Source organism: Serinus canaria, chromosome 3 (genome assembly GCF_022539315.1).
Source record: "Serinus canaria isolate serCan28SL12 chromosome 3, serCan2020, whole genome shotgun sequence".
NCBI lineage: Eukaryota > Metazoa > Chordata > Aves > Passeriformes > Fringillidae > Serinus > Serinus canaria.
This window is the reverse complement of record NC_066316.1, coordinates 77921828-78042352: the sequence shown is the minus strand read 5'-3', so window position 1 is coordinate 78042352 and position 120525 is coordinate 77921828. Positions and strand designations below refer to the sequence as shown.

The window sequence follows — 120525 nt, the reverse complement described above, 5'->3', positions numbered from 1 at the left end:
GTAGAGAGCTGTGCAGTATGGCTGAGAGGCAGCTAATTAATAAAATAGAGACATCTTGCTCATTAATCCCTCAAAGGTCTGCAGAAGAGCTCTGTGACATCTTAAAAGGAAGATATGCAGATTGTGAAACCTTTGAATGCCTCACATGGAGAAATGAAGTGTGAAAGGAACTAATGAGGCTGGTAGCATTTAGAGTGTGAGTGCACACTGTCTGTGTGTGTGAGGCAATTAAGGAGCCGCAGCGCCTGATGGGCACCAGCGCGCAGAATGAATGCACCGTGTCTGTGCATGGGTGGAGGGGTACCCACACTGAGAGAAACCCAGCCATTAGGACTGGAGTTACTGGTGTGATTTCCTTTTCTGGGCTTAATTAACAGAAGTGCAGCATTACATTCACTGCTACTTAAAATACAGATGGAGGAAAACAAAGTGAGTGACCAATTGCAGAATGTGTCTGGTGGGAGATGCAGATGCTAGAATAGCTGGCATTAATATTGGCTAGTAAGTACAGTACATGGGTGTTTTGGAGATATCTAGGTAGGGTTCTGCCTGGGCATGTGTCAGCAGTGACCAGAGAGAAAGACAAATCCTAGAAGGAAGACTGAACCAGTAACAATGATGGCAACATCCTCAGGAGTGAGAAAACCTGTGCTCCCTCCATTGCAGTTTACTGGGATTAGCAATAAACTAGCTGTCTTTGGGTCTGTGAGCAAACCAAGAGCAAAGTAAACAGCTTGTCTAGCAACAGCTAGTAATCTAACTACAAGCCTCATTCTTATTGCTGAGTCTTGCCTTTCTTTTGTATACTTGGACTTTTCCACTGTGCAGCTGCAGTCTCCTGTTGCATTTCCTAAAACTTGAGTGACTAGAGAAAAATCCTACTCATCAAGGTGTCTGAGCATCATATTTTTCCATTATTTTTCTCATAAAATTACATTCTTCCTTTCTGAAGTCAGCTTTCCAAAAGGCACAGGCACTTCCAATGTGTTTATTCAAAAACTTAATCCACAGTATAAATGCAGTATTGCTAGCTATTCCACTTCATTCTGTTTTCCTTCATGGCTTCTTGGCAACTTAAACTGCTGATGCCAGACTAGTTGTAGGGCTCTGGGTGCTATATCTGCTGGCCACAATAGCTGCAGTCCCTTTCCTGTGTTGCCTATGGTGTCCCACAATGATTCCTGGAGTTTGGGGGTTTGGGGATTTTTACTTGATGTGCCATGCATTACAGGAGTTAGATTTCAGAAAAAGAGTAATTTAACTTTGAGTCTAGCCAAGTACTGCAAGTAATAGGTTTTGTAAAAGAGTAGTTTAACTCTGAGGCTGGAATCTGACCCATTTTGACTCTATACCTAAGGTGTTAACCATCTTTGATGTGTTTCTGATAGTCCCTCTTTAGTATGAGGTTTATAATCCTGATTTATAGCCAGTTCTGATTTTCAATGTGGATTTAAAAGTCAGTAATCTGGACCTTCAGCCTAAAACTTCACCTTGAACGATCTTATAATTAACTATTTTGATAGGAATCTGATGCTGAGACACTTAGATATTCTAGTGAGCACCTTAAGTACTTCTGTCACATTCCCATTAAAATACTAGGTATGTCTCTCTGCCAAATATGCTTATTTCTGGGTCAGCTGAGTAGCTGATTCTGTCTTGTCCTGTTTTCTGCTGTCCTACTTCTACCTGGACAGCATTGCCATTCATATTTAGTGACCTTTCAGGTGTTGCATCTGATTTCTCAGTTACAAAGGACATTTCTAGTATCAATAATGATCTCAACTTGAATGTATCTTTCCTATATTTTGAGGAAAGTGGTTTTCTGCATACTGTTGTATTATAAACACATTCTTTGTATACAGGAATGAAATTTAGGGACTTTTGAAAAAGGTCATTGAAATAAGAGGAGATTAATTCTTAGGTTACCTGAACTAGAATATTTAAATGCTTTAAATCTTTAGAACTGTCATGAGAAAATTACTGAGGAGTTGACTCTCAAAATAATGTTCAGTGGGATACTCATTCTCTTACATTTCCAGTCTGACTTGATATCTGATCTACATAAGCTGATTTTTACAGACATAGCTTTAAGTAACCTTGGAAATGGTCTCTTGAAGCTCCCAACCTCTTTCTCTCAGGCCTCACATCTTCCTTCTGAACACCAAATGCTTGCACTTTTTGACTTGTGACTTTCACTGGCCACAGGTTGGAGGAACTGAGATGCCAGCACCTGTTAAGTAAGCTAGCTAGAAGGTCTCCCTAACCATAAATTCTACTTTCAAAGCACCTGTTAAGTAAGCTAGCTAGAAGGTCTCCCTAACCATAAATTCTACTTTCAAAGCATAATTCTGGGGCACTCAAGGGCTTTTCAATAAACCATGAATTCAAACAGAAGTGTTCTTGATGCTGTAAGTAGTGGTTATGTGACTAATGCATCACTACTGTGCTTGTGTCCCATTGCCTTTAACCTGACTTCTAGCCCAGATGTGGTGACAACATCACCTTGTCCACTGTGTCACCACAGTGAATCCTGGTCAGACTACCTGGTATATGCATGTTCTTGCTTATGAATCCATGGCTGTGAGAATGTGAGTGAATCCTATTTAGTCTAAAATCAAAATGGCCCATAAATGTAGTACACAAAATCCCTTTGTGTTTGAGGAAGAGGAAGGTGTTACACTGGAAACGTACTGCAAAGGGAGATAGTAATGCTTCTCTGAGCATTTTCATTAGTTTGTTAAGCAGAACCAACACAGCCAATGCACTCTCAAAGCCAATGTTCTCAAAATTCTCGTTTAGCTACATAAAAGTAGAGCACATTTTCTTTTGGGCACTGGCTTACAGTATTTCAGGCACTTTATAACGTAGGTTGTGGTAGTCTTTATAGTAACACCTTAGACAATGAGTTACAAATTAAATATTTATACAACTTACCTGGTACTTCAGCAGAAAAAGTATAAAAACTCCATAGCAGAAATTTGTGGAGGCTCTTGTGAAGTTGTAGTAGGAGTAGGAGCTGCCAAGGTTGAACATGCATACAAGTCATCTAAAGATGGGCAGTCCTGGGAAAAAAAAAAGTGTAGCCTATGGCTCTTATAAAGAAGACCTTTATGAAGAGTTGCTGTCAAACACTACATAAGGTGTTGTAAAATATGTGAGGCCTGCAAAGTTGCTAATCCCAAAGAGCCATGGTGCATGTGTCTCAGATATGTTAATGCATAAACTAAAACCTGAAATATTTCCAGCACTGTCAAGGCTAGTATCAAAACAAATGTCAGCTGGGTCAGCATTGGAGCTCAAGTGTCAGTTTTCCTCAAGACACTCACTCTAGGGCTGCGAGGCTGCACTAAAGAGGATCCTTTAGGGGTAACTCTTAGTACAGCCTCTCCCCCTTTGTACAAAAGGAGAGTTTTCTTATTAAAACTGGAAAATTATTCTGGATTTGGAGCTACATGTTGAAAACAGATTATGTTCCTTCACTTTCTGAATCAGATATTAGAAGTACCCTCACCTTGCTAAAAAGACATTAGCATTACTTTAAGTAAGACCACATTTTCACATAATGAATTCCATTTTAAGAGGGGAGAGTTGTGAGTCCAGTCAACACATATATTTGTAGATCTTTTGTTACGAAAGAATTCAAGAGATTCTCTTGATTCAATAGAGAGCAAGGTAAATGCTTGATGGCATGTTTAATGCATTATCATTCGTCATGTGGGGAATACAGAGGAGAAACTGGCTGCTGCTGCTGTAATGTCTGTGTTAAACTTCTCCTAAACTTTCTTATCTGTGAGAGAGATTGTTTCATGGTGTGTGTGTGTCCGTGTGTGTGTGTTAAAATTCTTTCCCCACTAGAAATTAAAAGTCACATTAGTGGTCACTTTTGAATAATAACTTGGATGAGCTTAGGTTAAGTTTAACTCCCTGAGGTGTGTTTCTTTTTACAGGGCAACAGCTGAATTCCACAACAGAAAAAAATGTACACCTGTAAATGTGTTTGTCTTCTGACTTTAATCTATATTTATACATTGCATCCTTGTGCCAATGAAAAAACAGAAAGCAAAGAAAATAGGTGGCATCACTGTGATGAAGAAGAGGAGGCAGCTTAAGGAAATGAAAAATCTCCCCATTTCTTAATGTGTTTAATCAACATCAGAAGATAGCTGTGAAATTATTATTCTTGTAACCATGTTGTGTTGTTTCCCATTTCTATTGAGGTAGTGATTAAATAAAAGTGGCAGTTTGTCTATGGATAGTTGAGAATGGAAACTGATTAACATTCAAGAATATATGTATATATCCATCTCTTGGTTATTAAACAGATGGCTTCTATAGAAGGCTTACTGACCTCTCCTGGTTAAGGACTCATAAACAGTTTGGAATGCTGTATTTGTTAATGAGAGAAATCTGATCTCCATCACAAGCTGGACTGTCCTTTTATTTGTTACAAACTACATTAGATGAAATTGATTGCTGTAGTCCAGAGCAGCAAATTCCCATTCCATCTCACAAACCATGTGAAGGAAACTGTGTTTCAAACCACAACTCAGATAAGGCTGTAATACTGGGTTAAGTTCACTAAGCTGAGCTTTGTAAGTGAAAGCTTGGAATTACTAACTTTGCTGCCAAGGGAAGGTTCTTATTCTTTTAATTCTGCTGCCCAAAAGGGCTCTATTGGCTGGTACTGGAGAGTTCTTAGGTGACTTTGCTGGAAGCCTTGCAATGTTACAGAAACCACCAGCCACCCAGACTGCTGCATATGGGACATGAACTGTAATTCCCTGACATTATTGCTGCTCAATTAGAGGTGCACCCCTGTGACCGAGGCCTTGATCTGTGTCTCTGCTGTGCGAGCTGACACATGCTCTTGCAGGCTTGCCAATTCTGCACTGAGCTCTGCAGAGACAATCCTCTGCAGGGCTTTCACCAAGGACAATGGGGAGTTGGATTCCTTCCATTGTATGATGTGGGACCACTATGATCTTGCCAGAGGATTCCTGGGAAGCTGCCAAAAAGACAGCAAAACTTTCTTTTATTCCATTCAGAAGGAAAATATCCTGGGATTCTCTACACACACCACACTAGCAGAGGTCTTTCAGTATGTGCCCCCAATCTTTTTAGCTTTAAATCCAAGGTTAAGGTGTCAGAATCCACATGATTCAAAGATCCTCCTGAACAAAAAGCTTGTAATACTGTAAAAGCCTGAAAGCCTTAATTTCATCTGTTCCTGTGCTTGGTTCTATCTAAGCAGCAATATGTTGAGTGACTTGGAGTGGGTCTTGAAAGTCTGGCAGTGTAAAAGGACATACATGGTATTGAAAGACTTCTTGAAAGAACTGAGCTCATTTGGAAGTGAATAATAAGGGCTGAAGTTCCTAAGCCCTGTTAAGTTTCTAAAGTCCCTGCTGCTTGCATCTTTTCTTCTTGTTTATTAAAATTATTTTTCCTTTAATAAAATTATTCTTCCTCTAAGAATACTAAAACTGCATATCTTTCTCTTCCTCACGTGGAAAAACTACTTTTTTTGATACTGTAATCCTTAAGATAAAAGCATCATATTTTAATTGCCTTTCAGCCTTACTTAGGACAAAAAGATCTGTGTTCCTACAATTTACTTATCTGTTTTTACCCAAATGCTGGTACAGGAAGCAGGCTGGAAAATGTGAGGGGTACAATACTGTCTAAAGCCCAAGGAAACAGTAAAAATCATTATAACTCCACAGGAGGATGGCAGCTAATGTTAGGTGGTGGCTTTTTCTTGGATCTCAGTAGGTTCCTATCAGGTCTCTTTCCTCTTGTACATGATGTTTTTTGTTCAGTCCAACATATGGCATTGAAGAGTTTCTGAGTTCAAACATGCTGTGTGGATTTGTCACTGTGCACTGCACCAGGTCTCCTTCCACAGCTCCTGGCAATAACGTTCTTACAGCACCTTCTACTGAACTCTCTTAAAAGTAGAAATTGGCCTTGCAGTAAAAAGTCATGCAGGCTTGATACCATAATGTGCTGGAAAAGCTGGATGTCAGTGGGTATCAGTATGACTTTATACTGAGGATAGCAAAACTTTTCCCCTTTGTCCTTTCCTTGCAGGCTATCTTAATGAATCTGATGTCTGTAGACCAGAAGTGGTGAGTCTGCCAAAGGATTTACAACACTTGGAGGCCACCCTTTTGAATGTATGCTGGAGGCAGGAATTTCTTGAATATTTTGGAGCAATTTCTTTCTCCCTCCCCCTGAAAGTGGCTGTCCTGCAGTGTCACTCTATGTGCACACAGATGGGAGCAACCACAACATTTTTTTAAAAGTATTTCAGTGGTTTTGACTAACCTATTGGAACCAGAGTCAAAGAAACCAGAACTAGCACAGAAATGTGTGAAAAATGGCAGACTAGCTTCTTCAGTGAATTACAGTCACACAGAATCACAGAATGGATAAGATTGGAAGGGACCACAGAGGGCCATCTGGTCCAACCTCTCTGCTTCATCAGGGTCATCCTAGAGCACAAGGCACAGGATTGTGTCCAGATGTTTCTTGAATATCTCCAGTGAGGGAGACTCCACAACTTCTCTGGGCAATCTGTTCTCGTTCAGTCACCTGCACAGTAAAGAAGTTCCTCCTCATATTCAGGTGGAACTTCCTGCCCATCATTTTCTGCCCATTACTGTTTGTCCTATTGCTCAGCACCACTGAGAAGAGCTTAGGTCAATCCTCCTGGGCACCCTCTTTTCAGAGACTGATAGACATTAATGAGATCCCCTCTCAGTCACTAAAGGCTGAACAGCTCCTTCATGCTTTCTTTGTAAGAGAGATGCTCCAGTCCTCTCAATATCTTTGTTGCCCTCCACTGGACCTGGTCCAGGAGCTCCATGTTAAATACACATGTACAGTCATCTCTCAGCTTTATTTCCCCCCACACATAAACTTCACACTGTATGCATAGCCTATTTTTCTTACCTGTTGTATTTTCTTCTTCTCCTCTTGACTTCAAATGGTAGAAACATTGCCTGTCAGTACAGATAAGAGGCAGACATCTTTCCTTCAGCTGCAGGCTTCTAGTTTAGACCTAAGTCTTCAATGGGACATGAAAACAACTTTTTTCTTCATATGCTGATCAGAAATCCCTTCTGCAGCTCATTGAAAAAGCTGCTCTGAGTCACTGGAATAGAAAATTTTGGACCAGCAAAGTAGTCCAATGACTGCCTCACCCACAGATGTGTCTTCATTAGAAGTAGGGGGTGCAATGCAGGAACAAAGGAAGACGCTGTTTCTTGCAAGCCCGAAGTACAATAGCATTCCAGTTAGGTATTGTGTAAATGTTTGATCTGCTGCTCATGTTTTAAGGTGTGACTTGGCAAGTTCTACTTGACTGGGACATAAACAGATTTACTGCCAGATATACCCATTGACTGAGTCATTAACTCAAGCTTTTGGGTGAAGTTTTACATTGTGGGTATTTTCCAGGCAGTTCTAGAAGAAGTCTTCATATAGCAAGGATACAGATCTTAGCAGGCTGTAAACTTATGTTCTTCCTTTTGGTATTCTATATTTATTTGCCCATCTAGATGTCCATTATCTAGAATACTGTGAAATCTCCAGTGTAAGAAAATGGTCAAAGAAATGATCAGTCATCTTTCATCAAAACATCCTTCCAGAATTTCACAGGTACTTCTGAGAGCAGTTTGTGCATTATGGGCCATCCACAAAGCTGAGAAATAAACTTTTAATGTCAGTGTGGGCTTCCTTCAAAAATTCTAACTTTAGGAGGAAGAGGATATTCTTCAGGATGAAGTAAAAGGGGATGTAATTTTCAAAGCTGGCTGAAAATCTTGAAGGTCTTGTGAAATAAAGAATTGCAGCAAGTGGAGTCATCAGGCTTGGAACAGGCATGAAAATCTTTGCTTTGCTCCAAAGGCCCATTTCTCTAAATCTGTAAGTTACTGCTTTGATAGTGTAGGTCAAAGCTTGATCCTGAATTCTGTGTTTATGAAAGACACTCGTATCAATACTTAATGTGTTGTCTTTTAAATCTCATCCTATAGGGTGCTTACATTTTAAATTAATTATATCCCAACTGAACTTTGAAAAGAGATTGTGAAAGTTGTCAGTTGGAAGTTCTCAACCTGGTATGTGCAAGCTTAAAGCTTAATATGATGTGTCTTGTATCAACACAAATGATTCAGTCCTCTAAACACTATAAATCAAGAATTTTACAATTAGATTAAGTTGATAATTGGGAGACCTATGGGAGGAGCTATACTCGCCTAAGAACAGAGCAATGACGTGAAATTGAGCTAGGAGCAGCACTTTAAGGCCACTACTGCTTAGACATCAGGAATATGGTGACATACAAGTGGAGAGAATTACGTGAAGTTCAAACAGATTAACGAAACGAGACTAAAGATAAAACCCATAGAAAACTGATCAAAGTCACAGATTAAAAGTAAAACAAGAACTTCCTTGTCTGTCCTATAAAAGTGAACATACCCAGATGACTGCAGAGATGACCCACCTTAGCTGTTTCTGAGAACAAATATCCTTTGTTCATTATTAGAGAGCTTAAGATTGAAATAGCATGATGTTGCACATGTATTTAAGAAGAACTAACCATGAGGAATAGTATAAAAAATTCTCAGTTGAAAGAAGAGCATTATGCATTATGGTTACCTGTTTCAAAATTTTTTTCAGTAAAATAATCCTGTTCACTTTCAAATGGAACAACACAGGGGTTCAGCTAGTCAAAGAAAATCAGATTTTAATAGAAACTATAATGAGGTGCTTTTTTCTTGTACATAAATATTGTGTTTAAATACGTTTGTTTTAGCCTAAAAGATCACCTGACAACAAATCAAATTTTCTTCTAAAGCAAGGCCAAATATTCTACAGCAGAGATAAAAATCAAACTCAGATTTTCAGATTGTGGTAGATTATCTGTAATACCTCTTGTATCATGATTTGCAACACTATAGAATCCATATCAAGGCAAATGGAAGTGCTTACAACACCCTTAGAGTGGGATTTAAGGGGCTGCAGGAGTCACAAGGCTTCTGCAAAGGAGCTTGCAAATGCCAAGAATTCTGAAAAGTGAAAAAAAGCCATGAAAGGACTGCTTTGTTCCAGCAGGAATGAAAATGAGAGATTCACTTCCCTCCTGATCTGCCCCTAGGAAGCAGCAAGGGCACTTCTCTCGAGAAGCCAAATACTGACAATGCATTCTCTTGGTCCATGTCTGGGTGAGGAGAAGTCCCTTGTTGCTTGGGCTGGGACTGAAGACTGGGACTGCAAGATAATACCCAGGGTCTGAAAGGCAAAAATAGGAGCAGAAATCAGGGCAGGTGATTTGCTCACCAGTGAGTGAATTCTGCAAAGGTGTAAGAAAGGCTGCCATAAGTAGAGGCCCCAGTCAGGTATATGAAGTTTCTGTTTCTAGTGCAGCCAACTATAAGCAGCTCTCTAGTTAAAAGACATGTAAATACTGACTAGGGATTCTGGGAGCTGTCAGTTAGTCTTCTCTGGGCTAAAAGATATTTCTTACAGCTTTCTGGTCTTGGTTGATGCTTCAGACTGAAAAAGCTATTAGCATGCTGCTTCCCTCATGTGCAGGTATCCATCCATATGTGCATGTCAAGATGTGTGTACCTTATGAATAGTCTTCCTTCCAGGTATCATTACAGATTAGAAGAAATTCTGATTAAAATGAGACTTAATGTTTACAAAAAAACAGGTTTGTGTAAAAATGAGGTCTCCTTCAGGATGAGAGAGTTGTAGCATTGGCTGGTGACTCTTTTGAAATGATGACTACCTCTGGCACTTCAAGGGAGTAGGGCATGCTCATGATTGATAGTCATGTGTTTTACATCCTTGTATCTCTACATAGAGCTGTTACCGAGGAAATGCCAGAGGATACAACTGGCAGAACTTTGCCATCAAGGACTCAATGGGAGTGTAGGGATTTTCTTTCTGCTTTTTCCAAATAGTCCTAGATGTTGCAAGCAACCAACTCGAAAAAGTTGCCCAGAACCAGGGCTTTTTGGAAGCTGTTACTTCTCATTATGTTTCTTAGTAAAGCAATATCTTGCTGCAGCACGTGAGAGCACTGGATCCTACATTTGTTAATACTGAAAACTCTTTTAATCTGCCATTAAGTTTTACTGTGCTCAAAAGGATCTGCAGCAGACACATTTCTAAGTACTTTAAAGATGTAAAGGATATGTATTCTCTTGCCAAAGTGCTCCTGATCTTGGTGCTGTGGTTGTGCACTTGGGTCAGCCTGCAGGTCTGTATGGCCTCCAGCTTACACTTTGGTAGAGGCTTGGAGAAAACTCCAGTTTCACTTCAGTCATAAGAAGGAGCTGGAGAGAAAGTCAGCATGGTCAACTGTCCTAGCAAAGGACTAGGACATGTTTTTTGAAGACATGCCTTTGATTCAAAGCAAGCCCAGCTTGTGCTTCTCAAATGTTTGTGCTTGCCAAGGAAGCAAGCACAACTTCTGCTCTTCTGTCAGCAAGATGGATTTTATGACCATCACTAAATCCTTTCATTCAGATTTTATTGCTATAGTAGAACAGTTCCTTCCATATCATATTTTGTGCACTTGTAATTTCACAAATTAGTTTCCTACCTCCTTAAGTAATTTTCTATCCAAATAATGTTTTCCATTTCTATTATCAAGATCAGCTGACATGCCAGATTGAAAAAACAATCACAGCTGGCCAGTGCTGAATATCTGAAGAAAAGCCTTAGAATTCATTTCTAAACTAAAAGGTAAGAAAGAAGTGCTATTTCAGCAATGCTTCTGGTTTTCTGAAGGCTATTAGACATCCCATGATGTTAAAATTCCACTTTTTTTCCAGTCCTTAGTGCTGCTTTTGAAGATTGCTACAAACAGGCACAGCTCTCTAAAGAGTTTTCCTGACAAGAATTCAGCAGAAATTGACAGGGTCTTAAGCCTAAATAGCTGCTTTAAGGGAGAGAGGTTGTATTGGGAATAGAAATGCTTTTGGGCATTAAAACCAAAAAACCAAACCAAACCAAAACAAAACAAAACAAAAAAAAAACACCAACAGAATTTTGGAGAATTGTTGAAATCTGCACGTAACTACAAGGGTATCTGTTTGGTTCTCAGCTCATTTCCTGACATGGGAAAACCACTGCAGGGAGGGTTCTGGAGTACTGTGGATAATAATCCTCTTGCCCTCCCTGTCTAATTCACTGATCATTCCCTTCCTTTCTAACAGATGAATTAAGAGCACCCTTGTACATCAGTGAGAAGCCTGTAGCTGAATAAAAGTAAGCAGAATAAGAAATTAATTTACAAACTGTGGAATAAACACACTCCCATTATTTGTGCACTTGTTCTTTTTGCACTAATGGAGTCAGACACAGCAGGATATTTGCTGTAAGATTTTCTCCTTCATCTATTTATTGGATAGCTGTAGTTCCATAACTTTGGAATAAGCTCCTGCAGCCTGAACTGAGAAGAAAGTCCTCAGTCCTGCATCTCCTGATGAATCCCAAGTGCAGGGAACTGCCCAGCAGTTGTTTCTTACAATTGTTGAGCTCAAGAGAAAATTACAGAGCCAGGGATTTTTTTGCTGTTATGTTTTTTTTTTGTTTGCTTTTGCATAATGGTGGGATATTCTGTATGTTGAAATGACTCATCTAAACATTGTACAAGGAAGTGGTTACCTGTAAAACAAATTTAATGTTTCTGAATTATTATCAGGCCCAGTACGCATGTCTAGGTAGCACATGAAATAGCCAAACTACTGCTCTTTTGAAAAATAGTTCAGCAGGAGTATGTGGCAACTACTTGATATAGACTGAGTCACAGCTTGGACAGGAGCACTCTCTGCTGGGTTCAGAACTGGCTGGATGGGTCCAGAGAGTGGTGGTGAACAGTGCTGCATCCAGCTGGTGGCCAGTCACCTGTGGTGTCCCTCAGGGGTCTGTGCTGGGGCCAGTTCTGTTCCATATTTTTATGGACAAAGTGGATGAGGGTGTTGAGCCTTTCATTAGTAGATTTGCAGACGACACTAAGCTGGGAGCATGTGTTGATCTGTTTGAAGATAGGAGGGCTCTGCAGAGAGACCTGGAATGATTGAATGGATGGGGCAGAGTCCAATAGGATGAAGTTTAATAAGTCCAAGTGCCAAGTCCTGCATTTTGACCACAGTAACCTTGTGCAGTGCTATAGGCTGGGGACAGTGTGGCTGGACAGTGCCCAGGCAGAAAGGGACTTGAGGGTGCTGGTCGGCAGCTGGCTGAACATGAGCCAGCAGTATGGCCTGGTGGCCAAGAAGGCCAATGGCTCCTAGCCTGTATCAGGAATGGGGTGGCCAGCAGGAGCAGGGAGGTCATTCTCCCCCTGTACTCATCACTGATGAGGGCACACCTTGAATGCTGTGTCCAGTTCTGGGCCCTCTGTTTGGGAAGGACATTGAGACACTTGAGCACGTCCAGAGGAGGCAATGAGGCTGGTGAGGGGCTTGGATCACAAACCCTGTGAGGAATGACCGAGGGAGCTGGGGGTGTTCAGCTGGAGAAAAGGAGACTCAGGGGTGACCTTATCACTCTCTACAACTCCCTGAAAGGTGGCTGTAGTCAGTGGGGGTTGGCCTCTTTCTCCAGGCAGCAACTGATAGGACAAGAGGACACAGTCTTAAGGTGCACCAAGGGAAATATAGGTTGGATATTAGAAAAAAAGTTTTTTATAGAAAGAGTGATTAAGTACTGGAATAGTCTGCCCAGGAGGTGGTGGAGTCACCATCCCTGGATGTGTTTAAAAAAAGACTGGATGTAGCACTCAGTGCTGTGGTTTAGTTGAGGTGTTAGGGCATGGGTTGGACTTGATAATCGTGGATGTCTCTTCCAACCTAGTGATTCTGTGATTCTGTGATTCTGAGTCTGTGATAAGTCCTGGGTCTAGCTTTGAGCAGATATTTTTTTAGAGGGACGATTAATGCAAAATTCTCTTGATTACTTTTATACATGCCTTTAACTGAAATGGTAATTTAATGTTAATATTGTTTGGGAGCCTTAAGAAGTGATCCATCTGAATGCAGCAGAATAATGCATCTTTTGCAGGAGTTTCCAGTTGAGGCACTGATGGTATGTCTGGAATCTCTCCACTCCCTCTGCACAGTGACTGCCAGAGCTCTCAAGGTTTGAAGGACAAATAATTGTGCTCTGCACACTTTTCTGTAACCTGGAAAATACAGTGCATCTATTGTGCCTGCTAAGGGATCCAGGCTAACAATAGTGCATTTATTAACTGGGTTTCTATACTTCTGGGTTTTTTCCCCAGAAATGCTCAAATGAAAGGTAAACTTTTTGTGCCATATTATTTGTGGGTTTTTTCTATTTCTGAGTTAAAAGACAAATTGGACCTCTTTGTCCAGCAAAACTTTGCTGCCTTGGTGACGCTTTCATCCTGGGAATAAATTTTCTTCCCTGATCTGAGGCCCCTGTCCAATGATTAAGTCTAAGGTCCCTTCTAGGCAGCCTCATATTGCAGTGAAACTATGATACAGTGGGAATTAGGGGGAGACACAGCACTGGCATCCTCAGACATCCCTTCTTTAATGCAGAAATATGTTGGAGCTTAGAGAAGTAAACAGAAGAACAGTCTAACATTCCTTTATAATATTCCAAAGGGAGGGTCAGAGCCTAAACTATATGCTAAATTATTGCTATAAATGTTGACTAGGATTCCTTTGAATGTGAACCATTAGTCTGCACTGTGCCTCAATGAGTCTGCAGTGGTTACATACCTACCACTCATATAGCTTTCCAGGAAAGTCATGGAAAATTTAAATAGCACTGCATGCTCTTGTGTGACTGTGTCATTAAAGCTGAGCTGGTCAGCACGGTTGGCCAGCAGCACAGCTTTGTGCTTCAAACAAGGCAGCACAAGCACAGAGGTTTCCATTTGTTGATACACAGATTTGAGGAGGAAGAAAGAATAAAAATCCTTGCACCAAAACTTTCTCAGGTTTGAAAGTCAGCTTTATTGTGAACTAATAGACAAGCTAAAAAAGGTGGCATGACTTGTCTGTCCTCACAAAATGGATTTCTGACTGTGACACTTCTCCATGGCACTTTGGAAATAAAGCCAGATAGATGGAATGTATTTTCCTCTCGAAAGATACAGGCTTTTGATTCCTGTGTGAAGACAGGCTTTCCTTGCACTGCTCCTTTGAAACAACCAAGTGTAATCAAGTGAACTTTAGTTTCTGCATCAAGGTGCAAGGTAGTTTCTGGACTCTGAAGAGTAGAAAACAAAAGCCTGCATCACCCAGTTTATGTTTTAACTTCCGAGATGAGGAAAGGGACTCAGCTTTTGCTTGTGTCCTGCCCTGTCAACTGTAAATCCTTGCACTTAAGTATATCATCTTCGAAGAACTTTAACTGGTGTCTTGAAGTATTTATGGCAGCAGAAGACCTTCAGGCCTAGGGGCTAGTGCTCATTCACCAGCAGGGCATCCAGTCAGAGGAGGCCTGAGTGCAGAGAGAGGCTAACTGAGCTGGAAGGTCTCTTTCAGATGGGCCATGAGTGGGAATAACTGGAGGATTAGTGATTGCAGAATCCCTTGGTGAATGTGACAGTGTTAATAGAACTCAGACAGACTCTTTCTCAGCCCAGCATCTCCACTGGGCACAGGGCAATGGGTGCAGCTTCAGAAAGCAGTGCTTTTTTTGCCATCCTGGCAATTGTTATCCTTTGGGATGCAAGCTCTCTGTTCACGTAATGTGACTCAGGCCGTGCCCTGAACTGGACTGCTAAGTCATGTACTGCTTCTGGGTTGTTTCCTCTACAGATCAGTGGTGTAAGAACACCCAGCTGCAACTTTGTCCCCACACTAGCAAGATGAGGGTATGTGCTCAGAATTGAGCAACTTGTTAAGTAAATCCCATCTTCTTTTTATGGCTGGATAAAGGGGTGGCTTCCTAGACATGATATGCAGTTTAATGTGGTAGCAAATTCATCAATATCTGATATGCTTTCCCATGAATAAAGCACTAGGGTGTCAAACTTTACAGAGGTTTAAAAACAACCGTATGTGTTGTTTTTAATGACTCTTCAAAGTAATCCGGGAATTCCTCCCATCACAATCCCGGAATCTTTTTACTGACCGTCTGTCAATGCCACACATATGCCGCCAGGGGGTAGAGTTTATCTGTCTTTCAGGTACCAGGCCTCCATTCCTTGAAGTTTAGAAGTTGATCCTAATTCTACAAGAGAAATCCAACTGATTTGGTTAGAAAACAGTGTTGTGCAACCTAAAGTCTTCAGCAGGTTACAAATAAGTTAAAGTAATTTTTGTGGTCTAATACAGATTACAAACCTTCCCTGAAAGTATGTTTTTATTTGGAAAATAAATAATTTCCCTTCCCCTTGCCCTTGCCCTTGCCCTTGCCCTTGCCCTTGCCCTTGCCCTTGCCCTTGCCCTTCCCCTTCCCTTTCCCCTTCCCCTTCCCCTTTATAGGGTAATACTACTGAAATGCTTAAAACAATAAAAGAATTTCAATTCTCAATATGCTAAACTGAAAATATATTTTTCTTTCCTTCCAACCTTCAGCCTAAAGGTGTACAGGCAGTTGGACATTTCTTGCTGGGATTTATGGATGTGAACTACCCTGGTAGCTTTTTAGAAAGCTTGGGTTTTTCCCCAGGAAATACTTCAGCAGACTAACATGACTGTGAATATTGGGGTAGGGGGAAGTGGGATGTTAAGGTATGTGGTTTTTAAATTTAGGATCAAGCACCTGTTCACAGAGAGAATCTCTACACAGTCCTCATCTGCTATGCTTTGGTTTGCGCAGTACAGCAGGCTTTGAGCATGTGAATATTTTGTGTGAAATTAGGCTTTAAGGAGATCTCTGGCAGTGCCCCTAATGCACTTCAGCCACAAAAAAAGCACCAGGCACTAGGACCAGACCAAAGCTAGTCTGAAGTAACAACTGCTAAAGAATGTATGTTGTGGCTGTCAGGTCCTCGGCACCAAATGTTCTGCAGAGATTGTGCTAATTGCAGCTGTAGACACAGACACATATTGAAATAGTCTGTAAACCATCTTTAAAGAGTCCTTAAATTGCTAAGCCAAAATTGCACAATTATACATGCTCTGCATACATACTAAAAACCTGGGCAAATCCTACCTTCAGATTCCTGCTCTCTCTGAAAATATTCGTGTGCTAAGCCTGTGAAGGTGTCGTCAAAAGTCTCGCTGACTGTTATGGGATGGGACCTGACTTTGAACTTTGTGCATTGGCAAAGCTGCAAGCTCCACCTCCATCACTACTGCCGACAGTGTTTGGTTGAACTCTATAAAACTGTCTGCTTTTAGCTGATAATCTTTTCAGGAGGAAGTGCTGCCAGCACTGCTTTGAGCACCAAGGTTTATGACTGACTTGGAATTTGCTTTTGTAAGGAGAGAGCTGGCATTTGCACCTTCTCTTACTCCTTCTAATTCCCAAAACTACATTCTTCTTCTCCTCTTGCTCCTCCCCACCTGCATCTGCAAAAGAGCTGGTTCTTGTGTGATTTACCAGGAATCACAGAGGAAAATCTCTGTGACCCTAAGCTCACTAACAGCAACACACTTCTGCTCCAGGAAGGGCCCCAAAAGCTTCTCATCCAGCAATTTGTAGAAAAAGAGGGCCTATAGATTTTTATTCTCTTGATGAAAGTCTTGCTATAATTACTGAGCTTAAGGGTATAGAATTCTAAAAATATCAATGCAGAGGACATATTAAGGAGCCCCATTAGCTGTGCTACTAGAATGAAACTTAAGACTTCACAATGTCCGTTGCAGGATTGTTTTGATCCCTGTTCCACAGATCTTCCCAAAGCATTTCCCATGGGTGATGCTGGCACTCCTTGCACTGTACTTTTGTACACACACTGATAACATGGATGTAACCCTGCAGCTACTTGCCAGGTAGCATAGTATCATCTTAATTATACTGATAAGAGTGACTTGTCTGAGGTCACAGTGGAAAAAAATTATCATCTTGATCTCGTCAAGATTCTCAGTGGAGTTCCCTCTGTCTGACAGCGTAAATCAAAGGGAAAAAAATTAAATCAGTGGAAAACTGGTGTAGCTTTTCATCTGTTATCCCTACATTCCCTGTGCCTTTTGAGCTTATTTGATTGCCTTTCAGGGACATGGTATTTAAATTTAATTAGCATGCTATTACTCTTTCCTCTATCTGACACAGAAAAGCTAGAATTAATTGCATATTGACAAACTGAACCACTTACAGCAAGGCAGTGCATTCATCCAGTGGTGGGCCCACTGGTATGTGCAAGGACTTGGGGCTCACTGGGCTGCTACTTGCAGGCTGTGACCTGTAATACTTGCAGGCACTACACCCAGAGGAGCTGCCACCTCCAGCAGCAATCATGAGACCTGAAGGCAAAGATGGCTCTCTTGCTTGTGTTGCAAAGTTGCCTCATCTGTGCTGCCTCTGCCTACAGCACTCGCTGTGTACCTTACACACATTTTGTTTCTACATCTATGTGTGAATTTATCTATGTATTGTATGAATTTACAGGAGTGTAAATACATTTATCTGTACCGTGTCTGGCGGGATGGAGTTGGCTTGCTTATCAGCATTCCCTGTGATGCTGTGCTTTGGATTTGTGGTGTGTTGTTAACATACAGGTGTTTTGGCCATGTGCTTGCTTGGCATGAAGGTTTTCTTTTTCCCACTCTGCCTCCCTCCAGCAGACCAGTCATAGAATGGTTAGGGTTGGAAGGGCACTTTAAAGATCACCTAGTTCTGACCCCTGCTGCCACAGGGGAAGATATGTACTGTATATATGAGTATATATGGGTCTAGAGGAGGGCCATAAAAACAGTTTGGGGTCTGGAACATCTCTCTCGTAAGGAGAGACTGCAGGAGGTGGGTCTCTTTAGTCTTGAAAAGACTGAGAGGGGATTTTGTTAATGCACATAACTATCTCAAAGATGGGTGCCAAGAGGATGGTGCCAGACACGTTTTGGAGGTGCCCAGTGAGAGGGTGAGGAGCAGTGGCTGTAATCTAAAGCACAAGAAGTTCTACCTCAACATGAGGAAGAACTTCTTTACACTGAGGGTGGCAGGGCCCTGGAACAGGCTGCCCAGAGAGATCATGGATCTCCCTCAGGAGATGTTCCAGACCCACCTGTACACGCTCCTGAGTAACCTGCTCTAGGTGACCCTGCCTTGGCAGGGGGGTTAGACTGAGTAATTTCTATAGGTTCCTTCCAACCCTAACAATTCTGTGATTCTGTGATACTAAGGTACATATAGGGTATGTATGTGTGTTTATACATACGTATGTATATTTACACACACCTGCATACAGCCTAGCTGCAGACGTCCACAGACACGGTTTGTGTGCGTGCTGAGACACTCACACCTCCACTCTTGTGCCTCCACAGTGGTGTCTTTGGAGTACATGCAGGCGTGTAAGTTTTGCACGCACGCTGCCCTATCTATCCCGCACAAACACTGTCTCCCTATGCTCCATGTGTAAATTCACATCCCCGCCTGCCCTCGCCGCTCTCCCGGCGGGCCGGGCCGGGCCGGGCCGGGCCGCGTCCCCATGGCAACGCCCGGGGCTGGCGCTCGGCCGCGGCCGCTCCCGCCCGTCGCCAGCGGCCGGATGCGGGGACAGCGGCACCGGGGAGCTTTGGCGTCGGGACAGCTGCTCAGCAAGCGGCGGCCTCGGGCCGGGAGGGACCTTCGCTGAAGTGAATATTAGCCGGTTAAGGCCTGCGTGCTTGGCCAGCATGTCCGGCGAGGGCGAGCTGACCCAAAGTGTCCTCAAGAGAATAATCCGCCAAGTGGGCCTGGAGTGCGCTGCCCAGGGACAAAGCCTCTCGGAAACCTTGGTGGCCTTCATGGTAAGTGCGAAAGGAAGCGTTCAGGGGCTGGCGGCAGCTGAGGCTGTCAGGGGTGACCTGAGGCTTGGAAATATCTTGGTTTCCAATTGCCTGCAGTCAGGTATTTTAAAGGGGCACTCAGCGACATCCAGTATTGGGTCCTAAAAACATGAAAAAGTATTTTATTCCCCTGAAATCTTATGTGAATATAAAGCTCCAAGAACGCTGCAGGTCCTGAGTCTCGCAACTTCTCTGAACTCCAACTTGGAGCTTTCTTCTGCAGGCAGATAAACCATTGTTTTCTTTCAGAAGTAAAAAAGAGAAGTTTTACCAAGTTTTAATAACGTTTCTTCGCACTCTCATAAATGAACCCGTGATGCATAGGTGAATGTTTAATGCAGCAGCTATATTTATTCTTCGATGTTCATCTCCCCCCGCACCTCTTGTGATGGATAATTTTGTTTCTCTGCTCAGACGCGGCCAGGTAGTATAAATGGGCTGAATATTTGAAGGAATGGGCTCTGATCTCATTTAAAGTGAAAATTTAATGGAATCAGTCTCAGTATTGTCCTTGGTAGACAACTGTAAGTATCCTAAAAGCATTTTACATTTTGGCATCTCTTAGGAGACACAGCATTGCTGCAGAATACAATCTGAATGCGCCTGCAAAGCCGTGTCTGAAGAAAGATTGGCTAGATTCCTTTTTTATTAATGATCATCTCTTGATAAACTTGTATATAAATGTAAATGTGTCACAGCAGTACTGTTAATATGCTGTTTTTTCCCCTAAAGGTGACATTGCAGCTTTAGAGAAAAGAATGGGCTCGAAAGCAGTATTAATCAATTAAGCAGGAAAATATTTATGAGTAAAAAATTTGTACAAGTGGCTGGCAAGATATCTATCATGAACACCAATTGTAAACATGCACTTATTTTCCTGCATGTAGAACACTATAGGTTTTTATATTCAAATGGTAAATGTTTATATCGATGCATATAACACCAACTTAGAAGTTTATAAACAACCATGATGGATTTGCAAAAAAAGTTACTTAGGAAAATATTTTTCCAAGTAAATTTTAAAGGAGCTATATTTAAATATTTGTATCACAATTTTTTTTTCATTTGTGCCTGAGAACTGACATTGAAACTGGTGAGATGTGAAACAAAGTAATTTTGTTTCATTATCAAAGACTGAAATGGATTAAAAAAATAGTAAAGAAATATTGAATGCATCTGAGATCTTTCAGAAAATAAAAAGTGAGTTGCAAAGATGATATTTTGTGATGTATATTAGTATCTTTCTTTTGGCAATCTCTAGGTGAAAGCTGTTGTTTTAGATCCAAGAAATGATTTTAATATGGATCGAACCCTTACAGAAAATGATATGCAGGATCTTATCCAGGTAATTCTGACATAATGTTGAGAGTCACTACTTATCTAAGACTATAGCATTATTTGCTACCTGTTCCTGTAACTAAAATTCCATGAACACTTTCAAAATTTTAGTGCTGCTTTATTCTTATGGCTCTGTAGCTAAAGACTGGACTATGTTTCCATATATAAATGCCTTAGAAAAGCTTTATATGGAGAAAATGGTAGTGAGGGGGCTCCACAGCTGTTGTGAAACTTTTAGTAGACCACTGTCAGTTCAGATGTTTCCCCAGAGATGATAAAGAACTCACTTCTCTGACTCTCTTTTTAGCTCTGTGTTACCAGACTGCTTGATACATCAAACCCATCCCTAAGCACAATTAAGATGCAAGTTTACTTTGATATGAACTATACAAACCGAGGTAATTTCAAATACATTTTCATAGAAGTTGATGCTGAGTTTATAATTTAAGAATAGTAATTACTGTTAAATGAATCCTGGCAGTAAACAAAATAAAAATCCCAGGAAAAATTTACTGTGCAGGAGTCTGATGTTTCAGAATGGATATAGTAGGGAAAAGTGTACATTAGGTTTGAAAGTACACTCTTCTCATGCTGTCTCAGAGATTTACTGAACATAATGTGTTAGGTTGCTTGAGGACAGTTACACTTTCAGGTTCAGTGGTTAGCTGCCTTCATCAAGAAAAGCTTGCACCTGCACCTGTGTGTCTGAAGGCACACAGAACTCAGTATTTTATCAATATCCCTAACTGAGAGATTTGAGTAATCTTGAACAATCAGTTACAGCTTTAGCTGAGTATGTTTTTGTCTCATCAGTAGTAATTTCATATGGTCTGAGAATGAGAATGTGAAAATAATGAGATGGGGAAAATGCCTCTGCTGTAAATGTAATTCCTGATCTCAAAGGGACAGTGGAGGCTGCCTGGAAAACAGAAGACACAGAACAAGAATAGATGTGAAAAAAGCATTTCTTTGTGGGGAGATAATGAAAATGTTTTCCTGTTAGCATGGATTAAAACCAGAAATTAGCAACATGAGGAGCTGCTCCTAAATCTTCTGAACTCTATAAGCTCAGTAACTCCAGCAAGTTTTTGAGATCATGAGTAGTATTCAGACTTGAGCATGTAACCTCAGGTGTCTTTGAAATATGTGTGTGTAAGTCAGGTCCTCCTACAGTCAGAGGAGTCCAGAGAGCCAGAAACTTGCTGTCTAGTTTGGCCTGAATGGTTCTCAGGACTCTACTGACTGATGTTAATCATGATAATTAACATCCCAATCATGTTTAACTCTGCTGGTTTTAATTCTAATGGTGTGGTACTATGAACATCTCTTTCACGTACCTGCACTTCAGAAACTTTAAGTTGGTGCTTTGACTGTGGAAATGAATTACACCCTCTATATAAGCCAAATGCCAAAGGATTTAGATAGCACTTTTTAAGTGTCCTTCTTTCCTAGATGAATTACTGAGTGAGCAGGAGCGTGTTCTGGAAGGAAAACTGGCTCCTGTAGTTAGATCCATCACGGAGAGTGGTCCACATGTGCAAGAAGAAATGGAGAATGTGTATCAAAAGATTGTTACCTATGTGCTGCTGAGATCTGGCGTGGGATCCCCAACAGATATTGAGGCTGTCAGGGAGGTAACAGGTCAGTAAACTCCCAGCTGTGAAATTGAGCTTTTCTTCTTGAGAAAATAAAATTTCATTTTTTCTTCACTGATATTTAGATATAAACATGGTAAACTGTGATGAATGCTTGCTATCCAAACTGTCACTGCTCTGCCTTGAAGTGTAAATATCCCACAGATTTCCTACTTTTTCGCATTTGTTCAGGAGAGGCTATTTTTGCTTATGAGATGATTTTCTTTTCTGTTCCCTCATACTGAGGGTTTTCTCCCTCTTTGTAATGCTTACAGCTGCCTTGCAGAGTGTATTCCCCCAGACAGAGATGATTACTTTCATCTCACTCAATAAGAGGGACAAAGAACAACAGCTGAAAGATCTTGCCATGCTAGTGACAGGAATTCGTTTGTACAACAAGCAGTGCCAGAGAGGAGGAAGCTGCATTGATGACTGTAAGTAAACAACTGCATTTGAGCTGGGTATTCCCAATTCATTCTTCCTGGACTTCTTCACTGGAGCTGCTCCAATAATTTCCCATCTCTGGGAGGCATGTTATTGTTATTGGTATTTTACAAATTAGGAAACAGAATTGAAAATTGTGCAGATTCTCTCAGGAAACCCATGTCACTTGCAGCAACAGAGTTGCATCTATTATAAAGCAAGTTTTCTCACATTCCTTGATGTGACTGTGGTATTTCCACACCTGTAATTCTAAATATTTGCAACAACCTGACTAGTGAGATAGGGTGATTTAATCTGGTTTGCAAGTATTTGGAATGCATGAATATAAGAACAAATGTAGAAATCAAAATTTAATTGGAAGACCATTATGCTCAAATATTGCACTTTAACCATGTGATAATGTATTCATTAATTCTTTTTATACATAATTTGTATTTATTCCGTGTGAATAGTGCCAGGCATCCTGAGCGAAACCATTCCGTCGGCTACACGGACTCTCGATGAGCGTCTGAACTCCTGCCAGCTGCTGGCCCACCGCTACACGGCCCTGCTGGAAGCCATGCAGGAAGAGCCCCAGAGGTTCTCCCGGCTTAGATTTCTTAAATTAAAAGAAGCACTATTCAATGTGAGACAGTACGAAGCCTTCCTTTGCATCCTTCAGGTGTGGACTTTTATTGCAGGTGGAATGTCTTCGAGTTACCTACTTGCACAGGACAGAAATATAAGAAAAAATATTCAGAAATAAATGAAATGAAATAAAATATATCTTTAGATAAAGAACCATAGATTGTTTAGGTTTAAAAAATATCTTTAAAAATAATTGAGTCCAACCATTAACCTATTAGCCTGGCACTGCCAAGAGCACCATTAAACAGTTGTTTGCATACTGATTCTCTGCCTCAAAAGGCATGAGAGAAAAAAATCTCCTTGATCAATCCATAAATCATCTCAGTTTTGGTCTGCAGACACCTCCAAAATATATTGAGTCATCAAGTCTTTGAAGAATACAATTTAAATTCTTGTTTTGTTAATGAAGAGCTTTTCATTTGTCTGTTGAGAAACTGCAGTTTTTTATTAGTCTTTCCTGTATAAGGCATCGAAAAAAAGGGTTTTTTTCTTTTTGTTCTCTTCATTGGGAAAATCCAGAGGATTTTCTGTAAAAATTGGTAGTTTTTGTGTGACTGAAGTCCCTGAACATCTGAACATTTAAGGAAAAATGTATTTTGTGGATAGCTAGAGTTCATTTTGTTCCCTAAAACAATTGTTCTGAAAATAGTTGATTGAAGAGGCCCAGGTAAATACTTATTACTAAATACTTGATTTTTGGAGTGTGATACATCTTACCTGATATTGTCTTTCCAGTCTAATGCAATTACAAGTGCTCAAGAAGTTGAATCGTTGGATGTTCAGTTTGAAGCAGCAATGATGGTATTGAAAAATACAGTGCAGGATAGGACTTCCATAGAGTCCGGAGAAGTTTTTGTAAGTATCATGAATAGATACTTTCATTACTATCATTACCTCTTCAGTAGAAAACATTAATTAAGTAAGATACTTTGCTAGTGTGTTTTTAAATAGTTTATGTTTAGCAAGAGACTGCAAATCTTCTCCCTAGTACAACAACATCTGTGATTTTTGAAGGGGCATCTAAGAGACTTGCTCTTAAGGTAAGAAAAAGGTAAGGTACAAAAAGGGAGCAAAGGAATTAAATGGCATTTTACTTTAAGTGTCTTGAGTTGTCATTATTTGTAGATTTCCTTTTTTATGTGTATATATATTCTTTCCCATTCCTTGCAAAAACTGTAAGAGCATAATGATTGCAGAAAACAGCGCAACAGAGTACGATTCTTTAAAGTTCCCTTGTATAGCAATCCCTGTAATTACAGTATGAGTCACTGATATAATTTTTCTGAAGAAACTGGCTTTCTGTCATGGGGGTGTCAGCCTCTTTTCCCCTCCCAATAGCTTCTGAATCTGTTGGCAAGTTTCAGTCACATTTGTCAGAGTCCAAAGATCTCAACATATGTCATTTTCTGCAAGTTATATGGGGAAAAAAAAAGAGCAACTAGAGACACACAATTAGAGCCTTACCAAGCACAGGTCTGTAATGGGGTCTGTGTGCTCTCTGGCCAGTGAGCAGCCACTGAAGAATTGATATTCTGTACTGTTGCACCCTTCGTAGCTACAGGACATGGGAAGGAGGTATTAGGGGGGAAGGGAATGAGTGCTGTGAACTACAGGTATTATGAAGGATGCTGCTTAATGAGCCTGTGAAAACCTGGAATTGTTATGCTGGCATGTTATAAAGGAAACAGGAGAGAAATATGCTAGAAACCAGCTTAATTTAATTTGCTTTTCTTGTAAGAGCTTGTTATTTTGTGTGATTTGATTATCATTCCAATTCCTTGTGGTTAGCTGCTGCACCAGCATGCAGTTTCATACATGTTTTAGGTTATTTTTCAACATTCTAAGCTTATTTCCTTATTAGAAAGGAAAATAAAGCCTGCTGTGGAGGAAGAGAAAAATCATGACCCCCACCTACTCAGAGTATTTTTTACACTTCCCATAAGAGCATCCAAGCTGGAAACTCATGGGAACAGCACTTATAACTGAGTGATCCGAGCTTCAATTTATGTAAGCTTTTGATTTTATAAATCAGATGTTCTTGTTTGGAGAACATTTTCCCCTTTTGTCCAGCTACTCAAAGCAGTTTTTCCTCTTCTATATCTTTGTGGGGCTTGAGTGACTGATATATCTTACCCTTTTCCCTAAAGGCTGTCTATTGTTTGCTGCCTTCCTGGATTTTTTTTTCTCTTCTGGTTGGTTAGTTGTTTTGTTTTCTGTGCTGGAGGCAGAATATATATAATGCCTTTTGACTTCAGATCCTTTTCAGGTAGAGACTTTTCTATTAACACACCATTTAAATAACTTTTCTTGTCTTTGGCTTATTGCTGACAAGCTGGATCCTCTACAAAGGTAGAGAAGCAGGGCATTCTGTCTTTTAAAAAGCATAAGATAAAGCCTATATTTGTAGCAAACATTTGTTTTAGGAAAAATAGTACATTTCATTAATATTCTTTGTTTATTCTATTAAGAATGTTTTTGATCTTCCTTTAGTTTCTTCCATTTTTGTAACCCTAACATTTCCACAGCATTAGCAATGCTGATGAATTTCAGAGCTGGCTCTGCTGGCTGCTCTTATGATAATGTTGTTAACATGCATAAAATGTGTGGTTAAGTGTGCTTTTCAGATTGGTTGAATCTCTTCCTGTAAATACTCTCTGTGTGTTTAGATGTAACAGGGCACATTTATATCACTCTCATTGAAAACAGCATTTAAACTTAAAGCTTATAGGCTGCTTCTTTATGTGCCTACACCTGAATGCCAACAGCATGTCCGTGCTGGGAAGGGCAGCCTCCAGTTTTGCTCTGAACCCTGGACCACTCTGAAGAGGCCTGCCCCCCTTCCATTTGACACACATGATGGCCTGGGGACTGTGGTGCCAACTCACTCTGGAAGCAGGGCAGACAAAATAACAAAACCTGATAGTTTATATATAGGTGTGGTTTTACCCACTTTGGTAATTAATCAGGTGTATTCCTTCTGGTCCTTACTCCTGTACACCATATTTTCATTTATAAAACTGTATTGTCAGTGAAGTGCTAAATTCAAAGCATGGTCACACAGTACATTTATTTGTGAAAGGCTCTGAAGTAAAATACAGAAAAGTACAACTCTTGCCTTTGGGTTGACATGCTGGATATACTTGCTTTAGGCATATGTGATGGAAGCTTCTCTTACAATGTCCCTGAGTTCTCCTGGAATTTCTGGTTGCTGAAGGCCTTGGAGATCAGCCCTGCTTTGTTCATAGCTGAGATTGTTGCAAACAGTGTTTGGGTTATGCCATAGACATAAAACAAATCTACATTTCAGATTATTTTCTTTATGTTCTAGCCTCTGTTTATGGAACTTTCTAAGCTTTGGACCGGGTTTCAGGATGAAATGCTACTCCTAAACTTCCTCACAAATATGGCTGACAATCTGCAACAATTCTTGGAAATCCAATCAGAGCTTTTTCCAGAGGAAATGCTAGCATCTCTTCTGGAAGGAGTAACTGTGAAAAGTGATGCGGAAAGGATAAAAGAAACCATGGGTATGGAAAGTTGAAACTTTTTGGTTTTCCTTAATTTTCCAAGATTTTGTAGTTTGAATTTTCTTTACAATAGGTGCTTTGCAGAAGGTGCTATTTATTGATTTTTTAATACTCAGAATTTTCACAGTAAATTAAAATAAGCCTTGTAGGGTGTAGATTTACATTTTCATGTAGTGTAGCTTGTGATTCTCTTCTTACATATTAAATTAAAATACAGCTTCTGCATACAAGTATGCTTTACAAAAATGGCAGAAAGAGAATATTTATAATTAAATTCAGAGAATATTTATAATTTTTAAAAAAATTAAGTGTATTCATGTGTTTTTATACCTTTCAGAACTTTGGAAATTGAGGGGTAGGGTATAAACAAAATAATTTAACAGGGCTTCAGTTACCAGAAGGGATTGTTTGTAAAATGATATCCCCAGGAACCAAGTTTTATGCCAGGGAGTTTGTAATGCATGTGTGGGTGAAAACAAAATCAAAGAATAAAATATTATCTTCCTGTTGTTGTCCCATGTTTTCAAAGAAAACTAATGCTACTAAAGAAGGTTCTCGCAGGACTGATTTTCAGTAGGTTCTCTTTCAAGGCAGGACTAAACTTCGGCTTTTGGGATCTGGGCACTGCAGGTCATCCTGTGAAAATCAGAGTAATCTGGTCATCCTGTAATATCATTAGCTTTTAGACATCTGATATTTTAATATTGAAGTCCTTCCTTTGCTTTATCTTTTCTTAGGAATCAGAGTGAATGTTTCTGATTTCACAAACCAAGAATGGCTTTTTCCAGAGACTACTGATAATTTTGATCAGTTGCTGATCCAGTACCATGGTTTCTGTGCATATTCAATTGGTGTGAAAGGTATCACCCTACCAGGTATGCTTTGTAGTTAGATATTTTCCATACTATATATTTACACAAGGATTAGGATGTAAAGGCATTCTGAATGCATCCTCTTACGTCAAAGCTGGAATACTGTTTTTCCACATTTGCAATTTTCACCCCAGATAACTTATTTCCCTTTAAAGTGTCTTTTTTAAAATACACAAATAAACTGCCCTTAGTAGAAGGCAGGATGTCTTGAGGAGGAAGCAGGGGCAGAAACAAGATGGGATGGATGAATGTTTCTTCCTGCTCTGTGTGTCTGTATAACTGACACTGCAACTCAATACAGGTTTGGTTTCTGTTGTTAATGTGCTGTAATTCAGGCTTAGGAAAATGGCCATTCCTTCTATTTTGTGCATCCATATGTAGCAAACATAGCCATTCATGCCTACCTCATATGTATTTTTAAATAGTCATGACAAAATACTAAAAATCTTTCCTGAAAAGAATGCAAAAGTGCACTTGATTAAGTCAATTAATCAGGAATTAATTGGAATTAATTAGTAGGAATTTTGGTCTCTCTAGGCTCATTTGTCTTGAAAGTTAGCCTTATTTCAGCTATCCTAGTTCATGTTTTCCAACTCCCTATCCTTTCTAGAACCTGTCCATATAGATTTTTTTTAAATCTATGGGAGTTTGGGAGGAAAATATGGTCATTTACTTGTCAGTATTAAAGAAGAGATATTTTTATGGCAATGTTATTTACTTACACTTACTTAGTATTGCACATGAGAATAGCTGTCCTAAGTGGGATTGAAGGTCTCTCTATCCCTGTATCTGATTACTGCACATGGACAGTCATGAACACTTTAAAATTATGAGAATTCAAGTCAGAGTGATCTTTCCTTAATTATATCCTTTCTTGTTCTAGCAGTTGGTGGTTATGGGATTTCCTCTGATTAATGTTGAGTCTGTAACCTTCTGTTGAATAATCCTTCAAAGAGGTTTTTCATTCATCTAATTCATTTTGGAATCCATCTAGAGTTTGTCATGGGATGTTCATATTCTCAAGAGCCCCACAATTATAATTATACGTGCTATGAAAAGGTACCTCTTTTTGAGATGGTTTTAAGCTCTGGCTTGATAATTTCAACAAAGACTTGATAGTCCTTCTGTTAGGAAAATTACTAAATAGTAATTTTATATTGCACATAATTCATGATTTTATAACCCCCGATCATATTATTTCTTTTTTCTTTTTAATGCTGAGGAGCCTTTCTTCTTTAACCCCTCCTTCTATGAAAGGTATCACAAGCCTTTGATCACCCCTAGCTCCCTTTTACTTGTTCTGTTGTGTTGGAACAAAATGTATTATTAGAAATATTATTTCATGTTGTTATAATATTGGTTTTCTTCTCTTCCTTTGTTTGCATACTAATAATTCCTTTTTTGACTGAGTATGTTCAAGGCACTGTCTATGATGATTCTGGTCTTTCCTGGGCAATGACATCTGGAGCCCAACCTGCCACTGTCCTTGAAATCAGTTTGTGTTTTCCTATATAAGATATTTGGCCTTTATTGACACTTCATTTTCTCTGTTAATTTGTTGTTCAGCTACCCAGCTGCTTTATCTGCTTCTTCAGTTCATCTCAGTGTTATGCCCCTTGGTATAAATGCACTACTGATCTGCAATCAGATATTTGCTGAAGATTTTAGGGGAAACATTTGAGGGTAAAGACTGATTTCTTATGCCTTTGCTATATGTGTTTTATCTGTGGTTTTTCTGAGACACGCACCTAAGGCATGGTGGATGTGAACTGATCAAAAGCAGTTTTACTGACCTAACAAAACAGAGTTTTCTATATTAAAAAAAAACTTGCTTTTAAGGTTTTATACTCAGTTCAGAAATGAAGGAAGTGAAACTAACTTGAGGAAAATACAGAATCTTGATTACAAATGTCTTTTGTATTGGATATCATACTGTTTACTATTTTAATTTGTGGAGCTTATTTTGGGTTGGTTTTTCTTGTCATTTTTAGGAAATCCTGCTATTGGAATTTTGAAGCACAAGGAGAAATACTATGTTTTCAGTTCAAAAAAAGCTGCATACATCTTTGCTGAAGATCCAGATAAGTTCATTCAATTGAATATAGAAAAAGCAAAAAAATATGCAGAGCTAATTCAACTGCTTGAGCTCCATCATCAGTTTGAATACCTTGTTCCACATGCACAGGTACACACTGGCCATGCCTCTTGCTAAACAGCTGCTGGGTCACTGGTTGGTCTGTCCTTTCTAAAAGAGAACAGATGATACCTGTCTTTAGGAAAGAAGTAAAATCCTCTGCCTGTCTGAAGGTCCATCTTTTCTTCAGAGTGTTGAAGAAATGTTTCTACTTAGTATCATTCTCACCATATCTGTTCATAGAATATGTAAATCCATTCTGACAGTGATAAAAGCTGCTAGTCCGTAGCCTGGGCAGGTCTTGTGTCTGATGCTTCTTTTCCTCATTTTTGCAAAAGTAGCTTAAAGGACCAGTAAATAAATGCAGCAGAAGATATATCAGGTATTACATTAACTGGAGCTTTAGCTTAGCCGTCCATGCATGAGTGCTGGATGAGGGTGTAGTGGTATCTGGGGACAGGAGTTATGGAACATACTAAAAAATAAAAGGAGAGTCACCAATAATGAATGTGATGGTGTTATTCTGTGAAACTGAAAGACTTGATTTGGATTTATAGACAACATTCTCTGTGATCCACTTGTGAATTTTAGATCCTTAGCAGTGGAAATAATGTAGTCTTGAACTGGCCCTTGGTTTGAAATATGGTTTATATCCCAGCTATAGCAGAGATGTATGTGCTTCTCCCAGTTATGATATGTGATTTTTAGTCCATTTATGAAGACAAACTGGGGTGCCTGCGTCATAAAATACTGGTCATGATGGGACCCATTTTTTCTAAAATCCAACAATTAAGCACTCACTAGGTAGACAGTGATCTGCAACTCAGCTGTGGCCTCTGCCGCAAAGGTTTTCTGTCAGAAATTAAATCCACCAGGTACTTAATGTTTTCCTTTTTGTGGGGGCATGGGGAACAAAAATATTGTTGAATGTAAAAATCATTATCCACTTGTAGTTTGCAGGTGTCTATTTGCTTTTAAAAAGTACCATAGCCATATGCTATTTCTGTGTATTCTTCTCAATGCCTTGCTTGGCTTTGGTTGTTTCTTTTCATCCAGGTCAGAAAGGCAAGCAGAAGTTCAATGAAACCACCCCTAAAACGTGAGAGTGGTACTCAAACTGATACTCATATCTTGCCTCCAACTATTGTGAGATCCTATGAATGGAATGAATGGGAACTGAGAAGAAAAGCTATAAAATTGGTTTGTACTGTTATTACCAGATTTTCATTGTTGGATATAACAAATTTGAGAATAAATTATTCTTAACTTTTGTTCCTTGAAACATAAATCTAATCTTTTATTCAAAGACATATACTTCATTACAACTGGTTCAATTTTTTTTCTAGATATTCTCTCTCCTTATTTTTAGACTTCTCTCACCTCTTACATATTTTTCCCTGTTTTTTTGAGCAGTGCTTCCACTGCTATATTTATTAATTTCAAGTTTTTCAGTTGCCATCTTTATGCAATAAGAGTTTATTGTTTTGAATTGAATTGCATTGAATATTAAGGTTGTTCTAAATTCAAATCAATTTAATGGGTTAAAGATACTACTGTATAATTTCTTTGTGAAAAAAAGCCAGAGCAAATGTTTGTCATATTATCAGGATTTTCTGATGGACTGGAAATCACAGTCTGTCCAAAGAAGGCTGACCACATACAAACATACATGAAAACTTAAAATTAACAGTAAATTTGTCAGAAGCCTCTTTCTAGGGTTTGCCAGCACATGTAGTTGTCAAGGTATAGCACCTGATTTTCAGAATTCAATCAAAATGAACAGCTTGTGAGTACAGGGAATATTGCAGTTAACAATATCAACTGAACAAATAATATTAAAGGGGTTTTTTTTCCTTCTGTGAACAGATGCACTGTGGAGGCTTGTGGTCTACTGGGCAGCCTATTTCCTTACTGTTTTCCTTTTTGCCGTGAAATCTCTAACATTATGAAAGGAAACCAAAATTTTGGACTGAGGAGTCTTCCCAGTGTTGCTCGCTCATAAAGGATTCTAAGAAATAGTTGTTATTGAGGTATATAAAAAAGCCAGTTAGGTTTACAAGAAGCCTAGCTAAAAGCCTCTTTTTCTTCTGTAAAGGACAAAAGTACATAAATAAACATAAGATGTGGTCAGTGGCTCTTCAGCATAAGCAAAAGTGGGTATTTCCAATATCTGGTCATGAAGACCATTCCCAAACAAATTTGTAGCTCATTAGTTTGAAATATTTAGAGAAAGTACTTTAAAGTACTAAGAGTGTTTTAGGCTCAGCTGTCCAAATGTGAGATTAGTGATGTGGAGCTGAAAGAAAAAATCCCAGATGCATGCAAAAGTGCTTTGACTATGCTAATTTGTAATATGGATGTGATAAAGCATTTAATAACAAAGTGATAAAATAACAGAAATAGTTTACCAGTGCATCGATGAATTTGATACTTCAGGAAAACATCAGAGATATTTGTGGGTTTTGTTAGAGGATGAGCTGACATGCCTTTGGTGTTTTTTATGTTGTTCATCTTTAGCCAAAAAACTTGTAGTGGTATGAAATATTAAGCTATTACTTTGTTAGAAAACCTATATGCTGTTAGAAGTAAAATTTTTAGCTCACATTTGTTTCTCTGTGCAAGCACAGTTCCTTGTAATAGCATACATTCCATCATTAAAACCCTCAGAAAAAAAACCAAACCAACAAAACCTTAACATATTGTCTTTCTTCCCAAGCCATCTCCTCTGTAAGTTCCTTATTGTTCTTTGCTGGATTCTGCTTGATGACTCTGCATATAAGATTCAGTTGTAGACTAAGGTACCAAAACGTGCCTACGTTTAGGTGCTTCACCTTCCATTCCAGCAGAAAGAGACCTCAGTGGTGGAGGCTGGAGAATATTTTAACTTGCCCTGATACAATATTGAGGACATTTGGTCAGCTGAATCACTCTCCATCTTTCACTGACTCCAGTTTTCACTGACTGGACTGGACTCCAGGGACTTCCTCACTTACTTGGAAGGGTCTGAATTCCAGCATGAGACTGTATTTTGTGTATTTTGAGGAGAACATTATATCATAATTTACAGTGGTTTACATTGTTGCTGACATAGAAGGCTCAGTGGAATAAGGAACATTTTTTTGTTTCAAGTGCTGGCTTTGGAATATTAACACTTTGTGAGAAGTAGTTTTGTTCTTGTATCTGTGGCAATTTCTGTGAATAACCAGCATTAATCATAAATTGCCCCTTTACCCCTTGTCAAGGGGTTAGTGAGCAAAGTGGTATAAGAAGGCATTTTTTCCACTTTTATCTGATACTTTGTGACACCAATCTCTAAACCTCATCACCTTTGGCAGAAACCAGACAAAGACTGGAAGCACTTGCCATGAAAACATTTTATTCCAACAAAACAAAGATGAAGCATTTAACAAAATTTGAAGGACAATGATGAATGGTATGAAATTATTAAGAGAGTAATTTAAAATTGTGTGGGGTACGTAAAATGCTGTTCAGACATCCTGTTAGATCAGGATTTGCCAAATCACAGTCACAGCTGTATATTGTCAGGAGGGTAAGGTGGCCATGTTCCAGGTTTGTGACGCCCATGGATGTAAAATAGACAAACACTCCTGAATATATACTAGTGCTAAAATGTTCAAACAAAATTTTGCTTAATCTGGTCCTTTTTGTGTCTTTAGGCCAACTTGCGCCGCATGTTAACTCATTCCATGCAGACTGATCTCAGCCACATGAGAAGAGAGAATTTCACCCAAGTGTACCTGCCAAAAGATGCTGGCACCCAGACTAAGCGTGACAACTCAAGCAATGTACCCAAACCTCAGATTTTCTTGAAAGGTCTCCGAGGAGGATCATCTCCCACTACTCATATGGTCGCAGTAGACTTAACAAGACCACTGGATGAAACTTAAGTGAAAATGAGAAACCTGAAGCTGCATCTTGAATGTGTATATAAAAATCCCTGAATATATCTGAATTTAGACACTAAAGATTTTGCTGTGTCTGTTGATTCCAGGAACCGTTGGTCTGTTTCATTTATCTTATCTGTTGGGACTGCTGACTGGCATTAAGTGACAGAAGTGATAAGCCTGAAGCACGGATTTTAAATAGCAGTTTAGAATCAAGATGTTCCCAAGGATTTTTCACTTCCATCATTTAAATATGTAGCATTCTGGGATTTTACTGACGTTTTAATGCAACAATTGCTTGTTGAAGTATTGTCTTTAAGTGAAAAAACTTACCCCAGGAGAGTCACTCAAATGTCAGAGCTCCAGCCTTAGAGCAGAATTGTCAAGTAGGCAAAACCAACAAAATGAAACCAGTCTGGGTCCTTGGGCCTGTCGGTTTGTGCTGGCATTAACCCAACCCAATGAGTGTAGAAGTGGGAGCTTCAGAAGAGGGCATTTGTCTTGGGTGGTTCTGACAGCATTTTAGGTCTCTAATAATTTCTTGGCTAAATAGTGTACCTGGTGAGCATACTGCAAACCATAGGAACTTCATTTTAGGGGGCCTTTTTGAAAGCTCTGTTTTGCTTATGTTTGAAAAACTAAAGCACAACAGAAAAAGTTTTTAGCTTTAGGTCACTGTGGCAAAGAAATATGTGCCAGGTCTGATCAATACAATTGCAGATGGTATTTCTGTTTGTGAAAATCCAAATTATTTGAGCTCCAGGATGAAACATCTTTGTAAATGGAAATGGGGTACTTTAAAACAGAGATTTTTTTGATGACAATAAAGACTTCCTCAAGCTGCTGTCTGCACAATGTCCAGGTGCACAGCTGTGATTGCATAGGACGTGCTAAGGTTTCTAAATCTCTTTTTTTTTTTTTTGGTGTGCATTGTGATGCAGTGTGGTTTCCTGGCTTGTAGCTACACAAGCTTGTGACAATGAAGATTCAAGTTGCTGAGTGATTTTTCTGTGGCATTGTGTAGGATAGCATTCTCTCTCTTGTTGTACAAGGTATTTGGCTTCACTTTTAAAAGTTACACAACAGGGATGAATCCCCAAAGCCTTATTAAAAAACCTGAAGGAGTGTGAGGGGAGCACTAAGAAAGAGCTTTGTTAAATTGTTTTTGACTATGTGATTTTCTCTGTTGGGAAAATAAACTAATTAGTAGCAGCTAGATGTGCTGCTCCTCCATGTTTTTAAATTCTGAGCGGGCACCAATTATTAGATTTATTAATTAAAATATCAATGCAATTACTAGCTGCAGCTCTTTATTTTTTTCCAGAGAAAAATACCCTGTCACTTCTTTATTATTGCTGTGATTGCTTGATTATTGCTGTGATCTCTCTATATTGTCATATTTGCTTTGAGGCTTTTATATTACACTTCTTATCCATAAACTGGTATTTCAAAAATCCAGAAATACATTTTATTTAAAAGTAAATGACTGAAATTTCATTCTATCCTACTTTGTTATTTTCCACTGGAGAAAGTACTGCAGTGCTGTAAAATACTGGGGAATACAATTGTAACCTCCATCTCGGTTTTTCTCGCGGCAGAAACGTGTCGGTGGCTACGAGCTTGCTCCTGGCAATGAGAAATACGTGTGTGAGATTCCTGGATGTCTGCTGCCAGTGAAACAGCTCCGAACTGCGGCCGGGTGGAGCAGGATGCTCTCCAGGATATCCAGGCGGGACGGAGCTCGACTCGATGGTTCGGCGCGGGCGGCGGGGCGCTCTGGGCGGCCGCGCCGCACTCTATGGTGCGATGGGAGGAGCGGCGGGGCACGGCGGGCGGCCCCGGCCCGGCGGTCCTGAAGCCTTCGGCGAGCACCATGACGCCTCCGAAAGGTAAGGCCGGCGGTGCGGGGCACCCGGCAGGTCCTGCGGCTCCCGGTGGGCGGCACGGCCGGAGAACGGGAACAATTTTTACCCGCTTTCCCAAGAGGAAACGCGACCCGCGCGCAGACTCCCCCTGCCTCCCCCGTGCCAGAAGGAGTGGAACTGTCCTTCCTGCTGGGGGCTGTGGGACCGGACGCCACCACCGCGGAGCGAAGGGGGGGAAGGGGCTACGACGGGCCGCGGGGTCGCGCTGGGGAGGGGCTCTTCCCGCCTGCTTTCCCGCTCTGCCGCTCTCTTCCCGCCGCCCGGGAGCTTCTCGCCGTGCGGCGCCGCTGCGTCCCCGGCGTGTGGGCGGCGGGTGCTCCCGGTATGGGGCTTGCCGGGTCCCCGGAACACCACCACCTTTAGGATCCGCCACAGTCTCGTGTCCTTCTCTACCAGTTCCCCTCTGGCAGCGTCTGGCCGTGGCGCCGCATCTTTGGGGCTTATCCCGGGGCGCAGGCGGTCAGTGCACAGGGACATCCCCTGCGCCCACCCTGTGAGCACCGCAGGTGTCCCTGGAAGCGCCGCCGCACCCAGGTGCATATTGGAGTGTGTTTAGGTTGGACATTAGGAGGAATTTCTTCACAGAAGGGATAATTAGTTGCTGGAATGGACTGTCCAGGAAGGTGGTGGAGTCACCATCCCTGGAGATGTTTAAGGAAAGACTGGATGGGGCACTTTGGGACACGGTGTAGCTCGCTTCGTGGTGTTCGGTCATAGGTCAGACTCGATAGCACCAGAGGTCTTTCCCAACCTAATTGATTCCCTGATTCTCAGGGATTCTGTGTACAACGAGGCCAGAGCCCACACGGTCCCAAAGCCAGAACCTCGGGCAAGCCAGGAGGGCTTAAATCCGCCAGGACGGCGCCGCCTGCCCCCCTTCCAGCTCCCCCACGGAGGGCCTTGCCCAGGGTTCCCCAGCTCCAGCAGGGACTTGGCGGGGCCTGGCAGGGTGAGGGGCAGGAGGCTCCAGCAGTGTGTGCCGGGCGCCTGCCACCCAAAATAACCGGGCAGGCAGCGGGCTGTGCTCCCATGCCAGGCTTGCCCGGGGCTGCCTTCCAGGAGCCCTGGCAGAGCCCTTAGATGAGTCGTGGAGATGTGTGGGAGGCTCACACTTTTATCCTGAGGCTTTTGGCCTGTCTGGTCCCTTTTTGCCACAAATAATTTCATCCAGGTGGGATTTACTGGGAAAAAAACCAAAAGCTTCTTCCAGCTTTTCTTCAGGCAGGTGTAAGTTCAGATTTATCAGCAGAAGTTATGGGTGCCCCAACTATGCTTTCTTCTTCCCCCCTCACTGCACTGGTACTGATCCACACATGGGAGCCAGCTGAAGAAATGTCCAGGCTGAAAAGAATTACAAATACCTTTTTACATAATGCTGGAACTATCTAGTCTAGATACTAGATTTGTTATGTCTTGCTGCCTTTGGCTTACCCAAGTTTCCAAACCATTGCCAAATCGGGGCTTTTTACTCTTTTTTTAGGAGTAGTTACTAGAGGCAAGGGTTAAGTTTAGCTTTAGTTTGGTGATGCATAGACTTAAAATCTTTGTGTGTCAAATCACAGCATTAATATAATTTCTGCCAGGACTGAAACATCATTTGAAGATACATTATTGTAAAACCAGAGGGGTTTAGTTATATTTCCTGGTTGTTATGCCCTTGTATTTCCTCCCCACAATCCAAATTTAATTTAAAAATGGGTTACAGCTTGTAAATCTCTTCTAAGCATTGTTAGTCCAAAAATTAATTACCTCTACCTTTTAAAAGTGGTTACTGACGTGGGTAAGATTTTTATCTATGAGGAAGTAGCTAATTTAAATGATTGCAGTGGCAGGAGGTATTAACTGTACCTTTCAGAAATGTTATGCAATTGAAGACATCTCTGGTTTGAAAGTAACATGAACCAAAGCATTGGTCGCACTGGATTCAGCAACTCATTCCTTTATTAAAGGAACAAAGTTATTTCAAAACTATTTATCCTGTATCTCATTCCCTAATCAGCAGAGGAATACAAACTTATGCCAAGTAAAACACGTTTCTTTAGGATATTTAGACATGACAGTGGCCCCAGAGGTGCTGCTGAATGACCAATACCCACCAGAGAGATGCCAAACATAACAATCTACCAGTGTGAAATAGGATTTTGTAGAAGCCACACATTTGCTGATGTCTTGTGCTGGGCCTTGCCTTTGTGCAGAGAAATCCCATTTGGAGTTGTGTGCTGTTCTCCTAGGTGGTTCAGATGCAGGCTCAGCATTCCCTGACCTGGGAATGCACTGGAGTGGTCTGATGGAGCTCTCAGGCCTTGGAGGCCGTGGATGAATGAAAAACTTCCTTCTTCCAGGGGACCTTGGACGGGCTAACTCCAGAATTTTGCAGAATATTAGTTGGTCCAGGTCAAAACTGTTACAAGTATTGCTACTGTTGTAGGAGTATATCAGTGGGGAAGACAGAGGGGATGACACAAATGATACACAGTCCTTGCCTGATTTAATTTACTGCAAGAGCAGTAAATTAAACCTTAGACTTTTCCACAGGGTTTTTTTTCAAGAAAGTTCTTTTTTCTCTGAATGGTGATGTCCCATCACCATTCAGAGAAAAATCTTTTACTAACTTAGGTGGAAAATAGGGCTGACAGAAATGCTGCCTTTTTTATTAAGATTTGCTAGATTTCTTTGCTTATACTGAACTTTTCCTTTCTTTTTGCTTTTGCTAGTCTGCCAATGCTGTTTTTGTCAGTGTTCAGTATATTACACGAAGAGGATCAGCTGCCATTTCAGAGCGAGTGTGTACTGTCAGCTAAAGAGCAAGAAAGCACAGAAAAACTTTTTGATTGTTATTAGATAAATGTTAATGTATGATTACTTTTTTCTACAATGAAGGATGATTACAAGGGCAAAAGAGCATCTAATTTTCTAATACTTGAAGTTCCTGTACAAGCTTCTTTGAGAAGGCTGTAAAATTTAACCAAAATTTTTTTATGGGAAGTATTTCCTAACATTGTAATTGTTGTCTGCTGACACAGTGGTGTTTGATACACCCCTCCAGCTGGAGAACACAGTGTTTCAGTTCTTAAATTAAAATGGGGGTCACACTGAGTTGTCTCCTCTGTTTTGTTTCAGAAAATGTCAGCTTACTGTTCAAGCTGTACTGCCTCACGGTGATGACCCTGGTCGCTGCCACATACACGGTGGCACTGCGGTACACCAGGACAGTGGAGACAGAGCTCTACTTTTCAACGACGGCCGTGTGTGTCACTGAAGTTATCAAGCTGTTCCTGAGCTTGGGCATCCTGGCTAAGTAAGTGTGGGAGTGCTGATCAGTGTTTTGAAAACCAGTCCTTGCTTCTAACCTCACATTCTCGGGTCCTGAAGTGCAGGTATGTTTGAGAATGTGGCTGAATAATGGTGCTGTGGAAGGGTAATTTAGAGCAGGTTAGAGCTTGTGAGTCCTCATCAACTGAAACTGCTTTGTATACAGCACAATATTCAGGTGTATCCTTTCTACATATTTTCTATTTTTGTATGCTTTGGAATCAGTTCAGAGTCAGCATGGATTATCCATGATGTTTTGGTCTTTAAGATGTTGGTGTAGATGAAAGTTGGACTTTGATCATCTGCTGTGAGCCATCCTCTGCTGAGTTACATAAAATTCTAATGTTCCTACTAATAAATTTTCCCAAACAATGTTACAGACAGACATTTTGCTGTGTCTAATAATCTGCAAGCAATGCTGAAAGACTGTGATCAAAAAATATTAGTTTGTGTAATCCCAGACTGCTGCTAAGAGCTAGAACTTTAGTCCATGCATGAGCATCTCAAGTAGGGAGTCTATCAGTCTGGTCCCTTTTCTCCTTTTCAGCTTCACTGTGCTACATCCTTCCTAAGAAGACTCTTTATATTCTGGACTTTTCCAAAGCCCAGTTCTTTCTGCTCTGGGAGAATTTGTTCTTTTAGGGTCTCTGTTTCTCTTTGTGGCTTGTGGTACATCAGAAGTCTAGCTGTTATGTGCTACAGGATCATGGAGTCACATGATGTACTTCAGATTTTCATCAGCTCTTTTCCTCTTAACACAAAAATGGCATTTTACTTGCTTTACAAGTGAGGCAATATTTGAATTTGTAAGGCAACTGTGACAAACTGCTTTTTTTCTTTAACCTTTCATTAAATTGAATGTGTTAGAGAAGACAGATGTGACCCGTGGGGAATGTCTATTTTTCTTTACATGCACCCTGGACTTCTCTGTCAGCACAAAATGCTGGCAGAAATGGCTCTGCTGGCACGTGGTTCTGCTGTGGTTCTCGCTGTTGTGACCAATGAGGATCTCACTCCTCTCTGGACACTGTAGCAGTTTATGCTTCCCAACAGTGAGGGTAGAGGGCTACCTCTGGGTAGCCTCACCTGTGTGGGTAATTTGTCAAATCTTGTGCACCTGGGATCCAGGCTGTTTATAGTACTCCTAGTGCAGCAGGGCAAGCAATCCCTTTTGTTAAGGATCTGTAATATTTTGTTGATTAAGTGTATGAATGGTCTTTTTTACTTGCAATAATTAAAAACTAAATTACTTTTAACTCAGAAAGAAGTCTTAGCATGTTGATGTTTTTAGAACAGCCCTGCACTGCAAAAAGTCTCTGTAGCCCATTATTTTCCTTTGTCAGCAGAGGATGTGTAGAATGGAAGTGTAGCCAAGGGGGCAGGCATGGGCTGAGCTTTCCTTAGCTGGTAGCAGAAACTTATGGAGCCTGTTGTTTTGTGTTGACAGATATGATGAATAATCTTTCCTCCTTCATTTTGCTTTTCATAACTCTACAGATCTGTGTTTTCATCACTGATGTATTTTCTAAGCCAGGAGTCCTAGTTTAATTTTTCTGGGATCATCATAGTACCCATCCTTAGCACATTTCCAGTATTGTTACATCCCTTTTGAAACATGATCCAGAGCTGCATGCTGTGTTTGGGATGTGAACATGCTGTGGCAGAGGGTGAAGGTGTTTTCTCTCTTGGCCTCAATTCCTTTCCTAAGGATTCTGCTCATTTCTCTGAAGCTGGTGCCATCCTTGAGCTGGTGCCATCAAAGAACTACTTGCATTTTTTTGCCAGGTGCCCATAACTAGATGAGAGAAGGTAGCTGTATATAGGGGTGGCCATTTCTTATGGTTCTTTCTCATTTATTGACACCTGAGCCTTATTTACCAGTTAAAATGGGAAGAATCAGATTCCCTGAGCTCTGTGGAGGTTATAATGTCTTTTCTGATCTGGTCAGCTGGTGGGGGTTTTGTCTCCATAGCTGAGGAAGAGATGGGCACCAGCAGACACTATTCATCAGGCCATGCTCACCTCTCCTTGGTAATGTGTCTGGCATACTGGTGGGTCCAAAAGTTGCCAACTTTCTAGTAACCTCCCCTTTCAGATCACTTATGAATATGCTGAACAGCATCAATTCCAGCACAGCTTCTTTCTCTGTCTCCTTTACAGCTTCCTTCAGTTTTAAATCCTAACCAATTTGTCTCACCCAAGGTAAGGTGCCTTTGTAGTTCAGTAACCAGTCCTGTTTTTTTACTGTACAGCAGCACACATTTGTGTGGGTACCTTTGCTTTTTGAAAGAGATAGCCTTGGTAACTGCAGTATACAGGATACCAGAGTACAACTCTCCCACTGTTCCAGCTGTCAGATTTGTTTCCTTACACATTATTACATGATGCCTTCACTGTTTACTCTTAAGGCATCTCCTGGAGGGCACATTGAATGGATGAATGCCAAAGAATTGTCTTTCAAAAGAGAAGCTTATGATAGTTTAATCTGTGCTAATCGTTAGCTGAAGTATACTCTCCATTTGTCATGCTTATTTAAAGTCCTGTTCACAATCTGGTAATAGCATTTGCTACATTCTTAGCTGGTACATAACTACTTAGTAATGGATGAAGAAAAGCAGAGCTGTTTTGCAAACTCTAGTTTTAACTTCAGCTTTTCTAACAAATGTGTTTTTCTTTTGCATAACTGAAAGTTATTAGTATCTCTCACCTCTTCATACATAGAAATTTACTTTGTCAATGGGGTAATGAATTTATGAAGAGGGAAATGGCTTTAAAGTGAAAGAAAATAGGTTTAGGTTAGATATTAGGAATAAGTTCTTTAATGTGAGGGTGGTGAATCTCTGGAACAGGCTGCCCAGAGATGTGGTGGATGCCCTATCCCTGGAAGCGTTCAAGAGCAGGCTGGATGGGGTTTGGAGCACACTGGTCTAGTGGAATTTGTCCCTGCCCATGGCAGGGAGGTTGGAAAAAGATGGTCTTAAGGTGTCTTCAAACCTGAACCATTCTACAAAGAAAATTGATTATGTCTTAAAATTCAAACCTAGATCAACATCAAGAAAGCTGAATTCAAGCTAGATTTTTTTTTATTTTCTAATTTGATCTTGCTGCATACTTCTTTGGGCACCTAATTTTGCATTATCAGTTGTACATGGAGGTTTGCTTTAAGTTGTTTTTTGGTCATGTACTGAATTCAACTTAGAGATTCTTGGTAAGTGCATGCTTCAGAAAGCACATCCACTGCACAGATGAACTATTAGATAGTTTATCTTGTTCTCAAAAACTAAAGGGAAGGTGGTGATTATTAGACACATGTTATTCTTCATTGCTGAATTTTTGTTCTTGAAGTCAAAGTAGACAGAAGTTACTATTGCTGCTGTGACTTTAAAATGTGATCAGCAAATTCACTGAGCATGATCTGGAACAGAAGCAGTTTAAATATTATTTTAAATATTATTTAAGTTTTTTTAAAAATTATTTTACAGTTTAAATATTATTTTCTTGTTTGACAGCCCACCTTAGTAGCAATGAATAGAAGAAGTTATTCCCGTGTGGGTTTTTTTTGGTTTTTTTTTTTTTTTTTGTTTTTTGTTTTTTGTTTGTTTGGTTTTTTTTACTTCTTATTTTCATAGAGTAGAACCATGTATGTGGTAAATATGTTTTATTTTCAGTTAGACATTTGAGATTGAAGTGCTTTAGTCCAGCTGTACTTGGGAATTACCCAATTTTCTTGTACATCTTCCAATCCTAGACAATGTAATAAATACATTGAGAAATGGAACAAACCAAAAAAGTCTGCCCATAATATCAATGACTCCTAACATTTTATACAGTTCTGTATCTAGTGCAATTAACCATGGTGAGCTGTAGCATGAACTCTTCCTCTTTCTTGTGTTGCAGACTTCACTTTAAGTGCTACTTGTCCATGGATTTTTCTTGCCACAGTTGTTGTTGCCTGTGGCCAGACATGTCTGGTTGTTGGTCTGTGCTTTCTGTTATGAAAAAATACAAAAAGAATCACTTGCAGCTGCCTGTATAACGACTGCTCTCCCTACAGGAGAAAATAAAAGAGGAAAAGGAAGTATATGCTTGGTGCAAGTAGGGAGGAAGACCAGGAAGGAGAAAAATTTGGATGGAAGGATCATGAGAGGGTAAAGTCAGTGAATTTTTGGAGAGGAAAAGTTGAACAACTGGAGTACAGAGTCAGTGGTTGATCAGGAAAGGAAAAGATGCTGAAACGAGGTGGTTAAAGCTATTTATTCACACAAGTGTGCAGTAGAACCACAAGGAGAGTTAAATTTAAGAGCAGTACAGCTTACAAGTTGAAAGGCCTGTGGGACGGGACAGGAATGATTTTGGATGTTGGTATTTGTCAGTGCTAAGTGAGAGAAGATTGGAAAGGGGAGCCATGGGAGAACTGGGAAGAGGACTGGAGCAGCAGCAACAAGTAAGCAGCAAATTGATTGATGTACAAGTGATAAGGGAATACCAGTATTGCAGAGGGCAGCTGTGAAAAGCTGAGTAGCAAACTGCAGAAGCAGCCAGCAGCAACACATTCTTCCCCGTTGCCTGCTGTGTCACACACTGTAATTACTTGAAGGAGAGATGTGAAATGTGAAGTCAAGGACAGGGAGCCCCCACACACCTGCCAGGCCTCTTCATGTGTGTGCTGGTGCTGGTCCAGCATCTTCCACAGCACAAGTGAGACTGGGAACCCATGGCTGACTGAGGAATGAGAGGTTTTTCTAGGTAAGAAGTGTGCAAGGGTGCAATCCTTTTTTGACTGTACTGTGAGGCCTAGTTTAAAGGGATCTAGAAAATCACGGGCTTTTGACATCACACACAAGCATTAATACCCAATAAAAAAGGGGAGATATGAACAATAGCCTTCTGTTCCACTGCCTGTATTGACACACTGCTACACATTAATGCATCTAACTTCCTGATTCCAGAATGTCTCTCTCACCTTCAGGGCTCTCAACTTGTTGAAGACCTCACTTGTTTTTTGCCAGTTAACCTTTGTTTTCTTTTATGAGCAGGAAGTACAACTGATTGTGGAGGACAAATTGTCAGCCCTTCCAAGGGATTAATTGATTTGATTTCTGTTTTGAAAGACCAGTTTAGGAATGCCCTCCATTATGCTAATATTTTATTTTGCAGAGAAACTGGAAGTCTGACAAGATTAATAACATCTTTAAAAGAAAATGTATTTGGAAGTCCTAAAGAATTGCTAAAATTAAGTGTTCCATCTGTGGTGTATGCCCTTCAAAACAATATGGCATTCGTGGCTCTTAGCAACTTGGATGCTGCAGTCTACCAGGTAATACAGGTTTCTATCAGTTCATTAGGCACACGTGTCAGGTATCTGCAGCACTCTCTTCAGCCTCAGTGTTAGAAGAGAAACTGTGCTTTGTTCCATTCAGAGCATACACTCTGCTGCAGAGCTCTGGATTTCTGAGCTAACACACTCACTGTTAGAATCACTTCAAATTCACGTTGTTGTAGTTGGAGATGTATGTGTAGGAAAACAATGAATATAAAAATCTGTCATTCTGTAGTTGAATTTTCTATTTTATTTTCTTGTTTTGGAGGAGTTTATAAAACCATGTTCTCTACACTACATTCCCATCTCTTTTAGGTGACGTACCAGTTGAAGATCCCTTGTACAGCTTTATGTACAGTCCTGATGCTGAGCCGTACCCTTAGTAAGTTGCAGTGGTTCTCTGTCTTCATGCTGTGTGGTGGTGTTACCCTTGTTCAGTGGGAGCCTGCTCAGGCTACAAAAGTACAGGTAAGAGTTAAAATTTTCCCTCTTCAGATAAAGTATAAATGATCCTTGAGCCTTGGCTTTCACCTTTATTGTGTACCAGTTCAGGCAGGCTTGTGGTATTGCTCTGGTCTCACTTGTTGGAAACAACGGATTGCTACAATTAGTATAGATTACCACAGCCATCATAATCTAATGCACCATCCTAGGAGTGTCTGAGTAATAGATTGTTTCCAGCAGTTGGCCTTGGTAACATTGTAATTGTTGGAACAGAGAATTTGGACTCAAAGTACTGGGAGGAATTAGGAACAAAACTCTGGCGCAGTGTGGGTACGTCATTTCAATACACCCTTCAGAGGCACTGACCTAGTACTGTTGTAGGGAGAAACAAGTGTCTTCTGTTTCTTAGGTCACAGCTGCTGCTCAGCTGCATTAGTGGGAAAGGTCGGCCATGCCTCTGGGGTACTGGCCACAGCCAAGTAGACAGTGCCTCTGAGCACTGTGAGAGTACCCACAGAAAGTGAAATACCAAACAGCTGCACTGGGCTGACTGAGGGACAGCCCTAGATGAGCAAGGGCATGTGGTGTTGCAGTGAAATGCTAATAATTTTGTTCTACTTAATGAAGTAGCTTTGTGCCCTGGTTTTGGCTAGGAGAGAATTAAATTCCTTTCTAGTAGCTGGTTCAGTGCTGTGTTTTGGATTTAGTGTGAGAACAATGTGGTAACACTGGTGTTTAAATTGTGGCTCAGTAGTGCTTAACCATGAGTCCAGGGGTTTTCAGTGTCTCCTGTTCTGCCAGTGAGGAGTGGCACAAGAATCCAGGAGGGAGCATGGCCAGGATAGCTGACCTGAACTGGCCAAAGGGATATGCCATACCATAGAATGTTGGACCCACACCCACTATGGAAAATCAGGGAATTTGGCCAGGAGGGGCTTATTGCTGCTGCAGGATGGGCTGGGTATCTGCCAGCAGATGGTGATCAATTACTTTGTACATCACTTAGTTTTCTTGGATTTGATATCTCTCTCCCTTTTTGTTAATACTAGAATTATTAGTAATTTTTATTTTTATTTAGTTATTAAACTGTGCTTATATCAACCCACAAAGTTACCTTTTGTTTTCAATTCTTCTCCCCACTGTGGGGATTGGGGGGAATGAGTGAGGAGCTGGGTGGTGCTTAGTTGCTGGCTGAATTTAAACCACAGGACTCTGGAATTGATTATTCTGAAGTGTTGTATCCTTTTTAAAATAACGGTTGATGTTGCAGGTGGAGCAGAACCCATGGCTAGGGTTTGGAGCGATTGCTGTGGCAGTGTTTTGTTCAGGATTTGCAGGTACAGTATTATTTCTGTATGTGGGCTGCATCTAAAGGACTGGAAAACTCTCAGCGCTTGAAACTGAACATTCTACATTTATTAACTCTCTTCCTCTAATAGTTTATTCCCTCTGCCCATAACTGTCTTCTACCTTTGGTAATTATGGCAGATTCATAACACGATTACTCGCATTGTCAAGCAAATGATAGGAGCATGTACCATTGGTTGTACACGATGCAACATAGAGGGCTGGTTTGCAATTGGAAGTGTCTTTCAAATGCTGTGAATAAGACTGTAGGGAGCAGCATAATGACTCACTCCGTGCATTTAATTAATGTACATCAATTTTATAAAGTTTACTTTGCAGTGAATAGCTCCCCTTTGGTGATGACGTGAAATACTTGCATTTTTTTTACAAAGGGAACTGAGCTCCTCACTCAGTTCTGTACCAGCTCAGCCCTGAAATACACATTGCCATAGTTCTTTAGGTGGAAAAATCTAACTGGGATGTAGAGGGAGCATGAGGAAGGCAGAGGAGGCAGGAAGCCTGGATAAACTCAGTGAAGGATTTTTGGGTTTGTTTATTTTTACTTTGTTGTACAACCAGTGTCTCCCCAGTGTAGTTTTCTCTCTGGCTTCTGGAGAAGGACACCAAAAAATTGGGACATGTGAACTGGTGTTCAGAAATAAAGAAGTGCAAATTACTTGTTAATTTGAAATTTGGCTCACAAGGGCATATTCCTCTGACTGTAAACTGGATTCTTCTCCTCTCCCCTGTAAAAAAAAAGGTACTATCAGCCACCTTTAGTACTGGAAAATCTTGCAAGAATGATCTTGTGCTGTGCAGAGATGCTCATTACTCATGGAGAAACATTCTGGTGGGTAGAGGAGGAGAGTGTCCTTCTTATTTGGTGTCGTTTCAGTAAAATAGGCACTTTGAAGCAGAAATACTAAATAAAACTGTGTAGAGCTCAGTCAGTTTTTCCTGGAAGGTTATGGATTTCCTCATTTAAATAATGCTCCAAAGCTGCAAGACAAACTACAGCCTTCAGAGTCTCCTAAAACTCCTGCTTTCCCCGGTAATGTGGGTCAGCAGCTGTGCTTCCAATGACCTGCAAATTCAGAGCACTGACAGGCTGATGCAGGCAGTGTGAGACACTTGGGGCTTTCTTCTCCTGCAAAAGGATTGCACCTTGGATTTCCTTGCTGACAGCTGAAGCTCTGGGGCAGCTGGGAGGGACTATGTGTTTCATCCACAGAGCTCCTTGTGCCCTTGGGGCTTTACATGTTGAAAACGTGAATTCTGTTCAAATTCCCTTCCTGTTCTTCCTTCCCACGCTCACATGAAGCAGTTATTTTGCTGTTAGACCTCCAGATTCTGGACTGACCATGTTCTATGGAGTGTTTTGTTAGTCCAGCAAAATGAAAAAAAGGTTGTGTGTGTTTGTCACTTAGAGATGGAAAATGAGTTTTTTCTTCTAATTGCTGATCCTGTGATAATTTCCAAGTATCCGAGGCCTCAGCAGTGCTTTTAAAAGCATTGGAGGGATAATTTAGTGGCAGATCCTTTGTGACTTAAAACAGTTCTGAGGAGTAGGTTCTCCTAATCAGCCCCCATTCTTTCCTTCTTCTTGTCTAGTGGATTTGTGAATTATATATTTGCAAATCTAGAAGTGTAGTTTTATTGATTTGCCTACTGTTTTGTAACATTTACAAGTATGGTTCATACTCTAGCCAAACTTCTGTTATATTGATTACACTTCATTGTAAGAAGACCTCTCTGGGTCTTCTCAGGGGGCAGAAATCTCAAGGTAATTATTCTGGGTTATTTTAAAGGCTGCAGTCATTAACAATACTAGTTTGTTATTGTTTACACTTCAAAAATTTATATTCTTATGAGATAATATAATATTTACTTGGTTTTGTAATTATTTGAACCCCTGAAATATGAATCTGCAATTTATTCACCATAAGTACTCACTGTATTCTATTAAATTCTAAATTGCATTTTTCATTAATAAAAGAGTAGAAAGACCTTCCTTGAAGGTAGTTTAGGGATTTTTTTGGGGGGGAGGGGTGTGTGCCTAGGGCCTCTAACACACGGGTCTTTGTGCCACCTTTGTTGGTTCCATATTATTCTCTCATATTGTATGAAGGATGGTGTGTGATATTAATCACCAATAAACTTCTAGTCAAGAGGGCTCTCACCAGAAGGTCGTGGAAAAAAAAAGTCACTGGTAAGAGTCCTGCAAACTGCTCTCTTTGTTTTGAAATGTAGAGGAAATTCCAGAGCTTGGCAGAGTCCTGATTGGGTGAGCAATGGTTAAAAAGGCAGGTGGTGAGGGCCTTGTCAAATGTCTGCCTCTTAGTCTGACAAATGCCTCCCAAGTAGAATAATGAAGAAGTATTTGGGGAGTTTCAGTAATGCAAATTGTAAAAATAATGCTCTTCAATGTGGTATTGAGAGCCAGAGCTTTAGATTAAAACGAATTCCACTTCCTGAAAACCAACCTGTATTTTCAATTAGCAGAAGGCCTCAGTTTTGATTTGCTCTTGTAATCCCCTGAAGCTGTGGTTTCAGAAGGAGCTGTTCTGCCAAGTGCTCTGCCAGCACAAAGCTCCTGAGGAGTTTTCAATTTCAGTACTGAGGTAATATAGATCCTCCCTTCCTCCCCTACCCTCTGAGAAAAATCAGACTAAAATAAATCTAAAACTAAAATCAACATAAAATTATTTTCATGGAGGCTGTGGATTTAAAAAGGGTGGAGATAGGAAAGGGTAAGGATAAACAGGATTGAGGGAGACCTTCCTGTTGAGTCAAAGGGGATCCCCTTGCTAAACTTAGCCCGATTTGACCAATGGTTTAGGCCTGAAGGTTTTAACTGCACTTAAACGTAACAGTCTAATTGAAACAATTTAACTAAAGAGTCTGTGAGACAGCAGTAACTCCTTATAGGGCTAAGTTAGTTACAAATCTGAAGTACTTTGGAAAGTGAGAGGAACATTCCTAGTCCCTTTGCTGTAGCATATTCGTGCTCACGCACAGCTGTAAAGGAGTTTGTACAAGGTGGAAAATGCCGCTCGAGTTCAGTGAAGCACTCCCATGGGATGCCTTTTCATCTTCTCAGCAGACCAAGGGTTGAGCCTTGAGGAGTGACAGCACCAGCCCCGGATCCATCATTGGTGTTCAGCAGTGGTCTTCCACAGACAGTGAACTTGAGAGTTTGCTGCCTCTCAGAGGTTGTCTGGTTTTAAAATGTGGTAAACCATGAATAATTCTTCTCACTGAAATATTTTTGGGTTTTTGTTTGTTTTGTTTTTTTCAGGAGTTTATTTTGAAAAGGTGTTAAAGAGTTCAGATACTTCCTTGTGGGTGAGGAACATTCAGCTGTACTTATCTGGGATTGTGGTGAATTTATTTGTTGTGTACATGTCAGATGGAGCCAAAGTTCTTGAGAAAGGGTTTTTCTATGGCTACACATACTACGTCTGGTTTGTTATCTGTAAGTATCTTGTAGTTCTTGTCTTTTGACATTGTTTTTCTTCTTTAACAACTGATTGCAGGAAGCTACAAATTCAGTCTGACACACTCTTAACTGTGTTTTGAGAGATTTTATTTAAAAGTATCATTTTCTTGGAAGTTATTCACTTATTCAATTTAAAATTGTGCTGAAACAGCAGCCTAAATAATTGACTAGCAAGCAGATAATTTTTAAATGAGTTATATCTTATTTACTGAATGCCATGTAGACATCCCATTCCACTGAACAATCTATTAAAACATTAACTAGGACAATGTAGCCCAAAGCAGGAGCACACTAGTGGAGTAAAATGCATCATTTCAAGAGTAACCTACTGCACCTGTACTTATGGTAACACATTATCTGCTTCCAGTTCTGGCCAGCGTGGGTGGCCTCTACACCTCGGTGGTTGTTAAGTACACAGATAACATCATGAAAGGCTTTTCTGCAGCAGCAGCCATTGTTCTCTCTACTGTGGCATCAGTCATCCTCTTTGGCCTCCAGATAAGTAAGTGCCTTTTTGCCTTTGATTTGGTGGCATGTTTCCTGCCTGCCCAGCCTCCTGCACACAGCTCATACCAAAGCCAAACCTCTCAGTTTTTCTGCTTTTAGCTTCAAGTCCTCTCCAGGACTCCTGCAAACTAATGCATCATCGGTCCCTGTTGTGGTGCACAAAGGTGCCTGATGACTCTGTGCTTTCAAAGGCATTGGTGCTTTCTTCTTTCAGAGGCATCTGCAGCTTCAAACAGAACGAACCTTTCTGGTTTAAACAGCTTTATTTTCATGCATCACTTTCTGAGGCAGTTTAGTGTGTGATACAGCTGTTTACCTGGGAGTACTGTTGATGGGTTATTATTTCTTGTTGGGTTTAGTGCAGCCAGTGCCAAATTAATTCCTCAGCTATTTCTTCAAGGGCGTTACACATCCCTAATAAGTTACACCCACTACTGCATTAACTTTTACTTTGCCCATCTGCTGTGGACACCACCCTGAGAGAAAGTCAAAGAGCAGCTGGGGTTGTGACTGACTGATGTGGTGAATATCTTTGAGAGGAATCAGCAGATGGCTCTGGGCTGTTCTGCAATTTTCTTCCCAGTCAAGTATGTGTCTGATACTGTGCCCAGCACTCCCGCTCAGTCCTTCACTGATTAGCGGGTAGTTTCCTACCTTAATCCTAAGATGCTGTGGGAAAATGGTGGGAAAACTAGCTTTTTTATGTAGTATTAGTGAGACAAAACTTAAGGAAAGTTTGCATTAGGAGAAAATAATCAGTGTTTGGCTGCAAAAGAGCACCATAAAGCAAGGGATGAAAAAAATTTAAAAACTTACTTGAGCAGCGTTTTCTTGACAGTTGACACAAATCAAACCTGGACTAATGACCTTCCTGTGAAAGCCTCATTAATAGAGTTTCTTAATAAGTCTGTCTAGACATGGAAAGGCAAAAAAGGTGTTATCACAGGCTACTTAATTACATCCACTGGCTTTTTATGATTTAAGTTTATTGTAATGTAAGCCTGTACAGATGGCAACTGGAACTGCAGGAGATGCTTTACTCATGCTTTTATGACCACCACCACCTCATTCTTGCTATGAGACCAAGTGGAACCATGTGGGGATTGTAAACACTCAAGAGATCCCAGTGACAGAGGATGAAGCTAAATGCTGTGACTTACCAAGTTTGCTGTCTTGTTTAGTTTTCAATACTGTCATTCAGATATCATAACTTACATGGCTTGCTGAAGGTTTCTTATATAAATGTATTTATTTAAACTATTTTGTCTCCTTTCAGCTGTTACCTTCTCCCTGGGTGCTCTCCTGGTGTGTATTTCTATTTACCTCTATGGATTACCTCGACAAGACACCACAAAAATCCAGCCCTCAGAGACTAAAACCTCTAAAGAGAGACTTGCTACTGTGTGATGTCCATAAAAATGGACAGATGGACAAGAGAAAATATGGACTTTGAAAAAAAACTGTGGGGTTTTTTTTTTTTTTTTTCAAAATTAGCCTTAAGCTAGTCATAAAATGGTTTAAGTGGGATAGACTAAAAGCAGAAGTTAGTTCTGTTTTACATGTGGAGTTTCCAGTGGCTGACACTGAGGCTGCACTGCAGCTGAGGAGCTGGCTGGGTATTTTATGGAAGGTATTCTTCATTCACATGGACAATGAAGAGTCTCATTTACAAGGAAAACCCAATGAAGGAACTGATCACTCAATTGTATATAATGTATATAATGGAGGGAAATTGGTTCTTTGTGTATTTGATAAACTGTCTTGCTCTTTGAGGGCAGAAATGCCTGAAAAGCTTCATAAAAAAAACTATTAAAAAAGCAACTACTGCCACCATTTTCTCTTAAGATACTTGGCAATTGCAGTTTGATTAATGACAGGAAGAGTTCCTCTTCTAGGGACTAAGCATGAGATGATGCAACTCTACAGGGAATACCCCTGCTCTGAGCATCACTTACCTCAGGGACTAGAGGTAGCCCGTGTTGTTTGGTTTAAAAAGTCAGATGAAAGACTCTGAAGCTGTGGCTTTCCTTTTATTCTTTAAGTGTTTTTTTCATATCAGCTGCAGGTGGTAAAGGGATCTTCTATGCATAGTATAAGGGAAGGTTTGTATTTTATTCCTGTACCTCTGGCTTAAGTGTGAATGAGTCACATGACATTTCTATCTACAAGATCTTTTCTCTCTCAACTTCTCTGTGCATACAGATGCTTGAAAAGGGCTCCTGTAATGCATGTTCACCTTTAATTTATCAGTGCCAACTGTGCAACTTCAACCTCCTTCCTCGTCTTCTGAGGCCTTCCAGATATTTCAACTCTACATTGAGGGAGAACTGACCCCGGCCTACTTAGGTAACTTGTTGACATTCACAGTGGAGTTGAAATGTGACCAATTTCATGTTCTTGGCCATGAATTTCATTTCTTTGGACATGAATTGTTTTACTTGAAAGTGGGGCATGTTAAACACAGCAGTAACAAACGTGCCTAAATTCTCTTCCAGTGGGAGAGAATGGTCCCCTCTGCCTTTCACCAACTGCTCCACCACAGCGTTGCTCTTGGGAGTTGAGGCTTCCATGTTGGAAGGTATTGCCAGGCACCTGCAGGACCTCACAGGTGCTGCTCACTTCTCTACAGCAGTGTGAGGCTGAGGGGTGCCAAGCAGCACCTGCCACGTCTGCCTGTGTGCACAGTGCTGAGTGAACACTGTGCTTCCTGTTCCACCAGCTAGGCAGCAGTCTCTTCTCACCAGCCATCACGTCAATGGGACCAAGGAAGGGCGGAGGAGCAGGGTGTGACAGCTGGCAGTTGGGCTTGGCTGAGGGTTCTGAAGGAGGAATGCAGCACAACACCCAGGAAAAGGTCTGTACAGGGTCTGAGCAACTCCTTTTGTTACAATAGACAGAGAAACCGAAGCCATTGTGCCATTAGGCCTTAGTACACAGTGGCAACCACAGGAGTGGAGAACTTTGCTTAGGGCAGCACAGTTAACACTACTTCCTCTACTAAAAGTATGCGATATTTACATGGCAAATACACAGCAGTTCTCTTTCATGGGAAATTCCAGATAGAGCAGTGTCTTAAATACACTGCTGCCACCAAATGTCTGAAGAAAGTGATTGTGACAGCCGTGCCCCTGCAAATGGTTGTGCCACACCTGCTGGTAGGATGGAGAACACAAACCTGCCAGCACAGATGGAGTTTCCCGCCTGCAGCAGCAGTGACACACAGGAGATGATTCATATTATTGTGGAAAAAATCATTTTACTATGAGATATGAATTGACATTGGATATGGCCTCGTTACATTTGAGTTACGGGTGTAATGCCAAGAAGTTTCATTCCATTGGCTAGAACTGAGCGTGCTGCATGGAAGAGACAGAGCCGTGCCTGGAAAACAAGGAAAAAAGTCATTTTAGGGTAGTGCTAGAGAACAGGGTGTGGTTCTTGGGACAGCAGCTGGATGCCAAGGTGAGAACACTGTGTTCAGCCTGTCCTTGTACAGTCTTGACCCCCACTGGGACTCAGACTTACACGAAAGCTGAGTATTAAGGAACAGGCCAATAGCTGCCAGAATTCACACCAGCTGTTGGCAACCCATTGCTTTGTCAAACAAAGAAAGGTGGAAAGGAATGCCCAGCCCAGCCCTCGAGGCAGAGGAAGCAGAGATGCATGAACAAGAATGCAATGACAAAAAGCTGAAAATCTTTCATGCACCAGGGGCTAGTAGTACAGCCTGAGGATACCGCCTGGGTGATAGGCTGTCTAGCAGCTATGGGCTGCTTTGAAAATTTCACTCTCCCTCATCAATGTCTTGGCTGTTACACAGCTGGCTGTTTGGGAAGGGCTCTGTCAAGCTTGCTCCAAAAATCATAGCTCTTGAAAGCTGTCACATTGCAAGATACTTAAAAATATTTTTATTTACAGGATAACGAACTGAAGTTTTCCTTGAAGTTTGATGCAGTCAAAGGCATGAATGCCTACAGTATCTAAGCTCAAATAGAGACTGCAGCTCCACCAATTCCACTGAATGTTTTTACCCCCACAGGACAGCTCAACACTTAAATGTGATTTCCTACCAAAATCAAATAGGTAATTCCTTTTGAAATAGATTAAAGAAAATAAGAGAGGCAGTGTAATTAATATATCATTTACTGAGTTGTTAGAGGGTCAAACATTGCCTGGGAGATCAGTAAAAAGAATTTGCATTTGTTTGGAATGGCACATTAACAGTTGTCAGCCTCTGTGCTTCAGCTAGAAAGGCAATACTGACAACTTGGGATATGGAGGTGGCAAGAGGGAGAAGACATATTCAGTTCTCTCCGAATTCTCTACCTTCCCACATAACCATTAAAGGAAACCATCAAAAATCAAGGAGCAAGTAAAATGCTCAAATGTTTACTCTTAAAACATTTAGAAGGAAAGGCGATGACAAGGTGTGTGACTGGAGCAGTTGTCTTTAGGGAGTGTTGTGTTTTTGGAGGATCCAGCAGAGCAGCCCTTTCCGGAAGGCACAGCTGTGAACAGCAATCCCTGCCTTCCCAAAGCGGTTCCGCCCACGGAAGAGCCTGGCTGTTGGCTCCTCCGCCTGCGGGCTCGTATTCCCCCCAGCGGTGACACGGCTGAGCTGGCAAAGCCCTGGTGGATCCTTCCTTGGCCAGCCCCCAACCCCGCTGTGCCGCACCTGTGCCACGTCAGGAGCGCTGCCTTTGACGGGGAGGGTTTTGTGTGCCACGGCTGCCAGGTGGCTGAAAGGGAAAACACGGGAGAACAGTGAGAAGGAGCAAGTCACTTGATAAACACAGCGCTGTGGGCTACGGAAAGCAGCAGAACTGGAAGAGCCACCCACAACTGCAGCATGCCATGGGCTGATTTCCAACAGCCTCTTAAACAACCTGGCTGAAGGAGGGCATGGTTTTCTGTAGCCTGCATGGTGTTGAAGTTGCCAGGGCATGCCATCCTTCTCCTAAAATAACCACAAAATCTCCCTGCTTCACACATACCTTCCCACTCCCTGCCCTCCTTCCCCCAAAAGAAGCCACAGAACAGTCTCAAGACTGCTCTGGGAAGATCCTTGAGAGCCTACCCAATCATTCACAAGATGCATGATTCCTTACACAATTTTCCTTAACTTGTTAAAGCCTTCCCTGTACACAGGCTCTACAGCTTTCTCCACCAAGCCTACACCAGCATTTCACGGTGCTGTCCAATCCCTCTGGGAATCAGATACATAGTATGACTTACACTAATAACCAGCTTTGTTCATAGGCTGAGATAGTGGTTAAAAGCAGTTTGGATAAAATTTCCTAGCTGAAATGTTGATATTGAGAGGATCTTATCAGCTAAAATCTGTTCCTTAAGACCTTGTTAGTTCAGCATGATTTTGGGTTCAGATACTGGGTTTCAGCCAAATGATTATTTTTTCTCAAAAGTTGTTAAGTTACTCAGGAGGCTACTGGCTCCAGCCTTAATCCCAAGTATTTATTACATTATTTGCTATCCTACTTTATATATTTCCTGCTTCAGGGAAACTGTGCCACAAATTTGCATCTTCCCACTATTTTTACTCTTCAAAGCAGTGCAGATGTGAGGGCTGCAGAGCCAGCTCAGGAAGACCTGTCTTCACTGGAGACACAGCCAGTATCAGCAAACACCTTACCTCAGTGCGAGGAGGTAGCTGACAATGTGCTTGGGTTGCAGATCCTGAGAAGATCTATAGAGGACTTCATCATACCTGTGAAGGAAGGAAAGGATTGTTTGGTGCTGAAGTGGTACAAGGTGTACCCAGACAGAAGGCTCATCAGACTTAAGTCAGAACAAGCACACAACCACAACTGTAGAATTAGCAAAACTAATCTTCTGAAGCAGACCTAAGCCATGTCATTAGCACACAACTGATTATTCCTTCCTTGTTCACTTATTATTGAAGGAGATTGCATGATGAAGAGCAGAAGCAAACAGCTCAGAGAGGCAGGCTGTAGCAAAGAGAACACAAGAGCTATATTTATTCCTGGAACATTATGTCTGGTTTTACATCTCAACACTAATTGTACATTTCTAGGAGCCAAAAACGTGTTAAATAAGCAAGGAAGTCAAAATAGTCCCTTAGAGGACATTGCCTTTAGTAAATGCAGCTTAGAATTTTAAGTAGATAAAATGAATCTTGCAACATTAGAAAAAGACAAATCCTGGAATACAGAATCATACAGAATGGTTCAAGTTGGAAGACATCACAATGGGTGATCTGGTCCAACCTCCCTGCTCAAGCAGGGTCATCCTACATAACTTACACAATACACTTGACTTTGTAAAACAGTATTAAACAGGGTACTACGGGCAGTCATGACAGCTATGTTTTTTCTTCATGTGTTTTGCTGTCCTTTTTCACAGCCTGCAAGAAGGGACCAACACATCCAGGGCTGAAGAGATTTCAAATTCAAAGTGGGGACTGGACTTCCTGATCTCTACTCGGCTCCCAGGCCCATCCCTGCCAGCATGTCCAAGCTGCACTGACATGGAATCTTCCATTCTTTAAGACAAGCTGCAGAACTGGGGAGCACACAGTGGTAACAACAGCTCAGCAGTCATGTAAGAGTATAAAAGAGTCCCAGGGAACAGCTCACATGTTTTCTGTGAAATACAATGGCACTGCATAAATAAGACACAACTGGTCTTGCTGAGAGCTGGCTGGTCCTGCTGTTGCTCAAGAGACTGTGCAGCAAACGATGGACTGCAGTCAGGCCTCTGGAGGCTGTCACAGTTAATGGCAGGGCTCTGCAGCCCACATGTGCAGGTCAAAGGAGCCACCTGGTGCACTGGTGTGACTTTTGGAAGTCCTACTTTTATTCAGGTGGCCTCAGGAAGGTCTTAGTATGGTCAAAAAAGTTCTTGCTGATACTGCAGTGTGCAATGCTGTATATAGGAGTTCTCAGTAGGAATTCTGAAAGCTTCGGCTGTTTCTGACTTCATCACAAGCTGTGCAACATGGGAACTCCCTCATCTCCATAGTTTAATTACACATCTATGAACTAATGAAATCAGAAACTGCTCAACTTAAAGACTGAATTACTGAAGAACACCACTGTTATTAACAGGTACCAGTTGTGCATGTTCAGTAGCTTTGAAGGATGCTGAGCCCCCAAATGTGCATGCACATACTCCACCTCTCTCTTTCCTCATATGACAAAAGCAGAACACGAGGGACCAAGCAAATCTGCAGCTAGTATTTATACAGAGCCAAGCGCACTTTTGTGAAGACAAGAAATAATTAGGAGGCTCATGTACATGGAGTATGTTCCAAATAGTGCTTTTTCCATCATATGGCTTCTAAAGCCACGAACATTTCAAATACTGCAATCCATGTGGCACAAAAGGCAAGTCATTGCCTCAAACAAGCCATTTTTTTTCTTACAATCATGCAGTCTGTGTCCTCTCCATAGGTCAGTGCATATCTAGATATTTATTTAAAGGGAAATGGAATTTGGAAAGAAAACAAGACAAACCTGAGAAGATGCTGAAGAACAGAGACAGCATCTGGCTCTTGCAAGCATGCCACATTCACATCAGTTAGCTCTGCATTCCCATGCATCTGTTCTAAACTAAAACGTAAGAACGGAAAACAAACATTGCATGAAAACCACCTCTTAGCAATGCTGAACAAAAAAACCTCAGTAATCTGTGTTTTTAAGAAAACAGAGTAGGCTCAGCTCAAGCTGAATGGAACACTGAAACAGACTAGCTGACTTCAACCTAAGATTTAAAAAAAAAAAAAAAAAATGTGCTGGCCATTCAATTATCAGGAGGATTAGAGATATGCATGGACAACAGGTCCAGAAGCTAAAAGGACAAGGGAGGTAGACAATCCCCCACTAATGGTACCCTGGAACCACCAATACCTACATGACAAGGGAGTACAAGAAAAACAGACCAGAGAAAAGGATCAGGCTTACACATTCTCCCTGAACACCATGTCTTGCTACCATTGCCTCACAACATCAACCTGCTTCACATCTTTGGTCTCACCCAGGAAGGAATCTTACATGAAAACACATACTGAGGTCTGATCTGGCAGTTCAGTATAATTGATAAAACTGTTCAAACTGGACCGTTCTGAAACTTTTTAAAAGAAATAATTAAACATGTCAAATGTTTGACCTGAGTCAACAGGAAGGGATCTCCTTTTAGTCTTGGCTATCAACAGTGGGAAATAATGTTAAAAATAATCCAGTAGTTACTGTGGGTAGCCAAAACATCCAAGTTCTGTGATGTGGTGTGTTTTACAAGTATGGGCATTTTGGCTTTCATATCAGTTTCCTTAGTTCTAAGGCAATCATTCCTCATCAGTGACACCAACCACAGAGAAGCTGTTCCTAGAACTGAGAAACTACATGAACAGTTAGTTCAATTCCATGGAAATGAGGTAGAAAATTCATTTTAATTGGCCTGCTCTTCTGGAAAGTCTCAATGATTTTGATCTTAAACTCACACTTCTGCTGAAAAAGTGAACATGTGTCATATTTAAGGAGCTAGCACTACTACTTAGCAAAGCAGTAAGTTAATAAGGTTAAAATTCATGTCAGACTGTGCTGTGCAGAAATGCTCCTCTTACCTATGGAGTCTGGCATGGGTGTACTGCAAGAACACACCTGTATCTCCCCGACTTTGGAGAGCTCGATCCCAGCTAAACTGGTAATCAGATGACAGAAGGCCCCGGAAGTCCTGGAACAATAAGTTGATGTCACCCAGACATGGCTCTTCATCTTAATTTGCAACTTCTCACAGACAATGCAGACACCTTGTGAGGCAGCTCAGACTCACCTGAATTATGAGTGCTGCAAGACCAACCTTCTCTGCTGTCTCCACAGGATCTTGGAGCTCTTTCGTTGCTGAAGAGAAACAGAAAAACATTGTTATGTCTGCAGCACCACAATGACTCCTGCTCAGGCTTCGAAATGCCTGAGCAGATAAATAAATAATAATAAAAGAGCAGATCTTCCATAACTGTAAACTAGCAATATGGAAATTGTCAGGATGCATGCAGCAAGGAGACCAGGATATAAATCTTTATTAAAAGCTGAAAACAGCTGTTTCACATGGGCTTTTGCCCACTTCCCCTCATATGTGTGGCACATATTTTGAGGCGAGAAGGGTCCATTACGACAGACTATACAGGCTACACTGAATTCCTTTCACAATTATGACAGCCAATATCCAAGATCAGGGAAGTGCAGATTTTGTTGAAAAACCTGATAAAAAGCTCCAAATGATACAAGATGCATAAACAAATAAAGTGGTTCCAATGGCTAATGGACCATTTGGATGTACATTTAGGGAGTATTCGCACCATCCACTGTAAATACGTAAACTGACTATACTGAGGGAATCTGTACTGGGAGAATCACAGAATGCTTTGGGTTTGAAGAGACCTTTAAAGATCATCCCATCCAAAACCCCTGCCACGTGCAGGGACACCACCTCCTTGTCTATTTTACAAGGAAAATCATCTGTTTCAAAAAAGCTGAAGAGGCAGAGCAAGGGAGATGCATACTACTTAAACTGATCAGACCGCTGACTCCAGCCAGCGCCTAACTCCAGAGAGCACAAGAGGGGGCAGCATTTCACTGGGAACTGCTTGGATCTGTAGTGCATCAGGAGGAAACGATCCTGGAGCCACAGCCCCGCGAGGTGCAGGCAAACCCCCCTTCAGCACAATCTGGGGCAGAGCAGTGACCTCCCTGGCACTCGGGAACAGCCACGAGGCTGGCAGGGTGACAACGCAGCAGTGGCAGGCAAGCAAGGGTCCCTCTTGCCAGAGAAAACTGTCAGAGCTATAAATCCTTTGGACTGATCCCTGAACTCCAGCCCCAAATCTCCTACTGACTAATTTGTCCCTCCAGAAAAAAACAATTGTTGTTCCAAAAAGGCAGGTACTTCGTTCTCAGTGCACGATAAAATAGTTTCACTGAATGTTAGAATTTGCAAACCTGCAATTTAGGGGAGTTCACAGAGTTGCAAAGAATTGTTGTAATGTTGTTTGTATTATGGTTAGTACAAAAAGAAAGAAAAAGAGCAAATTACTGTGATTAGTGCAATACAGGGAGAAGTGAAGGGTGGAAAAGATGACAGTGTGATCAACACAGAACATCAAAAGAAGTTAATAAGACCTGAAATAGCTAACTTTTTGTGGAAGCCATGTTTTGTAACATCCTTGAGCGAACTTCATTTAAAACATCTTCCAGAAAAATTACTTCTCCTCTCCGAGTCTTCATTCCTTGAACTAGACCAAAAGACACATGCTGGCACCTATGTTGAGAAGCAGCAGGACCAAAATTATATTTCAATTGAGAGAAACATTTGCAGTGTTTTTTCAGAGCTGGATTCTCTACCAGGAAACAGCAGTAACAGCTGAATAAATAACACTCCAACGTGGGAAGCTCAGTGATATAATCAGTAACTCTCATTTCAGCAACCAAGCTCCATACTTATTATATAATGGGAAAATTATGATCAGAGTTATGATAGCCTGGTCATTTGTGTGCTCGCAGGAATCTTTTGCTACTAGCATTAGTACAGAGGCCTCAATGCAATAATTTGCAATAAATTGAGGAGAGGCAGGATGTAGACAGATCAAATTACTGTGGCAACAGAGCTCTCTTAATATAATTAGAAAAGGAGTCATAATAATTCTATTGTGGCCACATTAAGCTAACAGTATAATTAATCATTGCTAATAATAAAGTATTCACTGTTTCTGCTCGTAATAATCCCAAACATTATTCTTGTTTCAGAATCTAAGGTAATTTTAGCACAACTTTAAGCACTGTGAAAGGAGGCAGGCTGGTACTCCTGAAGGCTAAAACCCTATATATAACCACAAAAGACATGCAGTCTGGCAGAGAGGAATATGATTTAGTCTGGAGATCCATTACTGACCTTTGCTCAGATTGCTAACAAGATTGGTAATTACAATGAATAACAGCAGGGATACACTTTCCTGCAATAGATACTTCGAGCCTGAAGCATGATTCACAAACTCAGATTCTGATCTCTGCTAAAATAAAATACTTTAAGAGGTAATAATTTAATATGTGACCACACAATATCCCAGAAGCTATGCCATGAAGTCTCTTAAAAATGGTTTCCCTTTTTCACATCAGGCAGTTAGGAAAAACCTGTTAAATGAGAGACAGGGCTGTTTTTCACATCCTAAACACACAGCAATGACTCCATCTACAAATAAATCAGACCAGCAGGAGTGGACACACAGAATGAAAAGGCTGCTGATAAGGACCTGAGGCCCACATTGCACATAATTCTGAGGGTTTGTTTCTCTGTTGGACTAGTATTAGTTGGGTTCTACAGGCAAAATGTCTGTTTGTACTCTGGAGTCCATTACTTGCACACCAGCATCCCATCTTGTAGCTTAGTTTCATCCAAAAGGCCTACATGATATGTGCTATAGCATGGTGGTGGATGGACACCATCAGGAGATTCTCCTCAAAAGAGCACTTGACTGAAATTCCAGTGTACATATTATATACATTCTTGAGGAAAAGAAATTAACTACCAAAACCAGTATATAATTACGATTTTTCAGTACATACCTTTCTGCCCAGTCATAACCCATGAGCTTCAGTATTTGGAATAACTGTTGAAAGTGGTTACTTTGGCTTTTATCTGTCTAAGGAATAGAATTGATGCATATCAGAAAACACTACAAGTCTGATAAGGAGTAGCTTTTAACACACAAACACACAATACCACAGAGCTAGTAAGTCATTGCAAGCAAAATTAAGACTCATGAAGACAAGCAAGTCTTGAAAATTGTGGCAGCTGGAATCTATGGCAATGGGATTTTGAACTATGTTAAAAAAAAATCCACCTTTTCAGAAATTATTATTCTCAGGTCATGAAGGCAAAGACAGGAAGCAAAAGGAAACCTTACTGTTCTTTAGTTTCTCATGATCTGAGAGCTGCCCATCAAAGAAAACATCTCTATTTTCACTTCAGAACCTTGCTGCTCTTGTTACACCCCTGGGTTATAGCACCAAACTCCAAGGGTCCTTTGGCTTAGAGATAGAACACCTCTTTGACTGTATGCCTCCAGAACTCACTAGTTTCTATTGTCTCCAGCATGATTTGTAGTTTTACATCATAAGGCAGGTACATAATGAAAAAAAAAGTATAAATTATCACAATTTCATAACAACGATGCACCTTGTGCTCTCTTCCACTTTGTTACACTCTCCTACAAACTGAAGTTATTTCTGACTCTATGTTATGTTCAACAAAAGCCTTCACATGTGTTTCTAGCTACTGCTAGAAACTGCTGCTATTCATTTTCCTACCTAGTTGTTTTGACTGCCTCACTCAGACTCCTTTTTATCCCTCCTTAACATAGGGTGCAGAGATAACCAAATAATCACTATTTCTCATTTGTTTGCTGTTCTGGGACAAGGAGTGAAATGCTTATCTTGTGCTCCTTCTCAACTACCACTCTATAAGCACCTGCCTCCTCTCTCCTACCTCCTGATAACCTGCTCTGCTCCTGGGAATCACCTCTCTCCATGCTGACTCACAAGCAAGGCTGACAAAGGGACAGCTGATAAATGGACAGCAGTGGCTGCTGCTTCAAACAAGGCTTTCCAAGTCCTTTTCCATGCACCTTACAGATGAGATGCATCTTTGCACAAAGCCAGACCTCTCTCATTTAGTGGCTGGCTTTAAGGTAGAAGTCTGCAGTCTGCCAGCATGGATTATATCTAATTCATCATATCTAAAAGCATTTTCATCTCCTTCTTGAGTGAAACATTCAATGGAATCTTAGTGCCTCTTTCATATCATGCCACATATTTTAAAATGTTTTGAATATTTGGCTCATACCTGCCTTTTTATGAAATAAGTAGTATTTTTTTAAACCCTAAACTAGTGAATGCACTGTTTTACAGCATTACAAGTAGTAAACCAATTTAATGTTCTTCTGAAAAAGTTGATCTGACAAAAGTAAGACGATCTTGTGAAATAAGACTCTAGAGTCTCTAAATAATTTTCTTGTAACAAGATCAGCATTCTGAAATATCTTGTATTTAATAATTAAAGACTAAAATCATTAACATTCTCATTTAATCCCATGAAGTCCTCCTGCCTCTGGTAACACTGAGTAGAGTCCTAACTCACTACAAAACAGTGCCACAAAACAGCAGCAAAGCTCAGCAAGGCTGGCAGTGCCCTCACCAGGCTGTCTGTCCCACAAGAGTCTCCTAAAAGTTTGTTTCGCTCTTTTATTTAATAACCCACTTTCTCAGCCCTCAGAAAGTCAGAAATTATAAAAATACTAACCATGTCCTCTGAAAGCCATACAACCTGAGCAAGGCTGAGAGGACAGGACAAGCTAATCTGTCATTTCCCACTTGGATGAGACATTGACTGTGATGGACACATGAGTCACATCACAGTCTGGCTGTGCTGTGTTTCTCTATGGACTTGAAGGAGACCAGGGAGGCCCAGGCAAGGAATTAAACAGGGACTGGAGTTCAGCTACAGCAGCAGTCTGCTCAAGACTTTTGTTCCTATGCTTTTATGCATTGCAGCTTTCATGCCATTAGCTCAAAGTTCAGCTGACATACTGATTTGTGCAAAGTGGACACCCAAGTATTTTTGTTTCTAATTGTTGCTCCTCCCTTGGTCCCTGCTACCTCCTGGAACATCAAACACAAACAACTGCCCACCCACATGAACCAGACAGGAAGCATCCTTAACATCTAATGCATTGCACTTTCACAGCCACACTGCCCTTTGATGTCAATGAACTCACTGTTCCAGCCAGCAGCAGCAGAAGACCTCCCACCAAAATCACACAATTTCCTCCCAGAATAACCAAAAAGTCCCTGTTCTAGGATAACAGGTAAGAATGGCAAGCTACAGGAAACTTCCTGAAGACTGAAGCTAAAAGGAGGAATGTGGCTTAACTGGAAGTTGCACTTTAAACTGTGTATTTAATGTTTTGCTTACTGATCTCTCTCCATGCATCTTGTTATGTGTCACATTATACTGGCTTTTGAAAAAGCTGTACAGAGAAGGTACAAGGATATTAGCAAACATGACCACATACAGATTTTTTCCACATGTTACTCATTCTGGACTTGATGTAAAAGAACATAGCTTTCGCAATTTTTTTTTATAAATCTGAGAAAAAGAAGATTTAAAAGCATCACATGATATTTTCTTGTTAATATGAGATCAAAAACAGTTTCAGACAAGTAAGGAGACAGTCCTGCTCCATTATTGATACTGCTAGAATTGCGAAAAAACAAAATAATGAAACCAATAAATATAAAAAGATTCCCTGTCTACAACTGCTTCATTCAGATTGATTAAGTAGTACTTATCTGTAATTCCTACATAATGAAACTAAGGCATTGTTCAAAGCCATAAAAATGTACATTTCATATAAGATAGCAGGACTTCAGAGTAGACTTAGAAATTAATGGTCTAAAATGAATCTAAATGAACATTTTAAAACCCTTTATAATAGTAACAGCTTTCTCTGGTTTAATTAATTACAACATCTATAAAGAAAATAAAATCAAGTAAGAGTTCCTTTGAAACTAATTGCAATGAGTAGATAATAACTCCAGAGCTAATTTTCATAAAATCATAGAAAGGCTTGGGTTGGAAGGCACCTAAGATCATCTTGTTCCACTCCCCCTGCTGTAGGAAAGGGCATCTCCCACTGTATCACCTTGCTCAGAGCACCATCCAACCTGGCCTTGAATACTTCCAGGGATGAGGCATCCACAGCTTCTCTGGCCAACCTGTTCCTGTGCCTCAGCACCCTCAGAGCAACATTTTTTTCCTAATATCTAATCTAAACCTACTCTCTTTCAGTTTTAAGGTATTTTTCAGCCATTCTGGGGGTCATGCACAGAAACAGAACCAAGAAACACTGCCACACAGAGACACAGCTGCTGGGCAGCAAGGGCATCCATTTTACTGCCAAAAATACGTTGTGTTAAAGTCATATTGCAAGCCAGAGGCCCCTGGGTTACTGCAGAGAGTCAGCACTAAAGTGTGAGCTGAATCCAGAATTACTTACCACATAAATCATGGTATCCCAGCTGTGCTTATTCATTCTGTCTATAGCAGCTGCAAGATCTCTAAAAGAGATAACGAGAAATTATTTGGACTTTTGCTCAGACATACCTCACTACTTGCCTCTTAGAAAAATAACCTGCTTTTTATGGAGGGGAGAGGACTTCCTGAAGAGAAGGATCCATGTATGCTTTACACATAAAAAAAGGACATGTGTACTTTGCTGATGACATGTCTGATATGTTTTTTTAAACCACTACCTAATAAAGTTACTGAGCAAACTGTTCTTTGGTGCAGAGTAAGTTCAGTGTCTCGCTGCTGGGACCTGAGAGAAACAGCCCTTTCCTGGAAAATGAATCCATGTTCAACCTTAGCTTAAATGGTACAAAGCTCATCCACACACACACAAGTACACAGGACTGTCCCAGGAGAACCATCAGCCTTGTATTCCAACCTGAAAAAGCATTTGCACAAGACTTGTTATGGAATGCTGAGGGGAGGAACCAAAGATAAGAAAAGAGAAGGAGAGGATGATAATAGGGATAGATGGCTTTTAAGTCAATTTCTGGTTATATGTTTGTGTAATTTGGTCCTGCACCTCATCAGCACAGTCTGTCCTGTCTTCCCATGAAACTCCATTTCAAACTCTCCTGGGGTGAGAGGGCCCTCTCCTCTGTGTGCACATGTGTTTGGAGTGTCACCAGCTGCAGCTGGGGACCACAGCTCATGTAGGCTGTGCATCTGTGGCGTCAGAGACTGAGGGGACTGGGCATAAGTGAAAAGAAGCAGTAACAGCTGGAGCCTGACCAGGGGTCAGAAGGTGTCTCAGCCAACAGCTGGAGTGAGGGCACACACATCCTCCTAGGACTGACAGCAAATACCAAGCTGAATAGCCAAGCAAGTAGGCAAAATATCCCAGGAAATCTCCAGATGTGCCTGCAGAGATGGGGCACCCAGAGGAGTCTGTACTGTTGGCATCAGAGGGTCCAGACCAACTGCTGGAGAGACCACAGGGGCCTCCAGCTACTGGAGGGATACATAGTGCACGTGCAATACATATGTATATTGATGAAATTATTAAATAATACACTTATCACATACATAACACAAGTATATTTATCATAATATATATATCACATACACATATGTATCTATATACATACATCCATTTCTTCACAGGAATAGATACTCATCCTAGTCATCCAGAAGGGAACAAAACGCCAACTGTGCTGAGTGCTTTTGGGCCTGTGTCTGGGTCTGTGGACATCAGGTGCCCAAGCTTGGCTGACCTGTGGGCATGGAGCTGTGGCATCTTTGTCCCCATTTGGCTACAGGATTCAGCAGCTCCCTAATGCACAGGATTGACTGTAGCATCCGTCTAATACCCTTGCCTTGAAAAGCTGTACAGAGTTTACCCTGAGGGCTAGACACTAGATTTATTAACATTCCTGGCACAAAGAAACTGTTAAGGCTTCCATTTTAAAATACCCATGAGGAATTTTAGGATGCTGATGAGATGGCTGAAAAACAGCAATAAAATTGATGTTACAGCACTGGTGGTCCACTGAGTCAATGAAGGCAAGGCTGAACAAGCAATTTTTTCCTGTATCACACCATCAATAAACATTTTAAGCAAAGGTCTTTTTAAAACCTTTATTTTATTATTACCTTTATCTAGTTACTAGATCCAGAGAGTCCAGCTTCATTTTCAAAGTTAGTAGCTGGAGAAAGTATTATGATTTATGCAAAGAGGAGATTTACTAATATTACTTAGGGGGAGGAAAGGTATTTAAAAACCATTTTCATCCCATCATAGTTACATTGCTGGTTTCACTTACAACCATCCTAGAAATAAAAAAATCTTCATAATCCATGCCATCAGTTATCAATGTGCTGATGTTCAAAAGTTCCCTGGCAGAACGACTGGCAAGGAGCACAGATGGGCTTACTTGCCTTGTTATATAAAGAGATGTCCCATCGCTGCGCATGACGGTGGAAACTGTCGAGAGGTCTTTCTTCTCAGAGAGATCCACAATTCCTGTCCCTTTTCTGTAAGTCAAGGGAAAATACTGATGGCACTGCAGGCTATTACACAGGGGAGTTCAGGTAAGACTGAGGTCAGAGACAAAACCAAGGCCTCTTGCCACAAGCTCCCTTCCCTCTAGGCAGTCTCATTCCTTTTCTTTGAATGACCATCTCCTTTAAGTCTTTTTCACGTAAGTTTGCTGTCACCACTGCTGATGCCATGGAGCAGCCTGTCACATTCTGGTGCATTCCATGATTACAGCTTCCATCCCAGTTCAGCCAGGCACCCTTTCATCAAGGTAAGGATCTCATCTGACTCTGATCATTAAATGGTACACAGAGCTACCAAACCAATCAGCAGCCTAAAACACCATTAGGAGTTGAACACTGTCATTGTACCCAATTTGTCAAGGCCAGGCTTCTGTGCTAGTCACAGAAAAGGAAAATGTAAATTTTAGCTGTGACCGCACAAATCCTGATGGTCTTCTACTAGAACAGCTACCAAAACCACATAAAGAAAACTCTTCCCCTCAGATTATGTACAAACCTCACCCATTTTATCTTGTTTGAAGTGCAACTGAGATGTTAAATAAAGTGCACCAACAGACTGAATGAATTCATACATTGTTTTCTGAAGGAGTCCTTTATCTTCCAACATCTTCAGAACTTCCTGGGCCTTCTCTTGGTAAAATGACTCTCCAGAATATTCATCAAAGCTCACTCCTAGACGCTGAGAAGTTATAAGAATATCAAAGAAGGGTAATAGTGTTAAGATCAAGGCTAATTATTTTTCTTCAAATTAAGTCAGATGATAGGTCACAGATCAGATACAGTGCCAAGATTAATGTTATTCCAGGAAATGTCACTTTGTTGTTAAAAGGAAAGGATGCTTGGATTTTGATTTGATCTATTTCTGCATTAGAATGAATCTCTCCCTGAGGTGAATATGGTGTTCAATGTAACATTCATGAGAAATCAGACATAAACTGGTTAGAGCAATTCATACACAATTCTGAGGCAAGTCTTTTCCTTGCTGGGCTGGAGGTGAAGCCATTGGGCTGCAGCGGAGCTACCTGGACATGAAGCCAACCCTATTTTAAAAGGATGCTAAAAGGCATTTTAAAAAGTAAAAGCTGCTCACAAACATTGCTGAGCATACAGAAATTAAGGCTGAGGGTACATTCAGAGGAGACAAGATGACCTTAACTGTCAAACCTGGTCAGTTCATCAGTTCAGTACTTTTTAGTTTAAATGAAATTGGGAGAGAAGGACCCAGCTGTACCAGTCATGATGTGATCAGTGATGGGTGATCCTCAAGATGCAGCTCCAAACACAGCCCACGACCTAATTACCTTCAGAGGCCAGCTTTCCTCAAGAATTATCAAGTGTCTCAGGAGATCTTAACTTAAGAGTACTTTCTTGGCTCCAGTGACATGCTTCAGGGAAGAAGTTAAAGCACAGCCAGGTTATCTGGATTATAACCTTAAAATTTTTGAAACCGTTTAACTTTTAGGTCAGTGGCACAAACATGTCCCATGAAACAGCAGACAATGGCTCCACTCATGAGATCACAGTGTGCAACAGACAGATGTGTATTAGCTCAACTCCACCTGCAGGGAACTCCTGCTGCTGTAATGTTTTAGACCCAATTTAATATGCAACATTACAACATTAGATCAGAAATGTTGAAAAGAGTCATCTTCTAATAAAATTTATTACATAGAAACATTTAAATTTGGTGGTTGTTGCTGACTTCAAAGATAAAGCAAAATCAAGCAATATTTATGATTCTATATGATTTTATATGATTTGTACCTTATAAATTCGGGTGTATTCCTCGATACTGAGGTCTCTAAATTGCTTCCAAATTGACAACACCTGCTCATCATGTTCCTCCAGTTTTCTGAAAAAATCCTTAGCCAGCTTTTTTGTGTTTTCATCTTCTGCTGCTTTGTTAATCTGCACATACACCTAAAATATGAAACTGAAAATGTTGAAGTAGTATAATCCTCTCCTCCAATAAAAACAGTTCTACGAGAACAATACAAATACATTTAAAGATGACATTTTTAACATCAAAGTTTTAAAAGACTTGTTAAAGCAACACATTCCCCATTTAAAGAAAGAATGAATAGCCCAATAAGAAAATGTGCAGCTTATCTTGAAAGACTAATGCCCTAATTCCTTACTGCTGCCAATATCACCCTCTACATCCTTGAAACAACTGCAGCAAAATATGGAAGAACTAATTTATGCATGGAAGGGAACCTATCACAGACTTTTAAATGACAGCCACGTCTTCAGAGGACCAGAAAATTGACATTTATGGCAACTGCACTGCCTAAAATTGAGACAGCAGCTGAAGCAGCAAAATCTTTGATGGACTCAGTATTTTACAAGTTTATATTCAGAGGAAAGATTGATTTTTCACACACCAGCAGAAAAAGCACCACTTTGAAACACATCTCAGTTTCTGATACAGCCAGGCATACAGCTGAACAAACACTTAAAAATTGGGAATAACTGAGAAACTAATTTGGTCTCAAACAACTACTGTTTCAGAATCTTTTGCATCTTGACTGAATACTGTTCTCTTACACCTTTTTGAAGGTCATAAAGCCTACAAGCAATTGCAAAAGCTAGTATTTTGAAGCTTTAGTGCAAAATTCAGGCATAAAAAAATTAAAATTCTAAGAGTGGACTGAAATCATAAATAAAAATGATGCACAGTGATGCACAACCCCAAAAATATGACTACTCCTTGTTTTCTCTTTAAATCAGCTCTACGGCTCTAAAAAACCTCAGTGCTGAGAATGTATCAACTTAAATCTGCAGGGCTCAGGGATGAGGGAACAAGCAAAGTCTACCTGTGCCGAAGAAGCTGGCAAGGTCAGAAGGAGCCACCCTGCCATATAGACAAACTGACATGCCTTCAGCTGCTGAGTATCCAAGTATTCAAACACAGTTTGTTCCTTTGCCACAAGAGAGGTTTGCACAGAACAGCTATACTGTGGCACACTGCCTGTGGCACACTGAACACCAGCATTAGCCACAGCTCCCTTATCCAGCCCCGAGGAGGAAGCACAGCTCAGAGTGCCACACAAGAACCCTGACTGACTAAACCCCATTAATATGTGACATCTTTTAGAGGACAAGGGCTTGATCATTAGCCATCCTCTCCTCATGGTTACTGGGTCTGTGCAGGTCAGTACATAAATACCATATGTGTTTTGTACCTGTATCACTCACAAAGAACCATTTATGAGTATCAAAAAATCAACAAAAAGTAAATACTAACTCAGATGGTATCAGGCATGTTTGAATGGAGCAAGCCAACAAACCATTAACCTGTTCAATCCTGGAAGGACAAATCTAGTTGGTCTTCTCTGAACTTACCTCAAAAAGGTGTTGCAAAGGACTAGATTTTAGTTTTTCTTCGTTGCCAAAGGATTGGAAACCAACACCCAGTAAGCCTTGAATAACAATTACATATAGAGTTAGTCAACAGACCAGAGTATATTGACAGGTTATTTTTGTAAGTCTAGTCTTAACACTAACATTTTAAAAGAATATAATGGTGTATGCTACAAAAAGAAAATCAAAAGCATAACCTATTATTCCACTGCATAACCACCCCCCACTAGAAATATAACAGCTAGAAAATTGTAAGAAATACTATGTTGATTCCTCATGAAAGGAATTTGTGTTTCTAGACTTGTACAGGCAATTATCTTTCACACAGCAACAAGATGTAAATGAGAAGCCACACAGTGGAAACTGTCCAGCAACAGAACATACTCAAAAATCCTTGTTTTGCTTCCTCCCTTATGAGTATTATCATTTTAAGGACAATAAGAACTGGGATACAACACAGAATTCCTCATACCACACATGCAATGTTTTCAAGGGAAATTTTTGCTGCCTCTTAGAACATGCAGCTTTTTGTGAGCATCCAATTTAGTTTCAGGACTTTCCAAAAGCCATCTAAAAGGAAAAGTAATCCAAATCCCAATCTTTTTGTCTAAATGAAAAGATCCCATTAACTCCTTCAGTAATGCAGCAATATTAACCCATCAGCCTTTTAGACTATCTGAAACTGACTTTAAAGCCAGCTTATTCCTCTGAGCTGACAAGGACCAGGACTGATGTAGGAATAGGTATGCAGGTAGCCCTTTGGAAAACTCTCTGCAACTAAACAAATAGCACTATTTCAAGAATTCCCCTCTTAGAAACACTGAGTACAGAAGAAGGCATGGCAGACTTAAAGCAGAAAAACAGGTCAGTTTTGAGGAAATAAAATTAGTATTGTATTACTAATCCTATTGAAAAGAAGTTTAGTTAAGGACAGCTTGTTCTATGAGCAATCAGAGGCAGGTTTCCTAATGATCTCTCATAGATATAAGCACTATTCAGTGCTGACCTCACACTCCAATCTCCAGCACAACAGCCAGTCTTTATTCAACCCAAACACATTCTTCCACACATTTTCTGTCTTTCCCATATCATCCCCAGACCTTGCTACACTCACCAGCTAACGGCAAGATGCAGCCCACGTTGGAACTGATTCTGACTTAGAGGTGCTGATTGGTTAGCCAGCAGGCTAAACACAGAAGTTAACTCTCTCTCTCAGAGGTCAACACATTGTATTTCTACCCTTACTAGGCTGCCAACTGTCATAACGCCAAAAGAAATTAATTCTCATGGAAATATTTTTCTTTGCCAGACCTGGCTAAAGTTGCCCAATGGGGTCAAAATTTATTAGGAGCAGAGTGACAGGAAGACGGATGGACAGATAGTGTGACTGCATATGCTTTGTTACCTTAGGAAACCTGCCCCAAAACTGCCTGAAGGCTGAGGGCCTCTGCTACATTTCAGGAAAATATGTTTTCAATTCTTACATTTTAAGGCCTCTGACAATAGCAGTTGTAAAACCAGCTGACAGATCATTGATTACAGCACTGCTTCTGAGAAAGGACTATTACAGTAATACTGCTATGCTATAATTCTGTGAAGTAGGACCATTATTTGTTATAATTCTGCTATATATTTGAGCTGAGCCAGGCCAAATAGAGGGGAGTACCCACTTTGAAAAAAATAGTCAGAACTACTAGGTCAGAAGTATGATTCTAAGAGTTGTGTGCTGCACAAATGGCACACATGTAAATAACAGGTACTGTGATCATTATACCTTCAGGAACCTTTATATTAAAATACAAAAAATCCTTGATATTCAGACTTCAGAGTGCTACTTAGTATCTTCAAAGGCAGACTGAATGAGGTCAGCTGAGAAGCCTTTTATCCACACAGCATTTCACTGCTTAACTGCCATTGCCACATTCATTATACAATAGCATAGTGATAAAATTATGTCTAAGGGGCAAACATGAATGAAATATGCAAGTATGAAATTTACTCAATTTTTGGTGAACTCATTCTGTATTCAGTTCTTATGAAACAAATTATAAGCGAAACAAAGCTCTGCTATAAGCTATAGTTTCATGCTATCAGCTACAGAAACATGATCAGGAAAGACAAGCTGCAGGGGATATAGTTTAATAAAGAATGTTTTATGACCACTCTCACAGTACTGAGAATGTTACACTGCACTGTCTAAAACCCAGGAACTTAGTCTAGAATGACAACAGGTAGAACTGAATGTATTTTAGTTATCTACACTTATGAATCTGAACATAAAAGTGGAGTGAAAGTAGGGTACTGACTTTAAATTTTTAACCCAATTCTGTTCATAAAATTAATTCCTTGATGTCCCCAAAACCAGCAGTACCACTGAAACTGGAGGGGGCAGCATAAGGGCTGGAATAACCAAAAGTGACCACTTGACATTGCATTTTGTGCTTGCCACTTAAACATCAATAAGTGGACAGTTTCCAGAGCCTACTGCAAAAGTACTGGGGATTTCTATAGTTTTCAGAGGTGTACCATGTTTCAAGAATGAAGAAGTGGGCATGAGTGCCTTTTTTTAAATGCCAAAAAATATGCCAAAACCAGATTTTTGGGGGAAATTAGAAAAGGAGAGGAGAATATAGATGAATTTGAAATGCAAGATTAACAACAGAAATCAGCAAAGCTATGAATGCTATGGATGGGGCAGCTGCCATAAGAGGGACAGCTATGGATCCAGCAATAGGACATAAATGATCTCAGGTGTGGCAATAAATATTAAGCCATGCATCCTCAGGCTGCACTTGAAAGGACTTTTCAGTCCCCACTGATCTGATAATTTCAGAAGAGATGGGGGTGCCTATGTGTGTGCATACTGCACTGATAATCCTCCAGTCCCTATTCACTTGCACCTTCTCCATCTGCACACCTCTCTTCTGCTACACTGAAGCTGAATATTTTGGGGAAAGTATAGAGATATTTCTAAAGATATAAACTTTCTGGGCCACAATGTGCCAAAACACAGTTGTTGTGGAAATTAAGTTCTATGGATAATGAGAAAAGCAACAACAACAACAAACAACCAAACAACCCACCAAACCAAAGAACCCACAAACAAAAAAACCAAACCACCCCTGCCCCCAAAACCAAGCAACCAAAGAAACAACATCCAAACCCAAAACCCAAACCAAATCATATAACCCCCAAACCACACATTTAGTCTGAGAGAGAAGCTACTGAAGGACAGTTGGATAAAATTTGTCCTGTTATTTTTTCAGCATCAGTACAGATCATACTGCGGATGGATCAGTCTGGATTGTTTTGTTCAGATTTTTAAAGGAAATTAAACAATGTATTACCCCCATGGAAACAAGATATTATTGCTTATGAACACAGAGTGAATCCAATGGGTCTACTAAAACTGAAGCTGGAAACCTAGACCATACTATGCAGTAGAAAAGGGCACAGCATTAAAAAAAAAATTTGAAACATACCAAACTGCATGCCCCAGTCACCAAGGTAATTTATTCTCACTACTTCATGTCCCAGTGCTACTTTGAGATTTGCTATAAAATTCCCTGTTAATGAAACAAAAATGATATTATTATTCAGTTGTAGGTAGTCTCTCATCCCTATGGAACAGTTTTCTGGTTTTGTATCACCTGTATTCAAAACAAAGAGGAAAAGTAATCAGATGGAATACTCCAACTGAAAGCAGCAGTAGCAGTAATAGTAAAAAGCAAGTTCCTTTCTGAGCAAGAAAAGAAAAGCTGTGCATCTCAACAGTGCCACAAAATGTCTCACACAACAGGGACACAAACATACACAGGTGGATGGATGTACATGCACATATTGCAAAGTATAAGACCACAAGTGCCACAAAAAAGTGGCATTATACATAATTTCATCACAGTCAGGCATCCTCATACCAGGTTAGGCAAGCACTCAAAATTGACAAACTGCTGTTCATTGTGATGCTAAAAAGAGAACATCAAGCCCTGAGTCTCCATAGACTGCTGGAGCAGCTCTGAGCTCTGCACTTAACAGACTATGCTACGAACTTGCCATATCATGTAAGGACATATAAATAAGTTCCATCTGCTCTCACAACAAAAGCCCTTCATCTCTCCCCTGAGCTTAGTTATAACCTTAGAATTACAAAGAAGAAATACCCACATTCCTTCCTCTATTTTCCTGTGCTTTAAGGGTACTTTTTAATTACAACTCTGCTGTAAAGGATGCAGAAAGCTCTCTCTTCTCGTGTTGTTATAACACCACATTATAGCTTGCAGTTACTTCCAATTCCATTCTCTGTAATTAATTAATTGTCTTACTCTGGGACAAACATTGCTCTACAGAACTGCTTCTGAAAGTGGGTTTTTTTTATGTAACAAAGGATCCAGAAATGGAACATAAAAAAAAACCCAAAATACATCACTTCACTCAACTATCTGTTCATGGAAGAAGCAATTATTTTATTACTTTACATAATTAATAACTATAAATGATTAAGTATAATTTTAAAACTGATAGATTATCAGACACACAGATTTTGTAGGATCTTCTGTTACAACCTACTACTTTTTATTGTGAGATCAGGAAATGAGGGACAAATACATTTTTCCATATACCATTAGAGCACTTCAGTAGAAATTTATTATTTATTCTATTAGAAATTACATGAACTGTCTCAGTAATACTGGCATAAAGTAATTAGCATATAAAAGCAAGCTTTTTGCAGGACAGCCACCAAGACATAATGATCTGAACTGTTTTGCAGTCCAGTACAAATTGAGAATTTAAAATTCAAAGGACTCTCATAACACCTCAATGAAAACTGCCTTGGGTGTCTTCGAAGACCAATTTTAAGCTACTTCATTTAATATTCACAGTCGTAAAACTAGATTGTGTGTGACTTAATAAATCTGCCAGCAACACACCACGTTCTTTTCTTCCCTGCATAATGAGCAGAAAGGTTTTAATTAGCAAGTGGAGCCTGATGGGGGCCACTCACACCCAAGGAGGGAGATGTTAGCAGTGCTCCCCTGCCCAGTGAGGCAGGCAGACAAAGCAGCCCTCCCAGGAGGCAGGGAAATGCACACTCACCTACTATGGTGGAACGCAGATGTCCTATGTGAAACTTCTTGGCAATATTAGGGGAGCTGTAACAGATTTTAACAAATAACGTTTGTGCAGTGGACAAAACTGACAGATCACCAAGTTAAAAGAATTCAACTTGTGCATCTAGTAGAGCTGAAATAAAAGCTCCATTTCCAAATTTTCCCATAAGATTCCCTGATTAGCTTCTGTCCTAGACAGCAAGTTTTCCTATCCAACCAGCTTTCCCTCCAGTATCAGTTAACAGACAGTGCTGTGGTTAAACCAACCCACAAACAACAAAAAAAAAAATCTAACCAAAGCCCAGTCATGTTGATGAGAACCAAAAGCATCTTCTCACTTTTCACAAGTTTTGGACATAGGGATCATTCTCCTCATGTCTCTTCCAGAGATAAATCAGACTGAGAGATTTTGTGTACAAGGATCAGTAACCAAAATCATATCTTTCCAGCAATGCCCACCCCCATAAAGAAAAAACAAAAAAACAGCTCTCTACACAATTGTTTGCCCAGATAAGAAAAAAGAAAGTTCAGCTATGAAAATCCAACCTCCAAATTAAAGCCAAGTTCTTACTTTCTACAGCTATCAAAGACTGCACACGGAATATTACTCACAAAAATATTTATACAAAAAAAAAAGTTTGAGTCAGCCACTTTTCTTTCTATGAGTAGGTGACTATCAACAAAACTGCACTGGAAAAATATTTTGGGGGCTGCAATTAAGAAATACCCGCCAGCTTTAACGAGTCAGGGAAGAAGGTATTAAGGTGAAAAAAAGAAATTCATTAGTGCCTGGAAATCCAGATTTTGTTTCTTCATAACAAAATAAAAGGAAGCTTTCTTAAAAGCTGAATGCTATCATGTGTTAAATGAGAATATTCTTAATGGAGGGCTATGTAAGGCATGAACTCCTTAAATACCAAAAACATGTTCTGGGAAAAAGCCTCAAATCCCTGAATATTACTTATATTCTACTTGGTGAATATATCAAGAGTCAAATACAACTAAATATAATACTGGTTAATATGGTTTAACACCACAGGCACCACACTTTACAGCAATGAATATCAACCAGAAAATATCAACCAATCAGCAGACACAGCACTTGTCTCAAAGGACCCCTCAGATGTGCTTACCTGAACTCAATCACTGCCTTTTGTCTGGGGACTGGAGAGAAAAGTTCACTTTTTACTCCATACTCTGAGCCATCTTTCCACACCTGCTGCAGCACAGTCTAAAGCACAATTAAAAACAAAACAAACAAACAAAAAAAAAAACCCAACAAAACAAAAAAAATCCACACAAAAGAGTTTCATTAACAGAAGGCATTGCCAGGAAAACTGTTTGTCATCCACAAGAGACTGATCCCACATCCTTTATTCACATTAGTAATTAGATGGCTAGTTTGCCAAGCAAGCAAGGTTTCATAAGCAGATAAAAATGTCACTGACTTTTAAAAGCTATACCTGATCGAATAAAAAAAAAAAATCAAAAAGAAATTGCAGGCAAAGTTCTGGTGAAAATTAAGGCTGAATTTTGTGAAAACTTTCTAGTGTTTTAGTGCCAGAGAAAGCCAACTCTTCCACCCTAACATGTCCAAACAACTCTTCTTTCTCTCTCCCACCTGCAAGTCTGTAAGGCCGGTATGAATGATCTGTACTAAAATATGTCTGCTTTGAAAGTCTGGAGGCTGTGTAAAATACATTAAAATGTTCCTCAAGACAGTTTGTGTGAGTTTTGTCAGTAATGTGCTCATAGCACCAAGTCAGCCCCTACATAAACTGAAATGTGTAATGTCACACAGGCCAATGCACCAAAGACCTAATCTCTGAAGCTGCCTGAACTGGACAAGCTTCCTGAAGATAACAGAAGCCTTTAACAAAGTGAAATAAAGTAGAAATTTCTAATTTTTCTCACTCAAAAAAATCATTAAAATTTTTCTGCAACTGTTTTTTTTTAAAGAAACACCATGTAAAAAAAGCCTATAATTCTGGTTTTATTATGACACCTAAGAAAGCAAGCTAGACACATACACAAAATTGACCTATAGACCTATTCTCTAATAGCCATTGGCTTGGTTACAATGTGTATGTGTACTTCGGTCAGAAATACATCTTCCCTCTGGGATTTTTTTCCCCTTGATTTTTTTTTCCCCCCCAGCAAAGTGTGTAACTAAAGATCTGCTATCAAATACTTCTAGGTCAGATAAAACCAAGAGTATTTACAAGATGAAAACTCTTGAGTTGTATCCTGTAAAAACTCAAAGTAGATGTAAATAAGCCTGCATTTTAAAGCAGAGAGATGAAAATGTAGAGTTATGATTATTAGTGAACAGTAGATGCATTGTTTCCTCAGAAGAGGAAACTTTCTTGAGCCTCATTTCAAATTCTAGGCCTACATAACAAATCACCAACAGGGATCTTCAGAGAAAACTTGTGAAGGACAATTTTACATAGAAAATTCCTCCCTAAGACAACAGTAGGCATTCTATAGTTTTATACTGAGAAACGTTATTTTTACCTTAAAGCACTTGAAAGACACTACTCACCTTTGCTAATAATTCCCTGTTTATTGTAAAATTCACTGTTCCAGGACCAGCACTGATTGCGCTCACTACTGAATCACATTTTAGCTAAAAAAATAAAACAAAACAAACTTTAAATGAAAACAAGTGAACTGGAAAACTGTCATTCAATCCACTGCGAATATTAATTTAATCCACTGTAAACATTAAATGTTATTTATTTGTTTGAGGCAATCATAAAGGGATCATTTCATCAATGCTGTTGGAAAAGGGACAATTTTAGTATTTCCCATTCATGCTTAATAAGCTCTGAATACAACTCAGCTTGAAATGCCACACATATGTTCCATTTCAGACCCTGCCTGTGCACAGCCTGTGCTTCCTTTTGAGCAGTAGTTGAACTCTTTGTACAGACAAAAGCTGAGATACATTTGACAACTTACACAGTACCTGCCAGCACTTAACAAAAAAAAAAAAAAAGTTAAGTGACAACATTCTGCGGCACCCGATGTCACAAAATAAAGATATTAAAGGCAAATTTATTAAAAATTTCATTTACAATTTCCATAAGGCACATGTCTTGAAAATTCTGAACCTGTAAGGCATATTTGGCCAACCAACCCCTAATGTCAACAGAAATTTGGGTCTTCACAGGCCAAGAGCTTTGGATCTCAACCTGTCAAGTTTGAAAGTTTCTTACTAAACTAGCTGTCTTTCATAGTGAAGAAGTTGTATAAAAAAGGAAGAAAAGGGATGGAAAGCAAATAAAAAAATATGACACAATCACCTTCTCACTTGGTCAGTATCTACGAGAGGGGCAAGCTACACTCATGCTGAAGCTCATCACCACGAAGAGGAAATTGTACCCCCATGCTAGGTCTCCAGCTTAGACAGTGACCTATGCAGGAGAAATCATAGCTAGCTTTGAAATTCTTTTATTTTCACAAACTCTGCTAACAACAAATTCCAATGCTAACTCCCAAGCTACGTGAAAAGAACCATTTACTGTGTTGACACTGAATTTTCCACCTTACTGTTTTACAAATGGTCCTTTCTACTTATGGGGCAGAGAGAGAACAGAAATACCCACTGGACCTTCTCCACAACCTTTGTTCACATAAATGTTTTCCACATAATCTTAATATTGTCACATCAGTAGTTTTTAAAAAGAGTGTTCATTTGTCCTCTCCACAGCTTTAACCACCTCTTCTCCAAGTGCCCTGTGATTCCTTTAGTAACGAGATGTCCCTGTGCCCAAGGCTTGGACTAGGATGTCACTGGGCAGCACAGAAGCACTAAAAAAACCCAATACAACCTCCCCTCCCCAAAGAGGTAACAATACAAAAATGGAACAGGAATCAGGCAGCCAGATGAAATCAAAAGCCCATGGAAACAAGACCCTTCTGACTTTCTAAAAGACAACTTTCAGTTCTTCAGAGCACACTGCTCATCTATTGTCTCATGGCCCTACTGTTTAGGCTATTTTAGGCAACTGGAAAAACTTCCATCTTTTTGCCTAACCCAATTACCTGTATTTCAAACATTGTGGCCCATTTCCTCAGAAGTGACTAAGAGCATTCTGTTGAACCTTGGGGCACTCCATCAACTGCTTATCATGACAAAAACCAGTAACTGCCTGCATTTTTCTGTCTCTGATAGTTTTTGATACATGGTTATATTTTGCTGGTTTATACACTTCTTACCTTCTTTGGAGATGACAAGACCACTCTAAACAAGTTAAACTAAATGCATCTCATTCATTGACCACCTAACAAAAACCACTCCTTATAGATTATGGATTTTTATTTTCCTTTGTGTAGCTGGCATAGTCTATTCAGTTTGGGGGCTTGTATTGATGGTCTGTTCGTCTTTACCGTTAAAATTGCTCCTCCATGTAAAGGCTGTAGGGCTAAATGTTTCAGGATTATTTACTGAGCCACAAACAATAAAGAAGGGAGGAAACCTGCAGCTTCCTAAGCCCTGGGAATAGCAGCTGTTTTTAAAATGGCACACAAGGAAAAAAAAACAACTTCTTACTGTGATGATACAGTCATTGAAACAGATTTAGAGGGAGGCTGTCAAGTCCTTGAAAGCTTTTAACACCTCACTGGATTTCCAAAGACCTCAGCAACTTCATCCAAAACACCTGCACTGGGGAGGATATGGGAACAGCTAACTTCCTGAGGTCCTTTCCAACCTGAATAATTTCATGCTTCTAGACAATCTCTTAATTGTTTCAGAACTTTTGGTTACATATCTGTGCATTGTCAATTCTTCTTCCACCCGAATCAGAGTATTTATTTTGCTAGAACAGGTCTAAGACATGGACAGCTTCAACACCTCAGCAGCGAAGAATGGCTTGAGAAATAGTTTAGCTCCTCACCAGTATCATAACTGGCTTTATTTGTCCCTTTTTTCAGTATTAACACCCCAGCTACTGCCATTTCCCAAACTAGCACACCTGAAAAAATTGCTGTTCCAAGAAAACTATTTCAAGCAGGCAGGGATATGAAACTTAGGCCCGCTTGTCTCAGAGGGCAACTTTATCCATTGGCTTTCCAGAGCTGGGTTTTGCAGTCTGGTTTTCCAAGCTAACACACATTCAACTTCTTCCTCAAGTGCTGGGCAGCAGCACAGGCCTCAGCACACCCTTTAGACACCCACCCAACTTCACCAGCACTGTTTACTTCATACTGTTTGAAAACAACAATTTCACAAGAACCTTAACCAAAGCTGCTTCTCTAATCTCTGTGAAGATGCTGTGTACAATTACAGTAAGTACAGCCACTACTCTGACCCAAAGAAACACTTGCAGAAAGAATACTTCTTTATCTTATTATGCCCCTTACACCTCTAGTCTGTAAGTTCATTATTACATACACACATGTGATGAATTCATGAGCATACCCTCTCAGCAAGCTGCTGGGCTTGAAGATGCAGGTCCTGTGCTGAGCAATCACCAGAACTATTTTCTATTACAGAAGCAACAGAGAGCTGGAAATCTGCAACATGCCTGAAAAAAACCAAAAAACAAACAACAAACCAACATAGGAAAATTGAGAAAAAAACCTGCAGGGGAGATTTGGCAGATCCACACTGACTCTGCATATGAGAAATGCAATTGCCAAGCATAACCCAGCCACAAATATCTGAATATTCACTATATTTAGAAAGCTGGATGAGAAGGCCGAACATCACTTTTGCTCTAATACAATCAGAAAGTAGGTATGGTGAGAACATGATGGTGTTCAAAATAAACAAAAACCATGCTCAAGAATAAGTAAAATTTACTTGCTAACATTATTGCAACTCTTGAGCAGGACAGTGAAGAAAAAAAAACCCATATAACTTCACATTGGCTCTAAGCAGTTTCACATTCAGATCATCAGTGTTGAAGCATTTGCCATCCATGCACGGCCAGTAATTTGTACAGGCTTGTAAGCAATTATATTTACTTTGAGCTTTCTTGAAAAAATAAAAGGATTTAATTCAATTGAGCTATCTTATAATTGCATTGGTATAAATGGTTTTGGATTTTTCTATTTTTTCCCCTGAAGTTTTGTTAAGCTTTTGCAATAACAGGCATGACATAAAATAATAAAACGTGACCAACATTGTAAGAAAAAGGTAAACAACTACCGTTTTTTGGAGACAGGAACTGCAGATATGGACTTTATTAGATTCTCTGGTGGCAGATCCAAAACTTTAGAAAGCTAAATTGAAAAATTAAGAAAAAAAATGACTTAAGCAAAAAGACAAAGATCCAAGGAAAAATACTGCTCCCTGTTTAAATACTCATGGGGGATGCACCTTTTACACTTGAAATCTAATTTCAGCCCAGGTAAAAACAGCAAAGACTTCATAGCTATTATGAACACTACAATAAAATAGAAACCTAAGAGGTGTTAAGGGAGCCTTGGAAAAAAGGCAAGGCAAAACAACACAGAAAGTTGATTTTTTTTTTTTTTCTCACGAAGAACCCCACGGAACCCTTTATGGACTGCAGTAGTAATGGAATGACAGAATGGTTTGGATTGGCAGGGACCTTAAAGAACACCTCGTTCCATCCCCTGCCATGTGCAGGGACACCTTACAGAGCAGGCCAGGCTGAGAGCCCATCCTCTCATGCCTGGAGCACTCCCAGGGATGACGGCCATGCCGCCATCCAGCCCTCCCTGCCTCCCTCACACCCTCACCCCATCCCAATCCCAGGGGGAGCCCCAGAGCGCGCCCCGGGAAGGGGCGGGCCGGGACAGCGCGCGCCAAGCCCGCGGCTGCGGGTCGCGCCCACTATGAGCCGCCCGGGCAGGGGGGACCCGTAGTGAGGGCACGGAGGGGACACCTGGCTCAGGGAGCACTCCCGCTAGACGCCAGCCGTGGGAAGGAGCTGTGCGTACCTGAGAAGCAATGGTCCTCCGGAAGGAACATGCTGCCATGGCCACACCGCCTAGCGGAAGCTCCAGGGCCGACCCTTATCCCCCCCGCCCCACTCCTTTCCGCCCGCCCAGGGGCGGGCTGGGCCGTACCATTCCCAGGCTACAGGGGGAGGAGGAGGCCATTCGTTGCGCTGGGGGTGGAGGAACCACGCAGCGCAGCGCAGACGGGGCTGTACCACTGCTCAGGGAAAGGGGGGGTGGGCAGCGGCGCGGGGACGCTCAGGGAGGTGGGCGGTGCGTCGGGAGCGCGCGTGTGCGACGCCTCCTGCTCCTCCTGTTGCTGCTCTCCGGCACCGGCGGGCGCGGGGCGACATGAGCACGTGCTCTGTATCCAAGGTGAGGAGCGGGACGGAGCGGGGGGGCTCCCCAGGGAGCAGCGTGGCCTGTGGGAGCTGGACCCGCGGCGCCCTCCGCCGCGTCCTGCGCCTGCTCCTTTTCCCGCTTCATCCCGCCGCTGCCCTTCCCGCCTCCCTGGTGCCCAGGCTCCCGGTTGCCCTGTTCCGCTGCCCGCCCCTTCCCAAAGCCTTGCTGGCTCCTCATCTATGCCCGGCCTCGCTTTGCCCAAGGCGCTGTTTGTCCTCTCCGCGGTCCCACAGGTCTCGGAGTATCCTGGGTTGGAAGGGAGCCTCAAGGACCAGCGCTTATCCCTGCACAGAGCACTCCTAGAGTTACACCATGAGTGCTGAGGGACCCCAGTGTTACCTGCCCGCTGCCTTCCTTCTACAAAAAATCCCATTCTTACTTTCAGTAATCTCCCCCAGAACAGAGCCTGGGGTATGTGGCTGAAGGTTTTGTCACTTCCAGGTGAAGTCTGCGGATAGTACTTTCATCAGAGCGTCAATGAATAGCGAGACTTGAAAAGTTGGAATGAAACACTTAGTTCATCTCTTGCTTGGTCATGCAGTGAATAACAGCAGTGGTTCACAGCGTGTTTTATCAGCAGGGGAAGGCTCCTGCTCCTCCCATTGTTTTTCACTGAGTTGTGATATGCAGCTGCCTCCTTTGGTGCAGAAGGCACTGTGCAGGTGATTGCTTCCAGAAGTGAAGTGCTTCCAAACAAACTTAAGAGTTCATCTGAAACAGCTGGATTTCACTTTTGACAATGACTGTTGCCTGATAGTTTGGCAGTGAATCATGTCCCTTCACCTTGCCTCCCGCATCTTATATGTAATACTTCTTTGCAGTTCTATATTCCAGTTTTATTCCATTTGATTCTCAGCCACATTTAGTGGTGTGGAAAAGCCAATGCTTGCAAAGCATTCATTGTGTTTGGTTTGATTAAGCATCCATTCTTCTTTTTTGTATATGACTTATACTTTCGATGGCCAATTCCATTTGTGCATGCAGCAGCACAAATAAATCCGTAGGACATCTTTTTGCAGTGGAATTGTTCCAGAGTGTTTAGCACTTGTGGAGTAACCACTACTTTTGTCCAGCTGTTTTTAAATCTTCCTTAATACAGGTGGTAAAATGGAAGGTGTCTGAAGGCACCTCCGCTTCATGAGGCTGTTTTTCAGAGGGGGTCAATATAAATGTTGGTGTTTTACTGTAATTTCTTATTTGTGGAAGAAAGGAAATAACATGACTAAGGTTACTCAACAGACTGATGACTGTGATCCAAACTGAACGTACCTCTGGTGTTTGATTTTCACTACATCATTCTTCATTTAGTGTCTGAACTATGCTAGGTTGAGTTCAGCAGTCCTTGTATAAGCATCTCCATTGAGAAATACGGGATTGAATCAGTCTGTTTATTTCCAACACTTAGGTGTTTCCTTCCCCCTTGCTGCAGCACAAGAACCTCGCATGAGAGTTGGTCAGTGCAATAACTCTTCAGAAGAGATGAACTTCTATAGAGAGGATGGGGGAAGAAATTTCAGATTTTCTAGAAGAAATGAAAAAAAATCTTCAAGAACTCAAAGCTTAATACTTGAGTGATGAAATAGGTCTAACTGGGGGATTACTTCTCTCTACAGGAATTTGTTGGAACAGGGGGTTTTATATGAACCTTTTCCCAGCCATTTGTCATTCTGCTTCTGACCACCTACTTTTTTGAGTTGGGATGCAGTTCACTGTGGCTTGGACATATAATTTCCTTTTATAAGTGACTGAATAATGCTCATTGCAATACTCTGGATTGAGTTTTCAGTTAATCTCTACCTCTCACCTTTTGTTTTGTATTTATCTGAAACTGTACGGAGAAAACCATACTGATGTGTCCCCAGGGAATAATTTCCTTTTCATTCTAAACTTCTTGGAGGTTTTGAGACATTTAAAGAATCTGCTGCTGGCCCAGTTGATGGTTGAATTGCAAAACATAGTGGAAAGATGAAAAAATTCTTACCAAGTGTGCTGGGTTACTGCTTCCACTAGTGTTCCACCTTGAAGCACAAATACAAAGGGGCAATATGTAACTTGATATTCTTAAGAGGCTGGCAATTCAGTGCAAATTGTTGGTTTAATGGAGCACTGAAATAAAAGAACAATAAAGTGGCCTCTGCAGCCAGTCAGATTGATGCTTGTATTGAAGTCTGTTTGGGGTTTTTTTGCTGTTCTCTAGGGCTGCTTTGTCTTTAAACCAAGTACCAAGAAGAGAAGATTACCTGATAAAACAGGTTAGTGCATTTTCATTTATGTTTCTGTTTTTGAGAGGGGTTAGTCCTGAAAGTTTCATCATATCTGATTTGAGTTCATATCGTGAGTTCTGTCATAGCTGTGTGAGCTTTTCTCTTACTGCTTGATTGCTGAAAACTCATTTCTTCGGAGAAATGCAAGCAAATTATTGGCTAGAGTAAATGCTGGGTTTTTCTTATCTCCAGCAATCAAGATTGTATAGCCATCCTTGTCTTTGCACTTTTTTTTACAGGAGAACTCCTCACCATGTTAGCATAAGTATTTTGCTAACAGTCAAACAATTCAACTGAAGGTCTGAATGAGCCATTTTTAAGCGCTGGGAGTCAGAAATTATATCCCATCCTTAAATCTCACATTTTGTGTTTTATATACTAAATACATTAGGTATTTTGCCTAAGTTTCTTTTGGAAAAGAAGGAAGAAAAGCCATTTGTGTCTTCTGTCCACTACATTTTGCTGTGGATAGCAAATATTTGCTATACGTTTTCTCTAGATGTGTATGCACATCTGTTTTCATTTGAGGACTGACTCTTCTTGGAACCAGAAATAATGTACCTTAAATAATTGCTACTTGCAACTCAGTTGGGAAACTTAATGTTTTTATTCCCAAGTTAAACTACTTTTATCATCATTAGAGCTGTCAAAAAGTTTGACAATTTATATGAAAAAGATGGAGAGGAAAGTAATGAGGTCAGATTTTTGTCATTGCAGCAACCAAGGCCTATGCACTTAGACCACAATCAAATTTTTCCCCTTACTGGATACTATGTTTTTGTTTTTGTGAGATTAGACATACTTGGATAAACTACTAAGCATATTGTTCTAATTAGCAAATGCTATGAGGTGGAAAAATAAATTTGACTGGACTAGGCCTAGAAGAGAGAGGCAGAGCACACAGTTTCAGAGCAGTTGATTAGAGTGGTGTTCTAAAACATGTACTTGGATGTGCATCTGTCCAGTCTGGAAGCCCAGTCCTGTCCAATGGGAAGCTTCAGTTGAGGAACTCCTCTGCATCAATAGTTGATAATACTGTCACACCCCGCAAAAGGCCTTTTGAGGACATTTGCACCTATAGTTTGAGTTTTGGTAGTGAAAAAAGGATGTTAGGCCTTGGTATGTTACCAGATAATGTGGTGGCTGGATTTTCTTCAACTAAAAGTCTATGATCTGTGTAATCAGAGTTGGTTATGTATTCCAGGTGATTTTTCTTAGGGATACAAATGAGGGAGACAATGAAAATGGAGGTGGAGGGATGTCTTTCATTTGTCATTTACAGACCTGTTTTGGGTGGGTTTAGTGCTTTGGGAGGTTATGCTCATCAACTGGCTCTTCTCTAGAGATCAAGCCACTGTTGGTATTCCATTAAATGGCACCCAAGTGGACCCACAAAGCTTTCTTAAACAAGAGCAAGATGATGATGATGATGTTTGTTTTACTTTATTGTTAAAGGCTATTTGCTCTGATTTAGTCTTTAGCTTATCTAGCACTTGAGATAGAAGCCTCTTCTTTGCTTTTTGCCCACATACTTGGATAATAGATTCTGCTGTTCCCTTGCTTATTCTACCAAATATCAGCAATTGATTAATTGCTTTAGAGAAAAGTCATCTTCCCGAAATATATATGTACAATTGGGTCCTTTTTTTATTCTCAAAGAAAAAAGTTTTGTTTGAGCTTATTTGTGCTTTCCTTTGCTTTCTATGTTTCCAGCTCCTGATTTCAGATGCACGAGCAATGATTCAGAGGACACTGAGCTACGGTTTGTCACCTGTCAGTCTTTATGGAACCAGATCAAATCTGAAACAGAGGTGAGTCTTGTGCCTCACACCAAAGTGGTGTTTTGCATTTGTAACAGTGCTGCTCGCTTCTTTGTTTCTGGGGATCTTTTTGACATGCTTAAAAGTGTATGACAGTTAGTCAAAGCAATGGGAAGGCCAGAAATACTGACTGTCCAGAATATAAAGTAGTAATAATAGATGCATCAAGTACACATTACTTGTAAGCACAGAACTGTACACTTCTGCCACTTCAAGCTGCTGCTTCTAAGCTTCTCTTCCTACTAATTGTCTTCTTTATTAACTCCTGGCATACTGCTGTTTTAGTTCTATTAATGCCTGCCAGCCCTTTGAGGATTTTAGGCTGGTCTTGACCTCAGTGTTCCAGAAGTCGTACACAGCAGCCCGGGATTCACAATGGATTTATGTGAACACAGCTGCATGGATGTCAAATATGGAATGACACTGCTACAGATATGGCCTATTGAATTAGTATGAATGGTGTGAATGGGGTCTGAGTAATTTCATACTGAACTGTGGCCTCCTGATGTTGTGTGTTACAATCCATGCTGTTGTTGTGTCCCTATAGCCAGCTGGCTTGCATTATGGTATGAATAATTGCTTCCATACAGCAGAGATTTCCTTCCCTCCTCTATTCAGTGTCATGGATTCTGGGCAAGTATTCCATATTCCTCTGCTTGCCCTTGGACTCTATAGACATTAGGAGAATTTTTTTTCCCACAGTTTGTTTTGGTATGTGCAGTAGAATCCAGATGGATATAGCATAAAATCTGGACCCTTGGGCTAAGCTCATAAATTCCTCTAATTTCCTACCCTTGTTTTCTTTGAGGCTGTTAGGAGTTTTCCAGATACTTTCTTCTGGTCTTACTTCTTCTGATGGAAGACAATTCCTCCTATACTGACATATTGATATGAGCATTTTTTTACAGTTTGAATTGCCCAAAGGCAGATTACCTGAAGTTATTTCTACTGCTACATGGAGAATTTTCTTCATACTGCTTCTGGTGTATCAATGATATCTTTCCTACTGAGTTTTGAATCATATCCTTTTATTCTACTGTTGGCAAACATGGAGCTGATGGTTGTTCTTACATCTAAAATAATGTGGTAATTTAGGTTGGAAGGGGCCTTAGAAAGTCTCTAGTGTGAACTCAAAGCAGCACCATCTGTGAGGTCAGACCAGGTAGGTGAGGGCTTTAGCTAGTCAGCATTTCATTTCTTAGGTGTTTTCAAACCCTGGTGTAGCAAACCTGATCTGTGGCAGAGTACGTGGGAAGTGTGTGCTTGCTGGTTTGGGCTTTTATTCTAGGGGTTCTGCTAGCATGCTAGGGGAGCTTAGCAGGACGTTCTCCAAAGGTTTTGCCAGGGCACTGCTGCCTGGTGATTTTTTGGCAGGTCTTGTGCTTGCCCTGGTGTTATCCTGGTTCTCTCCCTGAGGCGTTCAGAAGAGGATTTGCCCTCCAAGGCACTTTGTTGTAGAGCGCGCTTGGCCTTTGTATATCCATCATAAACTCTGCTGTGGTTGTGGCAGCACCATTTGTCATCTGGTGATGACATCCTTTCAGGCTTCTCACAACTAGAAAGCTGGCAGAAGTGTGGCAGGAACTACCCTTTGTTTTTGGAAGGTGAATTTTGGACTGTTTTTTTGTTTCAGTATTGCAGTGTATCCCAGTTTTGACTCCTGGTGTCAGAAATGACCTTGCAAATGTTCTTATAATAAATCTCATCAAGGGCTTACAGGAACATTCTTCTGCTGTGAGGAGAGAATTTGTTCTACCAGGGTCTGGGCTAGAAACAAAAAAGCAAAGTGCAGGGCTAAAATACAGTAATTTTTCTCTAATATGAAGATAATGGTTTTCAGACCACATAACAAATAGTCATGATGAAACCTGGTGTCATGGCAGTTACTGAACTTCCAGTTCCTGTGACTTTTCCAGAGTGAGAATGCTATGGAAGTAAGTGACTTGGTCACTTGAGATGCAGAGCAGCCTGGTGAACTTTCTGGAACATTATTAAAACAGTGCTAGTAACAAACAAGGAAAGATTGATGTATTTTAGGAAAGCTAGGTAAATGTGTAATGGTATGGCAGACTGAATTCCATTGTCACAAGTGCACAATGTAAGAAATAATATATACTGTAATCATGCAGAGTAAAAATTGAGGTTCTTGTTAGGTCAGCTTAGCAAAAACAATAGTGGTCATTGGAAGTATAGGGTTTGATGGAATCTGAAACAGAAGCTTAGAGTATTGTTAAAGAATCTGTGGTAATACAGGAACTGTTACAATGGTGTTATAATGCTGATGATATAAATTCTTTCAAAAATGTCATGTTAAAATTTGTTCTGAGTTGCAAAGTATTTATCAGGTGGGAGTTCAGAGCTGCACAATCAACATCAGAAAGGCCAGAAGAATATTCTTCAATGAGTGGAGGATGAAAAGACTAAAATTACTTTGTGTACAGTTATTTAGAAGACCAACAGAAGCTCTTCTGTGTTATGGAAATGGAGTTCAGGCTATTGAGCAGGCATCATATGCAATCTCCTGGAGATGTGACTGTCACTCTCTGTTAGTGGCCTCTTCAAAGTGGCCTTTGCCACTTTGCTTAAAATCAAGTTCACGGCTGTGTGTGCTACTTTTTGTTGCTGATAAATCTTGATGATGATTTTGTTTGAAACAAGGGTTTAATCTTGTTTCTAACATGTGTGTTCTAGAGTATATATTGATATCCTGAACTTCAGAGTATAGTAGGGGTTTTTGTTTGTTCTTTTGTTTGTTTTTTTTTTTTTGTCTTTTTTTTTGTTGTTGTTGTTTGATATGCATAAGGCATATCTTGGCTTAGGGACAGATTTTCAAAGGCACACCGATAAAAAAAAAGAAACACAAAATACTACTGACGTATATTTGCTTTTTAAAGTTTATCCTTACCCCTTTTAAAGCTTTCTCTCACCTTGTTGTATGTTCCTGCTTATAGAGATTGTTGTGTGAAAATCATCCTGAATGTCAAAAGACAGTGCAGAAACATTGGAGTCATGTGGTTTAGTATTTTTTCCTATAAAACGTACTTAATGATTTCCTTTAATACTGTTTTTACTTCTTTCATCCCGAATTAGATTTGGAGGAGCAGAATATTTGCTCTCATTTAGATCTCTCAGAAAAATGTGTACAGATGTTTTGTAAGGTAAGAAAGAAGAATAGGAATTTCCACGGACATTGATCCAGCAACTAATTCTACTGTTTTTTTTCTGCCTACCTCACTGAGGCTTTGTCAGTATGTTGGTTTTTGTCTCTTTCTTTAAAGCCTGTGGTGTGACAACTCAGTTAAGCTCACTTGTTTTTCAAATTATTCATGAGGCACTTGACCAGAAGTTCCGAGATGGGAAATGGCTGTTTGCTGCACAATTAAGAAGCTAATGTGGTTTATAGATGACAGGAAAATTTAAAACCCTGGAGTTTCAAGGGTTAAAGATTATGCAGGAAAGGAGTAGAAAAAGGACAGTGCAGTGGTGTTTTCATATTTTTATAGATCAATTCTCTCTGTGTATGTTTGCAGCAAATACAGGAAAACTTGAATAAGCAGTTGCTTGAAAATCTGGTGAGTTTTTTGAGCCGATCTCATTCTGACTTTCAAGAGAAGACAACAGAATGGACTTTCAAGATGAAGTTCAGAGAAATCCCTACTGCAGCTCTTGTCTTAGGTAATTTTTAAGATTTTTTTTGTAATGTACATCTGGTTAAATCTCACAGATGCATCAAAGAAACTTACCGAGTCCCAGCAATTACTGTGAGCAATATCAGCTTCAGACATGTCAACAGAAGAGATTGGGTGGGGAGAAGGAAGTCAGATAAAACCTCCTTCCCCTTTTGTTTATGTTGCTTAATAGTCCAGTAAGTCAACAACTCCCCTACAGGTCTATCTTAAGCAGCTGGTAGTGATTTGAGGTTTTTTTGTTAGAAGCACTGGAGATAACTTTGATTAGGTCCCTGTTACTGCTACCGGCATGCTTGGTGGTTTCTGCAACTTAACCATGGGAATTATATAGCTTCTGATAAGTGTTCTTGTAGTGCGACTTTACATCAAGGAAAGTAGTGTCTTTATTTTGGGAAAAGAGCACAGAGGGGAAAAAATAGCTGGAGATTAAGTTAGTGAAGTTCTGAAGTCTTTTTTTTTAATTTTCTTCCCTCCTCTTTTCTTTCAGAGGTTTGTACATATAAATCCTAAACCTGATTCAAGGCAAGTTGATTACATTTTCAGTGGATTATTTTAGGGAAATAAAACCAGGCCTGTGTTTCAAACTTACCATGTAGGTACTAACAAAGAGTGGACAGTACTCTGCTTTTGTAGGTAATGGAAAGTGAAAACCTTCTGCTTCAAATATTTCTGTGGACAAAGTTCTGAATTGCCTCCTGGAGGGGCTTGTTCTTTTTTCTGTTCATTAAGGATATTAACAAAGGCAGTAAAAACTAAGTAGTTCATAGTGAATTCAGATGCAGTTTCACAGCAATTTACAGTAATTTTCCTCTTTACATGAGTCATGAGAGGATCCAGGTATGAATGCAGTATTCTTCTAGAGAAGGTGAATTTCACTTCTTGTCTGCAGGCCTTCCGTGGCTGTGGATGGCTTCTAAGGGATGTTAGAAAACCAGTCCTGCTTCTTGCAAGTTTGCATCCTTGGAAAACTTTATTTTAAAAACCCCACCAAGCTATATGATGAAGGGTATTCACAGTGACTCCCTGTTTCTCTTAATCAGGGATTGTCAACATGTATAGCTAATCTTGTGCTAGTTTTTCATCTTTCCTCACAGCTGATGTAATACTTTTCATTCTTTCCTTAAATATTTGAGGTATCTTCTGGTTTTTGTCTACTGTTCAGTCTATTGTCCAATCATTGTGCTCATGAGTCATGGGAAAAATGCTCTTAAAATTTTGTCCTTTTTTTTTTTTTTCTAGGAGTGAATGTTACAGATCATGACTTGACTTTCAGAGGTCTCTCAGATGTCCTTCAGGATAACATTACTCCTTATGTAGCCATGCTGGAAGCCAAAGATTGCCCAGGTAAATACTGCAGTAGTGTAGCTGCTTCTTTTGAATAAGGTATCAAATCAAGTAGGAATTCTAGCTTTTGCCCCTAAATGCAAGAGTATTGGACAGAGGGATCCTGAAGACTTTCCAAAGATTTGCTCAAACCTATGTAAGCAGAGCAGTAATGCCTACTGTATTTTGAGAGGTATCCAGTGCAGTTTAAAACACTATAGATTGAAATGCTTCTTGGCTGTAGCATAACAGTTAAGAACATGCTGCTTAGTGTATTGCATGTTGATGTTGTAGGTTGATTTTCTTTTTGTTTAATTTGGACAGTGGATGTCTGCCTTCCACTTTTTAAATGCTTACAGTCACATTATTTAGTGAGAGAATGGGTAGAATAAAATTTTCCCACCCTCCTTGCTCCTTTTTTTATTTTTTAGGTAAAAGGATTAAAATCACATGTGGCAGCATCCTCAGTTCTGTGGAGTGGCTGCCTTACTTATTTCTAGGTTACTCTTAAAAGCATGTGGCTGGAGCTCAGGTAAAGCTGGAAGACCAACATCTTAACCTCAGTTGTTGCCATCTAGGCAAATTGCATGAACAGCATGCATATCATTAATGCTTTCAGGAGTATGAGATGTGCATTCTGAAAAGAGAAGAATAATTAGAAATGTGGAAAATAATGAGTAATAACTTTGGGGTAGTTTTTTATAGTACGAGACAGAAAAGTGTTGCCAGACAACCAAATGTCTTTACCACATTTCTAAAAATGTTTTGTGAAGGTATAAAAAATCTGATGCAGAAGCTGATGGGGCAGCTGATGAACTGTGATTTAGATGTGGACTCACTGGAGGATGAGGACTGTGTGCAGGTTTCACAGAATAGAGTACGTTGTTCAATGCCTTCTCTTATCAGCTGGTATGACAGTGTAACAAAGGTATGTTGCTGGCATTTTTTATCTCCAGTTTATCAAAATGCCTGACCTTTAAAACAAATTTAATATCTCACCTTTGTGTTTAAACCAGAAATTTAATAATTCAGCTTTCTGTGAGAAAATGCCAAAGGTTAATGTTTAAAAAACAAAGTGATATTGAGGTGATTTGAATATAATATGTGACACATAGAACCAATGTGGAGTTAGTTATTGATGATGTATGAATGTCAGAATTATGAAACACAAGCAAGTACTATTTTATCATATGTTTAATTGGGAACTGGAAGCTTAAAATGCAGTATCAGCTTTCTGCCAGATGCTTTTCTCCCAGGAGTGCTGAGTTATTTTGTTTATTAAAACAAAACTTTACAGAAGAACAGCTGTCCAGGGCAAAGGTACTGTATTAGTGCTAATGGGCCATGATGTCATCTGCAGCCCACACTACATTGGCAAGCAGTGAGGAAATAACTTTCAAAATGTTTTTGTATCTTTTTGTTTGCTAAAGCTATTGAAGTTTTGTTTCTGTCATGAATACAAGTTACAGCTGATTTTCTGATGACTTCATCAAAGCAGTGTGATAAACTGAAGTGTCCTGAGTGCATGCTCTTTTTATTACTGGGTAAAAATAGAGAAAATAAGCAATGTCTGTGTACATAATTCAAATCTCCCTCATTCCCAACAGAACTCTACCAGTTCTGTCTCTCAGAGCTATTCTTGTCATTGTTGGTCTGTGTGTTTAAAATCTCTTTATTCTTTGTACTTTATGCTATGCCAAAGAGAAGGAAGAAAAATGGAAAATGGCAGTTTTAGGTCAGCTACAAATGAATGACAGCTCACAAAAAGTCAGTCATGTCAATTTGGAGTACTGTAATATCATAGATATGATTCAGTCTTTTTTATTTTGCTGGTTTCTGTGTATTAATGTTTAATTAATGGCTTTAAAGAAAACAGATTCCGAAACTCCAAGCAAAAAAAGAAATTCCTCCTCTAGACACTGGCAGTCTCCTCCAGTTGTAGTCGTATTCAAAGACATGGAAAGTTTCACCACCAAAGTTCTTCAAGACTTCATAGTCATCAGCAGGTAATGTGACTTGAACTTTAGTTCTTCCACTCCTTTACTGTTTTCTATTTGCAGCTGTTTTGAAATTTAACAGTGAGGCCAGTGAAGTGTTGGAATCAAATATTGGTGCTGCTTCTTTGCAGCAGTGATTGAGCAAAAAAACTACTTGCTAGGTTTTAGGGGTAAATTGCACTAAAGCTGAACTTCAGGCTGTGAGCCAGAGTGCCTGAGGGCCAGGTTGAGATAAGGAGTGGCTGATTTAATTCTTCACATAGTAGGATTTACTGGTACTAGTTGTTAAAGAATTTGTGAATGTGAAACTAAATTTTCAAGATGTCTAGATCTTTTAAAATTGTTTGCAGAGTGTGTTTTTGTGTGACTACTGAGGTAATGCTGCTGCTTAAAGGTCACTAGCTTACTAATAGGGGTGCATATAAAACTTCTCCAGCTGGCCAGGATTGTAATCAGCAGCTGACTACTTCAGGTGCTCCTGTACTTCTGTTCTTCTTTAATGTAATTGGTCTTCCTAATGTATTTCTGTTTCTGTCTTCCTTAATGTAATCTCAGGCATGCTAATCAAAAACTCATGCTGCTCTCCAAAAAAAGCATCGTGCATTTAAGTCCCCAGCTTGGAGCTGTTAGAATTTGGGCTGCAATTCCTCAACAATTCACTTGCTGTGCCACCAGCAAGAAATTGTGTAGCTTATTATTTTCATCTCAGTCTTAAATATGTTTAATAATAAAGGTGAAGTGGACAAATGTTAAAGGTTCCTCTGATTTGTTGATCACAAGTTCTGATTTCCTTTTTAAGATCTCTAAGGTTATCACCAGTGGACAGCAATATATGAAGTTAATTGGTTTTATGTTTGTCTTCAGCAATTTCTTTTGAGAGGTTAGAGAAACAAAGTAATTGTGGGATAACAATTAAAATCTAAAGTCAAAAAGTTGCTGTGGCAAAAACAAAGGAAAGGAATAAATTGACAGTTTTAACCTAGAAGGTATATATGATAGCATATTTTGTACCTCCTTGAAACTACTAAAAATAGAATCACTGATAATACAGTGAAAACATTGTATTTTGTGTAAATTGTATGCTGTCCTCAAGGAATACACATTCAGTCCTGATTTTCAGTTCTAAAGCAAATACTAAAAAATTTATCTGAAGACAAAGTTTAATCTGGAGAAGTTGGAAATTTTTTTTAAGTGTGATTGGAACACTCATCTCCAGACATTGGAGATGCTTCATATTTATTTTGAATTTATTAAATGGTATAAATCTTTCAAATTTACTTGGCTGTTACCTATTTAATGTATCTTCTTATTTTTTCTTTGTATCTTTAAAAAAATCCTATTATAAGACTCAGCTCTCTGAATATAACTTTTTGGGAAGGTAGGATCAGTGCAAAACTAACTGAAATTATGCTTTTTATGCCACTTTCTGAAATTTCAGTCTGAAAATGGAGTTTCATTTTCTTATCCATTTTAGGGCTTTAAATAACATCCTTTTGTTTTCATTTTTTTCCACACAAATTCCTCTTTTGGTTTACCAGCAGCAAAACTTTTAGTTTACCCTTTTCTGCATTGAAACTCAGTGCTATAGTAGGAACATAATGCATTTGTTACACAAGCTTCTATAATGTAACTATTACTTTTTTTTTTTCCCCTCTTGCCCCGTTATCCAGTCAGCATATCCATGAATTACCTCTAGTGCTGATTTTTGGAATTGCTACATCACCAATGATTATCCACAGACTACTTCCTCACTCAGTTTCTTCTCTGCTATGCATAGAGCTTTTCCAGTCCATTTCCTGTAAGGAGCACCTGTCTACTATAATTGACAAGGTAACTCCCTTTCTAAATAGAAATGAGGAGTGTGTGTGTATTGAAGCACAGTTTACATGTGTGGTTTTTAAATGCAGGTTTGTCTGAAGGTTTTGGAAAGGACTCTGTTCCTGAGAGCTGTGCATTTCAGATATTTCTACTTGCAGCTGCAGAGCAGTGCAATGCTGAGAGCTCCCTTCTCATACTGAGACGAGACACACATACACACACCTGCTTTCATCTTTCATTTGCATTGCCTTATGCAATCATACTTTGACATTCACACTTCTTCATTAAAATCAAGCTGTGATTTCAGTTTTACTTTGTTCCAGAAAAAGACAGCTTTGAAACTTAGCTAAAATTCTGAAAAAATAGTTCAGCCTGAGTTTTGCCACCTGTCAAACGTTAGCTGAGTTATCCATATGGTCAAGCCATATAAATGTTGTGTCTGTGGATTTTTGGTAGACCACAGGATTTCCAAAATCTCTGTTAGACATGCTGAAAGTAGTGGTATCATTGTTTATTCCAGCAATTTCTGTTATATTTGTAATTTTACAAAAATAGCATTAAGCAAAATTAACTTAAAATGTTGCATTAGTGAAAGAAGCTTATGAAAATATGGTAAAATAATAAACTTAAAAAATCAATCTTTGTAAGGATATTTTAGTAGAAATACTGGTTTTAGGAGCTGGCGATGTATTTAGTATCTCATTTAGTTGAATGTTAACACATACGAAGAGTTGTATCAAGTTGTATATATAAGCTTTACTGATTTGAATTCAGGAGAATTTCTACTGTGGCTACTTTTTCTTTTTGTCTCCCTTTTAGCTGCTTCTGACATCCCAGTTTCCCTTTAAACTGGGAGAAAAAGTTCTGCAGGTTCTCATCAACATATTCCTGTACCATGATTTTTCTGTACAGAATTTTATCAAAGGATTTCAGGTAGGCAGTGGTAATGAGAATTCAAATAATGGTTGTGAAAACAAAGGGTAATTACTAGGCACTGAAAGATTTCCTAGGTCCTAGTACTGCTGAATTGCATGAAAAAATATCCTGTGGAAACAGTTTGGATCTGTGAACAGATGGATATTTAAAAATCTTTACTGATAAGGGTTTAAGAGCAAACTTGTAGGACCTGTATGAAGAAGCAAATAAAAGCTTACTGTGCCATAAAACCAATAATATTTTAAGGTTAGGTTTAACAGGGTGACCTGGCTTAGTGGGCAGAAAGAGCTGTATTTTGCTATAGATTAATTTGTAGTTTTCTGTCAGCCCTGACAGAACTCCCCAGTTCTGGTCATCTGTACCAGCTCCTTGGTCTCTGGTTTGTGTTGGTGTGAGTAGGCAACAGCAGTGTTTCTTCCCCACTTGAACTCCTCTGGCACAATTTCTGGATGCACATTTCCTGCCTTTTCAGGGAAATAGAAGCTGCAGAGTCATTTACTTGGTGCCTCAGAGGAGGTAATACTTGTGCTCCAAGCAGTTGTGTAGCAGTGTGGGAGTTGTATTTACCCTCTCTCAGGAGACAAAGTGGAAGAGCTCCGGGGGTTTCCAGAAAGAGTCTCTAGAGAGCATGGTAGTTAAGTTTTTATTGTCTTATATAGTTCTTCATATCTAGATGTATTTCTGTGTCTAGGTCTCCTTTTAGCTTTTGTGGACTGCAGACAAGAGTTCTCTGAAGAATTTGTAGGCCCTGTCATCTGTTTTAATGCAGGACTGTGAAATGGTTTCTTTCTTACCTAGTTCCATGTGTGAACATGCTAGTAAAATATGCTCTTTTAATGTCATATACATTTAGAATTTCTCTGATTTTTAGGTATATAAGATACAATGATTACATGTGGCCACGAGAAATATCCTGGCCATTGTACCTCTTCTTGAAGACAGACCTTTGTGGGCTTTCATAGGTTTCAACTCCTCTTATTTGAAAGATTGTTCAAAGTTTAGTGCTTCTCCATTGGCCTGGCATGCAGATACAAGTTTTAGACCTGACAGTGTATGGCTGTGTCATTGTGTGTTAAAAGAATTTGAGAATGAAGCAATTTCAGATCAGATTTTCGAAGTGATAAATATGAGAGATCAGCATCAAGTCATTATATCCAGGTGTGATGTTGCATAAGAGGGGGGAAAAGCTGAAGTACTGAAAATGAGTAGCACATATAGCAAGGAAGGCAATTATGTGACTGTGAACAACTGTATAATCAATGTCCTGTAGTGACTTATGCCATGTTCATGAATTGTAATTAATTATTTTTGAAGGAGTACCATTACTACCATTGTAGTATATGCAGTGTAGCAGTAAGAAAGCATTAAAGGGTAGATATAGCCGTTAATAAAATTCAGTCTATATCTATATATATATATAGATATATATAGATATAGACTGAATTTTATTAACATCCCTAGTTCTTGGTTTGTTTTTCAGCTCTGTATTGTGGAGCATTTCTATTCCCAGCCTCTCAGTGTACTGTGTTGCCACCTCGTAGACATTAAGAAGAGAGTTTATTCTTTATCACATGATCAGTGTGAAAACATTCGGAGACTGCCCTCTTTTAGAAGGTAAGGGTGGAAATACATTTTTTTTTTGGACAATCATGTATTGAGTTGGCTTTAAAAAAGATTAAAAAATCTGTAAATGTAGTTCTGTGAACACTGTAGCTCATTTGTGCACTTTCTGTAGCAAAGGTAAGTTGATCAAACAGAGGACATTTCTAAATAATTTCAGGAAGCCTTAATGTTCTAGTTTAGCAAGAACAGCTTCTGTGATGTGTAATTACTTGAATTTACTTTTTTTCTTCTCATTCTTAATACAGAAAAAAGTTATTTTGACAAATAACCATAAATCACTTTTGAACTTGTTAAACTGATTTGAAGCATAATGTCTAGGGTTTTGGAGTAGCCTTTCAACTTGTTGGATTTGACTGTCCTTTTGAATCTTTCCAGAGAAAGACACATATTTCTTATGGCAGCATAAGCATTTTAAATGTTTTTAACCCTAGGATCTTTGTTTACATTATAATTTTACGTTGGTTTTATTTTTTTCCTGCCATAAGGTATGTGGAAAAGCAAGAGTCAGGGAAACAGATTGAACTGCTGACAAACGACAGCTTCTTGAAGGTAAAATTTAAGAATGTCTTTGGAGAACAGAAATAACTTGCCCATATATCACTTTGTGGAGCATAATAAACTACAAGATCAAGACATATAGTTCTGTATAATATCTTTCACACAGAACATACTGTGCTTTGTGACCAGTAATGAGGAATTAGGATTGGCAGGTCAAAATTCCAAATCTCTAGGGTTGCCAGGTCAGCCTTTATATGAAGCTGCACAACTTTCTTACATCATCTTTTAGCTATGTCTAGAAATATAACTGCTTAAAAAGAAGGATACAAGGTTTATTTATGAGCAGGTCTTTTCATGCTTGCCCAGACTGACTTTCTTGGAAGGTCAGTTAAGTGTTTGAAGAATGTGTAAGTTGTCTTGGAGGTTATTTCATAAGCTTTTAATCCTTCATAACCTCTGCATAGTTTCTGATTGAACTCAGTAGGGCAGAGTCTGTGTCCCAAGGCACACATTCACCCTACACCTCAAACAGGATTAAAAGCAATTTGTTACATGTTTATCTGAAGCTTTGCCAGTGGATTGAAGTCAGACTACTACTATAGTGAGCCCTTTAGGAATTTACCAGCAAAAATCTGTTGGTTATTTTTACCATCTGAGGCAGTCCCAGTAGAAGTATTGCTGAAGGTAAAGGGTTTCTCCTGACTCTTCATTTCAAGTATTTGTAACCTGTCAGGCAAATGGTACTTGCCTGGTGTGTAAGGCTTTTTCAAGTGTGAAGAGCAATGGTAATGGCTGGAGGGGAGGTTAGGAGCAAGCAATATGGCAAGTACAGTTACAGTATTCAAGATGAGATATGATTTTACATCATTTTATGATCCATTGTCTTCATTGGCAAAAATAACTTAAGCTACAACTGTTCCCTTGCCCTTTATTCACATCTGCTTTGAAAGCTGAATAATCATCAGCTTAAACTTTATATGTTTTCAATCTTACAATTTAATAATATACCCCTTATTTCACAAGCCTCAACTTTTAACTTTGGGAAGGAAGCTGGAATTCTCATACTTAGGTGCATATGATGCTTCTCACAGATTTTAATTGAAGACATTTGTTCTGATCTCCACAATGGAGGTGGGACCATTGCTGCCTTGCCAAGCTGGCATAATATTGTGCCTGAGGAAAAAAGGTCCTAGTGCTGCATTAATGAGGTGCTGTTTGTTCTGTTGTCATGCTAATCTACAGTGTCATGCCCAGCTTTGGAAACACTTTCAAAATCACTATAGCAATCTTTCACGTGAACTTTGTATTTCAGCACCAGGTCACTTTAGTCTTTTTAAGTCTTCCAGCTCAGCTCCTAAACCTGCAATACACTTTATCAGCTTCATTTATATTCCATATTGTTACCACTTTTTTAATAACTATGGGAAGAGTTTCACTTATTTAAAATTATGAGTTTTAAAAGCAATTTTACATCATAGTTATTAACAAATCTGCCTGAAATGTTTCATGGCAAATTTAATTTGAAACTATGTAAATGTGGCAATCTGTCTTTTATCTCTGTTCTGGAAATAATATTACATAGTCTTCTAATGGCATTTTCAAACTCTTCTAAAATGGATTATGCTTTTTCACTTCATTATTTGGCAAAATTCATTGCTATTTACTTATATTAACTATATGTGTCTTGAGCTAGGAACAAGATGAGGGAAGTATAGCTGTGTTAATGCTTGGGGTTAGGGGCAATAAGGTTGATGAAGCAGCATTAGAGAGAACTTGTTTTCTTTTCTTAGCTTATTTTGTGGTGGAGATAATTTTTTTCTAAATGATTCTACTTAAAATACAGGCTTGTAAATGTCTACCTTAAGGTTTTAGAGGTTGTCTTAACAGCTGTTATATCTGTGACTCTTAAATTTCCATATATAAGAAGTCTATGGGAGCAAAGATCGTTAATGTTTTGGATAATTTAAAACTTTTTTTAACATCAGAAAGCTCTCTGTAGCACTGTCTTTGTTACTTTCAGTCTTTGCAATATGAAGAAAACCTTTTCTTTCCATACATCTGTGCTTCCTTATATTGCCTGTAGACAAGGTTTTGCTTTTCTTTTATCTTTAATACCCTTTGTTTCACTTTCACTCCAGAGAACTGCAGTGGCTTATTTTGGTTTTCCTTTTCCATTTGGAATAGTTTGCTCAGTTAGGCAAAAGGGTAATTAAATATGTAGAGGATTCAGTGGTTTTTCCTCTTTATTTTTGACTGAAGACAGAGGAAAGAAGATCTTTTGATTCACAGACTTAAATGTAATGACCACAAAGACTAGATGACTTCGGTACAGTTAACAGAATTTCTGAGTGTGGCTTTCCAGAAGCAATGTATGCTTCTGTGGCAGGCCAGTGATAATGAGGTGTCCTCCGGGAAATTCAGTAGCAGTGGTCAATAATTTCTATTTCTTAAATGTGATTTATTTATTTCTGTTGTTCTTGACACAGGAATAGGCAAAATCAAATTCAAAACGCATAGGAAAATCAACTGGATATTTCTTTGTTTTCTGTGAACTGGTCTTTTTATGTGTATGTAACTAATAAAAACAACAGCCATTCACAATATAAGAAATAAATTTTTAAATGCATTCATAGTATAAAAATGCAAGTTTTCGAGTAGAAGTAGCTTCATAACTTCTCATTGCCTGCTAAAGGAATAGTGTATACTCTCATTGTTGTGAGATGACATTTCAAGTCTAAAGGCCTAAATATAGTTGAAAGTGGTAGAATATTAATGCTAGTCAATAGCAGATCTCTCTCTGAGCTGGAGGAAGAAAGTAAAGGTAACAGTATGCAATGAGAATGCAGTGAACTGTTGAAATACAGCACATTTGCTTAGTGGACTCAAGACTGATGACTTAATTTATAGCACATTACAATATCAAAAGTTCAGAGTAATTTAAAGTGCTTTATGGGAGTTTTAAATGAATGTCAGAATTAATTTTAAAATTATTCTATCACTGTAGGTAGAAACAAAGAAGTTGCTGGAGGACTTACATGTTTACCATGAAAATTATGTTCGAATTCTGAGATGTCTTCATGTTTTCACATCTTCTCTTCCAAAGTATCCTTTGGGCAAGCAGGTGATGTACTGTTGTATGTGGGTCTTGTTGAGTTGTTGTTATTGTGGTTTTGGTTTGGATTTTTTTTCCCCTCAAAGTATGACAGTTAAATAAATATTTACTCTTTATTTATCAATGTACTGATTTGCCCCCTGCCTCTTAAAATGGAGAGAGATGCTCTCTTTCTGTGGGCAGAGGATGAGAGTATGTGGTTTCTTTACTGGCATGGATGATACCTTGTCAGTCAACAGGAAGGAATTTCCAGGAGGAGACAGGTGCACAGATCAGCAAAAGGATCCACTCATTGACCTTCCCACATCTGAGATTACCTGTATGCATTGCAGACAGTGTGCACTCTTCTGTTAGTTCACTAGACAAATTCAGATGAAGAGGCTGAGTTTTTAGCAACCTTCTGTACAGGAAAAAGCAATTGTAGGAGGAACGGTTATAATTACTCTGTTAATAGTCCTGTTGCTCTAATGTCATTTAATCCACCTTCTCATGCTAAACAATTTCTTCCACTAGAAGAGCAATTATATATTCTGTGCATGTGCACTTGTCTCTCAGTTCTCAACGTATTCCATACTGTTACTAGAATCTGTCACTGACTACAAAAGCTTAGTGGACTGTGGCATGTTGAGAATAAAAGGATGTTTTAGCTGGGGTATTTGATTGGAGCTCCTTTCTGTTCACTGTAGTTAACTTCACCTGAATGTTAGTTGTTTGGAACCTGGTGCAGAGCAACAGTCTACTGCAGAAGCTTTGTTCTGGAAGATATTAAGAGCTGTCATTCCTTTTGCAATCATTCTGCATCTTTGGAAAACAGGCTCTAAAGGAATTGCATACTGCTTTGAACAGCTTGTTGTAAGATTCCCATATTACTTTGTAAAACACTTTATCCTTTCTTCACCTTTTGCATAACAGATCAGGGAGTTGCACTGTGCTTGTTTGGAAAACCGAGTGTGGGAGACAGAGGAGTATGAGTCATCTCTTCAACTAGCAAGGTGATTTTTTTTTCTCATTTTGTTTTAATACTGCCATACACATGGAAAGTATCAGTCATCACTTATTCTGGAACTTAAAGCTGAGGCTATTACCTGTTCACAGTTAGTTTTAGGGTTGTTTGCAAGTGTAATTGGCTGCTGTTTTCGGTGTGGTTTTCTACTGATTTCTGTGAAATTCAGGCGGGTTCTCATATCTCATATGCCCTGAGTAATTTTGCTGAAACCACTGAGATTACTTTGTGTGAATGAGAATGACTTGGGTTTTGTCTTTTAAAGTATGATTGTGGTAGATGTTATCAATCAAATTATTAGTCTTAGTTGTCTTAAATTTTAATCTGTTGTGAGAGGTAGAATCTCTTCCAAATGAATAGTAGCTGAGGCCTTTCTTTTTTATTTTACTGTTTTCCTTCTCTTCCTAATTTGCCTTAACATTTTTTACAGGGTCTGAAGTAATTTTTTCTGATACTGTGAGCGTAGGACTTCAGGAGAGGCTGTACTTGTGTTGTCTGTCAGTGTTTAAAATGCCAAAGTAGTCAAAGTCATTTTTCTTGATAGAAAACCTTCCAATTGCAATGTTGCAGCTAAAGACTTTCAAATGTGCTTTCAACAGACACATGGCAGTGTCTGTCTCCTGATAGTTGTACTCATTCAAATGATCCCTTGGCTTTGTCACACAACCCCATAACTGGAACTGCCTCTCCCAGACCCCTTGAGCTGCTCAGGTTTGATATGTCTGGCAGTAAAACTGCACAGAAAAACTATTTCAGTGGTGGATAGAGGGTAGCTTTCTGGGCTGATACACACACACACACACACACACACACACACTCACACAAAAGGAAACACACTCTTCAAACTGTACCTTTGCCATATTTAGTGGTTCTTGCACATAGCCACTTTTCTGGGTTCTTTACCCTCATCCCTTTGAAAGGATTACATGCTTGAGTTGTCATTTCTTTCCTTTGTGTTCCTTCTCTGATTCTCCTGAATCTTGACAGCACTCAGTCACCTCTCAGCTCTTGCCCACAAATGTGTCATTCTGCTTTCTCTACTGTCTGTCTGTAATCTCTTAATAACTCTTGGCCTTTTTCCCCCTCTCCTTTTTCTTCTTCTTTGTTTAATTTGCTTTCATCCTCTCTCAATTCATCTGTCTCTTCTCCTATCTCAAAGTTGATGCTGCCATCAGATTCTGGCTTGCTCCCCTTTTATTCTTATCTGTTCATCATCCTCCTGTTGTTCTGGTCCTGGCTCCCACTGTGGGAGCCTCTGATAGAAATACAGTGATCATAGTTGCTGCTTTCACAGATGGTGATTCTATGATTATTTTTTTTTTTAATTCAGAAATTCTGTCATTTTCCTAGCAAAACTTGTCCAACACGACTTCTTCAAGTACTTGGAATTCTAGCTGTGATTATCATTTTTTCAGCTCTTAACTTCTGTTTGCCTTTTTACAAATAATTCCTCTTGTCTCTGCTTTTTCTATATAGAGTCTTGATGTTATCTTTTAGAAGAAAACGATAAAATGTGGTTTTTCCCCTTCTACTCTCAATCTTTTTTTCCCCTTTTGTTTGGGTTTAAAAGTTACTGTTCCTTAATATCTCTGCCTTCCTGGGAGTCACATCACCTGTTGATATCTTTATGTACACCCTTCCCCATCCCTTACTCCTTTTCAGTGTTTTTCTAGAATACATCTTTTTTTTCTTGTATTTAGAAAGTAAAAAATAGAGAAGCTTTAGATCAGCTTATTTGTCATTTTCTAACAAAGTACCTCTTTTGCCTTCTATTATGTTTGAATGTAAGGTTTTAAGTTTCTGAATTGTATTTCTTTTGTGATTGCCTTCTCTACTTCAGCCTTTCCCTGGACAGGCTTCTATGCCTTCTGCTAGAAGTGCTCTTCCCAAAGGTGGTGTTTCAGGTAATCTAACTTGAGCAGTCTAGACTGTAGTTACTCTACCTGAGTTTTCCAGAGTCTAAAAGATGCCATGGGGCAACAGAGAATTTGTGAGCTTTAGTTCATTTTGCATTAATTCCATCACAAGAAGATTGGAGAGCGTCTCGATGTGGAGCTGACTGACTGGGACATCTCATCAAACTTTTGGGTGGCAAAACTTCAAGGGCTGTCTGCCCTATTGTCTTCTGTCTAGATATTGTACTCTGGTTTTTGTCTGCTAATTATGGGTGGCTTTTCATCACATGCTGCTTATCACAGTGCTGCCCTTCTGTGACTGGTGCTGACCAACATGGTATCGCTTCTTCAGGCGATTTCCCTCTTCAGCATTCAGAAGGAGTTTCAGTGGACTTCACTGTAGCTTCCTTTCTTCTCTTGCATAACCTGTCTGAATAATCACAGATTTATTTACTGCCTTTTGGTAATCTGAGGTCTTCCTTCATGCTTTAAGCCTGACTCCTCCCCAAATTAAAATCTTAACCCCACTGATACCTGGCATACCTTGCAGTAATCTCAAACTTAAAAGGTTGCAAAGGATCTATTTTCTCATATGTGACAACTGTCTTCTTGCCTTTTCTTTGGGCCCTGTAATCCCGTTGTTGTTGTAAATAAGATTTTCTAGAACTTGCAGTTTCCTTTTGAATAATACTAGGAAAATAGATTTGTTCTTTCCCACTCAGAGATCTCCAGATCCGCTTATTTTCTCTCCACATTGGATGTTTAACTGCAGTGTTTTGTCTGGCCTGGAACAAGGCTATCTTGTTTACCCATTATAATACAAGACAGTTTCAAAATGTTTTGTGTGGTCAAGGTCACCCTTTCTGTTGTTAACTCCTGATGCTTTTCTGTACAAAACAAGTGCATCTGAAGGCAATACCTGACTTGCAAAAATCTGTAACCCTGAAGCAGATAAACTGAAGTTTTACATTTTAACATTTATAAGCATTTAGTATCCATTGCCAGTTAGAAACTAGAGCTCAAATTGCAGTTGTTCCTCCAGATGTCCACAGAGCTTCCCCAGTCTCTTCTGAATTCTTCCTTAAATTTCTTAGCCAGTTTTTAGGTAGCTGATACAGAATCCCACTGCTTGAGACACTGACCACCATCATTGCTTTGATATCTTTTAAATTAAGATTTTGAGACTGGGCTGTGCTCAGTGACATTTGGGAGAGGCCCTAATAACTAAATAGTAAGTAAATGCTGAGCTGGAGGTTGGGCTAGATCTCAAGAGATCCCTTCCAACTTGAATGGTTCTGGGATTCTAGTGATGGCTAGATTTACAGCAATTAGATACAGAAAAAAGCATACTGATTTCATTTGAGAGTCATTCTGAGTCACAGAGATTAATTCTGTGGATGTGTTTACATAGTGAATTTATTTTTTTACCATTTCATTTGCTGGTTTTGGGAATGAGTTCTGAAACCTACCATGATTTGGTTTTGAGTGCTGGGTTTTTTTTAATTTTGTTTTGATGTCTGACTCACAGTTTCAAAAATTGCAACTCCTATGTCCAGCAAGTGTTTTTAGATAATCAGGAAAATTACTGTTCTGCAAAAAAACGTGAAGGACATCATCACTAAAACTGTTTCTTTCTATTAATGACAGCAGGAAAAAAAATTACTTTCTTGCAAGACTGAATGCTTGTAATCCTGGAGATTTTTTCTTTTAAAAGTTTTTAAATTTATGGGTTTTTTTAAACTTTTTTCAACTAAGAACATTGAAAGCTGTTTCATCATTCTGCATTTCAACTTCAACCAACAATTGTGTCTTTTAGGATGCTGAATAAGACTGATTTAGTAACCATGCTCCAACAATGTGTGGAAATTTTGATGTCATCTTCTGGAAAGGAGTTTGATAGGGCCGTAGAAAAGTTGAAGGAGTTCTTGACCCAGTTTCAGAATCTAGAAGGTGGGTGTGTGCCATCATGTATTCCATTACAGATTATATAAATGCTATTTTGTAATCTGACCAATGAGTAATCTGACCATTTTCCCTGAGATAGCCTGTCATCATATTAAACCATCATATTTGCAGGATTTTTTTTTATACATGCACAAATTTAGGCAATGTTTATATTCGCTACTGGTATGTGGTTTGTGTTTTTTATAATGCAGAAGAGTGATGTAAGATAAGAAATTGGACTGATCAGCAAACATTATCCACTAAATCTCTCATACATGTATTTTGAGCATTTTAGCAGATGTTGTAGTTGCTAAAAACAAACTGGTTTTAAAGATAAATAGCAGCAAACAGGCAAGGACTGCATAAGCAGTCCTTATGACATGGTATTTAATCCAAATGTATGTGAGGTTCCTACTCCTGCATGTTCAGAGATAGGCCCCCAAGTGCCAGTTGTCAGCTCTGCTGACAGGCTGTGACTTGTCAAGGCCCTAGATTTGATTGTTCATGGTACAGGACATATTTCAAAGTTTAGCAAGGCAAGTGAGTAGCAGCCTTCTGCCTTTCAGAGGCAGGTTAACTGGAACTCCTGCGTTCTCTCTGAAACACGAGTATGATGTATTCCAGCATTCTTCTGGAATAGGAATGTTGTTGCCCTCCCTGGATTATGGAGAAGCACTCCACAAAGATTGGCTTTTGAAGATTAATTGGTTATCATCTGGTCTGTTTCATGCATATTAATTAAGCTCATTATCAGTGTGGTTGCTCTACAGCATTTGGACAAGTAGGCAACAACCCCCAAACGCAGTCAATATTAATTAAAGTAGTCACATCACTCTGTAGGGTTAACTGGGGGTTGTCCAAAAGAATCAGCTCATGTCTGTACCATGTATTTTTTAATAGTTGTAGTAAAAGCAGAGCTGTGATAGAGAAAATAGGTCATCACTTTGAAAAAGCTGTGTATGTCACTGCTGGTACCAGCACTGAGGAATCTGAACTATGATGGAAAACCAAAGGTTTGTCGAGTTTGGAAAAAAAGAATTCAAGCAAAAGGCTTTTAAGTAGATGGATTCCTACCTTGAGGAAATAAATAAGGAACAACAACTCTGGAGATTCAGAACTTGCAGAACTATAAAGCAAAAAAGATTGTATTTCTGTTTTCTTAAGATTTGAAGGTGGGTTTAAAATAGAGAAGGTCTACTGAATCCATGAATAATCTTAGTTTGTTTTCAAAGTGGATTTAATTTAAGCTCCAAAGGAAAAGAGAGAAGGGGAAGTTAAGATATACTTTACATGAATAGATTGCTGAGTTAGATAACTTTTTACTTTATATTTATGTGATGGTGTTGATCTTTAGTGAGGGTTCTCAGATGTCTGCCAAAAAAGTGATGTACCCAAATTGCCCACAGAGCTCTTAAAGTGATAGTCCAAAATACTGTATTTTATAACAACAACAGTCTGTTGTCCTGACTGCCTAATGAAATGGAAAACATAAAATCATGAAGTTTGAACAAACAAAATATCTTTGCATTCAGTCTGTTTTGAACTGCAGGATTTGGAAAATAAAATAATATATTGGAGTACTAGTGGAGAGGAAGTTTTCTGATTTAAAGTCTTCAACACTCTGACAAATGTCCACAGGACCCTGGAAGATACCAAATTGTTCTCTGCAGGTCACCGAAAAGCTTTTAAATATCATGATTGTCACTGCTGATAAAACTTTACCTGTGATGTGTGGGTGGAATCTCCATCTGCCATCTTCTTAAATAAGGCAAGAAATCTAGATTGCTTTTTTTCTGATTATCACTCATCCTGGCACTGATTGTGCTTTAGGTGGTTTTGCTTCATTGTTTTTACCTAAAAATTACTAATAATTGGTGCAGTTGATCACTGAACTACCTGTCCATGAAGATGAAATTTTCTTATAAATTAAGGAATTAAGGTGAGAATAAAACTGGGCAATGAAGTACCTTAGCATGCTTCTGTTTCCTGCCCTGGTTTCAGTTTCTGCATTAGGTAGGGAGAACTCATTTCTCACTCATTATTTTTCTGCACATGAGAAGGAGAAAAAAATGCAGCATGTGGCTTTTTGAATATTCCAGAAGCATGAGTAGTACCTAGTCCTAATCAGTCAAATTAACAAATGTTGAGAGTATGACTTAGGATGACCTAAACAGAATTCAAGTGATGTGCAAGGCTTGTGCTGGGCCTTTGCTCAGGGCTGAATTGTTACTTAATCACTGTTGGCTAAGTTGTACTGCAGACTCCTTTTTTAACAATCTTCTACAAGATGCAAGACCCAAAAGCTGCCTGTGGTTGGGTCCATGTGAACAAAGAACTGCTGAGTACTTTGAAGATTGCTTGGGTTAGGAGGTTTATGTAGGGAAAGTCTACCCCACATATCAAACATCAGTTTTGTTTTAGTAGCAGAAGCTTCCCAAGAACGAGATGTGTCCATATCGCCACAAAAGGAGCTCCAGAAGAAGACAGACCTTTATCATCTTCAGAAGGTTAGGCCTGCAGAGGCTTTACTGACTGGTTCCTTAAATTAATGTTTTAAAATGTTCATGGTTAGTTTTTCCCAGCTTGCTGGAGCTCTGAGTAAAGGGTTGTGTGTGAGTGTCTCATCTTAAAAATGAATGAATAAGTACCAACTATGTATTTCAGGGCTTCCTGACACATAGAAAATTATAGAAAATAATCATAAACCAGGATTTTAAAATGCAAATTAGATGTTTTCTTTTTATTTAACTTGTAATTTAGACATTCTGCCTAACACATATTTCTTTGAATTTCTCAAACTCCTACGGGTTTGAGAACTGAATACATTGGCCTAAATAAAAATAACTGCATGATTACATTTCAAACATCATCAGTGAGAACATGCCAGCAAAAATTAATTATACATGTTAAACACATAGATTGTGTTCTCCAGAGAATAACTGCCTCCCATGTAGTCTTATGCACCACTTTTTTTTAAAGACTTTGTTGGAGTTGAAGGAATCAAGGAGGTCTAAGAAACTGACAAAGTTTGAAATGCTTCGTTTTGAAGTTGTTGACTATATAGACAGTCTTGTAAGGTGAGCCTTCCTGTTTTATATTCCTGCATTAGTTTGCACCATAAGTTGCAAATGAAATTTTACTAACATGTTAATCTTGTCAAAATTGTGTCTCGGTCCCTGTGGCACACTTTTTTTCTCTTCCTATTCTTTCTTTGAGGGCTCTAAAAATAATAACTAAAAAACCAAAACCAAACAAACCACACCTCTTTTCCAATAGATCAGTTGAAATAATTAGAATACAAATGAACCAACCTACTTTGTCTACTGAGACAGTGTTGAGGGAGGAGTGGGTATAAGTGGCAAAATAAAGTCAAGAGTCTTTACCCTAATCTTTGCTGATCTGTTCTTCTTACGAAACTGTACAGATGTCAAGTGTGATATCCTGTCCATTTTGGGAACTGTTTTGGTGAGCAAGCCATAGCAGATGCAGTTTTGGAGGCAGCTCTGCAGTGGAAAATGTGAAAGGCTTATTGTGGTGGGGGAAGAGATGAAGGCATTTGTTAATTATAGAGGGTGGGGGGAGGCAGAGAAGCTAACAGAAGAATGACTGCCAAGCAAAAAGCTTCAGCTAGGAAGGCCAAGATGAGCAGATATTAATGATGAGGCCTTGAGATGGATAAGTAACATCTGTGGAGTACTTGACTGGGTTAGCACTGTGGCTTCTGCCCTTATTTTTGAATTTGTCAGTGTCCCAGCTAGAGTTCTGTGCTAAATCCATTAGATACAGAATCGATAACAACAGACTTCTCTGCTTAAAAGTTTATTTCAGTGCTGTTCATCTTATTTTTCAGAGATTTTTCAGTACTGGATGGGAAACATGCATTTTTGTAGTCTGACAGCAGTAGACTTGTGTTGTTTCCCTTCAGCTGAAGCTTGTGTCTCCCCCACACCCCCCATACCTGATGCTTTTCCAGAAGATACCTTGTTCCTGCAGACGAAAGGACCCTGCATGAGGTTGTGTATTTCAACGGCGCCGCTGTTCTCCGAGGGCACTTGAATGCTGCCCCCAGGACTGCCCTGCACACAGCTTTGAACAACCCCCACTGGTACCTGAAGGTAAGAGACAGCTGGGCTGCTCGGGCCCTGGAGTGCTTCTGAAGGCTCTGTGAGGATGGTGCACAAGGCTGAGTTTTGCTGTTTCATGAAGCTTGGCACATACTCGGCTGTTTTGCAGAGAACTAGCAAGTGCTGATAAGCAACTGGGGACTTTGTTCAAGGAGCTGGGGAATCTGTCTGGCGAAGGTAATTCTGGGAAGAGTTCTGTAGGAGGAATCCATTTTTCAGAGCGTGTTCTAGCCATGTTATTTTCTTTCTTCTGTAGATGTAGCAGAAAACTAATTTTGTCCTCCACTGCAATTAGGATGACTGTCCACAGGGAAAAATAAAGTGTCTGTTCCTCTTTCCAGAGACTTTCTTAATAGGGCTGGTGCTCAGTCCTCACTATGTAGATTGGCTGAAAGGTAAAGGCTGTTCAGGTCGAGTCGTAACATTAAAATAGCATAATTACAGCGTATTTGACCAAGTCCTTTGTTTTCTTCTATAGTTTTATTTTAATCCTCGTTGTACATTGATATCCTTATGTTTTCTGAGTCCAAGAAAAGAATCAGCTTAACCCTGCCCTTTTATAGAAGAGAAAAGCAGACTGTTCTCTACTTCTTTCATAAGTCAAACTGAAAGGATGACCAAAAGAAAGAAATAGACTAGGATTTGGAAAAGGAGTGAACATACATTTCTTCATTTTTACTTAATTATAGAAGGTGCTTGAAGTTGTTCTTATTGCCTAACATTTTTCCTTAAAAACGGTTCATAATTCTGAAGAAAATATTTGTTGTGGCTGTATCTGGGTAATGCACTAGTTGAATCAAAGCTAACACTTTCCAGGAACTGTAAAGGCTGATAGAGATCAGCCTTTTGAAATCTACAACCTGATTTATATTGGGTTTGCTGGCACTGTCCTCGATTTGAATGAGGATTATCAGTTTTGCTGTGCAGGAGTTATTACTAAAACCATTTACAGAGCTTATTTGTGAGAACAGCAGTTAGCAAGTTACCATTAAAGAAACCTAATGTGAACCTCAGTAATTTATATTTTTAAAAACCTGTTAATATATAGACTAGGACAGCCAGGAATGTCTAACTACAGATGTCTTTAATAAGTATTCTGTTCTCTTTGATGAGTTGACAAGATTTAAAGCCCTTTGTCATCCTGTACTTTGTACTTGGACATGCTTTAACATATTTCCAGTGTTTTCTGAGAAGATTGTGAAGTTTTGGCATAGCTTCTAACAGTAGCAGTATTGGCTGAGTACCTTGCTTAGCATTTTAATCCATGTGATTCAAGTATTTTCTGTCTATGACTTCTGCATGGTCTGTGTTTTTCTGCACCGTGACCAGAGCAAAGTTCTCCAAAACTGGAGAGGAAGGCCTTCCAGAAGGCCAGGACAGAAAAGTGCTTTAGTAGAGTACCAGTGAATGATTAATATGTGATGCACTGCTTACAGGAGTCCAGTTAGTTATTTAGCAAAGTGTGAACCAAGGGTCATATTTATCAGGTTGGGGTGAGAAAAGAACCAAAAAAAAAAAACTGCACCAAACCCAGCTTAACTCTGGTTTCACTGATCCCTTGAAAATTTAACAAGCTGAAACTTAGGATACCAGCTCCCATATCAGGGAAAAAGGATTTGGTCCTTGGGATAACAGCATTGATTCCAGAGCAAGGTGTGCTGTGTCCTCTGTCTAACCTTGGGGCAGGGTCAGGCAAGAGCAATTCCTCATCAGCTGTGTTCTGGGTTGTTCCCACTCCTGTTCTCTTCTTTTGGGAGCAGCACCTCTGTGCCGTACAGATGGATTGACAGCTGGCTGCTCGTTGTGGGGCAGCTTCCTGCTTGTCAGCCTGGGTATTTCCTCTCGGGACCGCACGTGTGCTGCAGCCTCAGAGCTGAGGTTTCCCCGCTGGCAGCTGCAGCTCCTTCCCAGCTCTCTCTGGCTGCGCTGCAGAGGCTTGGCCCAGGTCCCACAGGGGAGGCTGGGATCTCTCAGGTGCTGCTAGAGATGAGCCTGTTCCAGGAGCGTGCAGTTGCTCTGGAAGTTGCATCCTCTCTTGGTTGTGTTAACTGTTCTAACCTTAAAATTAGAAAAGCAATGCTGAGTCCAGCATTGCCAGGTTGGCACATGGGTGAGTAGTAGAAAACGCCAGAGCTGGGTGCTGTAGGAGAGGGGGAGAGAGAAGAAGGGTGTAGTGTTGGCCTTTTGGGCAGTGGTGAGTCATTACACTTCTAGATCAGCCAGAAAAGTAACCTCATGTGTGCCAGCTGCTAACACAGGAGTGTTGGAAACTATTGTGGTACACTCCTGAGTTACAGAAGTGCACCATAATACTCCTGAGCTCCTGGTGAACTCATGTCAGCATTGTAACACTGTGAGGGGTTAGCCATATTTCTCTGAATTTTTCTGTTCCTTGTAGAGGAGAGTAAATAAACTTGAAAAATGCTAGGTGTCCTGTAAATTGTGAAATGTCTCATAAGTTGCAGAGTCCAAACCTCAGCTGAGTCTCAAAAATTGCAGGAATTGAGATCTATGGGTAAACTACAGATTCTTGAGCAAAATTTTTTTGCTTAGCCTTCTTTCCTGTCTTGAAAAGCATTTTTCTTTTGAAGGTATCTGTCATTGCTACAGCTTTCTAACATCCCTAAAGTTGCTTGTCTATTTTACTAGCATATGAAAATATTTTAGAACAAACTTCTGTGACCTGAAAGGAATGATAAGGAGTTGTTTTCATGTCAAGACAGCTGACTTAGAGTGCATGAAACTGAAATGAAATGTTGTAAATTTCTGCATCTGTACAGAGACTTTTGCCTCTGGCTCGAGTGGCTTTTCAGCTTCCCAAGTAAATGGTTCAGTGCTGATGACCTTGAATCCAAGAGGCTGGAAAGCTGCCCAGCAGAAAAGGGCCTGGGGGTGCTGATCAAGAGTGGCTGAACATGAGCCAGCTGTGCCCAGGTGGTCAGGAAGGCCAATGGCTCCTGGCCTGGATCAGCAATAGTGTGGCCAGCAAGAGCAGGGCAGGGATGTCCCCCTGTACTCTGCAGTGGTGAGCCTGCATCTTGAGTGCTGTGTCCTGTCCTGCGCCCCTCACTTTAAAAAGGACGTTGAGGTGCTGGAGCATGTCCAGAGAAGGACAACAAAGCTGGGGAAGGGTCCTCTGAGGAGCAGCTGAGAGTGATAGGATTGTTTAGACTGGAGAAAAGGAGGCTCAGGAGGAACTTTATCACTGTCTACAGCTGTCTGAAAGGAGTTTGTAGCCAGGTGGGGGTTGGCTTCTTCTCCCAGGGAATCTGCAACAGGACAAGAGAAAATGGCCTCAAGTTGCACCTAAGGAGGTTTAGGTTGGATATTTGGAAAAATTTCTTCCTGGAAAGAAGCAGCATTGGAACAGGCTGTCCGGGGAAGTTGTGGACTCACCATCCCTGGAGAAGTTTAAAAGACATGTAGATGCAGCAGTAAAGAGCACAGTTTAATGGTGGCCTTGGCAGTGCTGAGTTAATCATTGGACTCATGATCTGCAAGGGCTTTTCCAATCTTAATGATTCCAGGAATTTCCTGATATATAGTGTAATTAGTAAGAAATTAGACTTTTGCCTTTACAGATGCTGAGTTTCAAGCCAGATATAAATGATACATTTCAAAGATAAAACTCTGAGATGAGAGAAGCCATTACTTTTAGTACATATGACAATCTCTAGTAAGTCTTCCTCTTCCTTTCAAGGGGGCTGGGGGAAAAATTATACTTTCCTATTTTCTATGTGGCAAATCATGACTAGTTTCTTCTGACTCCATAAAATGGAGTATTTCTCTCTCATGTGTAAATAGAACTAGCAAAAAAATTGCATAAAAGAATAATCAGATAATCACTCATTACAGTAGATACTGCATAAGTGTTATAGAAGGAGCACCAGGGGTGATGTAGCTGGGGGGGGGGGGGGGGTGTTGTTTTTTTTTTAATAGTGTGCTTATTTTCCTGTTTGTTTTTGGGGGTGTTTTCCCTTTGTACCATCGACTTGCCATTAAACTCACAAACAACAATGGTGAGTAAACGTTTGCATAAAATACCTACTATCTGAATTACCTGAAATAATGTTTTATCTAGCCCTTGGAATTGCTCAAGATTAGACACTGATCAAAGTTACTGCCTTCAATTTTTTTTCATCAGAATCAAGCTCTGAGATGTGATGGAGGAGGCATTTCTAACAAAGCCCCTGACATATGCATAGTGTATAAGCTTCATTTGGAATGTGGCAGATTGATCAATCTTGTTGATTGGTTAGAGGTATGTGATGATGCAAACAGTACCTTTACCTGCTTTCAGTATTCTGATTTACCTTTTTGCTGTATGTCTGCTTTTCTTCAGTGCCCCTTTTGGCAGCTTAAATCATTGCATACCTTGGTCCACAAGACCACAAGAACCCATAAGTCTTTCTCTTTTGTGCATCATTTATTTCCAGCTCTGTTAATCTGTGATGAAACTATTTTGCTTCTACTTCTGTTTTATGCTCAGTACAGATCAGATTTTGTGCTTAACAAAATTGCCTTTCTTTTTTCATCTTTAAGTGTTCTCTGGAATGGAAACAGGCAAGGGGGGCTCTTGGAGAGAATGCTTGTGCCAAGGAAAAGCCTGGGTCTTTCTAGCTTGAAAACCTGTCTCACACTGTAGCCAAAAGCATTGAGAATATAGCAAGAGAGCATACATTAATATGATAAAGTCTCCCTGGCTAACAATCACATTTTAGCTCTAAGGTGTCCTAAACTTGAGTGGTTCTTCTGTATTTTGTAAACCTACCTGGATGTCATTACCAGTATATTTTTGCAACCACAGCATCCTCTGCAAGAAACTCTCTAGCTTAACCACCTGCAGTTTAGAGGATACTCCTTTTACTTCTTCCAGCTGTATTTTGTTTGCTGCTGCCCTGGGTGTGTATTGTGTATTCCTACCCAGACTCTTGCTGTCCCTCAGTTTTATAGATTTCTTCACTGCCAATTTAACTCTATCACTTCCCCAGAATATTTAAGCAGTCTCACCTTGAGAGTATTTTTTCAATTCTTTAGTTTCTCTGAGAATGGGTCAGGACCCAGAACCATTTGAGATTTAAAATGCAGGCACAGGAGTTCCGAGAGTGATGTCTTGCATTGTGTATTCCTGCCATGGTAATATGTAACCTTGCTTGCTCTTTGATTGCTGCTGAACTGACACACTCTTGGTGTTCTCCTTTCAAGATCTTATTCCCCCTGAGTGATAGCCTTCAGCTCAGAGGTCACTGTTTTATATGCAGATCTGTCTGTCTATAAACTGGAATAAATCTGTGCTGCTTTTCCCTTTCTAGGCTTTCTCAACTGTGGTGATGGCAGCTGAGGAACCAAATGATGCAGCTTCCTCAGACCAGGTGGATGATGTTATCCAGTATCCTTTCTCATTTTTCTCAAGCTTGACATAGAAAAGCTTACAGGATTTATGAACCAGGGGTTTTAAAATACAGTTTCATGTACACTGATTAATTAATTTAAAAAAAAAAAAAAAAACTTTAAACAGCCTTAGTATATTGAAAATGTCTAAGAAATAGATCAGTTTAAATAGTTGGGCTGGGAATGGTAAGGTAAGAGAGCAGCTTTTGTCTGCAGGAGGTGTTTGGGTCTGAAACAGAACCAAAAGTCCATAAAACAAGTTGAAACTGTTTGGGTAAATCATCAGAGAGTTGGTTTAGCTGCTGGATAGGGGTAGAGCATTACTGGGGAACAGATGGGAGGAGAGCTCTGACCTAAAGAGCAGGTGAAGAAATAGAAGCAGTAGTTCATTATGATCCAGTACCTTGGAGTTGAGAACTTACTTTGCACAGGACACCCATTGTGTTTCTTACTTTGTCCTTATCCTGAACTGAGGTCTAAAAAATATTTAATCAAGAGCATTAGAACAAAACTCATGGCTACAGCAGTAGTGCTGCCACAGAAATTAATAGTTGTACAAAAGTAGGCTTAACTAGAGGAAGGATAATTGTATGCTCTAATACTATACCTGGTTTTCCTGGCCCTTCCTTTTTTACAAGCGCCACTGTTAATTGTCACTCACAATAAATTTAATTCTCTAACTCAGGAACATAAACCTGTATGTCAGGGAGGCAGCAACAAAGGCAGAGTGAATAAAAAAGAGAAGGTGGTGCCATGAAACCTCAGAAAAAATCTCTATAATTGTCTATCAATTTTTTCTCAAGGCATATAAAAGTATAAATTATTCTGAGACACTTCAAAATTGGTATGTTTGTAGGCTTTAAGCTTCTCTTAGCAGTGGGAAAAGGAACTCTTCCTTTGTTGTCACATTGTATGCATGTGGCAGAACTGCTGATCAGATCGAAGATTTGTGTTTTTTCTGTAGGCAGCTTGTGCTCTGCCCTTATTTCCAACAATTCTATTGTGCAACATGTTGTGAAATCTGTGCTTACCATGACTTAGAAATCTTGCCCCCCTAGAAGAGAACAGTGTGTTTGTCACTGTCTCATCAAGTGTACTTGGTTTCTTTCCTTCACTGACATGTCCAGCGCTCGCTTTATTCGAGCCGTTTCTGAACTGGAGCTCCTGGGTTTCATAAAGCCCAGCAAGCAGAAAACTGACCACGTGGCAAGGCTGACGTGGGGAGGCTGTTAATGTGCCACCAAGGTGCTAATAAACCTTCCCAACAGAGCAAGGGCTGTGTTCCCACACAGTTACTTCTCGCTAACTTTGCATACTGAGTCAAAGTCAGCGGTGCCTGAATGTTGTGAGATACATTCTGAGTGCCTGGGCAGGCTTGAATAGAGTTGTTTTTTAATGCTCATCTTCCCTGTGTAATGTTCTGCTGTATTAATGCTCATTTTCCAAATACTGTATTGTTGTGCCAGTTTCAATCTTCTTTGATGTGTGATATTTAACAGTCCGCTGATACAGCTCAGGCTAGCAAGCCAAAAGGACAGCACTGGCTGTGTCAGCCAAAAAGTGATGAAGCAGTATTATTAACATCCTTATAAGCTGATATGATTTGAGTCATTAATATAAAATGCCTCCTGATCCTTGAACTAGGTTTAAAAATAAATAAAACAAGTATGCTAAAGAAGACAATGAAATTCCATGCTCAGCCTCTGCTGTGTGTTCTTCCAAACTGGTCCTAACTCCCTAAAAACTCTTTGAGAAAGAGAGTAATTGTGAAGATGCAATGTTTTGTCCTTTGGCAAGAGTAAAAGTGAACTGTTTGAATTCCTTTTTCTAGTTGAAGTTGATGGGTACTAATTGACTTCTGCAGTTAGGAAAACTTGTGTCAGCACACTGAGAACATGGCAGTTGTGCACTCAAGTGGAAGGTAGGAAAATCCCCACCTAAAGCACATGTTGTAACCTCCCTCTTGGCCAACGGTTTGTGCTGCATGCAGGCAAAGGAAACAGCTGTGTGAAAAGTAACGTAGGCTGAGCGTGTACCAGCACTGCTCATCCGATGATCCATCTTCAATAAGCCTTCTCAGACCACCCTTTTCCCTTGACTCTGTGTGAGAAGCAAATGTGTTTATGCCAGTGTCTGTGCCCTTTTCTTCAACCATGGGAAAAGCCTTAGGAACCAAAGGGGAAAAGCTGCATTGCCCTCCAGAGCAGTGCATCCACTATGCTTTGCTAAACCCTCCATAATCACTTCCATAAACCAGATCTGTACTGGGGAGGGGAAGTCCTGTTACAGAACCAGTAACTTAGCCAGCTGTTTCCCCGGGAATGTAGATAAGAGAGGCCAGGCTTGTTTTAAATACACAACTCCTGCCCTCCCTGTTTTTTCCAGCTGCAGGAATCAGAGAGTCACAGCGACACGTCGTGCTATGTGTAAGTGGGGGTCTGGTTCTAAATGCAGCCAGCCAGTTCAGAAGGGGGACGGGGAGGAGTTTTATGACTCTACTGCCAGAACATACAGCTTGGGAAAATGACAAAAACCTTAAGAACATGAATTGTTAGGATTGCAGTGGAGCACTTGAAAAAGTTTCAAGACACAGGTAAAATATTCCCATTCTTCTCTGGTAAGCAAGATCAGGGACCTGTTCAGTAGCACATACAGATGGCTTTCCATCTGCAGAGAGGAAAGCAAGACATTTCAGCAGAGGGGAAGGCTGAACACCCCCATCCTGAACCTCACCCCGTTTATCTCACAAACACACTTGACAAATGAAAGGGAGCCGCACCAAATGTCTCGTGATGTGCAAGAGGACAAGAAGCAAAGTGCTTTGCTGTGTAGCTGTCTTCTGCCACCCCCCTCCACTAACCTCACCCAGGTGACTTTCACACCCCCAGAGGGTAAAACATTCAGAAATAAAGAGAAACCAGCCTCAACAGTGTGTGGCCTTTAATCCCCAAATGTGCAGGCAACATGACATTAAAACAGTAAAATTAATAGTTAATGGCTGTTTCTTCCCTTGAACTATTAACAAATTTGTATATGGTTTAAAGTCACATTTGCTGTGCTACATACGGTTTCTCAGATCAAATCTTTGATTTTGTCCTTGGTGCTTCATTTTCTTCAGCAAGGAGGGTAAGAAGGTTGAACAGTTAAAAGCAAACTAAACTGGTCATAAATTTAATTTAGTTCACCTTTCTTTCTTCAGAAGCTGGACTTTGCAATCAGTCCTACTATACTGGATAAAGAGCTTAACATCACTGAATCTGGAACCAACATCAGTAACAGCTGAGACACCCTCACACGCCTTATCTGAAACAGATTTCAACTGGAAAATTAAAAATTAAGTTTCTATAACTGTCTGCATAGTAATAACATGTTGTGCAGACATTCCAAAAATGTTCACTGTCTGCAATGTTCAGTTAAAGAAAACAGTACAAAAAAACCTCAAAGTGCTAATGTCTGTAGTAGTTCTGAAACTCTAGTGTAAAGCCTCACCTCTGAACTGTATCATATTCTTAAGTAGCCACATCTTTCAACGGAACTACTGCCAAAAATCAGACCTGAATGCAAGTTAACACTCATTAAAATAATTTTCCAACCCTTTTTCTCTACTGTTACAGATACTGTTCTTTGACATCTCTTTACACTACTGCACTACTGGTTTCGAACACAATCTTCGTAATTTTTTTTATCCTGAAGCCTACAACAGCAATAAACTATATGAGCAGCCCATTAAAAGCCATTTCATCACTGAGAATGACTTCCAATACTAAAGTCACAAGCACTGGGTAACAAGAGCATCAACTTTTAATACTTTACCAGCCTCAATTTTTTTTTCTCCCCACTGTGGAGTCAGAAAGCTTAAATCCTTCCCAATTCCCAACTTGGGAACAAAGAGAGCTTTCACAAAACAGTTTTTAAGCAGAATCTGTGACTGGTCATGCTGTTCAAATGTACACAGGCAAATCTCAACCCTCAGCACACAAGATTGCTTGAATCGCCTTCCTTTGCATCCTTGAAAATTGCTGAGTCATGGTTATACGCTCTCACATCCAGACACAGAAATCAACACACAGGATGTGCATGCTGCTTTTCAAGTACACAGTAACTGAGATCTGCCTGGAAATACATCACTACCTTTTATAAACAGGTTAACAGAGTGAAACCAAAGATCTTGGTTAAGTTCCAGTTAACTGTTCTCAGCTTGCTTGGCTTTTAGGTATGACTGCAGTGACATACAAATGGCAGAAATACTCTACATGTGGCCACCACAAAGTGTAGTGCCAAGAACTGCCTGGTTACTAAACTGTACCCATTTCTCAACTCAAAAGCCTTTGAAAAGGTTCTGCAAATCAGGTTGGTTTTCAAGCACAGCTGGC

General features: G+C 40.0%; 4 protein-coding genes across 8 annotated transcripts; 3 read left to right on the top strand and 1 right to left on the bottom strand.

Moving 5' to 3' along the window:
- Positions 1–18652: 18652 nt before the first annotated feature.
- On the top strand, positions 18653–35018 carry CFAP206 (cilia and flagella associated protein 206). Its single transcript, XM_050972375.1, has 12 exons — positions 18653–18893; positions 20194–20277; positions 20578–20668; positions 21723–21911; positions 22180–22338; positions 22801–23009; positions 23711–23830; positions 26304–26502; positions 27240–27377; positions 29366–29559; positions 30565–30708; positions 33186–35018. Exons 1-12 carry the CDS (start codon positions 18780–18782, stop codon positions 33414–33416), a joined length of 1872 nt encoding a protein of 623 aa, XP_050828332.1. The 5' UTR covers positions 18653–18779; the 3' UTR covers positions 33417–35018.
- Positions 35019–35058: 40 nt separating this feature from the next.
- Positions 35059–51611, top strand: SLC35A1 (solute carrier family 35 member A1). Its single transcript, XM_050972377.1, has 8 exons — positions 35059–35302; positions 38459–38636; positions 43808–43967; positions 44286–44438; positions 45685–45751; positions 49060–49236; positions 49628–49762; positions 51044–51611. The coding sequence occupies exons 1-8, from the start codon at positions 35074–35076 to the stop codon at positions 51172–51174; spliced, it is 1230 nt and encodes a 409-aa protein (XP_050828334.1). The 5' UTR covers positions 35059–35073; the 3' UTR covers positions 51175–51611.
- Positions 51612–53003: 1392 nt separating this feature from the next.
- RARS2 (arginyl-tRNA synthetase 2, mitochondrial) lies at positions 53004–82448 on the bottom strand. 2 transcript variants are annotated; one of them, XM_009093830.4, is made up of 20 exons: positions 82314–82448; positions 81556–81629; positions 80824–80929; positions 77941–78024; positions 76529–76626; positions 75382–75437; positions 73770–73853; positions 70270–70346; positions 68689–68844; positions 67497–67603; positions 66802–66897; positions 64853–64913; positions 61362–61438; positions 59936–60060; positions 58576–58643; positions 58367–58476; positions 57261–57356; positions 55418–55492; positions 54443–54506; positions 53004–53148 (listed from the first exon to the last, which is right to left on the bottom strand). In XM_009093830.4, the coding sequence occupies exons 1-20, from the start codon at positions 82350–82352 to the stop codon at positions 53062–53064; spliced, it is 1740 nt and encodes a 579-aa protein (XP_009092078.1). In that variant the 5' UTR covers positions 82353–82448; the 3' UTR covers positions 53004–53061. The 2 variants fall into 2 exon arrangements, with proteins under 2 accessions (XP_009092078.1, XP_050828333.1); XM_050972376.1 differs by having other exon boundaries at positions 76529–76611.
- A 107-nt stretch (positions 82449–82555) lies between these two features.
- Positions 82556–117843, top strand: ORC3 (origin recognition complex subunit 3). 4 transcript variants are annotated; one of them, XM_050972563.1, is made up of 20 exons: positions 82556–82688; positions 84913–84967; positions 86693–86790; positions 90330–90474; positions 91728–91832; positions 92585–92739; positions 93681–93817; positions 95479–95638; positions 96446–96559; positions 98043–98176; positions 98671–98734; positions 101688–101804; positions 102708–102787; positions 106510–106643; positions 109065–109144; positions 109617–109714; positions 110611–110752; positions 114906–115022; positions 116074–116150; positions 117280–117843. In XM_050972563.1, the coding sequence occupies exons 1-20, from the start codon at positions 82665–82667 to the stop codon at positions 117383–117385; spliced, it is 2142 nt and encodes a 713-aa protein (XP_050828520.1). In that variant the 5' UTR covers positions 82556–82664; the 3' UTR covers positions 117386–117843. The 4 variants fall into 4 exon arrangements, with proteins under 4 accessions (XP_050828520.1, XP_050828519.1, XP_050828518.1 ...); XM_050972562.1 differs by having other exon boundaries at positions 109062–109144; XM_050972561.1 differs by having other exon boundaries at positions 109059–109144.
- Positions 117844–120525: the final 2682 nt, after the last annotated feature.

Bases quoted from the DNA above. Each gene is read 5' to 3' on its own strand.
- CFAP206 (XM_050972375.1), top strand. From the start codon at position 18,780: ATGTCCGGCGAGGGCGAGCTGACCCAAAGTGTCCTCAAGAGAATAATC. The intron at 29,560-30,564 runs GTACACACTGGC...CTTTTCATCCAG, and splicing joins ACCTTGTTCCACATGCACAG to GTCAGAAAGGCAAGCAGAAG. The intron at 30,709-33,185 runs GTTTGTACTGTT...TTGTGTCTTTAG, and splicing joins GAAGAAAAGCTATAAAATTG to GCCAACTTGCGCCGCATGTT.
- SLC35A1 (XM_050972377.1), top strand. From the start codon at position 35,074: ATGTCTGCTGCCAGTGAAACAGCTCCGAACTGCGGCCGGGTGGAGCAG. The intron at 38,637-43,807 runs GTAAGTGTGGGA...TTTATTTTGCAG, and splicing joins AGCTTGGGCATCCTGGCTAA to AGAAACTGGAAGTCTGACAA. The intron at 45,752-49,059 runs GTACAGTATTAT...TGTTTTTTTCAG, and splicing joins GTTTTGTTCAGGATTTGCAG to GAGTTTATTTTGAAAAGGTG.
- RARS2 (XM_009093830.4), bottom strand. From the start codon at position 82,352: ATGGCAGCATGTTCCTTCCGGAGGACCATTGCTTCTCAG. The intron at 64,914-66,801 runs GCAAGTAAGCCC...TATCTCTTTTAG, and splicing joins ACATCTCTTTATATAACAAG to AGATCTTGCAGCTGCTATAG. The intron at 53,149-54,442 runs GTGCGGCACAGC...CTTGTTTTCCAG, and splicing joins GCGCTCCTGACGTGGCACAG to GCACGGCTCTGTCTCTTCCA.
- ORC3 (XM_050972561.1), top strand. From the start codon at position 82,665: ATGAGCACGTGCTCTGTATCCAAG. The intron at 95,639-96,445 runs GTAACTCCCTTT...TCTCCCTTTTAG, and splicing joins TGTCTACTATAATTGACAAG to CTGCTTCTGACATCCCAGTT. The intron at 110,753-114,905 runs GTAAGAGACAGC...TTTTTTCATCAG, and splicing joins ACCCCCACTGGTACCTGAAG to AATCAAGCTCTGAGATGTGA.